Here is a 144,179-nt window from a genome sequence, read left to right on the forward strand (position 1 = left end):
TATTTTTGGTCTCACTGATTCACCCCCCTCTCAGTGCTTTACAAGTCCATCAATTGTTATCAGAGCCTAACTTTCTTAAAGCCTAATCGCTTTGGAGGAAACCCTAAAGCTACCATGGGGGATATAAACTAATTTGAGATGGCTAGAGAGCTTGAGGCTAGCAGGAATAAGCTTGAAACTGTAAGGGTCAAAATGAAAGCTTCTCAAGTCAAAAGAAGAGAGAATTCTACCTTGCATGAGAATTTGGATGCAAAGAGAGAAGAAAAAGAGAACCTACAGCTAGATCTTTAATTAACATCATCTCTGAGAGAGAACCTGTCAAAACATAATGAAGATCTCACTAGACAACTCATTGAAGTGAATGGGAAATTGGAGAAGTTCAACAGAAGTTCTACCTTGCTAGAAGAACAAATTCAATCACAAAGGATGAATGGTGATACCTCTGGACTTGGTACCAAGAGCAACACTCTTAAGAACAAATCTACTCCTAAGCTCAAAAAACCTACTGGTAAGAAGGTCTTTGAACCTACTCACACTGCAAATGTTTGTAGAAACAAACCGAATGGAAATGCAAGCTACAATACTAATTCTAGGTATGAGTCCAAGAAATTTGAAGGTCGTTGCTTCACATGTAGAATGTATGGACATAGATCAGTTGAGTGCAGATATGGAGAAAATAATCTTGTATCGCATATGCATCCAAGACCAAATGGCAACTAGATGAGAAATTTTGACAACCGGGTCAACATGAACTGGCAAAGACCCTACGGCAACCAGTTTTGTCCATTTCAGATGGAAAAGGTAACAAATGTCATTTGCACCATCTGTAACAACTTTGGTCATGTGGCTATGAATTGCACAAGAAGAACTAGGAGAGGTAATGCAGGACCTTGGAAATCATCTGGTATGGCCTGCTATCACTGCCACAAATTGGTACACTTGGCAAAATTCTATAGATCTAGAAAGAGCAAACCGGTCAACCTTTCTAAAGATCAAAAAGGAAAGTGGAAAGTTAATGTTGAAGAAACCAAAGAAGAAATGAATCAAATATGGAAGAAAAATAGTGATGACTCAAATGGAGAAGAAACTGTTCCTTCACCAAGTGTGGAGAATCCTGCACTGGTGAATTAAGCCTTTTTAATATGGCTAAGGAGAGCATAATAGTAAATCAACCTCCGAACCCCTTGAAATGAATGAGTGATAAGAGAATTTGAATGCATGAAATTTTGATTTTTTTTTGTCAATTAGTTATCAACTAGTTTTACATCCGTGTATCTTTAAGTGGTGTAAATAGGGTTTGTAACCCTAACGGGTGAGCATTTAATGCAGTACGTAAAAAGGATAAAAGAAAGTTTTCAATTTGTTATTTTTACCATAATGCATATGAGAAAGAATTTTTGAGTGCTTGTATAGATAAGAAAGGATTTTTTGCTAATGTTTGTTGAAGTTGCATTGTGATTTGTGTAATCAAGCTGATTTGAAGGTTGGAAAAGGCTGAACTGGTGTGCACTTGGGCATTGAACTGGTAAATGAGGTAGCATTCATGAAATAAGGTATTTCTTTGAAAAATCCTTCTTCGAATCTAGTTTATCTGGAATTGCATCATCTTCTAAACCAATAGAGAGATTAATGATTACATCTAAACCTATGGAAATTGTTGAAGCGGAACAAATTGTGTGATATAATGCATTATCACAAGTTCCTAGTGGTGTTATAGTGAAAGGACATTTGTCCAGCTACATTAATTGCAAGATTGAGGATTTAGGATCATTGTCGATACATTCTCGTTTAAAATCCCTTTGCGATGAAAATGGGAAGATTCAATCTAAATATATTGGGGTTTATAAAAAAGGTTTTCATAATGCAACTTACTTTCTTGAAAATTTTGAAGAAGAACATATCTGAATTATTTTGAGTCGAGTTCTTGGGGAAAACATGTATTTGGAAAGGACTCATAATATAACCAAGGAATCCATTCAAGCTTTAACTGCTTTTTACTCAACTAGTGAAGTACTTGTGCTAAGGCGTATTTCAAAAGAGATAGTATACACTCTAACTGGATCAACATCTGATAAGCATGCTTTTTCTATCAATAACATTAGGGACCGAGCAGTAAAGTTGGTAGCTATGGCTATAGGCTATCGAGTATTTTATTCTAGCAGATTAAATAGTGTTCCATCAGCAGCGGTGCATACTGCTTACAAGATGATAGCTGAAAATGCTGACTATGACCTATATGAGGCCATAAGGAGCTAATTATTGTTAAATCTTCAGTCTATCAAGAAGGATAGCAGTCTAAAGTTTAAATTTGAACATTTATTGATTGGTCTATTCTTTTATTTCAAGAATTTCCTATCAGGAATAGGTGATCTTGAGTGGTCTAAGGATCTATCGGTATCTGGCCAGATTAAGAACAATATCAAGGCTGTGAAGAAACCTTTTCTACTACAATGAACAAATACTTCAATGAATTTCAGAAGAAAATGAGCATGAGATTAAGATTTCCTGAGAATGTGGTAAAACACTTTGCTAAGGACATTTTTTTCATAGTTACCATTGATTTCTATTTAATGGAGGCAATTGAGCCTAGAGAAGAAGAAATGGAAGATATGAGTTATGAGGTCGACTATGACTTATTGATTGGTTATGCTAATAACCTATTAGCATTTCCAAAGGATAAAAAGAAGGCAAAATTGGATATTGTTGACGTTGAGACTACACAAGCCGGAACTAGTATTGTTCCTACCATTAGTGGTAAAGCTAAGAAAAAGAAGGTTGAGCAAGCACCTCTAGTGATGAAAAATACAAGAGTGACACGAAGTGTCCAAACCAAAAAGGAACCGACACCTAAAGTTTATGCAAAGAAGGAGAGTGAATCAAAGAAAAGAGGTTGAAACTAATTCTCCGAGAAGAATCTGACAGTACTGATATTGAGGAAGAGTGAAGGAAGTGCCGAAGGCAACTGTGCCTTTTGATATCTCTACTTACAAGCCTGAAACCAACTTTGAAAGAACAATGAAGACATTAGGGAGAAATAGATTTGATAATGTCAAACAACATTTTGATTCATTCACTAAAGATTAAAATGAGCAAATCATTCAATAGGTATCAGTTATTTGTGCCATTACAATAGATTACCACATGATCTTGAAAAAAATATTTCAAATTCCTTGTATACCATTTGATACTTTGCAAAATGGACAATTGTTAGACTAAAACCTGTGGTGGAATAGCACACAAAAACACAAGAAACAAAGAGAAAAGTTAGTGTTAATCAACCAAAAGTAAGTCTAAGCAAGCATATCAAAAGAGACACTAAAAACATGATAAAATATTTAACTATGGAAGTAAATACAACAAGGCATCTCCAAATGCCTTTTAACATGCTCTTAGCTCCTCCCTTGTTCCTCTCCTCTCCAAGTTCCATGTTAAGGGTTAAAGTCCTTAACTATGGTTGCAAGTGTAACTAGCCATAAATGGTCATGTAAGAGCCATTAGTGGTTTGGAAGACTTAAGAGGTTAATTTGTTGAACACACAAAGCATTTAATGCTTTTCAAAGACTTTGTAGTCATTGAGAAGTGACTCCAACTTGCTTAGGAATGTGACAATAATTAGGGGATGGATTAGGTTAATTAGGTAGGGTTTAGAAGAATCTAGAAGGGGGTTTACGAGTGCAAGTGGGTTTGGTGGGTGAGGGAAAATAGGATTTTAATTAAAATAAAATTAATTTATTTCAATTTATGGTTGCAAGTTGCATTTTTAGGGGAATGCAAGTGGGGGGGGATTTTAATGATTTAAATAAATGTTTTATTTAATTTATTTAAAAGAGGAAAGCGGTTTAAATGAAATAAATAGAATTTATTCATTTAATTGGTTGTGAATTTGGTTTAATGAATTAATTAAAATAAATTGAATAATTTATTTAATTAATAGGAGAATGTTTGAAGATGAATTAATTATATATTAATTTAATTAACTAATGGCTAGTGGGTTTCTTAATCAAATAAATAGAAAATATTCATTTAATTAAAATGGACAGATTTATGTGACTACATTTGCCCCTCTTTGAGACAGTGCGGTTTATCACATCGTTTCAAAGAAAGAGAAATAGGTGTGAAGAAAAATGCCCCAGTACAGCAGAGAGGGAGAGGTGGGCAGCCATTGCGACTATTGCAGGGACCTTTGATGTAGGGAGGCATGAGACTAGGTGGTAGGGATGCAGGTGAGGGATAGGGACCTATGGATATAGAGGAGGGAGCCACTGGAGAGGCACCTATGGATATGGGGGAGACAGCTATAGGTGGGGATATGCGGGACCATATGATAGGATATTTCCAGACTCACGTAGAGGATATGGAGGAAGAGGTGGCTACTAGAGATGTGCAGCTATTTGCACAAGAGTCAGAGCTGACTATAGTGATGCGAGAGAGAGATCAGGTTGTGGACAAAGTGATTCGGCTGCAAGAGAGAGTGCGAGCCTTGGAGGGAGTACAGGGATGGGGGTCATCTGTGGAGGCATTGGCGAGGGAGGTACAAAGAGCAGGTGCAGAGATGGATTATTGGTGGGGCTTATATGAGTAGGAGGTGCCATCTAGTCAATGGGCATTAAGTTATTTATAGATGCGTTGGGAGAGATCAGAGCGGACTCAGAGGATGCAGAGAAGTGGTGGTGTGATGGGTCCTCCACGGTGAGATAGATCAGGTGGTGTAGGGGGTAGTGGGGGAGCAGGTGGTGATAGTGTAGCATCTAGTAAAAGTTGTATCTGAGAGAGCATTTTGTATATTTTGATATTGTCATTTTGGACTATACCTTGGATGGCTCTTGGCAGCCAATTTTTTGGACTTCATTATACTCTGATACATGATATGATATATATATGAGGAGATCCCATATTTTGTGATGATATGCATGTTGATATGTATGGATTTTATGTAGGATGATGATCTTATGAGTTATGCTTAGATGGATACTTGTACTTACTCTATGTATGTGTTTATGAGATGATTCCTATATGCATGTTTTATGATGATTTATTCTTACATGATGTTTATATGCAGGTTGTATGATGTGGGATGCTAACATGTGGATGTAGGTTGATATATGTGTGCATTGGTGTTTTGGGATGTAATGCCTTATGTATGTAATTCCATGATGGTTATGCATGCATAATGAAATGATGATTATGATGGTATAGATAGTATCTTGTTCTTTACATTGATACAATGATGAGATAATGATATGTAATGGTGTTAATGTAATGTGTTGAATGAATGATTTATTTATGTATATGCATCTAGATGGTGTTGTTAGATAGTGTGATATGGATAAACAAATGTAAAGTACAAATGTTTAAATGATAATTTCTAAATGAATGCATATGTATAATGTATGAACCACTGTTTGAGGCAAATGGTTCGATTATGATTCTAAATGGTGAAAAAGATGAAGAAGTAAAATGATAATGTAATGATAATACAACTCATGGGTTAACGAATAACTGCACCTTAATGCAATTAAAAAGGAGAATGAATGCATTTTAATGAATCTTAAATGAAATAAATGAGTATAAGAATATACTAAATGGATAAATGAATGCACTTAGCTAATGGATAGATAAATAAATGTATGCAATGATGGAAATCTAAACAAATGTAGGGTACAAATTTTTAAACGATGATAAATGATGATTGGTAATTGACACTAAATGAATGCATAGTAATGGCTAATAATGATAGTTAATGCAATCAAGGGTTATATATAAATGAACCTAAATGTCATGATTGTGTAATGATAAAATGATATAATGAGACTAATGCCAATAAATGATAATGAACTATATGTATTTAAATGCAACTAAATTAAATGCACTCGATGCAAATGCAACTAAATGTAAGGATGAAGATGTGATTATGATAGATGAATGCAAGGTTGCTTAGACTTTGTATGATGCAGTAACGATGTATCAGAGGACTCTATCATGATTGTATCCAAGATCCACTCATTTTTCCATAACTTTTCAATATTGTTCACACTTGCAGACAAAACCATGCATATTAAAAATGAATGAGTAAATGGATGGGAGATATGGAATGGAATGCAATATAAATAGATGAGATGAAATTTTGATCCATAGTGCTTTATTTTCATCATTGAGCTTTAAAAATGTTGTAAGAAAATACAAGCAACTTGACATAATGATTCAAAATGACCTAAGTATTCCTTACATGGATTTTGATATAGCAAGTTAATACAGTCAACTGTATATAATGGATCAAGTTGACCTAAGTATTGCTTGCAGAACAGACAAGGATTATCTCCTTTCATGCACATCCTCCTTGATCTTTTGCTGATCATATCCCGAGACAAGTTCATACCATAGTAAGAGATAAACCATTATCGATCTTTGATGAGGCAGTACGAACCAAGGATGGAACATGGTACCTACAAACAAACAACATAAATAAAGAATACATAAGATGGACCCTTGATAATGGTTCATGCTCATATGGTCAAGGTATATGCTATAGTCAGCAAGCCATAGTGATCCATGACTATATTTTGCATAATATCATGTAGCTTAATGAACTTCCCATGTAGACACCATTAGTACATGCCCCAGATCTTCATCGGAATAATTCGCAGAAGACATACAAACAATGTCGTAGGAACCATCCTGGCCACTCTAATCACTTGTGGATATCCTGGAGTAGTGTAGGAACCTGATATATATAAATAAATGAATAACCTACAAATCAATCAAGTGTTTTGATAGCTTAAACAAAATTTTCTTGTCAAAGAAAATGTCATCTTGTCTTTGTTTTGGTAAGGAAGGATGCATCCTTGTTAAGACAGGTTGTGTGTTGATGGTTGATTATTGATTTTGATGTGATAAGAGGTCATCATTTGAGTTTTTCACAAGGTTCACTTGGTATCTTCTTGAATGTGTATATACAAGGTGTTGTCATGTTTTTGTTTGATTTTAGATGTTTTCTGATGTTTTTGGAGTTTGTAAGTTATTTTTCAAATTTTTTTGGTATGTTGATGAATGTTTTGAATGTTTTTGGTATTTTGATGATTGTTTTGAATGTTTTTGAATTTTGTGAGACAGTTTCAAATGAAGAAGTCAATAAATCATAAGTAATGCATAATCCACTTCCATCAAACAGGTTAAGGGCATTGCCCCCAATTTAGAGATGACTATGAAAAAGTGGGATACAAGACACATGGAGTATTATCCTTGATTGCAGATAAAAAATAAGCCATGGTTTTGGACTGATGGATGAGTGGATGTAAATGAATGTGATCACAACAAGTCTAGAAGACAATGGAGCCATAGCCTTTATGAGTGGCACCCATTTGCTAGGTTTTCACCATCGTACTTACCCAAGGTGCCACTAGAGTGGTTCACCGTTTGGATGCATGATTTTTCTTTACTATTTTGATTATTTTTAGGAGATTTTTCTAAATGTTTTTGGTGTTTTTCTGGTATGTATGAGAGCCTGATGCTCTGTACAACTTTTAGGTATAAAATCATTTGAGGTGCATGTTGTTGATTGGATCTGCTAGTGGTTCTCCTTCTGAAGTAGCCAACTAATATGCCCCAGACTTGAATATAATAATGATAACATATGGACCCAACCAACTTGATTCAAACTTGCCTTGATGTTCTCGGTTGGGTTGGTTATGAGGATTCTCGTGAAGAACAAGATCACCTACCTCAAATGTATGAGGTCTAACTTGGTGATTATAGCTTCTACTCATGCGCTGCTGATAGGATTTGAGGTGATTGTATGCAGCTTGTCATTTCTCATCAAGTAGCTCTAGTCTTGAAGACATGATACCCTGTAGGTTTCATCATCTATTAGATTATGCAAGGAAACCCGTAGTGATGGTATCTTAACCTCAATAGGTAAGATATCTTCTGCACCATAGACCAATGAGTAAGGAGTTGCACCTGTAGAGGTTTGAATACTAGTTCGATATGCCCATGGTGCTGGAATTAATTGAACATGCCAATCATGAATGGCATCATTGACTGTCTTTTTGAGGATTCTTAATATGTTATTGTTTGATTCTTCGTCCTGACCATTTCCTTGTGGGTAATAGGCATGGAAAAGCGATGTTGGATGTGAAACTTCTCATAGAGTTCACAGACATCCTGATTTTTGAAAGGAAGACCGTTATCTATGATGATGGACATGGGTACACCATATCGGTAGATGATGTAATTGAGGATGAATGAGGTGATTTGGTTTCCAGTGACTTGGGTAAGTGGAACAACTTCGATCCACTTTGTGAAGTATTCGGTGGCAGTAATAATGAATTTGTGATTGTTGGATGAGGATGGATGGATTTTACCCACAATGTCAAGTCCCCATTGACAAAAGGGCCATGGTGTTGTGATTGGTTGCAATTCCTATGCTGGTGCATGTATTAGATCTCCATAAACTTGGCATTTCTTGCACTTTCTGACAAAGTAGTAGGATTCTTTTTCCATGGATGGCCAATAGTATCCAGCTCATATGATCTTCTTGGCTAGTGATGGGCCACTTGAGTGAGTCCCATAAATTCCTTCATGTACCTCTTCCAAGGCCTTTGTTATATCATCTTGTTCCAGACATCGAAGGAGAGTACCATCAAGACTATGTCGGTATAGGGTTTCAACAATAATGATATATCAAGCGGTTTGGCGAATGAAGGTTCTATGTTGGTTATTTGATTGGTTAGGTGGAAGTATGTGATCATGGAGGTAGGTGTAAAACTCATCATACCATGGGGATTCAGAATTGACAAGGTGACATATCATCTTAGATTCAGGGATATCCTAAGTGGGAATCCAAAGCTATTCGACCAAGAGCTCATAGCGTGTTGAATTTTTTAGAAGATCTAGGAGAGATACAATAGTAGCCATAGCATTAGCAGCTCAATTCTGATCTCTTGGTATCTACTCAAAGGTGATAGTAGTAAATGATGCCTTTAGATTATTGACCATTTGTTTGTATGGCATGAGTTTATCATCCTTGTTCTGATATTCATTGATTGCTTGTCGAATGACCAGTTGGGAGTCTCCATATACTTGCAGTTCTTGTAACTTCCATTGTATGGCTAGCCTGAGTCCTGTGATCAAGGCCTCATATTCAACTATGTTGTTTGTACATGGAAATGTGAGCCTGTAAGACTTCGGGATGCTATCACCTTGAGGTGTGATAAACAAAATGCCTGCCCTCGAGCCATGCCTAGTGTATGAACCATCAAAGTATAGTTTCCATGGTTGTACTATCGTGATCATGAATATCTCTTCGTCTAGAAAATTGGAAATGAGAGGATGATTGCCTATGAGTGGTGCATTGGCCAACTGATCTACAATAACTTGACCTTTTATAGCCTTATGATCCACATACTTGATGTCAAATTCACTGAGAATCATCACCCATTTGGCCAAATGGCCTATCAAAGCTGCTTTGCTGAGTAAGTACTTGAGTGGATCAATTTTTGCAATTAGCTGTACTTTATGTGTTAATAGATAGTGCCTTAGTTTAGTGGTTGCCAAGATCACTGCTAGGTAAGCTGGGTCAATAGGGGTGTAATTAAGTTAATAGCCAACCAGTGTATGAGAGATGTAGTAAACACCACACTATTTCCCTTCTGCATTGTGTTGAGCTAGTAGTACACCCAATGTTGTACTTGTTGCTGAAATATAGAGAAATAGAGGTCTACTTGGATTTGGTGGGATCAGTAATGGTGTATTCACGAGATAGTCTTTAAGCATCTGGAATGCTTGTTGGCATTTTGTATCCCATTGAAAGTGGATATTTTTGTGTAGCAGGTGTGTAAAATGATGACACTTATCTGCCGGTTGTGCAATGAATCTTTAGATGGATTGAAGCTGCCCTTGTAGTGTCCTTAGCTGACTGATGTTCTTCAGAGGTGGCATGTCCATGATTTCTTTGACCTTTGCTCGATCGACCTCAATGCCTTTGCTTGATACAATGTATCCTAGAAGTTTCCCCAAGGTTACTCCAAAGACACATTTCTTTGGGTTGAGTCTAACATGATATTGTTCTAGTCTATCAAAGATTTTGTCTAATATGTCTAGATGACCTTCCCTTGTGAGTGATTTTTCTAGTAAGTCGTCAACATAATCTTCCATTATGGTATGCATCATGTCATGAAAGATGGTGGTCATTTCTCATTGATAGGTCACTCCTACATTATTTAGACCAAAAGGCATTACATTCCAATAGTATGTGCCCCATGGGCAAGTGAAGGTTGTCTTATGTTGATCCTCTGGTGTGATCTTTATCTGATTGTATCCTAAAAAACCATCCATGAGTGAAAGCATGGCATGTCCTACTGTTAGGTCTACTATGATATCGATATTTGGTAGGGGGAAGTCATCTTTAGGACATGCCTTGTTCGAATCTCCAAAGTCAGTACAGATATGGATGCCCCCATTTGGTTTGCCGATAGACACAATATTGGAGATCCAATCTGCATAATTAATTGGTCTAATAAAACCAACATCCAGGAGTTTCTTAAGTTTTGCTTTGACTAGTACTATAATCTGAGGATACATCTTGTGAAGTTTCTGCTTGATAGGTTTGGCTCCTGTTGTGATGGTGAGGTGATGCATGACTAAATCCGGATCAAGACTAGGCATGTCTGCATATGACCATGCAAAGTTAATCTGGCATTTCTAGAAGAATTCAACAAACTTAGGCTGTTCCTCTAGAGTCAAAAGAGATGCCAGATGTATGTGGTGAGGAGTTTCAGGAGTCCCCACATTGTATTCTTTGGTTTCTTTGATGAGAATCATTAATTGTTCCTACTGTGTACTAGAGGGGAGGATGTCAAACCTTTCATCCTCAGGCACTTCAGAGAGGTTTTCACCATTAGATATGCTCTTTGTTTTTACTTTTGTGGGATCAAACAGTGCCACAATGTGGTTTTCACTTGAAGATCCATGTTTTATTGTTATATTTTTGTAGCTAAAAGGTTTGGCATCCACCCCAAAGTATGTTGCGCTATTAAGTTCTATAGACAATCCAACTTTGTGATCCCCCCTTGGTATGTTATCCTGTATTTCAAAAAAGTCAATGATCACCTCATCATTTTGGAAGTGGTCAAGGCATGGGGGATTAGGTTGGTTCCATTCGATGAGTTCAAGATGGATAATGGGCATTACTTCATCGATTAGGTTAAGTTCATTAGATGTGTCAGTGAGGGTTAAGATGTTGTGGTGAAGGTTGTTGATGTTACTCTCCCTATTAGAATCAAGCATAGGATGTGACGTAGGGTCTGTGGAAGGTATTTCTAGCTCAGGAACCCAAGAGGTCTTTATCTGTGCTTCTTCGTAAACAATGATTTCTTTATGAGGTGGAGGTAGTGATGTGTATTCCTCATCTAAAGTGTTAAGCTGCACTGAATCAAATTCCCACTCATGTGAGTTGGTCTTTGAGTCACTTTCTACTAGCCGATTACTGTATCATACTGGGATATCATTTAAGTTAAATACTATAGGTGTGATCAGTTGATGTACCTTTGTAGATGAAATGATCAGTGTTGTAGGAAGAATTATGGGGATCAATGAATCTGATATAGGGAGTATTGGTAGTATTGAATCTGCTGCTTCTGCTGGAATTGCCAGTGTTGTCGATACTGCTAGGAATTCTTATATAGTTGTTGTTGCTAAGGGTACTATTGATGTTATTGCTACTGTTGATGGTGTTGCTAGTTTGATTGATGGGATGACTTGTGTTGTAGATGGTTTTGCTAGGATTTTTAGCAATTGGATAGTTGTTATAGTTTTGGGTGCTTCTTTTATAATCAGAGGTGGCCTCTTTGTAGTAGATTGATATAGTGGTTTGCTAGGTTTCCCTTTAAATCTGAGCTTAGGAAAGATCTCCTTTTGAAAGCCTAAGCCTGTGTTATCTTTGGGTTTTAATTCTGACTATAGCGGCTCATGTTGCCCTTGCTTACAATGCCCTAAAGCACTTTGACCATTGTATCCCATTCTTTGCATAATGAGAAGGCCTTTTCCATATTGATCTATGGGAAGCTTAGCTTGTAGAATGTCGGTGGTGATAGGATCTTTAGAGATCCATTCTGCTAAGTCTTCATTCCTAGTTTCTTCTTCTTGACTCTTTCCAAGGATGAAAGGTGTCAAAGTACATGCTGGTTTGACTAGTGGTTTTTGAAGTACCTATTGAGGTTTGCCATGTGTTCTAGGAGAAGTGGGCATTTGTCCAACACAAAAGAGTTGGCTTAGATTATACTCTCCAGGACCTTCCTCTGCTATTTTCATCTTGAGCTTCTCTTGCTTGGGTATAGTGGTGTTTGAACTAGAAAGAGAGGTTGGACTTACATATGATGTGGAGGAGATGGCTTCTCTATTATTGGGAATGGTAATCTCTAGTTGATGACTTATATTATGACAATATGCAAAGGGGTTTGCCTCACCCAGAATTGTGATTTCTACACCATTATGCAGGAACTTGATACATTGATGGTAAGTGGATGGAATGACTTGCATGGTGTGTATCCAAGGTCTTCCTAACAAAACATTGTATGGTAGAGGAAGGTCCAGGACTTGATAGATGATGTGTTTCACCATAGGGCCCACTTTGATTGGTAAGACAACAGCTCCTTTGGATGAACGCTTTGCATCATCATAAGCTTTGATTGTGATCTTCTTGCAGGGATCCATTGATTCAAATGCATATCCCAAAGCTATGACTAATTGTAGTGTACAAATATTCAGGCCTGCTCTATTGTCAATAAAGAATTGCTTGATCCTATGCTGGTTGATAAACCCTTCAATATGGAGTGAGGCATTATAAGGTTGCTAGAAAGATGTATTGTCACTTTTAGAGAAAGTGAGACATGGTGATGACCTTAGATTTCCAACCATGGCTTGGAACTGATCTGTATTTAGGTTTGTAGGAACTGATGCCTCTTGGAGAGCTTGATCCAAGATTGTTTTATAAGATGGAGATAGGCATAATAGCTCTAAGATAGATATCAGTGTGGGCATTTTATCTAATTGGTCCATGAGGTTATATTGCTTTGGGATAGATGTGGTACCTTGTGGAGCTACTTTTATGGTAATCTTGCCACGACGTGTAACAACATTGCAAGTGGAGCTGGGATTTTTGATGGTAATAGTTGCAATTTGTTCACTAACATCGTATAGGTGATTCACAGTGTAATTATATGCTACTTGTGTATAATCAGTGGTGTTTGTGTTTCTCCCTGAAGTGGAAGGACCCCTTTGATCTTGTGATGGAAGTGGATTTTTGAACATGAGATGATCATTGTTTGTTGTTTTTGGGTTGTGTCCTTCGATTTTGATTTCACCTCAGTCAAAAAGATCCTAAATAAGATCTTTCAATCTGTGACAATTGCTTATATTATGCCCTTTCCCTTGATGGAAATCACATTGTTCAGTATCCCTCCACCATGAAGGTTTCACTTGAGGTTCATAATTTGATGTTTTGGGTAAGGTTACCATATTTTGAAAAACCAACTGACGTAACACTATTTTGATGGGTTCCCCTAAGGGAGTGTATGTTCGCTTTGGTTTAAAATTTTGTTGATGTTGTCTGGGTTCCTCTTGAGATGTGTTGCGGCCTTGATTTGGAGGAGCAACTATGTTATTATAGGGTGGGGGATTCTATCCTAAAAATCGGACCACAAATTGTGAACTTTTGATAGTTCTTGCATCCACAACCCTGTCGTTGACAATATTTTTTTTTTTGTTCTAGAAGTTCGGCTTGTCACTATTGAAGCATGGATGAGGGCCATCCTTTGGCTCATTGTAGATTTTGATAAGTCCTTTCTTGATGAGAGACCGCTCACATTTTAAGCCTTTGCTGATCATGTCATTAAAAGAATTTGTGTCTTTTACGTCTAGGTGAAATTCCATTTCTTTGTTTAAGTTGGAAATAAATATTTCCACTAGTTCTTGTTTAGGTAACTAAAGAGAACATCTACTAGACATTTGACGCCATCGTTGCAGAAAGACTAAAAAATAGTTCACCTAGTTTTTGTTTAGTGTTACATAGATCAGCCATGGTGATATCACATTCAATGTTGTGTGAGTAATGTGCCAGGAATTTTTGGATGAGTCCTTCAAATGTCCTAATGCCACCTGGTAATCGAGAAAACCATGATGTGGTTGTTCCTCCCAAGCTTTGGGGAAAAAAGCGCATTAGGTACGTATCCTCGTATGCCACTTCTAGGCAAGCTGAATGGAATTATCGAACATGATCACGAGGATCTCCTTCTCCTCTATACTTTTCAAACTTGGGTGTTTCGAACCCTTATGGAAAAGGTGGCATATGAAGATTCCTATCAAAGGGATAGGGACACATGTCATTGAGTGAAAAATTGATTAGTTTTTACACCACTATGAAGTTGTTGGGTGAGATTTTCAACTTATTGCCGCAACATTTCTATTTCATTTGGAGGAGGAGGAGGTGGGGGATTACCTTGATGAAGGTTGTATATGATGTGATCTCAACCTCTTTCTTCCTCATTGCGACTTTGTCATTCTAATGCTTGCCTTAGTTGTGCAACATCAAAGTTAGAGGGTAGTTTGGCTCCTTCTTGAGCAAGTCTTAAAAAGTGAGCATCAACATTTCTCCTGAGTATTTCATCAAATAGTCTATTAAAGAGAGGATTGTGTTGTGCCCTTTCTATTGCCGCAGGGGTAGGAGTACTTGGATTTTTGTCATTTAGGTTTCCTCCCAGGGCTTCTTGGAATTCATTGATATTTTCCTCCTCTTCTTCCTCAATTTCCATTTGTCTAGTTCTAGATCTAGATTGAGCCATTTTGTTTACAAGTTTTTATTGAAGTTGGGTGAAAATGATGATGAGTTTGTTGATGGAAGGAGAGATTTAGGTTTGGTGGGGTGTTTTGCATATGGATTTCTAGCACCAAAGGTAGATGTTACCAAAGTTCTTTCTTGAATTGCTTGTTGTGTTTGACAAAGTTTGATGTGATTAGGTTTAGAGAAATCTGAGATGCGTTATAGACTTAACTACCTAGTAATGAGAGGATTTACTCATAGACTAGTTTTAACCTACGTAGAAATGCCTCTTAGGATGAGTTTATCCTAGATGTAGAGACACTCTAAAAAGTGATTTTTTTGTGCTTGATTCAAGCAATGTCGAAATAGAACTTAGGACAAGAACCTCTTAATGTTTTGAGAGTTGAAACGGAGTGATGATGTGAATGTGGTAATGGATGAAATGTTAACCTCAATAAAAGCTTTGTGTCACATATGGGACAAATTCTTCTTCTTCTCTTTCGGGAATTGGTGGTTCTTCCCAAACTACGTTATATGTGATGCAAATGTCTGGAAAGAAGTCAGGGTTTATCTTGCCTCCTTTTTTCTTGTGATAACTCAAAGCGCGATATTGCATAAAAACTCAGCGGTTTAATGACTCTTGATCAAACTCATTTGATTTCCCTTGAAGATAGAGATGCATGTGATGTAGGAAATCTCTATTAGAGATAAAGATTTGTTCTATTAAGATAGAAGAATTTCCTCCTTTTGATAAGAGCCTTTGAGCTCAATAGTCTTTTCTTCAAGTTAATGTGTTGATGAAGATTCTTCTTTCTCAACATGTGAAGAATGGTCATATAGTTTGATACTTTTGCTGCTTGATTTTGATCCTTTGTTGGTTTCTAAAAAATGTTTGTGTTGGATGAATACTTGTGTTTGTAACTGATTTTTTGATTTTTCTTTGACAAGAAAACAAAGCAAGCACACAAACACAAGAATGTTGCATCAAAAAGGCACAAATAAGTATGGGTCTAGATCAACCCAATCCTTGGACTTTTTATGACCCTTTACTTTAAATGTATTTTAGGCGTTTTCCAAAGCTTGAAGTCAGCTCAATTTGCATTGGTCTTGACTCAAAATGAAAACACTTCAAACACTCTTTATCCCTAAGGTCAAATGGCCACTTGCAATAAGTTCAACCCACATCTTGATATTTTTTTGACTTTGGTACTACATACCTTATGAATCCTGTCGTGGTAGGTAAGGATGTGATATACTATGTCTTGCATGAGCATAACAAATAGATGATCCCTATGATGGGGGAGTCACCTTTTTTATCAGGCTACAAGTAACCTTTCAAAAAGCTATGTTTCTACTCAAGGAAATATGTATGGTGAGTATCTTGGGAGCAAAACCTTCTATCCTCTTTCATTGAATTTATCACAAATATCCTCAATCAATAGAACGGGTGGGCTACTGCTTAAAGGTGTTTAGTAATTTTTTATGTTTTTGCACATAAGTTCATTCTGCATTGACTCACTTAAGAGCCTTGTAACTTGTGGTGGGGCCCATTTGTACTTTCAGCAAGCTACACTATAGGAATAGCTATACCCAAGGCTACACCTTTCACTCTCACCTGATTTCTATAGTGGCTCGAAGGATTTACCGTGCGAGGTCATTCCCAAGAGTGATCGATCTCTTGGCAGGCCTCTCTTAAAAAGATAAAACTTGAGTGTTACTAACACTTTTCTCTTGCACCTAGGACCATGAAAGCCAAGGGAGAGGATAGTGTCTGTTAGAAGTAGGACCACTCAACAAACTCTTTTGCACAAGTGTGCTAGACACGAAATGCACTTGTTCTTTTTAACTTGTCATTGCAATGATGTTATATCTAATTGGAGATGTTGCTCCAACAATCATGATGTTCTTTTTAACTTCAAAGGCAATATGTTTGAGTAAACTAGAATTTGAAATCCTGGTCAACTTAATGAAAAACACGTTTGCATGAAGTAAATTCATTTTGCAACAAAGAATGACACAAATTGATTGTTCTTTTTAGTTGCCCAAAAATTGAAGTGTGGATTGTGATTTTTAAGTCCGGATTGAGGCAAGGAAATCAAATTTGCATTGTTGATTTTAAGCACCAAAAGAAAATGAGTCCTATCTTGCAAGAAAAAAAAAATTGTTTTGTTGATTTTAAGCACCAAAATGAAATTTGAATCCTAACTTGCAAGAAATAAAGTTTGTTTTGTTGATTTTAAGCACCAAAACTAAATTTGAATCCTAAATTGCAAGAAATAAAGATAGTTTTTGTGATTTTTAAAGCACCAAAAGAAGTGTTTTTGATTGTTAAGTACAAAAAAAGGGGTTAGTTTAAAACCTGCACATGAAACAAATAGTTAGAAAAATCCAAAAATATGGTGGGCTTCCACAAGCCTAAAAAAAAATATTATCGGTTACAAGGCCCTTTTTTACAATGTTTTGTTACAATAGCACTACTCTGTGTGACAATAGAAGTGCTACTTAACACAAATACGCTAAAGTATAGACAAACATGCTAAACTAAAAATTTAAACAACAATAACAAGTGTGCTACAACATGGACAAAAGTGCTAGTTAAGACTCAAAACCGCTAATATACTGACAATAGCGCTAAATTTGAGACAATAGCACTATTATAAAGACAATAGCGATAAAATATCAAATTACAATAGCTCGAACAAAAGCGCCAAAGCGTGACCTATGTGTCAAGCAAAACAGTCAAAAAAGTTAGTTTTGTAAAAAAAATGTTGTTGGGTGTTGGATTCACGTCGGGTTCACCAAATGATGCTCTACAATATGGATAATTGTTAGACTAAAACTTGTGGTGGAATAACACACAAAAACATAAGAAACAAAGAGAAAAGTTAGTGTTAATCAACCAAAAGTAAGTCTAAGCAGGCATATCAAAAGAGAGACTAAAAACATGATAAAATATTTAACTATGGAAGTAAATACAACAAGGCATTTCCAAATGCCTTTTAACATGCTTTTAGCTCCTTCTACCTTGTTCCTCTCCTCTCCAAGTTCCAAATTAGTGTAGCTCTCAGTAGCTTTTTGCACTATGGATTCCTTATGGAGATTCAAGATTGACAAATGATTAATCTAAATGCTATGCAAGTATGAACAAGCTAGAAATGAGATTATTATCTAATCTAGTGTTGATTTTAGTCCAAAAGAGTAAATGCAAATGTTAAATGCTCTCTAAAATTCACTATAGATTAAATGCATACAAGTTTTTAGGATCTGGATTATGAAGAAATGGGCTCTATTTATAGGAAAAATGGAGCAATGGTTGGTTGAGATTGAGTAATCTCAGCAAGGGTCATGATTGAATGATATTCAATCCATGTGAGGGCTTTCAACCCAATCCTAGGATGACAAGTGTCAACATCAGAGGGGTTGAGAGGAGAGGGAATAAGCATTAAATGCTTGACATGACCTGAGAGTTAACTTGGGAGTTAAGGTCAAGGTTGGGTTGAGTGAATAAATTTATTATTCAAAGAATAATGTTTTTATCCAATGGATAAAATCTTGTGCAAAGGTTAAAGGGATAACCATCGTCAAAGCAATAAATGCTTGAGGAGACACATGGGTCACATGAGGGTTGAGTTAAGGGTTAAAGTCCTTAACCATGGGTGCAAGTGGAATTAACCATTATGGTCATGTAAGAGCCATTAGTGGTTTGGAAGACTTTAGAGGTTAATTTGTTGAACACACAAAGCATTTAATGCTTTTCAAAGACTTTGATGTCTTTGAGAAGTGACTCCAAGTTGCTTAGGAATGTGACAATAATTAGGGGATGGATTAGGTTAATTAGGAAGGGTTTAGAAGAATCTAGAAGGGGGTTTAGGAGTGCAAGTGGGTTTGGTGGGTGAGGGAAAATAGGAAATAAATTAAAATAAAATTAATTTATTTCAATTTGTGGTTGCAAGTTGCATTTTTAGGAGAAGGCAAGTGGGGGGGATTTTAATGATTTAAATAAATATTTTATTTAATTTATTTAAAAGAGGAAAGGGGTTTAAATGAAATAAATAGAATTTATTCATTTAATTGGTTGTGAATTTGGTTTAATGAATTAATTAAAATAAATTGAATAATTTATTTAATTAATAGGAGAATGTTTGAAGATGAATTAATTAAATATTAATTTAATTAACTGATGGCTAGTGAGTTTTTTAATCAAATAGATAGAAAATATTCATTTAATTAAAATGGACAGATTTATGTGACTACACTATTATTTTGAATAAATGGGAGGAAGTTGTAAAGAAGGAAAAATAAATTATAGATGATGTATTTGTACAATATTTTCCTAAATTGTCCAAGGATGAACTAAGTGTGTTGGTTGTTAAGTACAAAGTTGAATTTGCTTTCAACGTAAGAAGATTGAAGCTACCTAGTGGAAAGAGGCAAATTATTGTGCCTGACTGAGACTCATCAGATGGCCTGTAACATCCAATGGATGGAAGAGCTCATATGTTCTTCTAAGGATGAGCAAGATGATAATGATGTACCTAAAATGGATGAAAATGTGCAAGATGATGTTGTTTATCCAGACAAAGAAAAGGTTGACACTATTATCCAACAAGTCATACTTGTTGATGATACTCAAGATACAATTGATCTATCTAGAAACATTATTGTACTAGAAATGCAGCCACTTGAAATCACTGAATTACAGGTTACTTCAGTTGAGAAACTAACAACTCAACTAGAAGTGGATATTCTACCAGCAAAAGAACACCCTGAGAAACCTCAACCCCACCAGTTTCATAGAACATTCTGAAGGAATCTAATGAAAATGTTGACACATAGATTTCTGAACAAGAAATGGAGAAAGGACAAGAGAAAGCAATTGTTAAGGTAACATATTTTGAACCCACAAAAACTTTAGTCATACAACAGACTGATGAAGATGAAGATGACTCAATAGGTATATCTGGGCCTATAATTATTGATAATATGAGTGAATCTGAAATGATGAATATTGCAACTATCATGCAATCTAGAGCACATAAGAAGAGACTTAAAGAAAAAAGAATGGAAGTTAAAACAATTTAGAATCCAGTAGATATTTTATCAAGTCTACTACTGTAAACTTCTACAAGACATCTGGCAACCCCTATTAGAAATCTTTGTCAATTGGTTACTGATGCATCTAACCAAATTAAGTCACTTGAATAAGCCACACAAAATTATGCTAAGAAGAGTTAGAAGAAGAAGTATGGAGAGAAGCTTATGAAAGAGATTGATTCAGAAAAACTTGCTCTATCTTTTAACAAAGATTTGTTAAGAAAAGCTATTGAAACAGGAGGAAAATATCTTGTTCTACTTCTAATTTTTCATTCTTTTATTCTGATATCAATAAAAAGAGAACTGAAATAGAGCAAGAGCTAAAAAATTTATGTAATGCATATGTACCACTTCAAGACTCTATTTTTGCTTTTAGCAAATCTGTGGATGATTTGCACAACAGGTTGGATACCTATTTTCATGAGAAAGAAAAAAAACTCTGGTCATTGAAGGAATTGATGATTCTACTCACATCCCAAGTGGACATACTACAGAGAGCATACACAAATGCAAAAGCTATTTTAGCAACTCCAGAAACCTATACACTTGATTCCATGGAAGAGTTCCATACACAGATTATGTCTACACTTGAGTACACTAAGAACGTGTTGGAGACATGGAAACATGCCATATCATAGTTGAAGAGGAAATTTAATTTTATTTTCATGAGACTTGCATATGCATGAATCTTGATTCAGTTTTTCATGTTTTTGTACATGTAAAACATTGTGATACAAAATTATATATATATATATATATTGCTTTTCAATTTAGCATTGTTATCAAAGGGGGAGTAGAAATATGTATGTGTGTTTTTGAAAATTTTGTATGATGTATGTAGTAAGGGGGAGTATGTGTATATGTATATAAATTTTTCTTTGTAAGCACACTTAGCAGTATTACTGCAAAATTTTCTAAGTGTTGCCATCAATACCGAAGGGGGAGATTGTTGGCTTGATGATGATTATAATGAATTCATCATATGTTGTCATTGATGAAACACATACACACACATATGTTCATATTGTCTACCGGTATAACTTTAAAGTTGTTTATACTACAACTAGTATACTAGAGGTTTATATCTAACCAGTACTTGGTGACAACCGGTATATGTATATATGCATGGAGATAACTAGTGGTTATACATAACTCGACATCAAAATGAAGATCCAACAGAGATTATCACAAGAGCATCAAGGATAAGCGGTGTATATGTTTGACTCTAACCAATATTCATTGATTATGTGATGTGTTATCACAAGTCATGATGAGTTGTCCTTACCGACAAGTTTTGGTTGTATTTTTGTGATGAGTTATGATCACTTGACCATATACACTGCACCTAGGAAATTGTGTTATGATTTCTAGAGGCCGACATGAAATCTAAATGTCTATATATTGACATCACAATGAATTATTTTATATGAGAGAAAGTGATATGTTATGTACGAAGGAAAAAGTGTTAAGTCATAGAGTATGTTGGTAAAGAAGTGTTAAGTGCACAGAAGAGGATCTATATAAGCAAGTTGTGCTACTAGTAGATCACATCACTTGTTGATTTCTAACCACTGCAATAGTCAAATTCCCTAACAGGGTAAGCTCTAACAAGCTTTATTGTCCAAATCCTCTAACTGGGTGATCCATTAATTTATTTTGAAGATCAAAGAGTGTGCGAGTGTTGTTTATATGGGATTGTGCATAGTTCCACCCATGCAATTGAAGGACTTTTGCTGTGGATTGAAGCAAATTAGTAGAATAGAGTAGAGAGTCTTAGAGCAGTGAGACAGTTGTATTGTGTTCTTAAACCTAAACTCTTCCATGCATTTATAGATGCTAATTTATAGTTCAATCCTATTGTTCCCTTTTTTAATTCCTTTGTAAGGCAGTAAGCCTTCTAGGGTTGTAGCCCTTAATGTAATTGGAGTAGTGAGCTCTAGGTTATGTTCATGAATGCATGTGCATTCCTATGTAAACTTTTCACATACCTCTAATATAGTATTATCTTATTGTGGGTAGGATTCCCACCATGATTTTTCTATTGACTAGGTTTTGCACGTACAAAATCTTGGTGTCATGGTGGTATTTTTATGTGTGTTTTTCTTATTCTTATCTCTCTTATTCATTTGCATTAAATGGTTTGAAGAACTGGTTAAGAAAGTTAAAAGTTGTAGAACCCTGATTCACCCCCCTTCTTGTTCATTGATTCCAACAAACTTCTATTATGCTCAAATAGGAGTCATTCAATTTTAGTGAAGACCCTATTACATTGTGGTTCCTATGAATTAGCTATCTAAGGTATATCTATGAAATTACCATGGACATGCCCACAAAACCACTAGTACAAGAATATGGGGAAAACTCTCTGAACTTAGTCATCATCATCTGGTAATAAAGTGAGTGTTGAACATAGGCTAGAATTTTTCTTGATATCGATAAAGGGATTGTTAGACAGTTCAGATAACTAAAAGACAGCTAAGAATGAGGGGCTGAATTAGTTGTCATAGATTACAGGAACATTCAACAATTAAAAATTTAATACCGAAACCCAAAACAATAATACCAGAATAGCTATTAATCCAATTAAGCATAAACAGTAATCACAAAATAAAATCCATCCACACAACACCAAGATTTGTACATGGAAAATTCGGTAAAGGGAAAAACCATGGTGGGAAGCCTACCCATAGTTAAATAATACTTTTGCAGTAAGTATGTGAATTACAATGAAGGAGCTTGCACTTGCAGGAAGGCCAACAGCCTAGAGTACACTACTCATCACAAAGGAGCCTCACTGACTACATATATATCCATACTACAATCCGGAGAAGTGTTGAACTGCAAAAGATAGTATCTCCTATGCTAGAATACAATTTCAATTAAGCTCAATCCTAAAGGACTAAATCCTCTTACATAAACCCAATTCGAACTCCAATAATCGACCAACTCCTCTACCTAAATGATATTACATTATTCGCACATTACATTCCTTGACCATGACCTCTTACATTAACTATGATGATCTACAATGAGATCTTACATCTATTTATACAAAACCTTGACCATAAACAATTAGGTCAGCCACCAAATAATAAACAAATTACATAATTACAAACCATGTCGACCTTAGACCAAACAAGTAATATCAACACATAAGACATCACAAAAATACATCAATAGGTCATAACCACACATTACATTAAAGTCGGTCCATAACCTAGATCAACCGGGACCAAGTATAGGTCCACATGCTTCAGCAATGATCTCCAAATGCCAAGTCTCAAAAATAATCTCCAACAACATCCTGAAACTCCATCAAAAGATTCACCAACACCACTTATACAATTCATCAAAGATATCCATCAAAAGCTCTACTGGTGAAACCCTCACCGAAACTAGAAACCAATCTTCTAAGCAAACAGGATAGTATCCAATCACTAGACCAAAACCAATTGCCCAAAGATGAGTATAAGTATCATGAACAAGCCAATTCCATCACCAAATTATAAGAGAGCTTGTTGGATCATGCCAAATCCAAGTTAACTAGAAACCACTCATCCTACCATGACCAGAAGGGTGCTAGTAAGGCATCCAAACAACTAGTGTTGACATCAATGACAAAAAATCAATGCAACACATAATCAATTCCACCAAATGGCCAACAATCTCCCCCTTTGGCATCGATGGCAACACTAGATGTGAAAAACATCTAAGTACCGAGAAATACCAAACAATTGTCCCCCTTAGGAAGACAACCAACAACCACCCGCATATAGCTCTGAATATCAATATCTCCCCCCCTGTGAATAATATTTCTCCCCCTTTAACATCAATGCTAGAAATCTAACAAAAATATCAAAGCAAAAACATAAGCCTTTGAATCTTGAAGCTGACTATTCCCCCTCAGTAGTAGCATCTCACATCATTGCCGAAATGAATAGTATCTCAGATAATGCATGCTGGACTGATGCCAAACTACATCAATCAAGTCTCTACTGGAGGGGTAGAAACTCCCAATTACTCTCTTGGGTACTAAAATTATTCCCTAGATAAAGGTGTAGTGAAAATATGTACAATCTGTTCTTTAGTGTTCACATAAACCAGTCTAACTTCATTTTCTTCCACCTTCTCCTTCAAAAAGTTATACTTGATAGATATCTACTTTGTCTTAGAATGAAATACCAGATTCTTTGTGTAGCTAGGAATTCAGAAATCATCAAAGCAAATAGCAAATTGGCCTAGTTCAATCACAAAAACTCAATTGCAGTGATAACAATCCTAAAAACATTCAATGAAAACATGAAAACAAGACATTCAAAATGAGATTTAAGCAAACCAAATTTAGATGTCTCCTTCATGTGGCTCCATTGTCCTTCTTTCTCCTTCAAATTGCTTAGTTTTGTGGATCTCACCTACAAGTGCATACACATGAGATGAAAGCAAGATTGACAAGATAGCATAAGAATACTAGAAGCGTGATTGATTTGACCAGGGACTTTGATTGAAGAAATTCATCCAATTTATAGACAAATTGGAGAAAACACAAGATTAGCATGACATTGATATAAGAGGCAATTGAATTCAAAATGGCAAAATTGAGTGGAAAGAAGAAGGTTATGACACCTTCTATGTCATGAATTATGACATATTACCAATGCAAAGGTTAGAGGACTAAAAGCTTATGACATCTTGCTATGCCAATAGTATGATGCATGAGAAATTCATGCTTCCACCAAAGCACAAAAATAGGGAGAGACTAGAGAGAAATTAATTAGGTGGAAATTGAAATTAGGAAATTAGAAAATGAGGAAATTAGGAATTAGGAAAATTAGAAAATGAGGAAATTAGGAATTAAGTGAATTAATTAACAATTTTTCATTCATTAATTAATTCACACAAAGAGAGGGAATTAATTAGCCAATTAAATAAATATTTAATTGTGACAAGAAGACTTAGGATAAATAAATAAATAATTTAACCTAGAGGAAAAATGGCAAACAAGATTAAATGAATAAATCATAAAACCTTAGAAGATGAATTAGAAATGCAAGGACGACAATTAGGTCTTGACACAAGATAATTAATGTCGATACAATTTGATCATGATTTTGAATTGATAAATGATTTGATTGATAAAATGTGCCAATTAACGAGGAACAATGACGATTGATATCAAATCAATCGCAAAATGACAAAAATGACAACGATCGATGACAAAATAGATTGCAAAATGACAAGACTGAAAATGACCACAATCGATGTCAAATCGATCGCCAAATGACAAGATTGAAAACAACAATGATTGATGACAAATAGATCGCAAGATGACAAGATTGATAAGAGGACAAAACCCTAATTCCATCATCGATTAGGATTGACGATGTCCAAAATATGACAAATGAGCACGCACATTGATGGGACAGGATAAGATTTACCAAAATCATGACTGAAGATTATTATCGACAAGACCAAATTCGAGAACGAGATAAATAAAGAATGCAGAAGAAGGACTCAATGCTCACAAATGATAAAAACCAAGTGCGTGACATGGGAGAAATGTTAATGCGACACAAAAACCCTAAAATAAGGCAATGCGCAAATGTTAAAGTATGACTCTGCAAGCGTTGACCATTTTTAGACGTCTACATTTTGCCCCTCTTTGAGACAATGCGATTCTAAGTGTTGTTTCAAAGAACAATAATGAAAATGCCCCAAACAATGACAATGACATATGCATGCTCCCTCAAGGAATTGGCTGGAAATGTCCAGAAAAGAGGCCAATTGATCGATAAGTATGATAGAAAATGATAGGAGCAAACAGACTGAAAATCAGAGATCGGATGCACAAATGACAAGCAAAGGAAGATGCAAAAGACCATGACCAACATAGGATGGAAAGAGTGCACGTCCATCTATGTATTGACAAAGATCTATAAATGAGACAAAGAGAGTGAAAAGAGCTCATTTGCACTAGCCAAACAGGAGAATTTGTTGCTCTGGAAAAGGACATGTGCAAAGAGATGGCGAACATTCCAATGGCAGATCACCTCAGAGAACAGGTACACACCTATAGACAATTGGACGATGTGGGAGCAGCAATATGTATCTCAAAAACCCATATTGTCAATTTTATGAATTTTGATCACTTGCGGGACATTGCGGGGCCCACAGGGAATGTAGAAACTGACTTCTGCACCTGTGTGAGTGCATCCTGCACTTGTGTAGGGTATCCTACACTTGTGTAGGGTACATAGGTGCAAGTTGATGCAACACAAGTGCAAGATACAACACACAAGTGCAGTTGTTCACTGGGAACTCAATTTTGGTCAAAAACAACATGCGAATGATCCGAAAAGGGGGGATAAGGATAGGATAGGTCAAAATAGATTAGAAACACCCTGGTTTAGACATGAAACAAGGAAATGCAGCCTATAGGAGTAAACCCTAAAACTGACAAAATGTGCCCCAATTGTGATGCAGAGTTGACAGTATCCATTGATCACGTGGGAGAACTGACCAGATTGCTTCATGTTATGACATAGACTTAGGAGCACAGATAGAGATACACTAGTAGGACTTGGAATATACTATATCACATTCATGCTTGAGATTATGGAAAACACAGGACTACTTACCGCATTGGTAGAGTGATGGAATTTGGAGACCTCCTCATTCCATCTGGCAACTGGAGAGGCGACTGTGACACTAGAGGATGTATGGCATATCCTCCACATTCTGATTCATGGGGAGATGATAGAGTATGACCTAGTGACAGGGAGAGACATGTTGTGCAGATTATTTGAGTGCGACGCAGATGATCTGGATATCATAGAGAGGGAGATTGGCTAGGAGACCATGGCATCAGAGTATGATCAACGATATGTGGTGATAGTAGTGGTGATAGCATGCCTACTAGTAGGAGACAGACAAGGACATGGATTCCCTATTGGATGGGGAAGAGTGCTAGAGCGGATGGTGATAGAGGGTACGGTGTACGCATGGGGACCATGTGTACTGGCTATGCTATATTTTCAGTTGCATCAGATAGCATATCAAGGAGTTCAGACCTTGAGCTGTGGAGTCACATTGTTACAGGTATGGGCATTTGAGGACATAGCTATATGTCGACCAATTGTAGAGAGACAGGTATTACCACACCAACCATATGTGTATTGCTATGGGGGAGCACTGAGACATAACCTAGTATATGGGGGTTCACCATTTAATGTAGCTAAAAATATTGTAAAATATCAAATACATCATAAGCTATGCAACCACAAACATAACCTAGTATATGATAATTCTAGCAAAACATTCAAAAGAAGAAGGAAATAAAAACACTATTATACTATGCAAACCATATATTTGAGCTCATTCCTTGACCTCCATTGTTTCTCTTTCTCCTCCAAATTATTGTGGATCTCACCTCCAAAATGCATGTGTATGAAAGCAAGATTATAATTCGAAAATGATAGCATAAGGATAGTAGAGACATGGTCCTTTTGGATACATATTGTATTGGCGACACGAGCTAGACAGATTGAGAGAGCTCAGATGGAGGCCATATCTTGATTGCCCTAGATGGTTAGATAATAGTGATGAGCTATCATATTGTAGATAGGAGAGCTACCTGATTGGGCAACCAGTGAATCACCAGAGAGTGATTGAAATGTACCTACTAGAGAGAGTCAGATGACAGTTTGGAGAGAGGCAAGATGTACCAAGAGGGACTGCACACTTTGCCCGATCTCACAGAGAGATGAGTCAGTGGGGGAGGATGATTTAGCCACACATAGCATATGCCAACTTCACACAGCTATAGCAGAGACAGTGGGATTGGAGATCAGATGTAGTGGACGTCAGGATGATAGAGGAGTATGAGTGATGGTTTGCACGATGACGACCAGTGCCATTGACAGATCCTGATATTCTAGTACTGAGGAGACAGGAGGACTTCCCATTCGCTGGAGAGGAGGAGGGAGATGATGAGGATGAGGAGGATGAGGGTGATGATGAGGATGAGGGGGATGATGAGGATGGAGATGATGAGGGGGATGATGATTATGAGCCAGACTTAGCTGATCAAGAGTCATTGCAAGATATACCCATAGAGCCAGAGACAGCTAGCATAGAGGAGATGGAGATGTGTAGGGCTACCATAGCGAGTCAGCATGATCACATTGGGACATTAGAGAGATAGAATGCTATCTTGAGGATAGAGCATGATCAGTTCAGAGCAAAGATAGCCAGACTTACAGCGGATCGAGATACAGCAATAGCTCAGGCACAGCGAGAAGAACAGAGAGTCACCGAGTATATTGGGTCAATTAGGGATGCCAGTGCATGTGAGATGGCATAGATGTTGGTAGAGACTAGAGAGGAGATACACCATTGGAGGACACTATATGAGAGTGCAGTTCCACCATAGTAGAGAGCAGCGTCATATCGAGCATGATCAAGGACATAGAGCAGGGCACACTCTCAGAGGTCAGTGAGCAACATGGGGGTGAGTGGACCTATGAGACCACCACAGCCAGGACCAGGGACAAGAGGGACATGATCCTTGAGACATGGCAGGGATGAGGAGGATAGAGGGAGCACCCAATGACAGAGGCACGTGCTCCTTATGACAGACAGTGGACATTATGTAGTGTGATATTATATAGTCAGCCTATGGGCCATACTTAGGACAGACAGTCCAATTTTGTACTCCGATATTATTTTGATATATGATATGATATACATCGATATGATAGGGTGCAATGTGTTATGACTTATAGTTATTTTCCATGTATGGATGACTTATGCACTGTTGATGTACCATTGTGGAACATGTATGGATATATTTATTTTATTTTTTTTATGTGTTTTCGATGAATTTATAATATGAAATGGATAAAATGCTTGATATGATGCTTGATGTAATGCAAATGTACTAACCAATGAATGCAGGATGCAACATATGTGTTTGGGGAAATCGGAGCACTAGACCAAACTGACTATCCGAACTGACAGAAGAAATGTTAGTAAGAAGAAAATGAGACAGAGGACAGTTAGAGACGAAGAAAAACTTGCTTTCAGTAATGCATTTTGTAGGTGAGAACTTTTATTTAATGTAGCAAAATAGATGCATAGCATCATGGCATTGAAGGCCATAGCTGAAATGCAACCTTTTTTGCAAAAGATAGACACATCACACACAAGGAATGAGTGAGGCATCCTAGGGTACATACATCAAGGGTCAAGGTATGTGTGGCATTCACAAAGCAAACATACTTATCACAAACACCCAATGATATAGTTGCCCCAATTTGTAACAAACATTCCACAAACAACAATCACAACAAAAAAGAAAGGGACCATGAACCATCCCGATCACTCTAAATCACTCAGTGACATCATTGAGCAACATAGCAACATGATTGAAGACAAATCAGTAAATGATAAGACTCACTAATTCCAACAAGTCAAACAAACACCTTGATCTTCATTGTCAAAAGTTGAAAGTGCTGATAGGACGATCATGTTGTCTGGTTTCAGAGAATGCGGTACCCCGTCTAAGACAAGACACAATCTGGTTTCAAGTATACCACACCCTATATAAGACCCATGATAGTGTGCCAAGGATGAGTGATATTGATGTTGATGTTCGATTGATAAGACAATTTTAATCAGTTTGAATGTTTGGTTTGATTGAAAAAGTTCATCTGTGAATGCGTGATTGCAGTAAAGTGCAGTGTGTGATTGAGAGTTGTTGGATGTATGTTCAACAATCTATCTATGCACAAAGGGGATATTTTTGTTTTTCTTTTGAGGACTGTATTTGACTTTTTTCAATTTTTTTAATTTTTTTTCAAGACATTTTTTTTTCTTTTGATTTTTTTTCAGGACATTTTTCAATTTTTTTGATTTTTTTAGGACATTTTTCAATTTTTTTTTATTTTTTCAGGACATTTTTCAATTTTTTTGATTTTTTTTCATGACATTTTTCAATTTTTAAAAATTTTTTTAGGACATTTTTTAATTTTTTTGATTTTTTTTAAGGACATTTTTAATTTTTTAAAATTTTTGCCCCTAGTGTCTAGCAAGGCAAGTAATATGACAGGTGAATAAATAGGCTTTCTAAAATGATGGTGGATAGAGGGAAGACAAAGGCCTTTTATCATGGAGACAATATGGATGCAATTTTCAAGGGCTATTGTGTGATAGGACAAGAGAGTGGATATGACAATGTAAAGCAGTGACATGGCATGAGGGACATGTCAAGAGGTTTTTGAAACTATGTTTAAATTTTGCGTCCTTATGTCAGATCAAGATCAAGGAATGAAAAAGAGTGTATGGATAGTGATAAGATATGGATAGGATAAGCAAGACCAAGAATGGATAAGGGACATGGACTAAAGGTTGGATAGGATATGGGATAGTGGCAGAAAGTTGCAATAAGACAGGGAATATGGATGAAAGGTTATAATAAGAAAATGGATAAAGACCAAAAGCTATGATAGACTAAAAGTTGCAAACAAGATGCATGATGCTCATGACAATCCTCAGCCTTGTCAAGATCAAAGGTGGAAAGGGAAAATTGACATGAGGGACAATAGGATAATGGAGGGTAATGATAGGGTTTGGATAGGATAATGGAACAATGAAGGACAAAAAGATATGATAGGATAAAACTTGCCCCCAAGTGTGGTGTGCAAGAAGTTCATAGATTACGCATGATGCCTATTTGCCAGGTTTTCATCATGGTACTTGCCCAAGGCACCTGTTTGCTAGGTTTTCACTGGTGGACGAATTATTTTTTCTTTACTTTTTTTTTCCTTTTCTTTTTCTTTTTTTCACTTTTTTTTTTTGTATTTTGACTTTTTCAATAGAAGATGGACACATGAGAGGGGATGGAAGAAGGACTCAAGCATCCTTTTTTTTTTTTGGATAGTAGCTTTGAAAAAAAATAGACCATGACCATTAAAAGTATGCTCAAAGACATTGGTAGGATAAGGACATGGAAAAAGAGATGAAATTAAGGCTAGGATTTATGCAAAGGATGGGATCAAAGGGATCGAAGGATGGAAAATATGCATTGGATAATGGATAGGGTATTGGAAGAATTTGGCTTCAGTGGATGGAAATGAAGGCAAGATCAACATTGGCACACACCTTGAGGGGTGATGGACTGATGGAGGAAAGATGTATTTTGGATATTGAGATTTTGACAAAGGAAAGGCTATGGATTTTGGTACATAAGGGCCCAAAATAGAGGAAGGAGGTGATGGAGGAACAAATTTGAGAGCGTTGGATGGAGGAATAGCAACTTTAGATGCCAAGTTGGATGTTTCTTTAGGCCTTTGTGCTTCAAGGAGCCACTTAGGGATCCACATGGTTTTTGATTTTTCATGCTTTTGTGGTTCCTTGGAGTGCATTGCTTGCACAAGGGATTTAAGAACCCATATATATTTTGACTTTTCTTTGACATGTCGACTATATTGGACATGGTGATCCTTGAATACATGTGGATTTCTAGACTTATGACTTTTATGCTTGGCATCCAAATTGCTTGGAGGGGGAAAGGAATGCATGGATGGATATGAATGAAATGGACTTCTTTTGGATTGATGAAATTTACTCAAGGATGTGTGCCTTTGCTGACCTTGTATAAAGGATGAAGGGATATGAGGACCTAAGATGGATGGAAAGTATGATGGGGAAGGTGTATGTTTTGATTTTGATGGAGGGATACCAGTGTCTTGAGAGTGAGTTGTGTAGACATGACCCTCAAGATATTCTTTGATATGGAGGGGTTATTTCTTGTGAAGGTCTACCCCTTGGCCTTTATGAATATCTTGAATTGTAGGATACTCTTTTCTTTGAGAAGAAGATGCAAGTCCATTATGAGGTGGATATGATATGAGAGAAAAATGAGATCTTGAAGTGGATCAGATTGGACCAAAGTGGAAGAACCCATTATGCATGTCGAGGGTTCATGAACATCTTGCATTGACACATTAGAATCATGATGGGGATTAGGATCATGAGGGGGACTAGGATTGTGTAGTGGACATGGTTCAATGATAGGCTCTTCAAGAGATGGAATGGGAGAAATAATGGGATCATCAAAAGAAATGAGACCTTGGAGTGTATATGGAGCATTAAGACAAGGAGATGGAGGAACAAAAGGATCTTGTAGAGGATTTAAAGGAATAATTTGATCTTAACAAGGAGGAAGATCATTGGAATCCCCTTCAAAGGTGCTTTGTTCTTGACTTTTAATGGGATCATTGGAAAGGATGGAAGGGATATCTTGATCTTTCTTAGGAAGTGGAATGTCAATGGGATTTGAAAGGACATTTTTTTCATGAAATGGAAGGGGATCATTTGGGATTGGATGGACTGGGATATCTTGATCTTGCTTGGGAAATGGAGTGTCAATAGGACTTTGGATAGGATGGACAAGAATAGGGAAATCATCGTGAGTGTCTGGGAACATGGGGTCCTAGTCAACAATTGGATGGGATGATAAGGTTTCAGGATCTTAATCTTGATTTTCTTTAGGACTCATTTCTTCATGCTCTAAATTATCCTCTTGACATGAGGTCGGACTTTGGATATGCATGGGGGATTCTGACAAGGAACCAATGTTTTGGCATGAAGGAAATGCACTTTGAACATTTGTGATGGATTCTGGCAAGGAATCAATGCTTGAACATGAGGAAGAGGGACTTCGGATGGGGTCCTCTAAAATAGGTAATGGCAATAAAGTGCATTGTGGCATTGGGTCTTGTATTTCTGAAACATGACAAGGATGTGCATCATGAATTGGATTATCTTGGCAATCAATTATGGATAGCCCTTGGATAATTTCATCCTTGGGTGTATTATTTGATGAGGACAATATGGAAGGTTCTTGGGAAACTTCTAAAGGTGTAGGGATAGATGCCACTAGAGAGTCAATTTGTTTGTGGGGGAATGAGGCATTGCTAGACATAGTTGTATTATCTTGATCTTCCTCAAAGAACTCACTTGGTAATTTCCTTAAGATCCTTGCAATAAAGCCACCTTTCTTTTGAGGTTTTGACATAGTTGTATCTGGAATTTGAACTTGTTTGGAAAGAATTTGGTCTTGGTTTGATGTCATGTTTTGATATTGGACTTGGTTCAATTGTTCTGACATCTTTGAAACTTGGCTTGGTGTGGGCTGCAACCTTTGTTTTTGAATGTTTGGTTGTGGTTGTTGACATTGATATGTTGGTTGAACCATTTGTTGACATTGTATAGTTGGTTGGACTTGTTGATATTCCACCATTGGTTGTGTTGGTTGTATATGTTGGACCATTGGTTGTGTCTATTGGAAATGTTGGAATTTTTGAACAATTGGTTGTGATGGTTGAAAATCTAATTGATAGTAAACACCTTCTTGTTCTTGTTGTGGAGGCACATAATGTTGTTGTCTCTTTTCTTGAAATTGTTTCATCATCTCTATTTGTGAGAGGAGAGCTGGTATGTCTGACCATTCAATAAGAGATCTTACATCAATTGGATCAATATTTGGATTTCGACCTAGAAATTTTTGAAACATTTTGGACATTTGTGATCTATTCTTCTCAATGTTTTTCACTTTTTGTTCCAAAATCTCCTTTTCTCGAGCTAGTTTCTCCTCTAGTTTTTGTATTTGGACATTTAAATCATCATGATACATTTGATCCAAGTTCTGAGACATGTAGAGATTGGATTAATATGATTGATTTCTCAATTGTGATGACATGGCTTCGTAAGAAGGTTGAGACCTCATTTCAACAAACATGTCACTATGCAATGCAACTAATGGGATTGACAAATGCAACCTAAAAGGATGACAATGCAACTTAATGTTTTTGTTATTTTTCAAGATTTGGACAAACTTTTTGGAATGCAAACCTAAAGGCACAACCTTGGGAAATTGAAATGAAGTCAAGACCTTAAAGGACAAAGGACCAAATGACAATAGGACAAATTGAAAATGTCTCACCTATATGCTTGGATACTAAGCTAGGTTTGACAAAAATGATATTAATCACAAAAAGACAAAAGTTTGATAAGGTTTGGACTTCCTAACAATGACTTAGGGTTTATCACAGATTTGGATTACTCAAGTATGACAAAACCTAGTTTTGACACTATATGCAAAGGGACAATTACTATGCAAATGACCCTAATATGATATGATAATGACCTAAGCTTAATGAAGAGACCTAGGGTATGCAAATGTGACCTAACGTTATGAGGACAAAGATGCAAATGCAAATGTATGACAATGTCAATCTAAGACAAAACCTAAGGTTGAATTATGAAATCGTATTACTCTAATGCAAGCTGACACATGCAAATGGATGACCCTTATTGATATGAAAATGAGTATGACCTAGGTGAAACCTAACCTTGGTACTTGACAATGACTTTGCAAAATGCAAACCTAGAATGAACCTAATGTTGGACATGCAATATGACACCTAAGTGAGGACCTAATAATGACATGCAAATGGACACCTAAATGAAATGGACCAAGTGGAATGCAAGAATGATGCTCTAAGACCTAAGTATGGACAATGGAGGACCTAAATCTAAGTAACATGAATGTTGAGACAAGATTTTGGAAAATGTTTGACAACCATGTTTGAAGGTGTGTTGAACTTTGTTGAATGAAATACTCTTGTGTTTAGCCTTTTTTGAATCAATTTGTCTTGTTTTTGAAATGAGACCCAACTCAACTTTTGACAAGCAAAGAAGACAAGATATTTTAACTTAGACTCAAGACAATCATGCTCATTCACACATTTCTTATGGTAGGCAAGGATAGTAGATACTTGAGAGGTAGACTCGTTATGAGATTCAAGGAGAATACATAGATGCTTGACCCCACGGGCTCCCCTCCATGGCACTCACTTCTCAGGGCAGCCAAGCATCAGTCCCCATGGAAATCTCCCCATGGCGAACTTAGTATCTCTTCCAAGTATCCGAACTTGTCCTTTTCAAGCAACTAGAAGGATTTTTGGCCTCTAAATACAAGGTGTTTAGTAAGGATTTTTGTTAAGCGTTACTCCTTGGTGTCACGCAAGCATGATTGAGACATTAAGCCCACGAGGATACCAAACAAATGTAGTTGCGCAAGCATGATTTAGACCTTGAGGCCCTACTTAGATGCTGATATGAGAAAGAGTCCAAGGGTCATCACTTTCCAAGTAACTACAATTCCCACATAACCCTTCCTTCAAAGCTTTCACCCATCAGGTATTTATTTATAGTGAGTTAGAATGCCAATGTATTTTAGCTGTACTCACTTTGGGTCATTCCTTTCTCATGATTGTCACTTGCTTGCAAAAGAAAGCAAATGGTCAGGAATGCAGGCCCTCTAAAGGTAACAAACAATTTGAGCCAAGAGAATGGTATCGAAGATCTAGATTTCTGATCACCTTAAGAAGGATGAGAGCATACTCTCCTACTCCAATGTCAAACTCGACAATCAAAGCAAACACATGTTCATTCTATCCTATTTAGCAATCATACTAGGTGCCTAATTATGAATTACAAACACAAAGTTTAGTTGGAGTACAAGGCAACCTGCAAAATCACCAAGTCAGAAGTTTGATTTGTTTGATCTTTGACTAGCGAACCTACATAAAATTTGTTAGTAGTTCCATTTTTGTCTTTTCCATGCATAATGCTAAGGTGCTGCATAAAGAATCAGTACCAAAGAAAAACCAAAATGCATAAACAGAGCAATTTGCAAGTAAAAACACTGCTTTTTACCTCTATTTCTAGCCTTACACAGGTGCAAAATGTCCTACATAGGTGCAAAATGCAGTAACACAAGTGTAGAATGAAGTAACATAGGCGCAGATCCCTTAACACAGGCACAAAATGCAGTGACACAAGCACAGAAGTGCCCAGAAAGCCCTGAATTACCCTATTTCTTGGGTTTTTCACCCGCAAATCAACTCAAAAGCACTCAAAAGCATGATTAGGGGGTTAGTTCACGTCGGGTTCACCAAGAAATGTAGCTAGGAATTTAGAAATCATCAAAGCAAATAGCAAATTGGCCTAGTTCAATTACAAAAACTTAATTGCAGTGATAACAATCCTAAAAACATTTAATTAAAACATGAAAATAAGACATTCAAAATGAGATTTAAGCAAACCAAATGCAGATGTCTCCTTCATGTTGCTCCATTGTCCTTCTTTCTCCTTCAAATTGCTTAGTTTTGTGGATCTCAGCTACAAGTGCATACACATGAGATGAAAGCAAGATTGACAAGACAACATCAGGGTACTAGAAGCTTGATTGATTCAACCAGGGACTTTGATTGAAGAAATTCATCCAATTTATAGACAAATTGGAGAAAAGACAAGATTAGCATGACATTGATATTAGAGGCAATTGATTTCAAAATGGCAAAATTGAGTGGAAAGAAGAAGGTTATGACACCTTCTATGTCATGAATTATGACATATTGCCAATGCAAAGGTTAGAGGACTAAAAGCTTATGACACCTTGCTATGCCAATAGTATGACGCATGAGAAATTCATGCTTCCAATGAAGCACAAAAATAGGGAGAGACTAGAGAGAAATTAATTAGGTGGAAATTGAAATTAGGAAATTAGAAAATGAGGAAATTAGGAATTAGGAAAATTAGAAAATGAGGAAATTAGGAATTAAGTGAATTAATTAACAATTTTTCATTCATTAATTAATTCACACAAAGAGAGGGAATTAATTAGCCAATTAAATAAATATTTAATTGTGACAAGAAGACTTAGGATAAATAAATAAATTATTTAACCTAGAGGAAAAATGCCAAACAAGATTAAATGAATAAATAATAAAACCTTAGAAGATGAATTAGAAAAGCAAGGACGATAATTAGGTCTTGACAAAAGATAATTAATGTCGATTCGATTTGATCATGATTTTGAATTGATAAATGATTTGATTGATAAAATGTGCCAATTAACAAGGAACAATGATGATCAATGTCAAATCGATCACAAAATGACAAAAACGACAACGATCGATGACAAAATAGATTGCAAAATGACAAGACTAAAAATGACCACGATCGATGACAAGATTGAAAAAAAAAATGATCGATGACAAATCGATCGCAAGATGACAAGATTGATAAGAGGACAAAACCCTAATTCCATCATCGATTAGGATTGACGATGTCCAAAATATGACAAATGAGCTTGATGCGATAGGATAAGATTGACCAAAATCATGACTGAAAATTATTATCGACAAGACCGAATTCGAGAGCAAGATAAATAAAAAATGCAAAAGAAGGACTCGATGCTTGCAAATGATAAAAACCAAGTGCCTGACATAGGAGAAATGTTAATGTGACGCAAAAACCCTAAAATAAGGCAATATGCAAATGTTAAAGTACGACTCCGCAAGCGTTGACCATTTTTAGACGTCTACACTTTGATATATCAATAGCAATAGAGTTATCATAGTGAATAACTACCAGTGCATCACAATCCATCTTTTCATCCTTCAACATTTGCTTCATCCATAAAACTTGTGTACAATTAGTAGTAGCAGCAACATACTCAGCTTTAGTAGTAGATAGAGAAGTACATGACTATTTCTTGCTGATCCATGAAACCAACTTCTTTCAAAGAAAGAAAGCTCCATTAGAGGTAATTTTGTGGTCATCAACATCTCCAACCCAATGAACATCTGTATATGCACATAAAGTAAAGTTATCATCCTTAGGGTACCACAAGCCATATTCCGATGTACCTTGTAAGTATCTAAAAATCTTTTTCACCACCATCTCATGATTTTCTCTAGGATCACTCTAAAATCTCTTGAAACAATACAAAAAACATTCATAATATCAAGCCTAATCTGAGTCAAATATAGAAGACCTCCAATCATAGATTTATTTCTTGTAGGATTTACCGGTGTAGAAACATATTTTCTTGTCAATTTCTCACTTGTAACCATAGGTGTACTTACTGGTTTAGAATCTCCCATAACAAATTTATTGAAAAATTCCTTAGCATATTTAGTTTGACAAATACAAATACCTTTGTTGGTCTGAGTAATCTACAAACCTAAGAAAATTTCATCTCACCAATCATAGACATCTCAAATTCTTTCTCCATATTCTTAGAAAATTCTATGCATAACTTATCGTCACTGCCAAAAATAGTCATCAACAAATACTTCAACAATCGGTATATCATCATTAGTGGTTTAATAATATAAATTATTGTCAGCACTTCCCTTAGTAAAACCAAGCTTCAAAAGATATTTATCCAACCTTGCATACCAAGCTCTAGGTTCTTATTTCAATCCATATAAAGCTTTCCTTAACTTGAAACCATATCTATATCATCTGATAATGAAAAACCATTAGGTTGCTAAATATAAAAATCCTCATCAAGATCCCCATTCAAGAATTCACATTTAACATCCATTTGATAAACCTTGTAGTTTTTATAAGCAGCATAGGCAAGAAATAATCTTACAGCTTCAATCCTAGCTACAGGTGCAAAAGACTCTCCCTTATCAATTCCTTCCTTCTAAGAATATCCTTTCCAAACCAATCTATCCATATTCCTTATAATTTGACCATCCTCATTCAATTTATTCCTATAAACCCATTTAGTTCCAATAACATTTTTATTTTTAGGCCAGGGAACCAAAGTTCATGTGTTATTTTTCTCAATCTGATCTAATTCTTCTTCCATAGCTTTTAACCAATGTTCATCTTTACATGCCTCAATTACTGATATTGGTTCAACTTGTAAAATTAAACATACCTCATTAGTTGCCAGTCATCTTCTTGTCATCACTCCATTGCTCTTATCCCCAATGATTTGATCTTTAGAATGATTCAGTCTCACATAACCAAGAGTCTTCTAAATCTCTATTCCTCTTCATTGTTCTTCAATTACTGTAGAATTATTTGATGTTTCTGGAGTAATTGGTTCAACTCTCTGTTCTGGTAAAGGTGCTACCAGTTCAAATATAATCATTTCCACTATCGATTCCTTCTCATAAACTCTGATTTGACTTCTGTTCATCTCATCTACTTTGACATTAGCATTCCCCACAATTATTTGCAATCTCTTCTTATAACATCTATATGCTTTAATTTCATTAGAATAACTAAGAAATATGCCTTCATCACATCTAGGACCAAATTTTTGAATAGTATCATCTCTCCTGATATAACATTTACTACCAAAAATTCTAAAATACTTAACTGTAGGTGTATTGCCAAACCATAATTCATAAGATGTCTTACCGATTTCTTCTTTTATATGTACTCTGTTGAATGCATAAATTGTTTTACTCACTGCTTCTCTCCAGCAGATATGAGGTATATTAGCTTCCATCATCATTGTTCTAGCAACATCGAAGATAGTTTTGTTTTTCCTTTCCACAACTCCATTTTGCTGAGGTGTCCGGGAAGCAAAAATTGTCTTCTTATACCATGCTTGTCACAAAAGTTATTTCACTCACCATATGTGAATTCTCTACCATAATTTGATCTCAAACATTTAATCTTCAATCCTGTCTCAGTTTCCACTTTATCCTTAAACATTTTAAACTTTTCAAATGCTTCAGATTTTTCTCTCAAAAAAGTAACCCGCATTATTCTACAATAATCATCAATGATTAGCATGAAATATCTATCACAATTAAAACTTTTAACTCTAATAGGGCCACATAAATCAGTATGAATAAGATCAAGAAAATCATTTGATTTATCTTGTATACACCTAAAAGAGGTTCTGACCTGTTTACCCATTTGACATTATTTACATACCGGATTATAGGGCTTTTTAATCTTAGGTATATCCCTAACTGCCTTAGTTGAACTGATCTTCACAATGCAATCAAAATTCACATGACATAGCCTTTTATGCCATAGCCAACTTTCATCAATCTCTGTAATCAAACATGTCTTCTCACCAGAGTTCAAATGAAATATGTTACATTTTGTCTATGTACCGGTTGCAATCTCCAAGCCAAATATGTTAATGATTTTTCATTTTCTATCCTTGAACTCTAATTGAAATCCCTTATCTACCAATTATCCTACACTCAAAATATTATGCTTCAAACCTTCAACATAATGAACATTGTTAGTATTTTTCTTACCATCCAATGATATAGTTCCTTTTCCTTTAATCATACATCCCTTGTCATCTTTAAATCTCACTAGTTCACCATCAAATTCTTGCAAAGACAAAAACTTGTCTTTATCTCTAGTCATATGATGTGAACAACCACTGTCAATTACCCATTCATCCTTGTCATAAATTTTAGTAGCAAGTGCCTTCTCTTTAGGTACATTCTCTTCCAGTGCCGGATCATCTTCCTTGATAGCCAGGAATACCCATTCCTTCCCTTTGCTGGATCCACTAGCAGAGTCTTCTGCCAATTCATCATCTAAATCAGTAATGCCTTCCTCATCTGCTATGTAGCATGATTTGTCTCTATTTTTCTTGTTTATACTTGTTCTGATATCCAAGGTTAGGCTTAAATGATCTTTTAACTCTTTCTTCAAATATTGAATTCCTTTGAGGACATCTACATGCAAAATGACCAATCTTATTACATGCAAAACATTTAAAAGGGTGCTTTTCCTTCATGCTTACTTCCTATCAATCCTTTTAGTACTCTTCTAGCAAATAGTGCTTTAGGTTTATCAAACTCATCATCTTCTAACTCCTTTGCATATAAATCTTTCCACTCTTTCTTACCGGTTACAGATGTAGATGCATGAAAAACAGGTTGAGTCTTCATAGCTCCAGAAGGTCCAAATTCCTCAAGCTCAAAAGAAGATAGTTTCCCAACCAAGGTATCTTTGTTGACAAATGTATTAGCCATTATTCTCAGCTCATTAATAGTAGTAGCCTTCAGTTTTTAAGCCGATGGTAGGGATCTCAGGACTTTAGAAATAATTTAATCTTCACTCAGAGTTCCACCACAACATTGAATTCCCATAACAATCTCATTTACCCTTTCCATGAATGTAATAATCCTTCCATCTTCTTCCATTTTTAGGTTTTCATATCTCACTTGATAAGCATCAAGTTTAGCAATCTTCACTGTAGGTTCACCTTCATTAAGAGTCTTCAAGTTATCCCATATAGCCTTTCCAGATGATTTGTCTGTTACTCCCATTATTTGTTGATTAGAAAATGCACACAAGAGGGCTTCTCTTTCTCTACAATCATTCTTAATCTCCTTGTCTAGGTTTCCCAGAGGAGGATTGTCAGATCCTAGATTAAAGGGTGTGACACCATTCTGTGTGATTTCCCAAATATCCTTGCCAAGACATCTCAGATGAGTCTCCATCTAAATCTTCCATACTGTGTAATTTGTTCCATCAAGCCTCAAAATATCCCTTCGAAAGATAGCTCCATAAGAATGAGATGAACTTCAACTGTTAGTTGCCATAGGATCTTCCTCAAGCGGTTAAGCATTCTGCAAAGAGGACCAAAGCTTTGATACCAATTTTTAGACAGTTCAGATAAACCAAAGACAACTGAGAGAGCGAAGGTGAATTAGTTGTCACAGATTATAAGAACATTCAACAATTAAAAATTTAATACCCGAACCCAAAACGATAATATCAAAATAATAGTTAATCCAACTAAGCATAAACAATAATAACAGAATATAATCCATCTACACAAGACCAAGATTTGTACATGGAAAACCCGGGAAAGGGAAAAACCACAGTGGGAAGCCTACCTACAGTTAGATAATACTTCTGTAGTAAGTATGTGAATTACAATGAAGGGGCTTACACTTGTAGGAAGGCCAACAACCTAGAGCACACTGCTCATCACAAAAGGAGCCTCACTGACTACATATAAATCCAGACTACGATCTAGAGAAGTGTTGAGCTGCAAAAGATAACATCTCCTATGCCAAAGTACAGTTCCAATTAAGCTCAATACCAGAGGACTAAATCCTCTTACATCAACCCAATTCGATCACCAATGATCAACCAAGTCCTCTACCTAAATGATATTAAACATTATTCACACATTACACTCCTTGACCATGACTTCTTACATTAACCATGATGATCTACAATGAGATCTTACATCTATTTATACAAACCCTTGATCGTAAACAATTAGGTCAGCCACTAGACAATAAACCAACTACATAATTACAAACCATGTCAGCCTTAGACCAAACAAGTAATATCAACACATGAGACATCCCAAAAATACATCAATAGGTCTTATCCACATGTTACATTAAAGTCACTCCATAACCTAGATCAACCGAGACCAAGTATAGGTCAAGACACTTTAGCAATGATCTCCAAATGCCAAGTCTCAAACATGATCACCAACAACATCCTGAAACTCCATCAAAAGCTACACCAACACCACTTATGCAATTCATGGAAGATCTCCATGAAAAGCTCTACTGGTGAAACCCTCACTGAAACCAGAAACCAATCTTCTAAGCAAGCAGGATAGCATCCAATGACCAAACCAAAACCAACTAACCAAATATGAGTATAAGTATCATGAACAAGCCAATTCCATCACCAGATTATACTAGAGCCTATCGGATCATGTCGGATCCAGGTTAACCAAAAACCACTCATCCTACTAGGACCAGAAGGATGTCGATAAAGCATCCAAACAACTAGTGTTGACATCAATGACAAAACATCAATGCAACACATAATCAATTCCACCAAATGGCCAATAAGGATAACTTCTCCATCAATGCTAACTGTAGATTTCTGACAAATATTCTTTTCAAGTAAGTACCTAACAAGAAAAAGGGGATTATGGTAGAGATAGATGGGTATCGTGAAATAAAATTAGTAACCTTCTCATTCATTTAATTATTTACAATGAATAATATCTACAATGGTGACCTACTACCAATATTGGCTTTGAACAGTTTGAGAAACAAATCCATGAGCTGATCAATTTTTTTAGTGGAATGATCAGGTAATGAGCTAAACCATTCTAGCATGATTCTACTAAGGGGATGCAAGAAAATATTAAGCAAGACAAAATCCTAACTGTGGTAACCACTATACATAGTCATAAATGAATTAATATGCACATTACAATCACCCTTTTTGTTGAATCAATCAAATTGCAATGCTTCAACCCCTTGGGGAGGGATAGTAACATTAGGGATAGTCAAATCAAGTGAGATTTTGTGGTAATAAGTATGTAAAGAAGATTGGCCAAAGATGGATGCAAGGTTCATGAGATGTTGTAATTGACACATTTTCTACAATATGGTATTCAAAATTGGATTGGAAGGTGAAGGAGGAAGGGAGCTATGTGTGCCACCATATCTACTAGCACTAACATATGGACTGGTACCATCACCGGGGATAGGACTAGCATCTAAGCCAACACTAAAAGAAGTGGTATGATCTATAGTGGAAGTAGTAATGGAATTGCTAGACATCCTACTATAATATAGGGGGATGGTAGAAGCATTGATTCTCTTGAATAGTAGGTCCTAAGTCAACCTTGTGTACTATCACCCTAGGTATGTCAATACCATTATGAGAAATAGAGATGTCAAATTGATTGCCCTAGGGAGGATTGCCTGCAAGTGACACATGATTCTTAACAATTAAAAACAATTCCTTCAACATCTTCGAGACTCTTCTATCTCAAATTAACATGTCTCTCAAAGTTTCCATGACATTCCCAACCTAAGAGAGAACATTTTATTGGTTTAAGAACTCTTCAAAGTCTATCAAGTTCTCCTGTAATGAATGAATCTAGTCAAACTCAATAGTGATGAGGGAAGCATGATATAGCAGGAGGAGAATATGGGGGAGATTTCAGTAGGGTATTATTCTAAGAACAATATTATGAACTAGATGGAGAAGAGCCCCTTTCATAATGGTCAGGTAATAGAGTGGGAAGCTAAAAAATCATTTGGATCAAGACATGATTCTTTAAAAATCATGCCTAGTTGAGGGGGACTGTAACAATAGAGAGGAATGCTCTTCCTAACAATCCTTAAAACAACCCCTATCGTAGTTTGGTTTATTACACTCATAGAAAAGCTATACAAAACTTTTACCACTCTACAAGGATATCATAAGCTTCTTACAACACTTGATGATAAATAAATTTTATTGAAATTTGTTTATATATGTTTATAACCACACACACAACGAGAAACGAAAACACAATTGTTTGTTCGGTCCCAGAGACAACTGAGAGGGGGGGTGAATCAGTTGTCCAATAAATTCAAACCAAAATTAACTTAACCAAAACTTAATGCTTAATGTCGGTAAACCAAACTTTATGCCGATAGACACTTTTATCAATTAATTGTAGTACCGGTAAAGATTAATGTATGAAACAAAAAGACAATAGCATCCACAACACATAATGCAAATATTTGTACGTGGAAACCCCGTAAGGCGAAAAACCATGGTGGGAAACCTTACCCACAATCAAATGATACTACTGCAGATGGTATGTGTGTACAATATGGAGTCTACACATGTAGAAAGGCCAACTGCCTAGAGCTCACTGCTCAATCAAAAAATAGGAGTCACACTGACTACAATTGGATGGTTAAAGCCAATGATAATGTACTGCTCAATATAGCATCTTCATATGCTGGATTTAGTACCAGTTTAGCTCTGATATGCTTTCTTTAAATACCTTCCTTCAATATTCAAATGATGTCTTCGTGTATAGCTCTGCTTATTTTCGTATATACCTTATTCACAATTATATATATTCCCATATCAATCTCACAAATGAGATCTTACATTTATACCATAACCTAAGACCAATTGAGTAGGTCGGCTCACTAAAGATATAACAATAAAATCAATTACAAATAAATCGATATCTGATGCATCATGTCAGCTCAATACATTTACAATAATAATAAATCATCTTCATATTGTGTTGTGCTGATCTGGAATAAATATGTTTGCCGATGCATAACCTAGACCTATTTGTTAGTAAAAGCAAATATGAAAACCCGAATAAACCAATAACCAAATCACCAAAACCAAGTGATCACATCATGTCTTCTACATAACTAGGTAGTCTCCAAATCATTCCAAGTGTCGGTGAACAATATAACCTGTCGGTGAACCAAATACCAGTGACTGTGCATAAGTCACTGACTTGTAGGTAAACAAAACCAAAGATCTCCAAGTGCTGATAAGCATTGACAAGTGTTGACATCAATGACAAAACCATATCAACATAACCAAAATACCAACAATCTCCCCCTTTGGCATTGATGGCAACACAAGATGGAAAAACCATCAAAGTGCCAAAATAGAAATGCCAAAAACCAAAAACCAACAATCTCCTAAAGAGATTATTGAATAGAAATCAAAATACATAATATCTCTCCTCCTAGGAATAATCTCTCCCAAAAGATGGTGTTTTTCCATAATATCTCTATCCCTTTGACATCAAATTCTAAAGCAATACAAAATACCATATTCAAATACAAAATACCAACTACTCCCCCTGAGAGGTAGCTCTCCTCATCAAAGCCAGAATAAAAGATTTCTCTGTTAATTATGTCGGTTGATGACAAACATCAACTATCTAAGTCTCTACCGATGGGGGTAGAACTCCAAGCTGCTCTCTGAGATATTCAATAGTCTCCTTAGGCAAAGGCTTAGTAGAAATATCTGCAATCTGCTTTTTAGTATTTACATAAACCAATTTTACTTCTTTTGCTTCAACATTCTCTTTTAGAAATTTAAATTTGATAGAAACATGTTTAGTTTTTGAGTGAAATACTAGATTCTTAGATATATCGATTGCTGCCATATTGTCACAGTAAATAGTTATAGGTTCCTTGCATTTTACCTTTATGTCCTTCAACATTTTCTTGATCCATAATACCTGTGTACAACTAGTTGCTGCTGAAACATATTCTAATCCTGTTGTTGATAGTGATGTACAACTCTGTTTCTTGCTCAACCATGAAATTAATCTGCTACGAAGAAAAAATGCTCCATCGGTGGTGTTTTTTCTGTCAGCTACATCTCCTGGCCAATTAGCATCTGTGTATGCACATAAATCAAAATTTTCATCTCTAGGATACCATAAACCAAGATTTGTAGTACCTTGTAGGTACCGGAAAATCCTTTTCACTGCTGATTCATGATTTTCTTCAGGATTACTTTGAAATCTTGAAATAATATATACTGCATTCATAATATCAGGTCTTGTTTGTGTCAAATATAGTAAACCTCCTGTCATAGATTTGTATCTTATCAGATTAATAGGTGTTGATTCATCCTTCAAAGATAATTTATTAGTTGTAGTCATAGGTGTGCTTACCGGTTTAGAGTTCTCCATGCCAAATTTCTTTAGTAATTCCTTCAAGTATTGATATTGACATAAGAATATACCTTTATCAGTCTATGAAATCTGTAATCCTAAAATGAATTTTATCTCCCCAATTATAGACATTTAAAATTCTTCTTGCATCTTATTAAATTTTTTTTTTACACAATCCATCTTCTCCTCCAAAGATTATATCATCAACAAAAACTTCAATAACCAAGATGTCATCATTAGTCACATTGTAATATAGATTGTCATCAGCATTACCTTTAGTGTAACCAAGCTTTAAAAGATATTTGTCCAATATAGCATACCAAGCTCTAGGAGCTTGCTTTAGTCCATATAAGGCTTTCCTTAACCTGCAAACCATATCTTTGTCATCTGTCAAAGAAAATCCATCAGGTTGTTCAATATAAACTTCTTCTTCAAGATCTCCATTCAAAAATGTACATTTAACATCCATTTCATATACTTTATAGTTCTTGTGAGCTGCAAAAGCCAATAAAAGTCTGTCTATCTCAATTCTAGCTACCAGTGCAAAGGCTTCATTGTAATCAATTCCTTCTTTTTGTGAATATCCCTTACACACTAATCTTTCTTTGTTTCTAATTACCTTACCATCTTCATTAATTTTATTTCTGAAAACCCATTTAGTTCCAATCACATTTTTGTCTTTAGGCTGGGGAACTAATGACTAAGTGTTATTGATTTCAATTTGTTCCAATTCATCTTCCATAGCTTTAATCCAATATTTATCTTCACATGCCTCATTAATTTATGTATGTTTAGTTTGAGAAATAAGACATACCTCTTCATTTGCCAATCTTACTCTAGTCATAACTCCTTGAAACTTATTTCCAATTATCTGATCTTCAGAGTGATTCAGTCTTACATACTGGAGTGTTTTTACTTGCTGCTATTCTTCAGTGACTGTTAAATCCTCAGATGATGCTGGTGTAACTAGATCAACATTCTATACTGGTGTAATCATAGTAGGTTCATTTGTGATTATCTCTATTGCCGGTTCAGAGTCCATTGACCTTGAATTTCCTTTAAACTGTTCATCAATCTTCACATTTGCACTCTCAACAATTTTCTGCAATCTCTTGTTAAAACATCTATATGCCTTGCTCTTAGATGAATAGCCAAGAAATATTCCTTCATCACTTCTAGGATCAAATTTGCCAATATACTCATCTCTTCTAATGTAGCATTTACTTACAAATATTCTAAAATATTTAAGAGTGGGAGTATTACCAAACCATAGTTCATGAGGGGTCTTACTGGTTTCACCTTTTATGTGAACTCTATTGAATGTATAGACTATTGTATTGAATTCTTCTCTCCAATATATATGAGGTAGATTTTCTTCTGATATCATGTTTCTAGCTGCAACCAAAATAGTTTTGTTTTTCCTTTCCACAACTCCATTCTTCTAGGGTGTCCGAGGTGCTGATAACTGTCATGATCCCATTCACTTCACATAATGTATTAAATTCCTTAGATGTGAATTCACCTCCTTGATCTAATCTCAAACATTTAATTTTCTTGTCGATTTCATTCTCCACCATTACCTTGAATAGTTTGAATTTCCCAAAAGCTTCAGATTTCTCCGTAAGAAAAGTAACACAACACATTGTAGAATAGTCATCAATGATTAGCATAAAATATCTATCTCCTTGTAAACTTCTAGTTCTTGCTGGACCACATAAATTAGTATGAATTAAATCAAGAGCATTATTGGATTTATCTGGTATACTCTTAAAAGATGTTCTAACTTGCTTTTCAAATTGACATTCCTTACATACTGGATTGTGAGATTTAACAATCTTAGGTAAATCTCTTACTGCCTTAGTTGTATTGATTTTCACAATGCAATCAAAATTTACATGACAAAGTCTCTTATGCCATAACCAACGTTCATCAATATGAGAAATCAAACATGCTTTCTCATAGTTTTTCAAATGAAAGATATTACTAGTAGTCTGATTATTGGTTGCAATTTCCAAACCAGTTTTGTTTAAGATTTTGCATTTACCATTCTTGAATTGTAACTGAAATACTTTCTCAACTAATTGACCAACACTCAAAAGATTATGCTTCAAACCTTCAACATAGTAAACATTATCAATATTGTGCTTACCATCAAAAGATGTAGTTCCTTTTCCTTTGATCGAACAAGCTTTATCATCTGTAAGTCTCACTAGGCCTCCATTGTAATCCTGGAAGGTTAAGAATTTACTCTTATCACCAATCATATGATGTGAGCATCCTGAACCAATGATCCATTCATCCTTATCTTCAATTTTAGCTACTAGGGCCTGCTCTACTAGTTGAATAGTAGGTGTCGGTTGATATTATGTTATAGCAACAAAACCCCATCCATTGTCTATTGATTCCTCATCAGCATAATAAGAAGATTTGTCTCTATTTTTCTTGAATTTGTATCTCTGATAATCAGGGTTAGGCTTATATGTTCTTTTAGCTTCTTTCAATCTTGCATGTCTATCAGGACACCTAGAAGCCATATGACCAATTTTATTATAGTTAAAACATTTAGAGGGTTCTTTACCTTCATACTTACTTCCAATTGGACCTTTAGGCATTTTCCTTGCAAACAGTGCTTCAAGCTCTTCCAGTTCTTCATTCTCCTTTCTGATTTCTTCAAGTTCTCTTGCATAAAAGGCTTTCCAATCAAAATTTCTCAGATGATGATGATGCCACAGATGATGTTGATGCCTTGAAAGCTAGATCTGTCTTTATTGTAGCAACATGACCAAATTACTCAAGTTCAAAAGCTGAAAGTTTTTCAACCAAAGTGTCTCTAGATATTGATGTATTAGGCATTGTTCTCAATTCATTTATAGCAGTAACTTTCATTTTATATGTCAATGGCAAAGATCTTAAAAATTTAGAAACAATCTCATCTACACTTAAAGTTCCTCCACAACATTGTATACCCAAAACAATTTCATCTTCTTCCATTTTCAGATTTTTATACCTGACCCAAGAGTATTCAAGTTTTGCAATTTTGACTATGGAATCTCCTTCATTCAATGTTTCCAATTTGTCCCAAATAGCTTTAGCAGTAGATATGTCTGATAATCCCATGATTTGTTGATCTGACAATGTGCTCAAAAGTGCTTCTCTTGCTTTGTAATCATTTTCTTCATCTTTAGCCAAGGTTGGTGGATTAGGTTGACCTTGAGTAGGAGTAGTATAACCATTATTTGTAACATCCCATATGTCCTTTCCAATACAATTCAAATGTGTCTCCATCCTAATCTTCCATATGCCATAGTTGGTTCCATCAAGTTTAGGACTATCCTTCCTGAAATAGTTAGAAGACATTGGATCTCCTCAAGCTGTTAAACTTCTGCAAAAAAAGAGGACTAGGCTCTGATACCAGTTGTTAGGTCTTAGAGACAACTAAGAGGGGGTGGGGGGGGGGTGTGAATCAATTGTCCAATAAATTCAAACCAAAATTAACTTAACCAAAACTTAATGCTTAATGTCGGTAAACCAAACTTTATGCTGGTAGACAGTTTTATTAGTTAATTGCAGTATCGGTAAATATTAATGCATTAAAAAGAAAGACAATAGCATCCACAACACATAAAACAAATATTTGTACATGGAAACCTTGTAAGGGGAAAAACCACAATGGGAAACCTTACCCACAATCAGATGATACTATTGTAGATAGTATGTGTGTACAATATGGATTCTGCACATGCAGAAAGGCCAATTGTCTAGAGCTCGCTTCTCAATCACAAAATAGGAGTCACACTGACTAAAATTGGATGGTTAAATCCAATGATAATGTACTGCTCAATATAGCATCTTCATATGCTAGATTCAGTACCGATTTAGCTCTAATATGCTTTCTTTAAATACCTTCCTTCAATATTCAAATGATGTCTGTGTGTATAGCTCTGCTTATTTTTGTATATACCTTCTTCACACTTACTTATATTCCCATATCAATCTCACAAATGAGATCTTATATTTATACCATAACCTAAGACCAATTGAGTAGGTCAGCTCACTAAAGATATTACAATAAAATCAATTACAAATAAATCGATTTCCGATGCATCATGTCGGCTCAATGTATTTACAATAATAATAAATCATCTTCATAATGTGTCGTGCTAATCTGGAATAGATATACTTGTCGGTGCATAACTTGGACCTATCGGTAACAACAAATATGCAAACCTTAATAGACCAATAACCAAATTGCCAAAACCAAGTGATCAAATCATGCCTTCGACATAACTAGGTAGTCTCCAAATCATTCCAAGTGCCAGTGAAAAATATAACCTGCCAGTGAACAAAATATCAGTGACTGTGCATAAGTCACTGATTGGTAGGTGAACAAAACCAAAGATCTCCAAGTGTTGATAATTGTAGAAATTTATTTATATATGTTTATAACTACACACACAACAAGAAATGAAAACACAACTGGTTAAGATAGGGTTCATCAAAATGTGTAGGAGGGATTTGCTACCCTCTGTAGATCAAGAAATTGAAAACCATCAAAACAATAGCAATTAGGACAATCACAAAACCTAAAGCTGCTATGAAAGCAATCCCAATCCAATCAATGAAGACATAAAGACAAGATATTTAAATTAAATGAAATCGAAGTAAACCGATATAGATATCTCCTTCATGTGGCTCCATTGTTCTTCTTTCACCTTCAAATTTGATGTGGGTCTCACCTACAAGTGCAAAATGCAAGTGGAAAGAAAGTTGTTGAGAGATGAAATTCTTAGCATAAGGTTACTCGAAAATGTGATTGATTGATTCATTGAAGAAAATCATCTAATTTATAGACAAATTGGAGAGAGGACAAGATTAGCATGAAGAGATTTGAAAGGAAATTCAAATCAAGAATGGGAAAATTATGATAAATTATGGCAAGATTGAAATGCCATTCCCATGACAAAAGGGAAGAGAGAAAATAGCCTTCATGATTGCAACAAATGGAAGCATAAACATAGGAGAAAATGAGGGAATGAAATTAGGGGAAATATTAGAAAAATTAAAGAAAATAGGAGAAATAGAAATTAGGTGAATTAATTAAAAGGTTTTCATCCATTAATTAATTCATGTAAGAGACCTAGGACTAAATAATTAGATTTATTTAACCCACAAAGAAGAAGAAAAGGATTAAATGAACAAATCATAAAACCCTAGAAATAAGAGGACAACGAATTAGGTCAAGACAATAAGAAATTAATGTAGGTTCGATCATGATTCTGATTGACAAAGGACCAATGTTGATAAATGATTGAGATTGGTTGACAAAAATCAATGAAAAATTGACCAAGATTGACAAGGAAATCAAATTGATAAGCACCAATTGATGAGGAATAATGACTAATCAATCCAAATTGACATGATTGAAAAAGATAAGGATCGATGACGAATCGATCACAAAATGACAAGATTGACAAGGAAAAGGATTGATGACGAATTGATTGCAAAATGATGAGACTAACAAGGACAAGGATCGATGATGAATCAATCACAAATGGATGAGATTGACAAGGACAAGGATCGATGATGAATCGATCACAAAATCACAAGATTGACAAGGAGAAGGATCGATGATGAATCGATGGCAAAATGACGAGATTGACAAGTTGATAATCGCAAATGATTACTAACAAGATAAAAATGATTGAAAGATTGACAAGAGGACAAAAACCCTAATTCTATCATCAATTAGGATTGATGATGTCCAAAATGATGATAAATGAGCATGCACCATGATGCGATAGGATAAGATCGACCAAAATCATGACTGAAGATTGCTATCGACAAGACCTAATTTGAAAGCGAGAAAAATGAGAAATGCAGAAGAAGGACTCAATGCTCGCAAATGATAAAGACCAAGTGCGCAACATAGAAGAAATGTTAATGTGACGCAAGAACCCTAAAATAAGGCAATGCGCAAATGTTAAAGTATGACTCTACAAGTGTTGACTATTTTTAGATGTCTACATTTTGCCCCTCTTTGAGACAATGCGATTCTAAGCATTGTTTCAAAGAAAAATAATGAAAATGCCCCAGACAATAACAATAACATATGCATGCCCCCTCGAGGAATTGGCCAGAAAAATCTAGAAAAGAGGCCAAGTGATTGATAAGAATGACAGAAGATGATAGGTTCGAACGGATCAAAAATCGAAGGTTGGATGCACAAAGGACAAGCAGTGGAAGGCATAAAAGACCATGACCATCATAAGATGGAGAGGATGCATGTCCATCTAGGTACTGACAAAGATCTATATAAGAGACAAGGAGAAGGAAAAGAGTTCATTTGCACTAGCCAAAGTGGAGGAGTTGTTGCTCAAGAAAAGGACCCTTGTAAAGAGATGGTGAACATTCCAATGGAAGATCACCTTGGGGAACGTGTATGCACCTACAGATGACTAGACGACGCAGGAGCAGTGGTATGTAGCTCAAAAACCCATATGTTCAATTTCATGAATTTTGCTTGATTGCAGGACATTGTGAGGCCCACAGAGGAGGAAAAACTGCAAAACTGGGCCTGTGTAGAGATGTTCTACGCTTGTGTAAGGTACACGAGCGTAGCTTGATGCTGCACAAGTGCAAGAATGATAGAAGAAATGTTAGTAAGAAGAAATTAGACAAAGGACAATTAGAGATGAAGGAAAACTTGCTTTCATAAATGCACATAAGTAGGTGAGAACCTTTATTTATTATAGCAAAGCGGATGTAAAGCATCATGGCATTGAAGGCCAGAGCTAGAATGCAACCCCTTTTGCAAAAGACAGACACATCACACACAAGGAATGAGTGAAACATCCTAGGGTGCATACATCAAGGGTCGAGGTATGTGCGGCATTCACAAAGTGAACATACTTATCACAGATACCCAATGATATAGTTGCCCCAGTTTATGACAAACATTCCACAAATTGCAAACACAACAAAAAAAGGAAAGGGACCATGAACCATCCTGGTCACTCTAAATCACTCAGTGACATCATCGAGCAATAGAGGAACATGATCGAAGCCAAAGATAAATCAGTAAAAAGATAAGATGCACAAATTCAACCAAGTCAAATAAACAGTCTGATCGTCATTTTCAAAAGTGGAAAACAAGAATGATCATTTTGTCTAGTTTCAGGGAATGCGGTATCCCGTTGAAGACAGGACATAGTCTAGATTCGAGTATACCACACCCTATATAAGACCCATGATAATGTTGACAAGGACCAATGGTAACATTGATGCTATTTGGATTGATGTGACAACTATGATCAGATTGAATGCTTGCTTGGTCGAACAGTTCATCTGTTAATGTGTGATTTCATTAAAGCACAAAGTTTGATAGATTGTCATTGGATGTATGCTTAGCGATCTGTCTATGTACAAAGGGGACCATTTATTGACAAAATGCAAAATGCCAAAGAAATTGTTTTTGGATTTTGATGTTTTTCACTTTGTAGGTATTTCGAGTTTTTTACAATTTTTTTGTTCGTTTTTCAGTACTTTATTTGACTTTTTAGGGATTTTTTTCAATTTTTAGGATTTTTAGGGATTTTTTCAGGACATTATTTGATTTTTAGGGATTTGTTTAGGACATTATATGTTTTTTAGGGATTTTTTTCAGGACATTATATGATTTTTTTTTTGGATTTTGCCCCCAATGTCTAGCAAGGCAAGGAATATGACAGGTGAATAAATAGGCTTTCTGAAATGTTGGTGAATAGAGGGAAGACAAAGGCCTTTTATTATGGAGACAATACGGATGCAATTTTCAAGGGCTATTGCGTGATGGGACAAGAGATTGGATATGACAATGTAAAGTAGGAACATGGCATGAGGGACAGGTGAAGAGGTTTTTGAAACTATGTTTAAATTTTGCGTCCTTATGTCAGATCAAGATCAAGGAACGAAAAAAAGAGTGTATGGATAGTGATAAGATATGGATAGGATAAGCAAGACCAAGAATGGATAAGGGACATGGACTGAATGTCGGGGTAGGCTAAGGGATAGTGGCAGAAAGTTGCAATAAGCCAGGGAATATGGATGACAGGTTATAATAAGAAAATGGATAAAGACCAAAAGCTATGATGGACTAAAAGCTACAAACAAGATGCATGATACTCATGACGATCCTCAGCCTTGTCAAGGTCAAAGGTGGAAAGGAAAACTGGACATGAGGCACAATAGGATATGAAAGGTAATGACAGGGGTTCGATAGGATAATGGAACAATGAAGCACAAAAGGATATAATAGGATAAAACCTGTCCCCAAGTATGGTATGCAAGAAGTTCATAGATTACGCATGATGCCTGTTTGCCAGGTTTTCATCACGGTACTTGCCCAAGGTGCCTGTTTGCTAGGTTTTCACCAATGGACAAATTATTTTTGCTTTACTTTTTTTTTCTTTTTCTTTTTTCTCACTTTTTTTTTTTTTTGGATTTTGACATTTTAGTTGAAAATGGACACATGAGAGGGGATGGAAGAAGGACTCAAACATCTTTTTGTTTGGATAGTAGCCTTGAAAAAAATGGACCATGACCTTTAAAAGTATGCTCAAAGACGTTGGTAGGATAAGGACATGGAAAAAGAGATGAAATTAAGGCAAGGATGTATGCAAAGGATGGGATCAAAGGGATTGAAGGATGGAAAATATGCATTGGATAATGGATAGGGTATTGGAAGAATTGGGCTTCACTGGATGGAAATGAAGGCAAGATCAACATTGGCACACACCTTGAGGGGTGATGGACTGATGGAGGAAAAATAGATCTCAGATTGTGAGATTTGGATGGAGGAATAGCTTGGGATTTTGGGACATAAGGGCCCAAAATGGATGAAGAAGGTGATGGAGGAACAAATTTGAGAGGGTTGGATAGAGGAATATCAATTTTGGATGCCAAGTTGGATTTTTATTTTTGTGCTTCAAGAAGCTTCTTAGGGATCCACATGGTTTTTGATTTTTCATGCTTTTGTGGTTCCTTGGAGTGCATTGCCAACACAAGGGATTTAGGAACCCATATAGATTTTAACTTTTGTTTTTGAGCAATGGGCCTTTGTGACCTTTTGGATTTTTCCTTTTATTTATAGATCAAATTTTTCTTTGTTTTGACATGTTGATTATATTGGACATGTTGATCCTTGAATACATGTAGATTTTTAGACTTATGACGTTTATACTTGGCATCCAAATTGCTTGGAGGGGGGAAGGAATGCATGGATGGATAGGAATGAAGTGGAGTTCTTTTGGATGGATGAAATTTACTCAAGGATTTATGCCTTTGCTGACCTTGCATAGAGGACGAAGGAATATAAGGACCTAAGATGGATGGAAAGTATGATGGGGAAGGTGTATGTTTTGATTTTGATGGAGGGATACCAACGTCTTGAGAAATTTCACTGAGGCCATGACCCTTAATATTTTCTTTAACATGAAGGGATTCTTGCTTATTGAGATCTACTCCTTTGCCTTTATGAATATCTTGACTTGTAGGATACTCTTTTCTTTTAGAGGAAGAGGCAAGTCCATTATTAGGTGGATATGATATGAGAGAAATAATGAGATCTTGAAGTGGATCGGATTGCACCAAAGTGGAAGAACCCATTATGCATGTAGAGGGTTCATGAACATCTTGCACTGACACGTTAGAATCATGAGGGGGACTAGGATTGTGTAGTGGACATGGTTCAATGACAGGCTCTTCAAGAGATGGAATGGGAGAAATAATGGGATCATCAAAAGACATGTGATCTTGGAGTGTATATGGAGCATTAAGACAAGGAGATGGAGGAACAAAAGGATCTTGTGGAGGATTTAAAGGAATAATTTGATCTTGACAAGGAGGAAGATCATTAGAATCCTCTTTAAAGATTCTTTTCTCTTGACTTTTAATGAGATCATCGGAAAGGATGGAAGGGATATCTTGATCTTTCTTAGGAAGTGGAATGTCAATGGGATTTGAAAGGACATTGTGTTCTTGGATAGAATTGACATGAATAAGTGAACCATTGCGAGTGTCTGGGGAAATGGAATCTTGGTCAACAATTGGATGGGATGATAAGGTTTCAAGATCTTGATCTTCATCTAATTCAAGACATGTTTCTTCATGCTCTAAATTATCCTCTTGACATGGGGTTGGACTTTGGATATGCATGGGGGATTCTAACAAGGAATCAATGTTTTGGCATGAAGGAAATGCACTTTGAACATTTGTGATGGATTCTGGCAATAAAGTGCATGGTTGCATTGGGCCTAGTATTTCTGAAACATGACAAGGATGTGCATCATGAATTGGATTATCTTGGCAATCAATTATGGATAGCCCTTGGATAATTTCATCCTTGTGTGTATTGTTTGATGAGGACAATATGGAAGGTTCTTGGGAAACTTCTAAAGGTGTAGGGATAGATGCCACTGGAGAGTCAATTTGTTTGTGGGGGGATGAGGAATTGCTAGACATAATTGTATTATCTTGATCTTCCTCAAAGAACTCACTTGGTAGTTTCCTTAAGATCCTTGCAATAAGGCCACCTTTCTTTCGAGGTTTTGACATAGTTGTATCTGGAATTTGAACTTGTTTGGAAAGAAGTTGGTTTAGGTCTAATGTCATGTTTTGATTTTGAACTAGATGTTGATCAAATTGGTTTGACATGTTCAAAATTTGGCTTGGTGCATGCTACAACCTTTGTTTTTGAATGTTTGGTTGTGGTTGTTGACATTGATATGTTGATTGAACATGTTGATATTCCACCATTGGTTGAACTATTTGTGGACATTGTATAGTTGGTTGGACATATTGTTGAAACTGGACCATTGGTTGTGTTGGTTGTATATGTTGGACCATTGCTTGTGTCTGTTGGAAATGTTGAACAATTAGTTGTGATGGTTGAAAATCTGATTGATAGTAAACACCTTCTTGTTTTTGTTGTGAAGGCACATAATGTTGTTGTCTCTTTTCTTGAAATTGTTTCGTCATCTCTATTTGTGAGAGGAGATCTGGTATGTTTGATTGTTCAATAAGAGATCTTACATCAATTGGCTCAATATTTGGATTTCGACCTGGAAATTTTTTAAACATTTTGGACATTTGTGATCTATACTTCTCAATGTTTTTCACTTTTTGTTCCAAAATCTCCTTTTCTTGAGCTAGTTTGTAGTACCCCTACCCTAATCAATCTCTAATCTTGGTTTAATGTTGGATAGTTTATCTTAATATAATGTTACAATTAGATGCTTGATTTAACGCATAGCTGTGGATGTGGGTTTCACACTAGTTATATGCAAGTTGTTAATGTACCTAATTTGTGGTATTAATATTGAGCTAACGCTTTCATTAAATTTTATATATGTATGCATGTATGACTTCTGGTTGCAGGAGATGTCAGGTACAACGCCGCATGAGTGCGAAGTTCGTCTTCACCTGGATTGCAGGGTTGAGTATACCTTTTTAATCCTTAGAGTTGGATTAGGTGGTCGTAAGACCCTAGTTGACCTTCGTCGTGCTCAAGTGAGCATCGCCAGTCATCGTCGGTATTCCCTTTCTATTTGGGTTGGCGAGTTGTCTGTTTGGTTGACCTCCTCGGTTTGCATGCTTGGTGTGCATGGTTAAATTGATTAATTAGTCCTTAATAATTATCTTGATTAAATATGTATTTGTGCATTAGAGATTAATGGACTAGATTAATTGAGATTCCGTTATGCGATTTTCGTTGATATTGGATTGCTCATTTTTAATTGGGAGTAAATTCGATTAAATGACTGATTTTGAATATTAAATGCATTTTATATATGCTGTTGAAAAGAAAGTTTTGTATTTTATCGCAATAGACTAAATTGTATTCTGTTGGATTCTGAAATTTGAAAGGTTAAATTTAATTTAATGAGGAAATCGATTTTGGATTGAAAAGGCAAGTCGATTTGTTGTGGTAATTAGAAAAGGATTAATTTTTGAGAATTATTTGTAAATAAAATTTTTAATTCCAAAAATAGAGTTTTTGGTCAACTCTTCCATATAACCCAAAATTTGGGTAAAGTTGGAGGATGGACATTTTGGAGGAATTTTGGGTTGGAAAGAAATTTTGGAGATGAAATTTGGTGATTTTGGATGGGGAAGGAGGTTTTGGTAGCTGGAGATTGGGACTCTTCAGCAGATCTTGCCAGGAACACGAGATCAGGTAGGATCCAATTCTCAATCTTAGTTATTGTTTAAAATGGAAATGGTGGTTTGAATGTTTTCATGCTCTTGGTTTTAGATTCTCCATCGAATGCCATGCTTATGAATTGATTTAGTAAATTTATTAGCTTGGCTGGAAGTGTATTTGTGGCATGGTTAATCCCTCTATTCTCTTAGGCGTTTGAAACCCTTGGATGCTTGTAAAGAATGAGAAAACCATCAAGAAAATGTGATATCAATCTCAGTTTGTTTAAACTGAAATTTTAGTAGATCGAAATTTTATTATGAATTTTGCGGTGGGCGTTTTGTGTTTATTGAAAACTGAACTGTGTTTCAAAAATAAATAAAGAAAATATATTAAATTATATCCACTATGAGTTTGTATATCAACGCGGTGTATTTTATTTTAATCGAGCCGTGCACTTTTTTTTTAACGTAGCTGTGGGTTGGGGTTTGGAGGGCGGGGAGCGGAGCTCCACCCACTCTTCCTCCCCTCCCCCGCGTGTCCCCCCCCTTCTCCTCCTTGCCGTCCCTTGTGGTCTGCGGTTGGGCGTTGGCCGTGGCTCACGGCGGTGGCCGCAGGGCGTCGCGGCACCTACGGGCACCACCGCGAGCGCCGCCCGCACCTTTCCCTCGGCTAGGGTTAGGGCACGGCCGCCTCGCCTTTCTTGGTTTTGAATGCATTTTTTTTTGTTTAAAGCATAGTTTTTAAAATAGTTTTTTTTAATGTATTTTTTTTTAGTATTCAAAAAAAAAAAATGCATATAATAATTGTGAATATTATTTTATTGTTAAGTTTTATTTAGCTTCTTAATTAGGTTTAAGGTGGCATTAATCTTGATAAAAGTTGATTGGATATTGATTAATTATATAATGGAATTTATAGGTGGATTAATTAGTCAATCTTCATTTCGTGACTTATGCCCTCTTCTTAATTAAGTTCTAAAACTGTAATTTCGCAATTGAATATTGTTGTTTAGATTCTGATTGATCTTGGATTAATGAATCTAGATCTTACCTTCTAGCTGATTAGAGCATTTGGCTAATTAAGGTAGTATTGTTTAAAAACAAAATAGAGAATAATATGTTATTGGAAGATCATTGAAATATGACGTAATTACTAATTGTTGTTGTTAAGTATTATCTTAGAACTTATCAATTGAGTAATTGAGAAGTAGTGAAATATTTATCGTTGGGTATTTGAATTTAAACGATATGCTTTGGAAATGATTATCTCCGTTTAGATTCTCTTTCTGCATTTATATTTCTGTAATCCGTATAATGCATTTGGGCTTGAGAAATAATACGAAACTGTAGAGGTCGGTTTAGACCAGTATGTTAATGATGTTTTGTTGGAGATTAAATATCTTATTTATTTGATTAATGGTTGTCTGAGTTTAATTAATATGAATTGGTTAAAAACTCTTTATGGCTTTATATGTCTGTTCGATGCTTTGAACCTTCAAGAGTTAGAAAACCAAGAACAACTTATCCCTTGATGAGGTAGATAACTGTAAGCTGATTTAGATCTTGTAGAAAACTTGATCGACTTGTAATGATTAAATCAATTTGAGGAAATATTGTCTTTTCTGATTATTGCCTTGTGAGTTTAATTTCTGTATTCGCCTTTAATTATGAAATGGCATGTTTTGCTTTATTTAGTAGGACCCTGTCGTATGGATTGACTTGGGGTACCTGTTTCAGTCCTCGATTCCGAGTTGACTGTCATATTGTGGTAGTGTCATTTTGATCATATCCTCCTTGTGTGTGAGTCGAATGATGATTCGTGGTCGACCTTAGTTGTCAGGTCTCTAGTTAGAGTACCGTCAGTAAGTGTTCATCTTTTGAGTCATGTTTGACCAGATGATTGTTTCTCTCTTCTTGAACTTCGTTCGTCTGACCATGTCCAGTCCTTGGTTTTGAGTTCGTCTGAGTTTAGTCTAGTGTCGTATGGGAAAGTGGCTTTCGATTGGGGGCCGCGCCCAAAGTGGCTGCTGGGTAACCCGTCGAAAGTGAGTCTAATAAGTGATAACCTTTAAGTAGATTAGAATGTAATCTCTAAGTAAGATAATTGTGCCTCACACATGGGATGAGTGCTAACATAGACTCGACATGCTGTGGGAAGGCCTGAAATGGCAAACCACCATGCTTGTCTTCACGAGAGTATGTGTGGGTCCACATGAGGCTGGGATGGGCCGGAAGCTCGGATTAGGTTGCCAGGGTAACCCAGTGTATGGGACCGGGACCTATGAAGACTTGCCATGGTAACCATACCAGGTTGTGTGATGACACTTGTCCCTACGTTTGCTAGTGTGTTGTCGTTTTGTCCTGTTAAGAGTACCTTTATGGGTCGTCCTTTTGTTTATGCCCTTGTGAGTGTCAGTTTCATGATAGACCTTGGGTGGTGATGGCTCAGTGTTATGGATGCTCTTCTGGACCTTTGTTTTAGCTTTGATTATGTTCAGCTCGATCCTGTTCTTATCAGGGATCGTTTATGTATTAATTGACCGATGCGGTCGTTTGTATATTGTTTATGTATTGCCTTGATGGCTGGATTGTATAGTGTAACCTCTTGTACTCTTAACTTTATTAATTATCAGAGGGGTCTTGCAGTTGACCAGACCCGGAGATGTAGCCCTTTAGGGGTGAACTCCGAGATCATTATGGTGTTATGTGATGTATTCTCTTATGTTTCCTTTATTCAGCTTTATCATGTATGATTAACTTATGTTAGAATGGTTAAGTGGATAATTGGAATTAACTATAAATGCTTATATTCAGTTCTTTCTTGAATGCCATGTTGATCGAATGCGTAAGTGGTTTAGATGAGATTTATTGTAGATGCTAGTATGCAATTGTCTTTTGAAATGCAATAAGTTGGAATATGAAAGAATGTAACTTAGAATAATGAATTATACTCAGTTGTTGTTAAGGAATTTAAATATGCTTGGAAAGATCTCTTATGTTATGATGGAATCCTAGTGTATTAGAATGTTAGATGTATGGTTTGTAATTTTAAATGAAAAGCTTGAATGAAGATTATGAATGGATCTTAATGATGAATCTTCACTTGTGATTTATATTTCCCTCTTTTGAAAGGAATTATCCTGATTATGAATTATCTCGTTATTAAGATATTCAGCTTTTGGATTAATTGTGTGAGTTAAGTGAATTGTGAAATTTAAGTAATCTCGTTGGGAAACTCTTTAGGAGTTAGTTGTTGTCTTCCGCTATGTAATCTTAATCTTTGATATCTTGTTGTACCTTAATGTGGTGTAACTTTTTAAAAAAATAAAAAATTATTGCACTCTATTCTTGTAATTTTGGCTTATCCCTTCGGGGTTTCCTGGCGGGGCATTACATTTGGTATCAGAGCCCATGTTGCATACATTGGGATCTTTGGTGTCGCATGTGCCCTCTATTTGTGTGAGGTGTATCGACCTTATGTGTATTCTTGTCCTCCTTTTGCATGTGAGTGATTGAGCAGACCTTAGCTGGTGTGTAACGTGTGTGTGTTCACACCTTGTTTTTGCCTTCTTGATGTTGGTGTTTGAGTGCTTATATGTGCATTGTGTGCTTATTGATGTTGTGGTCTACGATTACTCTTATCTTGAAAGAGAGTCGTATGTACCTTTCCTTATTTAGTGTTGTACTCTTTAGACTAATCCATTTGGGTTGGTCCGTGCTTGTCTTGAATCGGAAAGTGCATATTGTGATTGTTTAAGATTATGATCTAGCTTACTGTTGTTCGTTTGAAGGACTAGTATGGCAATTATTGAATGCTTATTTTGTAGAAATTAAATGATTATCACCATTCCTCTCTCTCTTTCTGGAAATTAAAATGTTTAGGATATGTGTAATTATCTTTGATTCAAGTTTTCTTGTTTGCGAGAGAGAAAAGGGTGTGACTTCTTGAACGCTTGAGTGAGCCTTATGATGCTTATGTTTTTAGATTATTAAAGGGCTATGGGTTTAAAAATTTATTTTGGTTATTGGGAGAAAACTGTATGTGTACGTTTAAAGAATTCTCCATGTGTATGTTGTAGGAGTAGCATGATTAAATTCTACCTTAGTAAGGTGCATTAATATGCGAATAGTTGAATTATGTGAAACTGCTTGGTTTGTAGAAGTGTTAAAAAGAGCACGTTATTGAAGCTTCGAGAGAATATTAATGTGTTTTCCGAAAGATTGTCTTATGTGTTTTATTAAACCAGTTTGATTGAAGATTTATTTTAGCAAATGCTCCATTGAACTCGCTTTTGGGTATATGTAATTACCTTAATGTGTTTAGAAAGTGCGAATGAAAAGCTGTTTGATGTGCATGCATTAATATGCTTTATTTGGTTAATAGCTCCTTGCTTATCCTTGATCGTAATGTGATTTCTAATAGGTTGCAAATTATGACATGTGTCTATATTGTATTATTTATGTGAGTGTTCTTAAGAGGTCTTGCATTACCAAAAAGATTGCTTCTCTTGATCTCTGTTTTGTTGGAAAACTAGAACCTCCTGTTGCAACCATAGTTATTGGAAATGTTTTCGTTAGACTGATTGTCATCCTTCTAAACGGTAGCGAAATGAAAACCGTGCAATTAAATGATAGGCTTATAGTGAGGAATTTTATAATGTAGCATGATCTTGTTTGATCTTGCATTTTTGTAGGAAATAGTTTGGTTATCAAACTCTCTTTCCCTTCTCTTTGCCTAATCATGAGGTTTGTAGAAATGGTATTAAAGAATGCATTGATTTAAATAGAATGTTTATAAAACATGTGAAAATGTACGATTGCATTTTGGCTTCATAGTGATAGATGAAAGTCTTAAGCTTTAGAAATGAACTTGAATAGTTAGTAATGTGAGTTCGGATGCTTAGTGAAATTTGATAAAGATATAGGAATGATGTTATTTCCTTATGTAATTGTGAATTGTTAATAATTTCAGTACTTGAATCTAGAGTAAACTTGATTCAGTTATTTATATAGAAAGCATAATTGAAATCTTCCTTGAATAGATGTTAGCGTACTGAAAAGTATTCCCCGTAAATGTGACTAAACCAGTGCTGGTGTATTTGTGTGTATTGTAAGAAACCAGTGCTTATTATTTGTGCCCATGGATTGGTGAAGTAATCAACCATGGAGGATATGTTACTTATGAGTATGGGAAACCATACTGTTTATGTGATGTTGCTTATTTGTTTCCCTGCTGAGTACCAAACCTCGAGTTGTGGGTAACTCAGTGTGTTAAGGGGTAGTATTCGAAGCGACCATTCCTTGAATAGTATGGATTGGCGTATGAGTAATGTCGGCGCGAAGCGATTTTAGCTTCTCTACTTCGAGGAATGATATAGTTGTACTACTAAACTGTATCAAGGTGTACTCAATACTTTCCCTTTGATGAACCTATTTATAGGTTTATGTGTGTCAGCCTATTCCTCTTCCTTATTTGAGCAGTTTGGATGGTGATTCTTGTGTATAGTGATGGTGTAATTTGGAGGATCCTTTGCCTTGTCTTCATGAAAGGTAGGTTTATTCACATGTGCTGCCAGTTAGTATGTGTTGGTGGGCATGTGGGTGGACCATAGTCATGTATACCTCTGACTTACGGCGAGTATCCTTCTAGATACGTCGCTATGCGGGATGTGACTTGTGCATGCTTTTTCCGCGAGGTGCACTACCATGCGGGATACGTCCATTGTGTGTGTTCTCCACTTGGGGTATTGCCATGCCACGTGACGACGTGATGTGGGGTGATGTCGAGGTGCACACCGCCATGCCATGTGGATAGTGTGACTATGTCGCACCACATGATGAGCTACTGCAATAGCTAGTCAGTTGTTCCTTCCTTCCTCGTTGGTGGCTAGATGTTAGTCACATAGTGATGTTATGTGCAGTTGTGATATTCTTTATATTTCTTTGGGGATCAGCAATTTATTTTACTTTGACTTTGAAGGTTTAGCCACGATCTTGTGATCTTTTGCACTTTTGATTTGGTGTTGAAATTCCAGATTATTTTCTTGCCTTACTGTTGGAATTGATGATTTATTATCTTTATTCATCTGTACTTTGGTGGCTAAACTGGTTTATCATTATTGTTTTCGGATGTTGGTCTTGTGTCGAGATGTGAAATTTCTCTCCAAGGACGTATGATACGGAATTGGTAGAGTGTGTGTGAGGAAGTAGATATAGGGAACCTTGAGGATGGGGGTATGTGAGGCTGTGATGCAGCTAGTGTCCACTACCTACCTATGTGTGGTGACTATCTCTTGGAGGCTAACCACCTTGTTCAACAAGGGATATTCACAAAGGTCTTGTATGGAAGGTAGCACCGCTATGGTGTGCCTAGCACCATTGAGCCTTTGAGTGAGATATTGGATATTTATGATCTTATTGTGGTTCTGGGATTAGGCATAGAGATGCTGATCGTGCATGTTATCTTCGACCAAGCATTAGACATGCTCACATGTGGCCTTTTCTGTTATGCATTCCAGTTATGTGGATGGTTATTATTTGTATCATGGAGTAAATTGTGTTAACTTGTCACTATGTTATGGGGCATAGTCATTGGAAAGGTTTTCTTATACTTGGCAAGTGTAATCAATTGAGTTATTTTGTTGCTCTTATTTCATGAAAGTTAATTTGGTTGTAGAATTGATATTTTGAGCTAGTTCTATTCAATAAAATTTTATGAGAAAGATGGATTGGTAAAGGAAATTGATCTTGATGGCATGTTTTCTGGTCATGTTTGATAGATGATTATGGTAATTGTTGTTTACCTCTTTGTAATGCTTTAATTTGGTGTAATGAAAGGAAGAAAATTCTTGTTTTCTGCTATGATTGTGGATAATTCCTAGAATATTTTAAGGAATGTATGGTTTTAGATGTATCTTGCCAATGGATAATGGCATTTGTAAAGGATTTTGCAATAAATATTTCATTTATTTATGGAAAGATTTCTATGTGCAATTTGATCTTTGTTGAATGAGTTTCAGGGCTGATGCGTACGACATATTCTTCATCTAGCCTTACGACTTCCAGGAATAAGTCGGAACCTAGGGGGGGAGAATGTAGTACCCCTACCCTAATCAATCTCTAATCTTGGTTTAATGTTGGATAGTTTTTCTTAATATAATGTTACAGTTAGATGCTTGATTTCACGCATAGCTGTGGATGTGGGTTTCACACTAGTTATATGCAAGTTGTTAATGTACCTAATTTGTGGTATTAATATTGAGCTAACGCTTTCATTAAATTTTATATATGTATGCATGTATGACTTCTGGTTGTAGGAGATGTCAGGTACAACACCGCATGAGTGCGAAGTTCGTCTTCACCTGGATTGCAGGGTTGAGTATACCTTTTTAATCCTTAGAGTTGGATTAGGTGGTCGTAAGACCCTAGTTGACCTTCGTCGTGCTCAGGTGAGCATCGCCAGTCATCGTCGGTATTCCCTTTCTATTTGGGTTGGCGAGTCGTCTGTTTGGTTGACCTCCTCAGTTTGCGTGCTTGGTGTGCATGGTTAAATTGATTAATTAGTCCTTAATAATTATCTTGATTAAATATATATTTGTGCATTAGAGATTAATGGACTAGATTAATCGGGATTCCGTTATGCGATTTTCATTGATATTGGATTGCTCGTTTTTAATTGGGAGTAAATTCGATTAAATGACTGATTTTGAATATTAAATGCATTTTATATATGCTGTTGAAAAGAAAGTTTTGTATTTTATCGCAATAGACTAAATTGTATTCTGTTGGATTCTGAAATTTGAAAGGTTAAATTTAATTTAATGAGGAAATCGATTTTGGATTGAAAAGGCAAGTCGATTTGTTGTGGTAATTAGAAAAGGATTAATTTTTGAGAATTATTTGTAAATAAAAATTTTAATTCCAAAAATAGAGTTTTTGGTCAACTCTTCCATATAACCCAAAATTTGGGTAAAATTGGAGGATGGACATTTTGGAGGAATTTTGGGTTGGAAAGAAATTTTGGAGATGAAATTTGGTGATTTTGAATGGGGAAGGAGGTTTTGGTAGCTGGAGATTGGGACTCTTCAGCAGATCTTGCCAGGAACGCGAGATCAGGTAGGATCCAATTCTCAATCTTAGTTATTGTTTAAAATGGAAATGGTGGTTTGAATGTTTTCATGCTCTTGGTTTTAGATTCTCCATCGAATGCCATGCTTATGAATTGATTTAGTAAATTTATTAGCTTGGCTGGAAGTGTATTTGTGGTGTGGTTAATCCCTCTATTCTCTTGGGCGTTTGAAACCCTTGGATGCTTGTAAAGAATGAGAAAACCATCAAGAAAATGTGATATCAATCTCAGTTTGTTTAAACTGAAATTTTAGTAAATCGAAATTTTATTATGAATTTTGCGGTGGGCGTTTTGTGTTTATTGAAAACCGAGTTGTGTTTCAAAAAAAAATAAAGAAAATATATTAAATTATATCCACTGTGCGTTTGTATAACAACGCGGTGTATTTTATTTTAATCGAGCCGTGCGTTTTTTTTTTAACGTAGCTGTGGGTTGGGGTTTGGAGGGCGGGGAGCGGAGCTCCACCCGCTCCTCCTACCCTCCCCCGCGCGTCCCCCCCCTTCTCCTCCTTGCCATCCCTTGTGGTCTGCGGTTGGGCGTTGGCCGCGGCTCACGGCGGTGGCCGCAGGGGCCGCGGTGGCCGCAGGGCACCATGGCACCTGCGGGCACCACCGCGAGCACCGCCCGCACCTTTCCCTCGGCTAGGGTTAGGGCACGGCCGCCTCGCCTTTCTTGTTTTTGAATGCATTTTTTTTTGTTTAAAGCATAGTTTTTAAAATAGTTTTTTTTAATGTATTTTTTTTTAGTATTCAAAAAAAAAAATGCATATAATAATTGTGAATATTATTTTAATGTTAAGTTTTATTTAGCTTCTTAATTAGGTTTAAGGTGGCATTAATCTTGATAAAAGTTGATTGGATATTGATTAATTATATAATGGAATTTATAGGTGGATTAATTAGTCAATCTTCATTTCGTGACTTATGCCCTCTTCTTAATTAAGTTCTAAAACTGTAATTTCGCAATTGAATATTTTTGTTTATATTCTGATTGATCTTGGATTAATGAATCTAGATCTTACCTTCTAGCTGATTAGAGCATTTGGCTAATTAAGGTAGTATTGTTTAAAAACAAAATAGAGAATAATATGTTATTGGAAGATCGTTGAAATACGACGTAATTACTAATTGTTGTTCTTAAGTATTATCTTAGAACTTATCAATTGAGTAATTGAGAAGTAGTGAATATTTATCGTTGGGTATTTGAATTTAAACAATATGCTTTGGAAATGATTATCTCCATTTAGATTCTCTTTCTGCATTTATATTTCCGTAATCCGTATAATGCATCTGGGCTTGAGAAATAATACGAAACTGTAGAGGTCGGTTTAGACCAGTATGTTAGTGATGTTTTGTTGGAGATTAAATATCTTATTTATTTGATTAATGGTTGTCTGAGTTTAATTAATATGAATTGGTTAAAAACTCTTTATGGCTTTATATGTCTGTTCGATGCTTTGAACCTTCAAGAGTTAGAAAACCAAGAACAACTTATCCCTTGATGAGGTAGATAACTGTAAGCTGATTTAGATCTTCTAGAAAACTTGATTGACTTGTAATGATTAAATCAATTTGAGGAAATATTGTCTTTTCTGATTATTGCCTTGCGAGTTTAATTTCTGTATTCGCCTTTAATTATGAAATGGCATGTTTTGCTTTGTTTAGTAGGACCCTGTCCTATGGATTGACTTGGGGTACCTGTTTCAGTCCTCGATTCTGAGTTGACTATCGTATTGTGGTAGTGTCATTTTGATCATATCCTCCTTGTGTGTGAGTCGAATGATGATTCGTGGTCGACCTTAGTTGTCAGGTCTCTAGTTAGAGTACCGTCAGTAAGTGTTCATCTTTTGAGTCATGTTTGACCAGATGATTGTTTCTCTCTTCTTGAACTCCGTTCGTCTGACCATGTCCAGTCCTTGGTTTTGAGTTCATCTGAGTTTAGTCTAGTGTCGTATGGGAAAGTGGCTTTCGATTAGGGGCCGCGCCCTAAGTGGCTGCTAGGTAACTTGTCGAAAGTGAGTCTAATAAGTGATAACCTTTAAGTAGATTAGAATGTAATCTCTAAGTAAGATAATTGTGCCTCACACATGGGACGAGTGCTAACATAGACTCGACATGCTGTGGTAAGGCCTAAAATGGCAAACCACCATCCTTGTCTTCACGAGAGGATGTGTGGGTCCACATGAGGCTGGGATGGGCCGGAAGCTCGGATTAGGTTGCCAGGGTAACCCAGTGTATGGGACCGGGACCTATGAAGACTTGCCATGGTAACCATACCAGGTTGTGTGATGACACTTGTCCCTACGTTCGCTACTGTGTTGTCGTTTTGTCCTGTTAAGAGTACCTTTATGGGTCATCCTTTTGTTTATGCCCTTGTGAGTGTCAGTTTCATGATAGACCTTGGGTGGTGATGGCTCAGTGTTATGGATGCTCTTCTGGACCTTTGTTTTAGCTTTGATTATGTTCAGCTGGATCCTGTTCTTATCAGGGATCGTTTATGTACTAATTGACTGATGCGGTCATTTGTATATTGTTTATGTATTGCCTTGATGGCTGGATTGTATAGTGTAACCTCTTGTACTCTTAACTTTATTAATTATCAGAGGGGTCTTGCAGTTGAGTACACCCGGAGATGTAGCCCTTTAGGGGTGAACTCCGAGATCATTATGGTGTTATGTGATGTATTCTCTTATGTTTCCTTTATTCAGCTTTATCATGTATGATTAACTTATGTTAGAATGGTTAAGTGGATAATTGGAATTAACTATAAATGCTTATATTCAGTTCTTTCTTGAATGCCATGTTGATCGAATGCGTAAGTGGTATAGATGAGATTTATCGTAGATGCTAGTATGCAATCGTCTTTTGAAATGCAATAAGTTGGAATATGAAAGAATGTAACTTAGAATAATGAATTATACTCAGTTGTTGTTAAGGAATTTAAATATGCTTGGAAAGATCTCTTCTGTTATGATGGAATCCTAGTGTATTAGAATGTTAGATGTATGGTTTGTAATTTTAAATGAAAAGCTTGAATGAAGATTATGAATGGATCTAATGATGAATCTTCGCTTGTGATTTATATTTCCCTCTTTTGAAAGGAATTATCCTGATTATGAATTATCTCGTTATTAAGATATTCAGCTTTTGGATTAATTGTGTGAGTTAAGTGAATTGTGAAATTTAAGTAATCTCATTGGGAAACTCTTTAGGAGTTAGTTGTTGTCTTCCGCTATGTAATCTGAATCTTTGATATCTTGTTGTACCTTAATGTGGTGTAACTTTAAAAAAAAATAAAAAATTATTGCACTCTATTCTTGTAATTTTGGCTTATCCCTTCAGGGTTTCCTGGCGGGGCATTACATAGTTTCTCCTCTAGTTTTTGTATTTGGACATTTACATCATCATGATAAGTTTGATGCAAGTTCTAAGACATGTAGAGATTGGATTGACATGATTGATTTCTCAATTGTGATGACATGGCTTCGTAAGAAGGTTGAGACCTCATTTCAACAAACATGTCACTGTGCAATGCAACTAATGGGATTGACAAATGCAACCTAAAAAGGATGTCAATGCAACTTAATGTTTTTGGACTTTTTGAATTTTTGGAGACAAACTTTTGAAATGCAAAGCTAAAGACACAACCTTGGGAAGTTGAAATGAAGTAAAGACCTTAAAGGACAAAAGACCAAATGACAATAGGACAAATTGACAATGTCTCACCTATATGCTTGGATACTAAGCTAGGTTTGACAAAAATGATATTAATGAAAGGACAAATTTTAGACAAGGTCAAGACTCCCTAACAACAACCAAAGTTTTGATTTTTCAAGTTTGACAAACCAAATTTTTGAGACTAAATGCAAGAAGGCAATGATTATGACAATGACTTAGGATATGGCATGAAAATGATCTAAGGATATGATATGACAGGATGAAGCCAAGACAAGATGACAATACAATGATAAGGATATGCGAAGACCAATGACTTGGAATATGCAAAATGCAACCTAGGCAAGACCTAATTTTAGCATGACAAGGATAATGCATGAATGTCACCTAAATGGAAATCTAGCTTGGATATGACAATGAAATGCAAACTTAGGGAAATGATTTTGAACCTAAGTGCAAAATGAGGACGCTTGCAATGAAAAGGACTAAAATGAAGGGAGATGACAATATGTCCTAGGACCTAAGTTGGACTATGCAAAACCTAGCCTAAAGTGACATGAATTTTGAAACAAAAATATTCAATGTTTTGACAAGCCATGTTCAAATGTTGGATGAATACTCAGATAAATTTGGACTTTTGTTTGGATTTTGCTTTCAATTGAAGGTTGTTGATTTTGAAAACCTAAGTTGATTATGAGCACTTTTGAAAGTTTGTTTTTTATTTGAATTTTGACAATCATGGAAGACAAAATATTTGTTTGACTTTGACTCAAGACAATCAAGCACATTCACAACAAATCCTATGGCTGGCAAGGGCAATATCTATTGAATCCTCTAACCATAAAATACAACAGTCAACCGGATAGGTAGATGCTTGGTAGCACTGGCTCCCCCTTATAGTGCACTCACTTCTTGGGCATACCAAGCTTCGAGTTCAAGGGGCATCACTTCCCAAGAACTTGCTATCTCTAACTAAGGAGTACATGAGAGGTGTCTTCGGCATGCGCATATCACAATACCTGAGCCAACAGATAGAAGGATTTTGGCATCTAAAAACAAGAGATTCTAGTAAGGGCATCCGTTCGGGTGGGTATTGATCTGGCGAATAAATAGTTGCAATACCATTCCAACACCCATTGTCTACAACTTTTGTTACATCCACAGTTATTTAAAGTGGTTTGGAAGAGCTTGGCTTTAGCCCGTCACCACTTTGGGTCATTCCCTCTCACCAATGCCTATGCGAAGTGCTAGGCAAATCGGGAGGTAGGCCTAGTTCTAAGGGTTAAAACATGCAATCAAATTAAAAACAGACAAAGCATGCATGGTGTTCATTAACCTTTAAGAAATGAAATGTGCAGCTACTTTTAAAAGTCGCAAGCAAGATGTTTTAGTGAGAGTCTTTGACCGCATCCTACATAAGATTTGTTAGTAGTTGCATTTTAGTCTTCATCACACATAACGCCAAGATGCTGAATAGAGAATTAGCACTAAAGAAAAACCAGAATGCAAGAAATAGAATGAAAACAAACAAATTTGCAAGTAAAAACAATTGATTTCACCTCTGTTTCTAGCCTTGCACAAGCGCAGAATGCCTCAACACAGGCGCAAATTTTTATTTTTATTTTTTATTTTTTTGGCCTTGCACAGGCGTAGAATACCTCAACACAAGCGCAAAACCCATCAACACAGGATCAGAATCCATCTACACAGGCATAGAACCCATCAACACAGGCGCAAAATGCCTCAACACAGGCACAAAACCCATCTACACAGGCGCAAAACCCATCAACACAGGCGCAGAATGCCTCAACACAGGCATAGAAGTGTCCAGAAAGCTCTAAGTCACCCTGTTTCTTGAGTTTTTCACCTGGAAACAGCTCAAAAGCACTCAAAACATGGTTAAGGGGTTAGTTCACATCGGGTTCACCAGAAAATATAGATCAGGAAATTGAAAACCATCAAAACAATAGCAATCAGGACAATCACAAAACCTAAAGCTGCTATGAAAGAAATCCCAATCCAATCAATGAAGACATAAAGACAAGATATTTAAATTAAATGAAATCAAAGCAAACCGACGTAGATATCTCCTTCATGTGGCTCCATTGTTCTTCTTTCACCTTCAAATTTGATGTGGATCTCACCTATAAGTGCAAAATGCAAGTGGAAAGCAAGTGGTTGAGAGATGAAATTCTTAGCATAAGGTTACTCAAAAATGTGATTGATTGGTTCATTGAAGAAAATCATCCAATTTATAGACAAATTGGAGAGAGGACAAGATTAGCATGAAGAGATTTGAAAGGAAATTCAAATCAAGAATGGCAAAATTATGACAAATTATGACAAATTATGACAAGATTGAAATGCCATTCCCATGACAAAAGGGAAGAGAGAAAATAGCCTCCATGATTGCAACAAATGGAAGCATAAACATAGGAGAAAATGAGGGAATGAAATTAGGGGAAATATTAGAAAAATTAAAGAGAATAGGAGAAATAGAAATTAGGTGAATTAATTAAAAGGTTTTCATCCATTAATTAATTCATGAAAGAGACCTAGGACTAAATAAATAGATTTATTTAACCCACAATGAAGAAGAAAAGGATTAAATGAACAAATCATAAAACCCTAGAAATAAGAGGACAAGTAATTAGGTCAAGACAATAAGAAATTAATGTAGGTTCAATCATGATTCTGATTGACAAAGGACCAATATTGATAAATGATTGAGATTGGTTGACAAAAATCAATGACAAATTGACCAAGATTGACAAGGAGATCAAATTGATAAGCGCCAATTGATGAGGAACAATGACTAATCGATCCAAATTGACATGATTGAAAAAGACAAGGATTGATGACAAATCGATCACAAAATGACAAGATTGACAAGGAAAAGGATCGATGATGAATTGATCGCAAAATGAAGAGACTGACAAGGACAAGGATCGATGACGAATGGATCGCAAAATGATGAGATTGACAAGGACAAGGATCGATGACGAATTGATCACAAAATGACAAGATTGACAAGGACAAGGATTGATGACGAATCGATCACAAAATGACAAGATTGACAAGTTGATAATCACAAATGATTACTGACAAGATAAAAATGATTGAAAGATTGACAAGAGGACAAAAACCCTAATTCTATCATCGATTAGGATTGACAATGTCCAAAATGATGATAAATGAGCATGTACCATGATGCGACAGGATACGATCGACCAAAAGAATGATTGAAGATTGCTATCGACAAGACCTAATTTGAAAACGAGAAAAATGAGGAATGCAGAAGAAGGAATCGATGCTCGCAAATGATAAAGACCAAGTGCGCAACATCGAAGAAATGTTAATGTGAGGCAAAAACCCTAAAATAAGGCAATGCACAAATGTTAAAGTATGACTCCACAAGCGTTGACCATTTTTAGACGTCTACACCCTCAAAGTGATAGACTTCACAGAGAAAACCGACTTGCGTTACCTCACTAAACTAGCACTCTGGTGAGCCAAGAAGATGCCAACTATCTATCCAAACCTATGAATAGATATTACTAGATAGAAGATTCAATAAGATTATCTAACTATAAAACCTAAAAGAATACACCATAGAGACTCCCTAACAACCTCTTCCTAGCCTCTATCTAATGATGTGCGCATGGGTCTGGGACACCAATATATTATACAAAGAGTGCAAACGACAAGTTTTCAGTGTATTGCGACAATATCCTTAACAATACAAATATAGTGAAAATGGTAGTATCAATGAAGAATAAAATAAAAGGAAGAAGATTATGACACAAGGTCCAGCTACAAAGACTCTAGCAAGATAACTCTCCTCGCTCAATTAAAAACCCGCACAAAAACTAGGAGAAAATGTTGTGGCTATGTTTAGAGGCTTGGCATAGTTGGACCCCCATTTTAGTGTTTCCAAGCCTCCACAGACAACCAAGATAATGGATCAAACAAAAGATAAACAAATAAATTTTGATAAAGATAATGATAATAATATGATAATGGGGATAAAAAAAAATATAAATGCAACAAGTAAGAGGAAAAGGGACTCTCCTTCAATGCCAACAATGTGTAAGTTTGTTGGAGAGAAGATGAGAAAGTTTCTACAATGATAATAGCATGAGAACAAAATGAGAAATCCAACATGAAGGTGTAGAAAACCCATTAAAAGGCTCTAATAGTCTCTCCAATTCTCAAATGATTAGGAAGTCCTCAAAATAGGCTTGCATAAAATAAGATATAGAGCCCAAGGAAGAGTCTTGATGTTGGTTGCTATGAATAGAGGCACTATGAACTCTTCCAAGCACAGAAAGAACATTCAAACAACCACCTAAGGCCTAACATATTTGCGGGATGCTAGAGCGATGCATTGATGCATGTGTAGTGCGCTAGTGTCCAAGAGTCAAATAGTCAATGTGGAAGGGAAAAGGCCAAATTATGAGTTGAAAAGGTAATCCATATAAAAAAAAGGACAAAGAGATGAAGAACGTCTCCAATCAGCTTAAAGTGAAAGCAATTATGTGACGTGGAATTGCATTAAGTGCAATTTACAACGTTACAAAAAGATAAAAAGTGGTCAGCAAAAACCACATTGAATAACTACAAAATATAACAAGGTTATATTTATTCTTATCCTTGCTTCCTCATGGTTCGCACCTTGAACCATTGGTGGAATTGTAAACACAAAACTTAATTTTGTAATGCATATATTCAGCCCATTGGTTGCCCATTCTATAACCAAAATCAGCTAACTTTTCTTGATATATTGTCTTCCAATGCCTTCTTCTTTTATCTAAAATATCCTATTTCAAATATCTTCACTACCATTACCCATTTTGTGATTATTTAGAGCCTTCTTAATCATGTTTTATAGTTGTATCTTGAAACCTAGAATACTTGTACCTATATCCGTGATTTTTTTCAATGCATTTATACTAGAACCTATTTCATTGACTTTGCATCCATAAAATATAACCATATTTGACATCATTTTAGGGTAGAGATTCATTTAACACATGGAAAGAATAAAATTTTAGCTTGTTTTTTAAATTATTTGATTGAATTAGATATTTCATTTTATTCTAAAACTATCTTATATTCTAACATTTTATTATAGATTCAAGTCTAAACAAATAAAGCTTCAATTGAGGTGGCCCACTTATAGTTTTTCTCAATCATTTGGGTAATACTCCTTGTGTGGTGGCCAAAGTTCATTTTATATTGTCTCTCTAGGGTTTGTTCACCACTTCTTGACCATCATCATGGAATGAGTCTTTCTACATGAGGTACTCAAGTGACACACTCCAAATATTATGTCCTATAAGGAGAGATCATTGCTAGTAAGGTTGATTGTGGTATACTCTTTGTTTAATTAATTGTAATTGTAGGCAAATCTGAAGTGGCAGCGGAAGGCCGTCGATTGCATGCAAGCGGTAGTAATCAATGTTGTCCGGGCCGTTGCTGTGGTCTTCCCAAATCTCGCCAATGTTGCAATTCCAAATAGGCGTCACATTTAAGATAGATTTTGTTGTATACAAGTGTTTTCTTAAACAATATATGGGTTATAAAAGGTATTTTGTGTAGAGACATTTGATCAATAAAATTTTAAATTATTATTGTATATGTTATATTTAAATTGCTTATATAGAATTTAAGTTTTGGTTTAGATCATTATAAAATAGGTCTAAATTGTTGGTTGTTTATTAACGAACATTTGGAAATCTAAATTTAAATGAAATTTAGTTTTTGTTAAATTTAATTAAATTATAATTGATCAATATAATTTTAAATTAAATATTTTATGAAAAAGATATGAACGTAGACACATGTATCTAAGTTGATACTTAAAGATATGCTATTTTGTTGTAGACATTATTTATCTACGTAATTATTAAGATTATATACAAGATCCATTTTTTTGTCTTGGGTTAAGTTCACAATTTTGGGTCATTTTGATGTTTATAGATTTGAATCATTTTTATGTCTACAAAATGATTAGGTTCTATTGGTTTTTTATTGACCGATTTTGCCTCCATTTTCTCCACAATTTGAAATAGTAGTATTTATAACTATCTTTATTGTTTTCTAGTGGAGGACCACCCTAGGACCACCCTTGTACTCACAATGGTCAAAGTTGGTTTTTTATTTTATTTTGTGTTGGTTCATGTTAATAAGGCCATTTTGGGCCATTATTGTTAATTTAGACCCATTTGTGAAAATTTGGGATCAATTCGTTCAAATTTGTAAAAGTTATCAAATATTGTCAAAGTTGCTTTGACAACTTTTTGCAATTCCTTGTCAACTTCTTAAAAAGTTGTTAGATGGTAGTTGGGATCGATTTGGATGACGAAAACTGATTGTATGGGTCTAAATAGGCTCAAATTGTATGACCCAAGGGTTAGATGATGAAAATTTGAAGTGGAAGCAAAAAAAACACATTTTTTTTGCATTTTTCTCACATTTTTTGCTTCTTTTCTATATTCTACAGTTCTGTACGATATTGTACTAGTCTGAAATCAATTTTTATTTTTGAAGGACTGAGTTATCTTCCACTTTCTATTGGTTTGGTGTAATTTCATCAAGTTTCAAGAAAGTTATGACCATTTTACCATAGGAAGCCCTATAAGACTTTTTTAATGGAAGTTGCAGGATGTTGAAGCAATTGGTATAGGCTATACTTGTAAAATAAAAGTCTAAGATTGGTTGGAGATGAAAGGCCATTGAATCTACTTTCCATTTCTTTTTTGTTTCATCCAATTTCAATAATAAATAAGCAAGTTATTGTATTTTTACTCCAAACTAGGTAAAAAACCCTAGGTAGGGTAACCAATGACCAAATAAAATGCATGTCCTTGCCTTGCACTAGTAGGAAAATGCTACAAATTTCTAGAATGGCATTAAATACATATATTTTCATATTCAAAGTTTGCAGGGGTTAATGTGGAGTTTCACATGTGCATTGGTGTACTAGAAGGTCTGATATCCTTATGTATCAGATTGAGAAAACCAATGAAGAGATAAAAATTGCATTTGTTGGAGTAAAAATATTGATTTTCCTTATGTTGGGAGTCTAGAAGATATGTGGGGACCCTATCAAACCAAGTGACATGATTAAGTGCCATGATATTGCAAAGAAAGCCTTGTATATGCAGAAGCATAAAAAAAAAAGATTCACACACATGCACATATAGCTATACAAACATTCATTTATGTATGGCTTTCCTTATCATTGCAAAAGAAAACATATTGAGATGTATCCTACAAGGACAGTAGAGGGCAAACTATGTGAATTTTTTTGGTGATTGGAATACATTCATGAGTATGACTATATGTATGAATTTGTGCATGACCAACATGTATTTTAACATTTATATGCATAAGAATACAAAGAAATAGATTCATGCATGGATTCATATAGTTATATTTGAGGAACTAATAAATGACTTGCAAGATCCAAGAAAAGGCAATATAGTAACTTACAAAATCGGCTATAGGAAGTTGTTTCGAAGCACCTACACAACTTGTGGTGGCAGACATAGCACCGAGTATTCTCTAAACCAAAGCAATTCAATTTGGTTTATATAATGGAACAATGCAAGCTCTATGCCACAATAACAATGAAGTTTTTTTTTTCAAAGCTATTACCAGCAACCAGTCCACACAAAATAAAATAGAAAACCATTAAAAAAAGAAGTATGGTGGATATCACTATTTGCACCATATGAACAAAATTTTGGTTTAAGCATAGAAAAAGGACACGGTAATTTTATTAGAAAACCAATAGACACCTTTCACAAATTGAAATGCAGAAAACATGACAAGAGGTACAAAGAAAAAGTGCACAATAGAAAGCCAAATTTAGTTGTGCACTTTTATACTATGGATGGAAGAGACAAAGTAGCCGACAAACACAATGAAAATGTGGACAATGAAATGCTAAAATATAATTTTGTAACATTTGTATCACTAGAAAATTTTTAATTTTATAAACCTCAAGGAATCAACTATATAAAGACACAATTCTCTAGTTTGCAACATGGGCGGGAGAAGCGGTCTGGGTGGGAAAAGAGTGTGTCTCTCAGGAGCTAGGGTTTCTGCTTCAGGAAAGGAAGTTCTAAGCGATGGGGATGAAGATGAAGGTGACGATGATGCTGATTCTACTATGCAAAGAGACTCTTTCTCCTTATGGCGTCCGGTTGAGGCTAGATTATTTCTCGGTTGTGTTTATTGCCCCTTCCAATAACTTCTTGTCATGACCAACTTGTAGCACGACTCGATTAGTTTGCTGGGTAGACATTGTGGATTGCACGATGGTGGGAGTTGTGTTGAGGCATCTGAGATGTTGGGTATGGCTCAAGGGTGGCCTTGCACCTTGAAGGTTTGAAAGCTTCTCTTCCTCTGTTGAGCTTTGCTGCATTCTTTTCTACGGGCTTTGCTCTTCTTGGGGGGATTGATGGTTGGAGCTTGCTCTCCTTTGGCGGTGCCCCCCCTGTTGGAATGCCTCGTGATCTCCCTACTTTTCTCTCTCCCAAAGGATTCTATTCTAGCCCTGTAGTTTGGGTGTGCAAGGTGGTCGCTTCTATCGTGGAGGTGTTCGTGGTGATGGATGGGGTTGAAGAGACAGTGTTTGTGTATGGTTGCAGTGGGTTTATCTGGGATCTTGGTAGTTTTGTGGCTCCTTTGATGTTTTGGTCTGACTCTTGTCGACATACAAAAGGAGCTTCTTTTCATTCTTTCTTGGTGTTGGGCTACTCTCCTATTGAAGTGGACGATCATCTTTTGAGTAGCCCTTTGGGAGAGTTTTCTAGTTCTTTGGTCTTCTCCTTTCCTTGTCTATTAGAGGTGACCATGTTTTCTATTGAGGTGGAAACATGGAGGAGGGGAGAGGGTTGGATTTTGATAGCTGCAAGAGAGAATTGTATGTTGTCTATCTTCCTTATTCCACATCCTATTGAGGTGGTCATCTTCCCTAATAAGGTGGGGAGAAGGAGTGATGGGGATTTTTGACTGTTGATGGTGTCTGTGCTGCTAGTTAAGGCTGTTGGTTTATTCTCTCATAGGTGTCTTTTCAGATGGTTCTGGGAATTTCTCATCTTAGACTCCCAGTTGGTTCAGTGGTCAGGCGTCTTCTTCCTGTATCTTGGTCTAGCCTTTTTGTTTCAGTTTTAGGTGGTGTAGCTTTGTTGGATGTTGGTAGTTTTTAGGGGCCCAGCCTAGCCAGTTATGGTTCTAGTTTTTGGTTAAGGATAGGTTATGCTTTTGATGACTTGATTTCTTTGATGGTGGTTTGGGGATCCTGGGAATCCTGGGAATCCCTTTGTTGGTTTTGGGTGTCAGTTCAAAACCTAGATTCAAGGTTTGGGGAGCCTTTCAAAACCCTTTGTATCCAGACTAGGTATGTACATATGGTCAAATGCTATATTTTGGAGTTTATGTTTGGGATTATGGGTGCTCTGATTCACCCATGGTTGCAGATATAGGCTAAGAGTGCCTCTAATTTACCCTTGTGTTCATTCTTGGGGCTGATCTTTTCAGTCCTGGTTTTGGTATGCCTGCTGGATTTCTGATGTTTGTTCTTTTTAGCAACCTTGTTTTCTTTTAGTTGGGTCCTTTTATGCCAACTGTGCTGGTTTTTTAGTTGTGGTTTTCATTTTGAATTTCTTTGAGTAGCCTGCTTTGTTAGGTTTTAGATCCTGGTAAAATCTATTGGGTTTCGGGTCCCTTCAAAACCTGTTGTAAGGGGTTTCGGGTCCACTTAAAACCCATTTTTCCTGTAATCAAAAATTATATAAAGACACAAACCAAATATTCTTGCAAAGTCCACACAACCACAACAATGCATCTAAAACACGAAAGATTAAATTACCTTGTTTCTCGAACAACGCAATTAACTAGCAAGGTTGTCGTTCTAAACCAAAATGAAGATAGAGAACCAAGACACACCTCACACAGAATGGAAATAGACACAATAGAAACCCCTAAATTAATTAAGTGACAAAGTAACAAAGGCATAGAGTGAAAACCCTAAATTAATTGAATGACAAAGTGGGCAAGACACATAGTGAAAACATAAATAATGAAAAACCCTAAATTAATTAAGCCACAAAGTAGCCAAGACACAAAATGATAACACAAACAATGAAAAACCTCAATTAATTAAGTGACAAAGTAACTGCGACATACAGTGAAAAGACATATAAAATGAAACCCCATAATTTAATTTTGCCATTTATATAACCACGATTTTTAAGATTTTATAACCCATAAAACCCCGAAGCCATCAATTATAAACCAAATATTCTCCAAGACACATAATGAAAAAACGTAGGCAATGAAACCCCCAAAATTAATTTTATAACATTTTTATCACCATAATTTTGTAAATTCTATATCCACAAAACCCTAAAGCCATCAACTCTAAACCAAATATTCTTACAAAGTCTGCACAACCAAAACAAGGCACCAAAAACATGAAAGATAGAATTACCTTTCTTCTTTAGCAACACATTTTACTTGCAAGATTGTGGGCCTAAACCAAAATCCAGACAAAGAACCAAGAGAGACCTTTCCCAAATTGAAGCGCAAAGAATAAGGCAAGAGATGGAATGAAAACGCGCATAGTGAAAACCAGAGCTTTCCCAAATTGAAGCGCAAACAACAAAGCAAAAGGCACAATGCAAATGCAGGCAATGAAAACCAAAAATAAATTGTGAACTTTATTTCTAGCAATAGAAGTGACAAGCATACTATCAAAGGACACCAAACACACTTAAGCACATCCAAATCTTTAGTCTCATTAAATGCAACATGTTCACATCACTGTCTAACATATAAACAAAAAACTTGGGTGCTGTCCTTGCCCAACGTGTACATCACTTCATCACCTCGTTAGTATCCAATTCATCAGTAGAAAATGTGTTTGTTGTCCTTGTCCACTGTGCCTATCATTGGCTGAACATGGCATTGACTAAAAAATAGAGACTAACTACAATTTGGCCCAAATACTGGTGATTACTGGTTTGGTGTCCTTCCCCAATGTGCCTATCTTTGGTAGAACATGTCATCACCTAGAAAACAAAGATTGACCAAAAAATAGTTAGAATGTAGGTGATTACTGAGGGTTGACACTTTCACGGACAAATGCCTACACAAATAACCAATTGGCTAATAATTAAAAATTACTATATATCTAAAAGAATTTAAGCGTGATAAATGATTTTTATTGTATTTCTATGTCATGTGGATTTGACTCTTTTATTGGAGAACAACTATTATAAAACTTGTCGAAGTCAAGTCATCTCTATAGTAAAAAGAAGGTGAAGTTATGCTGAGAGGCATCTACAATGACATACAAATATCCGTAAACAAAAAATTGCTGTTGAATAAATTTGACGTGTAGATGATAGGTAAATGCATGCATGTTTCAGTTTCTCTATAAGTATTATTTTATTACTTTGAATAAAAAAATATCATTGTCACTTGTCTCTAAGTATATGAAACTATTACATCTTTAATGAGAGTGATAGAGTGCAGCATTATGCAGCTCCATGTCCTTCTTGATAACTAATAAAAATACAAGACAATTATGTAATATCTCTCCACATTATTTTACATATATTTTTTTAAAATATAAATATACAACGATTTTCTTTTGACATAATTGCATGGTGTGTGCATCAGACATTCATTATTTCAATGATCGTATTTGTCGAGCATGAACCCACTCAAGTCCTTCCAATGGAATAAAAGAATTGTCTAAGGTCGATTAGACTTTCAGTATGCACCGAACACACTGCACCGAAAAGATATATTTAAATGTATACAATTTACAACGTGTTCAAACTTTAACCTGTAAAATTCATGGGAATTAGGGTGTGCAATGATGAAAATATTCAAGCCAATAATAGATGTATATGGTGTTATATATCATTTTGAACAAAGACTGGACGGGGAAAGAATGTGGCTGTAAAATTCAGTTCAGTGTATATTGATAGCCTCAGCAATGGGACAAACGAGCTTTCCAACTCACTGCATGAGGTCTACAAACAACGAGTGATGTAACGCGTGCTACATCTACATAAAATGGCATCTTATCTTTAACATGATCTAAGGTTTAAAAGTCTGCTTCATCGTGGGTAAAGTTTATGATTAAAATATTTGACTTCTAGTAGCATTAGAAACCATCTATTAAAAGACTTCTCCAAGTCAAGTCGTCTTTGTAATTGGAAAAGAGTTATAATTTGTAGCAATTTTCTTTTAAAAGCCTTTTTGATCGGAGAGAAAGTTTAGGATTAAAATATTAGACTTCGAGTAGTATTATGATGGGTGATAATCATTTAGATGTCATAACTATTTACACAATTATTCATTTTTGTGGGAAATAGTTTATATAAGTGATAATTCATGAAATACAAGTCAATGAATTTGCTTTCAGAAATATATAAGTGATAATTCATGAATTAGTTTATTACATGATGTTTTAGAAAACAAAATGGAACTCAAACACACAAGCTACTCAAATTGTCCCCCCACTAAAACCATCTATCTCATGAGACAACCTTAAGATCTCATAATTTTCATCATTGGAGCTTGCTGAAAGTGTAGTAATGAAAATGCTACCATTGCCTATTGAAATTCTCATTGTTCCCAACTTTGAATAGTATATGTTCAATCAAAATCCATACACCTGTCTTACAAAATGTGGTATAAAACATGTCCCAAAATGACCCTTTTGTCACCTCTATACCATCTATACCCATTATGTCAATGCCCCAACATTTTTTTCAACCCATGTTTCACAAAAAAAAAACCATTTAAGGTTTAATAAAGATGACCATGTAATCTTATTCTATATAAAACCAAGTTCCATGATATTTATTCTTAAAAAAATATACTTTTATATTAACTTAAGTATACTAATAACTATGATCTAAAGCAAAGTTAAAAATTTGTTATTTTTTAATATGTAAAAATAATTTTATTCTTACTTTTATGTTAAAGTTTTATTTATTATAAAATTAAAAAATATTCAAATAAAAATAAATTTTATGTTTATTAGTTATTTATTTGTTATTGTAAATCATTTTTTTTTTTTGATAAAAGTGGTAAACCACTAAATTTTATTAATTTTATAAATTTTTTACAACTTGGTTCAAAGAGCACTGGTAGGAAAGAACCAGGTAAAGAAAACCTCTGGTCTAGCTCATACATAGAAACCAGATAAGAGGCCCACCCAAGACTACATAATCGCCAAAATGGGCAGCAAAAACCCAACCCCTATAATGAGTACAAAATTTCTCTGACTGAGATAATTACATTATGAAATCAGAAACCATGAGCTAGAGCTTTCCAACGAAGGAGAAGAAGGGGGGATAACCTCATCAATGAGAGCTACAGGAGGTACCATTTGAATAGGCAAAACTAAAGTTGGCAAAGACATTACCACTTCCATCGAATCTAGGAGAAAGTGAATACTTGAAAATACATTGACAGTTGCTGCCAAACAATAGGTCGAAACATGATCTAACAGAGCTACCAAGGAAAACAAATTATTGTCATAAAGGCTAGAAATCAAACCATTCCTTATAATTGAAAGAAGTTCCCCGTGCTAGCCAGAAGATAGTAATTGAGAACGAGGTAGGAAACCACCATTAAAAAAATTGCCAAATTCAAAATGATAGAGAGACAATGCACTATCTAAATCAGCAACAGTATAGAAATAGGGATGGAAGTATGTATCAAAAAGTACCCTGACCATAGAAGAATCTAGGAGCAAGTCCATACAAATAGTGAAAAAATGAGATGCAACCTCAGCAAGAAAGCAACCGGCATTTTCCACCAGCCATCGTTTGCCCAAAACCTTGTGAAAAGCCAGAGAGAAATCCGGAGAATAAATTTGAAACAGACAGCCAAGCTTTTCATCATCAAAATCATGAGAGTCTTGGAAGTCATGCTACTTAATAGGCATCAATATTCTACAGCCCACAGACTCCATAAAAGAGATAATGCAAACACAAGAAAGAATACAAGATTATAAAGACATCAAATGCCATTATGAGAGAGAAAGCTCAGCCATCGAAGGACGCAATAGATAATATTAGCACAAGCAAACCCATGTCAAACGTGCGAAGAAACAACCACAGGCCGCCACCTTAAGAAAAAATGATGAAAACTTCTTCGCAATAAACATGGCCATCAATAGACATAAGCTTGACAAAAATAAAAAAAGATAGCCACACGAATGAGATCCCCCAAATGAAAAGAAATAATGCCAAAAGTAATTCCAAATCTGCCACTGCAAAAGAAAAAATAAAAATAATCATTAAAACTTTAAGCAAGCAAGCCGTAGTACAAGCATCAAAGATCATCATAAATAAAATCTCATGCAGGCATCATGCTTTAGACAAACAAAAACCTAGGCACCAACCACTTGAAACTATATTAAGCACGGTTATCATTTTTGAATTTTTGAGCTGTGTAAAGCACCATTACAAGACACTCCCGCACCACAAGTCCCAACCTATTAAAACAAAAATCCCCAACCCATACCCAGATTGGAATTACACACAATAATGAAGACTTAGTGAGGATATGAAAACCAAAAAAGGCCACCAACACCACATTAAATTGCATGCCTGGATATAATCACCAAACAAGGTACGAAGTTGTGATTTTGCAAATAGGTTAGGACCAATTAAACTGGGTGAGCTGCTAAAATACTGAAATCCACATTAGCCAAAGATTGGATATCTTCATCCAATGCTTTATTGGCCAAGAAGTCTGCCACCTTGTTGGGTTCCCTATAATAGTGGACCATAGAGAATGAATTAAAAAACTCAAGCTGAGCAAGTATCTTGTCCAACCAATATTTTAGATGCCGAGAATGTGATGAGCGATTAGTGACCATCTAAAAAACAACATGAGAGTCACCTTCTATAACAACATCCAACGGACACAATGAAAGGAGAAAATCAAGCCCAATAGAAAGGGCATGAATCTTGACCACATTATTGGTCCTGCTAGCAATACACTAACATTGTGCTTTAATAATACAAGCCTTATTATCAGAAACCACAATACCAATGGTAGATTTCCCAGGGTTACCATGGGATGCTCCATCAAAGTTCAATTTGTACTTAGAAGCCGAAGGAGGCAGCCAGACCACCTCCTTCCTATTTAAAGAATACCTTGATTTAGAAATTGCCCCAATCAAAGGGAGCAACTGTAAAGCTGGCCAATGTCTGGTAATCCAATTATCCCATGGAGTGAATGTATTGTGTAGACTAATACCCTTGTAAATGAAAATAAGTCTATTTAACTATTAAAACAAAAATCAAATATTAATATAATCATAATATCAATATATCAAAATAATTTATTTTAGGAAATTATATAGATATACAAAGCTTTTATAAAATCTTGATTAGTATAAATATTTTAAATACATCTATCTTGACACATCAATTTCAAAATATTTTATTACTTTAAAAGTTATGCTTATTTTGAAACTATTTTATTTACTATATACATGATAGATAAAACTTATTTGAAAATGTTTATAAATTTTAATTATTAAATAATACACTATTTTTTTGAAATAAATATATACTTTTAAAATATATATACTTATCCTAACTCTTTATGTCTATCCTTCTATCTCTTTCTACCTTTTCTTCTATAATTATCAATCTCTATCTCTCTATTTTATCTCTTCTCTTACCAATATCTATCTATTGCTTTCTCCCTTCCCCTCTCTTTTTATTTTATCTCTACTTTTATCTACACTAGACTAATCACACAATTTTTACATCTTTTCCATTTAAAACTGATGCTCTACAAAAAGGAATGGTTAGGATATTGTCAAAACAACACAAAACAACAAGCAACAAACAAGTTTTAGTGTTAGAAATCACAAATCAAACACTATCCTAAGCAAGCATATCAAGAGAGAAACAAGACATAAAATAGAAAGCTTGATAAATCTAAGAAATACAACAAGGCATCTAAAAATACCCTCCACCATGCTTGTAGCTTCTCCTCCCTTGTTCCTCTACTCTCCAAGTTCCCAAATGAGTGTATCTCTCAATAGCTTTTTTCACTATTCTGCATGTCTTATGGAGGTTCAAGATTGTAAAATGGATGATTATGAGAATGCAAATGTGAACAAGCTAAAATGATATATTATCTAATTCGCTAATATTAATTTTAGCCCAAAATGAAAAATATAGATGATTATGCTAAATGCTCTCTAAAATTCACTATAAATTAGATTCATACAAGATTTCAGGATCTGGATTATGAAGAAATGAGCTCTATTTATAGGTAAAATGGATGGAGGGCTGATATTGAGTATTATCATCAACGGTCAGGATTGATGGGTTTATGATCTATGTGAGGGATTTCAACCCAATCCCAGGATGACAAATGTCAACAAGAGATGGGTTGAGAGGGGAGGGAATAAGCATTAAATGCTTGACATGACTTGAGGGCTAACTTGGGAGGTAAGGTTAATGTTGATTTTGAAAGAATAAAGCCATTATTCAATCAATAGTGTCTTTATCCAATGGATAAACTCTTATGCAAGAGTTACTGAGGATAACCATGGTCAAAGCAATAAATTATTGAAGAGACCCATAGGTTAAATGAGGGTTGAGTTAGAGGTAAAGTCTCTAACCATGGGGGCAAGTCGTTTTAACCATAAATGGTTATGTAAAAGCTATAAATGGTTATGTAAGAGCCATTAATGGTCATGTAAGAACCATTAGTGGTTTGGAAGACTTTAGAGGTTAGCTTGTTGAACACATAAAGCATTAAATGTTTTTCATAGACTTTGAAGGCTTTGAGAAGTGACTCCAAGTTGCTTAAGAATGTGACAATATTTAGGGGATGGATTAGGCTAATTATGAATGATTAGAAAGTGGTTAGAAGGGTCTTGAAGGGATTTACGATTGCAAGTGGGTTTGGTGCGTGAGGGAAAATAGGATTTAAATTAAAATAAAATAAATTTATTTCAATTATGGTTGCAACTTGCATTTGTAGGAGAATGCAAGTGGTGGGGGAGTTTAATGATTTTAAATAAATGTTTTAATTATTTATTTAAAAGAGGAAAGGGGATTAAATTAAATAAATAGGATTTATTCATTTAATTGTTTGTGAATTTGGTTTAATGAATTAATTGAAATAAATTAAATAATTTATTTAATTAATAGGAGAATGGTTGAGGAGGAATTAATTAAATGGAGAGATTTATGTGACTATATTTGCCCCTCTTTAAGATGGTGCAGTTTATTGCATCGTTTCAAAAAAAGGAAAAATAGGCGTGAAGAAATATGCCCCATAAATGTTAATTTAGTAGGTGGTATGCCCCCTCGAGAGATGGGCCGAAAATTTTTGAAAGATCGGGCGATCTCTCAAAAAAGAACAAGAATTGGTGGAGAGGTAGAAGAGAAGAATTTAGTAATAAAGGTGAAAGAATGGAAGAAATCAAAATTAAAATAGAGAAATGAGAGGCGCTGGAAGTTCACAAGGACCACGATGGTGGGCGGGATAAAATTAGGTTGAGGGCTAAGGGTATATATGGGGGTGAAGGGATAAAAATAGGGTCATTTGCATCCATCTCCACAATGATTCAGAGCTCTGATAGTGACTTTTGTGAAAGAGCACGTAGCAGTCAGCATGCTGGTACTGATAGCAGATCATCTGTTAGAGCGGGTTCATCAATTCCAGTGGTCAGATGACTACGAACCAATGGTATGCAAATTTAAATTTTTGCTTTTCATGCATTTTTGATATGGTTTTGCAAGCATCCAAGTCCAACTATGACAATAGCCCTAAAATTGTGTTTTAGCATGGTTGTCACCTAAATTAGCGCTTTTGTGCCGCTATAGTGTTATTGCATAGTGGTTTTAGTGCTATCGCAAGTGTTAGCGCTCTTGTCTAGTAGTATTAGTGCTAATGTTTTTGTAGCATGATTGAGTCAATTTTGTACTGTGATCGTAATGTTATGGTGTTGTTGTATAGGTCATTTAGCATTTTTGTTGTTTTAGCATGACTATTAGCAGAATGGCGCTATTGTCCAAATAATAGATACACGAGTGTTAGAAAAATAATCTCCTGATGCCAGTGTTGAGTGGATGGATGGATAAATTGTTTTGAATCATAGCAGTCCCATTGAGACTAGGTCATTATGATAGGGTTGCCATGATCGCTTACCTGTTGAGAGTCTAGGTTTAAACTTAAGAAAGTTTGAAATAAAACAACTAATGATGATGTTGATGTGTGTGTAGGAGGATCTTCCCATGCTTCAGATGCGGGAGTAGCATCCGGCCACTTAGCAGCTACGAGATCAGCTAACTGAGGTGGAGATTGATTATGTCGTAGCTACTAGACTATATGACATGATGTACCTGCCCGTGATTCGGATGAATCACAAACTAGTGACTGCATTAGTGAAGCGGTGGCACAACAAGACCTGCACCTTCCATTTATCAATGGGAGAGATGACAATTACACTTGAGGATGCATGGAGGATTTTGCACATTCCTATCCAGGGGGATCTGGTGATGTATGACCAAGGATTGGGTACAACAGCGATATAGAGAATATTCGATGAGGATGTCTATATTGATGATGGCTCAATTGCATGGGAGGAGATAACAGTGTTATATGAGCCATTACGAGTTGTTTTATCAGGCATTGTCAGGGGTTTGTTGTACCCTAATCGACAATCACATGGACTGGCCATGGGTTGGGGCCAGGTGATTGAGCGAATGGTGATAGATGGGACCTTCTATGCATTGGGTCCATGCGTGCTATCACACCTATACAGGGAGCTTCATGAGGTGGTATACTGGGAGACAAGCTCTCTAGGGGTTGGCATTACTTTGTTACACATCTGGGCATGGGAGCACCTGCCAGTTACATGACTGGTATGTCTAAGATTCAGGGCACTAGATCAGCCCTACGTGTACATGTATGGAGGTATGATGAGTCATCCCCGCTTGGGGAAGTTGGAGTGGTGGTGGTGGGCATTCGATGATTTGGATGCAGTGATATGAAGGCCATACATACAGTGTGAGCCTTGGGAGGATGATGCAAAGGCTTCGCCAAATGTATTTATGACACGATATTTGATTTGTAGGACATCCTACAATATTGAGAGATAGGTGCCAGGTAGAGTGATGAGGCAGTTCAGGCGGAGGCAGGGAGTGCCAAGTGGATCAGGGGAGTATGCATGGGCAATACGGGAAAGAATCTAGTGGGGGCTAGTGTTACCGTATGATCAATCCTTAGCCGAGTTCCGCACTTTACAAGCGAGACCATGGCATATGAGGCCGGGGATTGTGGATGTAGGAGTGACAGAGGAGTACACGCAGTATCATACCGCACATCCGATTCCATGCATTTCAGATCCAGCTAAGTCAGTACCATCATTTGAGGATGATAGGAGAAAGTGGCAAAGGAGAGGAGGTAGAGGAGGAGGAGGAGGAGGTAGAGGTGACGAAGGAGGAGGTGGTGGGGGAGGTGGTGGTGGAGTTTTTGGAGGAGGAGGAGGAGGAGGAGGAGGAGGAGGAGGAGGAGGAGGTGGAGGGAGTCGGGGGGGTGGATTTGGAGGTGGAGGTGGTGGAGGAATACAGTTACAGTGTAGAGAGAGAGGTGGGCAGCCATTGCAATTCTCATAGGGTCCTTTGATTCAGGGTAGAGTCAGATTAGGTGGTAGGGATATGGGGGAGGGAGAGGCACCTATGGATATGGGAGAGGGAGCTACTGGTGGAGGAGAGGGAGCTACAGGTGGAGGAGAGGATCCTATGGGGATGGGAGGAGTAGATATATGGGGGCATATGCTAGTATATATGCAGTCTCAACTTATAGAAGTCGAGGCATGGGTGGAGGAGTGTGAGGCAAAGATTGCAGCTAGAGATGTTTAGCGGTTTGCATGAGAGTCAGAGTTGACAGTAGTGAGGTGAGAGTGGGATGATGTTCTGGATAGGGTGATCCAGCTGCAGGAGAGAGGACGAATTGTGGTAGGATCACAAGGTTCTACTCGGGAGGTATTGAGGGAGATATGGTAGGCTCAAGCAGAGATAGATTATTGGCGGAGTTTATATGAGTAGGTGGTGCCATCTAGTCAGCGGGCACTAAGCTATTCAACAATGCATCGGGAGAGATCAAAGCGGTCTCAGAGGATGCAGAGCAGTGGTGGTGTTATGGGTCCTCCACGGTGAGATAGTGCAGCTGGTGCAAGGGGTAGTGGTGGAGTAGGCAGTGATGGGGGAGCAGCATCTGGCCAGATTTCCATTTGAGAGAGATTTATGTATTTTATTACATTATCATTTTGGACTGTGACTTGGATGGCTCTTGGTAGCTGATATTTTTGACATCATTGTACTCTGATACATGTATGTTTTTGTGAGATGATATATGATGTGATATATGAGGAGATCCCATATTTTGTGATGATATGCATGTTAATGATATGTATGGATTTATGCAGGATGATGATTTATGTTTTATGCTTACATGGATGGTTTTATTTGCTAGATGTTTATGTTGATGAGATGCTTTCTATATGCATGTTTTATGGATGAGTTGCTGACATGTGTATGCAGGTGAATACATGTATGATGCGTTGTTGTAATGCTTTAATGTATGTAATACCATGATGATGATATATGCATAATGATGAATGAAATGATTCTAACTATAAGATAGATAGTACTTGTGTTTATGTTGATGAAATGATGATATGCAGCTATGTGTTTTTATAAGATGAAAATGTAATGAATCGAATGGTTTATGTAAATGTTCATAGATGGTTAAAAATGAATGCAAAATGGATAAACAAATGGTGATTCAAATGTTTATCTGATGATCTTAAATGAATGCACTTGTAAAATGAATAAACAAATGTTGAGACAAATGTTTATGTTATGATTCTAAATGACTTAAAACATGACTAAGTGGAATGATAATGCAAATAAATGTAACTAAGGGATAATGAATAACTGCACCTTAATGCAATTAAAAGGATAATGAATGCATCTTAATGAATCTAGATGAAACTTTTTAAGATGAGAATGAAATGAATGAGTATAAGAAAATACTGGATGGATAGATGAATGTACTTGACTAATAGATAGATAAATGTAAATGAATGCAACTAAATGAATCTAGATGAATGTATTGTAAACAAACTTAAATGATGATGAATGATTTTGAATGTTTTAAAAGACATCTAACTATACCTAGATGACTAAATGAATGTACGTTAATGGCTAATAATAGAAATAAATAAAATGATTGGAAATTTATACAAATGAATCTAAATGCCTATATTTTGCAATGATGAAATGATAATGTAAGTAAATGAATACGACTAAATGATATTAGATGCACTTAAATGAATATCTAAAATGGATGTAATGAACCTACATGCAAGTAAATGATAATGAACTAGATGCATTTAAATGCAACTAAATGTAATGGAATGATAATACCATGCGTTCATGATAGATGAATGCAAGTTGGTGAGAAATTGTATAATGCATTGATGATGTATCAGAGAACTCCATCATGATTGTATCCAAGACCAATTCATATTAAATAACTTCTCATATTTTAACTTGTTCACACTTGCATACAAAACCATAAATATGAATAATGAATGATCAAATGGATGGGTGATATGTAACAGAATGAAATATAAACAGATGAGATGAAATGACGATCCATAGTGCTTTATTTTTTTCATCATTGAGAAATGGTAGTATCAATCTTGGACAAGGCAGTAGGAACCAAGTTTGGAGCATTATACCTATAAGCAAGCAGTATAGATAAAGAATATGGACCCTCCATTTTGGTTCATGTGCAGATGGTCGAGGTAAACGCTATAGTCAGCAAGCCATAGTCATCTATGACTAGATTTTTGCATATGATCATGTAGCTTAGTGAACTTCCCATGTAGACACCATTAGTACATACCCCAAAACTTCATTGGAACAATTCACAGACGATAAACAAACGATACTTAGGAACCATCCTATCTACTCTAATCACTTGTGGATATCTCGGAGTAGTGTAGGAACCTAATATAAATGAATAAATAACTTATCAAACTAACCAAGTACTTGATAGATTAAACAGAATTTTCTTGTCAAAGAAAATTTTATCTTTGTCTTTGTTTTGGTAAGGAAGGATGCATCCTTGTTAAGGTAATTGTGTACCGGTGTTGATTGTTTGGTTCATTTGATAAGTGATCATCATTTGAGTAGCTCAAAATGTTTGTTTTATGTATGTGGTGATGCATATGTACAAAGGATTTTTATGTGTTGCCATGTTTTTTATTGATTTTTGATGTTTTATGATGTTTTTTGATTTTGAGTTGTTTTTAATGTTTTTGAATTTTGTGAGACAATTTTGAATTTTTTGGATTTTGTGAGACAATTTTGAATGATGAACTCAATGAATCACAAGTAATGCAGAATCCACTTCCATCAATAGGTTAAGAGCATTGCCCCAGTTTAGACATGACTATGAAAAAGCAGGATGCAAGACCCATGAAGTACTATCCTTGATTGTAGATCAATAACAAGCCATGGTTTGACTGATGGATGAGTGGTTGCAATGAATGCGATCACAAAAAGTTTGAAAGACAATGGAGCCATAGCCTTTAAGAGTGGCTCCTTTTTGCTAGGTTTTCACCATCGTACTTACCCAAGGTGCCATTAGAGTGGTTGTTCACCATTTGGATGCATGATTTTTCTTTTACTATTTTTGTATTTTCTTCAGGACATTTATCTTAATGTTTTTGGTGTTCTTTCTGATATGTATTGGAGCCTGATTCTTTGTATAGCTTATGTATGAAATCATTTGAGGTGCATGTTGTTGATCAGATCTCCTAGCGGTTCCCCTTCTCAAGTAGCCAACTGATATGCCCCAGACCCAAATACAGTAGTGATAACATATGGACCCAACCAGTTTGATTCAAACTTGCCCTGATGTTCTTTGTTTGGTTGACTATGAGGATTCTCTCTAAGAACAAGATCACCTACCTCAAATGTACGAGGTCTAACTTGATGATTATAGCTTCTGCTCATTCACTGCTGATAGGTCTTGAGGTGGTTGTATGCAGCTTATCGCCTTTCATCAGGTAGTTCCAAGTCTTGAAGATGAGAGACTCAGTATGCTTCATCATCTATCAAATTATGAAAGGAAACCCATAGAGATGGTATCTCAACCTCAATAGGAAGGATGGCTTATGCACCATAGACCAGTGAGTAGGGAGTTGCAGCTGTAGGGGCTTGAATGCTAGTCTGATATGCCCATAGTGCTGGATTTAATTGAACTTGCCAATCATGGACGACATCATTGATTGTCTTCTTGAGGATTCTCAATATGTTCTTGTTGGATGCTTCAGCCTAACCATTTTCTTGTGGGTAATAGGGAGTGGAAAAGTGGTCTTGGATGTGAAACTTCTCACATAGCTCATGGACATCCTGATTTTTTAAAGGAAGCCTGTTATCTATGATGATGAGCATGGGTACACCATACCGGAAGATGATCTAATTAAGGATGAATGAGGTGATCTACTTTTCAGTGACTTGGGTAAGTGAAACAGCTTCGATCCACTTTTTGAAGTATTCGGTGGCGGTAATAATGAATTTGTGGCCGTTGGATGAAGATGGATGAATTTTACCCACAAGGTCAAGTCCCCATTGACAAAAGGGCCATGGTGTTGTGATTGGTTGCAATTCCTGTGCTGGTGCATGTATCAGGTTTCCATGAACTTGGCATTTCTTGCATTTTCTGACAAAATAGTAGAGTCTTTTTCCATGGATGGCCAATAGTATCCAGCGCGCATGATCTTCTTTGCTAAGGAAGGACCACTTGAGTGAGTCCAAAAAATTCCTTCATGTACCTCTTCCAAGGCCTTTGTTGTCTCACTCTATTCCAAACATCGAAGGAGAGCACCATCAAGACTGTGTTGGTATAGGGTTTCAAAAATGATGGTGTATCAAGCGATTTGGCGAATGAAGGTTTTGCATTGGTTATTCGATTGGTTAGAATGAAGTGTGTGATCAAATAGGCAGGTGTATAACTCGCCGTACCATGGGGATTTAGAACCGACAAGGAAACATATCATCTCACATTTGGGGATATCATAAGTGAGAATCCAAAGTTATTCTACCAAGAACTCATAGCGTGTTCAATTCTATGGAAGATCTAGGAGAGATGCAATGGTAGCCATGGTGTCAGTAGCTTGATTCTGATCTCTAGGTATCTACTGAAAGGTGATAGTCATATATGATGCTTTTAAACTATCCACCATTTGCTTGTACTACATGAGTTTATCATCCTTGGTCTAATATTTGTCTGTGACTTGTTGGATGACTAGCTGGGAGTCGTCATATATCTATAGCTCTTTCAATTTCCATTGTATGGCTAGTTTGAGTGTGGTGATCAAGGCCTCATATTTTGCTATGTTGTTTGTACATGGAAAAGTTACCCCGTAAGACTTTGAGATGTTGTCACCTTGAGGTGTGATAAATAGATGCCTGCCCTCGAGCCATGTCTAGTATATGAACCGTCAAAGTATAGTTTCCATTGTTGTACTACTATGATCATGAAGATCTCTTCATCTGTAAAATTGGAAACAAGATGATGATCACCTATGAGGGGTGCATCAACCAACTGATCTGCATTAACTTGGCCCTTAATAGCCTTATGGTCCACATACTCAATGTCAAATTCACTCAGAATCATCACCCATTGGCCAAGCGGCCTATCAATGCTGCTTTGTTGAGTAAGTACTTTAGTGGATCGATCTTGGCAATGAATTGTAATTTATGCGTCAACAAGTAGTGCCTCACTTTAGTGGCTACCAAGATTATTGCTAGGCAAGCTTGCTCAAATAGGTGTGTAATTGAGTTCATAGTTGACCAGTGTGCGAGAGATATAGTATACAACACACTCTTTCCCTTTTGCATTATGTTGAGCCAGTAGCACTCCCAATGTCGTATTTATTGCTGAAATATAGAGCAATAGAGGTCTACTTGGATCTAGTGGGACCAACAATGGTGTATTCATGAGATAGCCCTTAAGCATCTGAAATGCTTGTTGGCATCTAACATCCCATTAAAATTAGATGTTTTTGTGTAACAGATGTGTAAAGGGATGACACTTATCTGCCATTTGTGCAATGAATCTTTGAATGGATTGTAGCCGCCCTTGTAATGTCCTTAGCTGACTGATGTTCCTTGTAGGTGCCATGTCCATTATTGCTTTGACCTTTTCCGGATCGACCTCAATGCCTTTGCTTGAGACAATGTATCCTAGAAGCTTCCCTAAGGTTACTCCAAAGACACATTTCTTTGGATTGAGTCAAACATGATATTGTTCTAGTCTATCAAAGATTTTATCTAATATTGCAAGACGACCTTCTCTTGTTAATAATTTTTCCAATAAGTCATCGAGATAATCCTCCATTATGGTATGCATCATATCATGAAAAATGGTGGTCATAGCTCTTTGATAGGTTGCCCTTGCATTCTTTAGACCAAAAGGCATCACGTTCCAATAGTATGTTCTCTAGGGGCATGTGAAGGTCATCTTATGTTGATCCCCTGGAGTGATCTTTATCTGGTTGTACCTTGAAACACCAACCATAAGAGAAAGCATGGCATGTCCTGCTATTAGGTCCAAGATCATGTCAATGTCTTGTAGGGTGAAGTCATCTTTAGGACATTCCATGTTTAGATCTCTAAAGTTAGTACAGATACAGATGCCCCCATTTGGTTTGCTGACAGGTACAATGTTGGATATCCAATTTGCATAATAAATTGGTCTAATAAAACCAACATCGAGGAGTTTCTTAAGTTCTCCTTTGACTAGTACAACAATCTGGGGGTGCATCTTGCAAAATTTCTGTTTTACTGGTTTAACTCCTTTTGCCATGGTGAGGTGATCCATGACCAAATTAGGATCGAGACCAGGCATGTCGGCATATGACCATGCGAAGTTGATCAGACACTTCTAGAAGAATTCTACAAACTTAGGTTGTTCCTTTGGAGTTAAAAGAGATGCCAGATGTATTTTGTGAGGAGTCTCAGGAGTCCCCACATTGAATTATTTTGTTTCCTCGATGACGATCATTGATCATTCCTGATTTGCACTGGAGGGGAGGATTTCAACCCTTTCATTCGTAGGTGCCTCAGAGAGGTTTTCACCATTGGATATGCTCTTTCTTTTTACTTTTTTGGGATCAAACAGTGCCATAGTGTGGTTTTGACTGGAAGATCCATGTTTTATTGTGATATTTTTGTAGCTAAAAGGTTTGGCATTTGCCCCAAAGTATACTACGCTATTAGGTTCAATGGCAAATGCAACTTTGTGATCCCCGCTTGCTATGTTATCCCATAATTCCAAAAAGTCAATGATTGCCTCATCTTTTTGAAATTGGTCAAGGCATGAGGGATTTGGTTGGTTCCATTCAATGAGTTCAGGATGGATAATAGGCATTACCTCATCAATCAGGTTAAGTTCATGAGATGTGTCAGTGAGGGTTAAGACATTGTGGTTAAGGTCATTGATGGTACTCTCCCTGTCAAAATCAGGCACAAGATGTGATGTAGGGTTTGTGGAAGGTGTTTCTAGTTTAGGAACCCAAGAGGTTTTAATCTGTGCTTCTCGGTAAACAGGGATTACTTTGCGAGGTGGAGGTGGAGATGCATCTTCCTCATCTGAAGTATTGAGATGTACAGAATCAAATTCCCACTCATGTGAGTCAGTCTCTGAGTTGCTTTCGAGTATCCGATTACTATACCAAACTGGGATATCTTTTGAGTTGAACACTGCAGGTGTAATCGGCTGATGTACTTTTGGAGATGGAATTGTTGGTACTGCGGGGAGGATTATTGGGATCGATGAATCTAATATTGGGAGTATCAGTGTTGTTGAATCTATTGTTTCTAATGGAACTATCAGTGTTGTCGATACTGCTGGGGGTTCTGCTACTGCTAATGGCATTGTTAATATTGTTGTTGTTGCTGATGGGGTTGTTGGTTTGATTGGTGGTATGATTGGTGTTGTGGATGGTATTGATGGGATTCTCAACCTTATTGGGGTAGTTGGTGTAGCTCTTGGTGCTACTGATATAATGAAGGGTGGCCTCATTAGAGTATTAGGCTGATATAGAGGTTTGTTGGGTTTCCCTTTGAACCTAAGCTTAGGAACAACCTCCTTTTGAAAACCTAATCCAGTGTTATCTTTAGGATTTAATTCGGGCTGCAACGGCTCATGTCATCCTTTCCTACAAGGTCCAAAGCACTCTGATCATCATAGCCCATTATTTTCATAATGGTAAGGCCTTTTCCATATTGATCTATAGGAAGCTTAGCCTGTGTGATTTTCGTGGTGATGGGGTCTTTATAGATCCATTCTGCTAAGTCCTCATCTCTGGTCTCCTCTTCCTGACTCTTTCTAAGGATAAAAGGCACCAAAGTGAATTCTAGCTTGAAAAGTGGTGTTGTAAGTAACCTTTGAGGCTTACCATGAGTTCTAGGGGAAGTGGGTAGTTGCCCAATACAAAAGAGTTGGCTTAGATTGTATTCCCCAGGACCTTCCTCAACCATTTTCATTTTTAACTTCTCTTGCTTTGGTATAGTGGTGTTTGAACTAGAAAGAGAGTCTAGAATAACATATGATATGGATGGGATAACTTCTCTATTGTTGGGAACGATAATCTCTAGTTGATGGTTGACATTGTTACAATATGCAAATGGATTTGCATCACCAAGGATTGTAATTTCTACATCATTATGAGGAAACTTGATACATTGGTTATAGGAGGATGGAACGGCTTGCATGGCATGTATCCAAGGTCTTCCTAACAACAAATTATATGGAAGAGGAAGGTCCAAAACTTGACATATGATGTGCTTCACCATTGGGCCCACTCGGATTGGTAACACAACTGCTCCTTTGGAGGAATGCTCCGTATCATCATAGGCTTTTATGATTATCTTTTTGTGGGGGTCCATTAATTCAACTACATATCCCAATGCTTCACCAACTATAATGTACATATATTCAGGCTTGTTCCATTGTCAATCAAGACTCACTTGATCCTGTGTTGGTTGATAAATCCTTCAATATAGATCGAGGAGTTATGAGGTTATTGGAAGGATGTATTGTCACTTTTAGAGAAAGTGAGACATGGCGAGGACCTTAGATTACCAACCATAGCTTGAAATCGATCTATATTTAGATTGGCAGGGACTGACACCTCTTGGAGAGCTTGATCCAAGATTGTTTTATGAGATGGGGATAGGCGCAAAAGCTCTAAGATGGATATAAGTGCGGGCATCTTATCTAACTATTCCACAAGGTTATACTACCTTGAAATGGATGTTGTGCCTTGTGGAGATACTTTAATGGTGATCTTGCTATGATGTGTAACAACATTGCAGGTAGCATTTGGATCTTTGATGGTGATGGTTGCAATTTGTTCATTGGCATAATATAGGTGATTCATAGTGTAACTATAGGCGATTCGTGTATAATCAATTATATCTGTGTTTCACCTTGAGGTGGAAGGACCCCTTTGATCTTGTTGTGGAAGCAGATTCTTAAACATGAGATGATCATTATTTGAGGTTTTTGGGTCATGTCCTTCAATTTCAATCTCTCCTTGGTTAATAAGATCCTGAAAAAGATCTTTCAGTTTATGACAGTTACTTTTTTTATGCCCTTTCCCTAGAAGGAATTTGCAATGTTCATTATCTCTCCACCATGGATGATTGATCTGAGGTTCATAATTAGATGTCTTTGGTAAGGTCACCAAATTTGAAGAGACCAATTGATGTAACACTATTTCGATAGGTTCCCTTAAAGGAGTGTATGTACATTTTGGTTTATAATTTTGCTGTCGTTGTCTCGGTTTCTCTTGTGGTGCATTGTGACCTTGATTTTATGGAGGAGCAACTGTGTTGTTTTTAGGTGGAGGATTTGCCCCACAATTCGGACCATAGGTTGCACACTTTTTATGGTTCTTGCATCTACAACCCCATCATTGATGATGTTTTTGTTTTTATTCCAGAAGTTGGGTTTATCACTGTTAAAATGTGGGCGAGGGCCATCTTTTGGTTCATTGTATATCTTGATAATCCCCTTTTTGATGAGGGCCCATTCACATTTTAATCTCTGGGTGATCATATCATTAAAGGACTTTGTGCCCTTCATGTCTAGATGGAATTCCATTTCATCGTTCAAGTTGGAAATAAATATTTCCACTAGCTCTCATTCAGGTAGCTGAAGAGAATGTCTGTTAGACATTTGTCTCCATCGTTGCAAGAAAGCTGAAAATAGCTCCCCTAGTTTTTGCTTGGTATTACATATATCCATCATGGTAACGCCGCATTCTATATTGTGTGAATAATGTGCAATGAGCTTTTGGATAAGTTCCTCAAATGTTTTAATGCCACCTATTAGTCGGGAAAACCATTGCATGGTTGTCCCTCCCAAACTCTAAGGAAAGAGGCATATTAGATATGCATCTTCATATGCCACTTCTAGGCAAGCTGAGTGAAACTCCCTGACATGATCTCTAGGGTCTCCTTTACCCCAATACTTTGCAAACTTAGGTGTTTCAAACCCTCACAAAAAAGGTGGCATAGGTAGATTCCTAAGGGATAGGGACAAATATCATTGAGTGAAAACTGGGTAGTTTTCAGACCACTGTGGAGTTGTTGGGTGAGATTCTTGACTTATTTCCTCAACATGTCTATGTCATTAGGAGGAGTAGGAGGTGGGGGATTTCCTTGATTAAGGTCATATCTGAAGTTATCTCAACCTCTTCCACCCTCATTACAACTATGGTGTTCCGATGCTTGCCATAATTATTCAGTAACAAAATCAGAGGGTAGTTTGGCTCCCTCTTGAGCAAGTCTCAAAAAATGAGCATCAACGTTGTTTTTGAGGATTTCATCAAAAATTCGATTGAAGAGGGGGTTGTTTTGTGCCCTTTCTATTTATTTAGGAGTGGTAGTACTAGGATTTTCATCATTTGCATTTCCTCCAAGGGCTTCTTGGAATTCATTGAGATTTTCATCCTCTTCCTCCTCGATCTCTAGTTGTCTAGTCCTTGATCTGGTTTGACCCATTTTGTTTGAAATTTGTTGTTGAAGTTTGGTGAAAATGATTATGAGTTGGTGATGGAATGAGAGATAAATGTTTGGTGAAGTGTTTAGAATATGGATCTCTAACACTAAAGGTTTGATGTTACCAAAGTCTTTTTATGAATTGCTTTTTTTTTTGGTGAACTATCAACAATGTTTAATAGGATAAGGTATAGAAAGATCAGAGATGTGTTACAAACCAAGCTACCTAGTAATGAGAGGATGCACTCATAGAATAGTTTTAACTTGTGTAGAAATGCCTCTTAGGATGAGTTTATCCTAGATGTAGAGACACTCGAAAAAGTGATGTGTTGTTTTCATTCAAGCAATATCTAGAAAAGAACTTAGGACAAGACCTTTTTATGTTTCGAGAGTTGAGATGGATTGATGATGTATGAATGTGAGAGTGGATGAGAACTTCAATAAAAACTTTGTGTTACATATGGGACAAATTCTTCCTCTTCTCTCTTGGGGGTTGGTGGTTCTTCTCGGGCTATGTTATATGTTACAATGCAAATATCTGGAAAGAAGGTGGGGTTGATTTTGCCTCCTTTGTTATTATGATAGCTCAAAGCTCTATATTGAGTAAAAGCTCTACTGTTCAAAGATTCGATCAAATTCATTGGATTTTACTTGAAGATATAGATGCATATGATGCAAGAAGGCTCTGTGTGAGACAAAAATTTGTCTGTTGAGATAAAAAAATTTCCTTCTTTTGATGAAATCCTTTGAGCTCAATGGTCTTTTATTCAAATTGATATGTTGATGAAGATTCCTTTTTCTCAAAATGTGAAGGATGGTCATGTGGGATAGAAATTAGGAATCATCACAAGATAAGTAGATCAATCAAAACACAAAATATGATAACATAATCAAAAGAATACTCATGAAATGAACCTAATTCCAAAGCACATTCAATAGAGGTATGGAAACAAAGCATTCAAAATGAAAATTATGCAAACCATATAACAATGTGGATTCTTCTTCCATGCGGCTCCATTGTTGTTCTTTCCTCTTCAATGGGTTTGTGGATCTCACCTACAAGTGCTCACACAATTGAAAGCAAAAGGCTCAAGAGTACTAGAAACGAAAATTCAGTAGTTTGATAGAAATTCGGGGTTCATGAAGGAGTTTTTGAAGGGGTTGAAGGGATTCGAAGGGATTGATTGAAGAAAATTATCCAATTTATAGAGAAATTGGAGAGATCACAAAATTGGCATGATGCAATTCAAATGGAAATTGCAAATCAATATGTCAATTATGACAAATTATGCACTTTCCATGCACAATTTGATTGATTGATTATGACACATTTCATGTCAAAATTGATTGATTAATCAATTATGACAATTTCATGACAAATTGAAATGCCACTCCCATAGAATTAGGAGATGAAATAGGAGGGAAAAGAAATTAGAAATTTGAAAAAATAGGAAAATGAAATTGATGACAAATTAGGAAATTGGAATTAGGATTTAGTGAATTAATTAATAATTTTTCATTTATTAATCAATTCACAAAGAAGAATAATTAGCCAATTAAATAAAGATTTAATTGTAATAAGAAGACTTAGGATTAACAAGTAATTTAGTAATCCTAGAGGAAGAAATGGCGAATTAGGTTAAATGACTAAATCATAAAACCCTAGAAGACGAATTAGAAATGCGAAAATGACAATTAGGTCTTGATTAAAGATAATTAATGTCATGATTTGATTTTGATAAATGACCAATATGACAAAATGATTTGATTTGAGAAAATGCGCCAATTGACGAGGAACAATGACAAATTGATCCCAATTGACATAATTGAGATAGACAATGATCGATGACAAAATGATTGCCAAATGACAAAATTGATAACGACCACGATCAATGACAAATTGATCGCAAAATGACAAGATTGCACATGACAGCGATTGATGACAAGATTGAAGAATTGATGATAAATCGACAAGATTGAAAAGAGGACAAAACCCTAATTAGGATTGACGATGTCCAAAATGATAAGATTGATGATAAGATTGATAATATTGCTAGGAGGACAAAACCCTAATTAGGATTGACGATGTCCAAATTGATGACAAATAGGCATGCTCATTGATGCAATAAGATAAAATCGATCAAAATCATGACTGGATAATGTTGTTGACAAGACCAAATTCGAGGACGAGATGATTGAAGAATGTAGAAGAATGACTCGATGTTCGCAAATGATAAAAATCAAGTGCGTGACATAGGAGAAATGTTAATGCGACGCAAAAACCTAAAATGAGGCAATGCGCAAATGTTAAAGTATGACTTTGCAAGCGTTGACCATTTTTGGGTGTCTACATTTTGCCCCTCTTTGAGACAATGCGATTCTGAGCATTGTTTCAAAGAACAATAATGAAAATGCCCCAGACAATAATAATGACATATGCATGCCCCCTCGAGGAATTGGCCGGAAACATGCGGAAAAGAGGCCAATTGATCGATAAAAATGACAGGATCGAACGGACTGACAATCGGAGATCGGATGCATGAAGGACAAACAATTTAAGGTGCACAAGACCGCGACCAACATAAGATGGAGAGGATGCACGTCCATCTATGCAATGACAAAGAGCTATAAATGAGACCAAGAGGGTGAAAATGACTCATTTGTAGTAGCGAAAGAGGAGGATTTGTTGCTCTGGACAAGGACACTTGCAGACAGATGGCAAACATTCCAATGGCGGATCACCTTGGAGAACGTGTACACACATTCAGATGACCAGAGGACGTAGGAGCAGCGGTATGTATCTCGAAAACCCATGTTTTAAATTTCATGAATTTTGATGGCTTATGGGACATTGCGGGGCTGAGGAGGATAGAGGGAGCACCCAGTGACAGAGGCACGTACTCCTTATGACAGACAGTGGACATATGTAGTTTGACATGTTGTAGTCAGCCTGCGGGCCATACTTAGGACAGACAATCCGATTTTGTACTCCGACATTATTATGATATGTGATATGATATGCATCGATATGATGGATGCAATATGTTATGACTTATGGTTTTTTGCATGTATGGATGACTTATGCACTGGTTTATGAACATGTATGGATGCATTTTTATGTATTTTGGATATGTTTATGAAAGGAAATGGATAAAAAATGCTTGATGTAATATACATGATGGAATGCAAATGTACTAACCAAATGAATGCAGGATGCAGCATATGTGCGTGGATATCGGAGCACTAGACCGAACTGACTATCTGACCGGACGGAAGAAATGTTAGTAAGAAGAAATGAGATAGAAGACAGTTAGAGATGATGAAAACTTGCTTTCAGTAATGCACTTTGTAGGTGAGAACCTTTATTTTTATTTAGCAAAATGGATGCGTAGCATCATGGCATTGAAGGCCAGAGCTGAAATGCAACCCGATTTACGAAAGACAGACACAACATAGACAAACGACAATCACAATAAAAAAAAAAAGAGACCATGAGCCATCCTGGTCACTCTAAATCACTCAATGACATCATCGAGCAACATAGGGACATGATCGAAGCCAAAGATAAATCAATAAAAAGATAAGACTCACAAATTCAAGCAAATCAAACAAACATCTTGATCTTCATTGTCAAAAGTTGAACGTGCTGATAGGACGATCATGCTGTCTGGTTTTAGGAAATGTGGTACTTCGTCTAAGACAGGACACAGTCTAGTTTCGAGTATACCACACCCTGTATAAGACCCATGATAATGTGACAAGGACAAATGATTTTTAATGCGGGTATTCAATTGATATGACAATTTGGATTAGTTTGAATATTTGATTTGATTGAAAAGGTTCATCTATTTCAAGCATGATTTCATTAAAGCACAGTGTTTGATTGTGAATCGTTGGATGTATACTAAGTGAGCTGTCGATGCACAAAGGGAATACTTTATTGCAAAAATGCATGTTTTTGTTTTTGGAGTTTTACAAAAAAAAAATTTGTGTTCATTTTTTTAGGACTTTAGTTGATTTTTTTGAATTTTTTCAGGACATTTTTCGATTTTTTGTGGATTATTTCAGGACATTTTTCAATTTTTATGAATTTATTTCAGGACGTTTTTGAGATTTTTTTGATTTTTTCAGGACATTTTGCCATTTTTATGGATTTTTTCAAGACATTTTTCGATTTTTTGTGGATTATTTCAGGACATTTTTCAATTGTTATGAATTTATTTCAGGACGTTTTGAGATTTTTTTGGATTTTTTCAGGACATTTTGCCATTTTTATGGATTTTTTCAGGACATTTTTCGATTTTTTGTGGATTATTTCAAGACATTTTTCAATTTTTATGAATTTATTTCAGGACGTTTTTAAGATTTTTTGGATTTTTTCAGGACATTTTGCCATTTTTATGGATTTTTTCAGGACATTTTTTGATTTTTTGTGGATTATTTCAGGACATTTTTCAATTGTTATGAATTTATTTCAAGACGTTTTGAGATTTTTTTGGATTTTTTCAGGACATTTTGCCATTTTTATGGATTTTTTCAGGACATTTTTTGATTTTTTGTGGATTATTTCAGGACATTTTTCAATTGTTATGAATTTATTTCAGGACGTTTTGAGATTTTTTTGGATTTTTTCAGGACATTTTGCCATTTTTATGGATTTTTTCAGGACATTATTTGATTTTTATGTCAGATCAAGATCAAGGAATGAAAAAGAGTGTATGGATAGTGATAAGATATGGATAGGATAAGCAAGACCAAGAATGGATAAGGGACATGGACTGAAGGTTGGGATTGGCTAAGGGATAATGGTAGAAAGTTGCAATAAGATAGGGAATATGGATGAAAGGTGATAATAAGCAAATGGATAAAGACCAAAAGCTATGATGGACTAAAAGCTGCAAACAAGATGCATGATGCTCATGATGATCATCAGCCTTGTCAAGATCAAAGGTGGAAAGAGAAAATGGACATGAGGGACAATAGGATATGAAGGGTAATGACAGGGTATGATAGGATAATGGAAGGGCAATAGGATATGAAGGATAATGATAGGGGTTCGATAGAATAATGAAACAATGAAGGACAAAAGGATATGATAGGATAAAACCTGCCCCCAAGTGTGGTGTGCAAGAAGTTCATAGATTACGCATGACGCCTGTTTGCCAGGTTTTCATCATGGTACTTGCCCAAGGCGCCTATTTGCCAGGTTTTCACCAGTGGACGAATTATTTTTCTTTATTTTTTTCCTTTTTTTTTCTTTTGTCTTTTTTTTCTACTTTTTTTTTTACTTTTTTGACTTTTTCAGAAGAAGATGGACACATGATAGGGGATGGAAGAAGGACTCAAGCGTCTTTTTGTTTGGATAGTAGCCTTGAAAAGAATGGACCATGACCTTTAAAAGTATGCTCAAAGACGTTGGTAGGAGAAGGGCATGGAAAAATGAGATGAAACTAGGGCAAGGATTTATGCCAAGGATTGGACCAGAGGGATGGAAGGATGGAAAATATGCATTGGATAATAGATAGGGTATTGGATGAATTGGGCTTGAGTGGGTGGAAATGTAGGCAAGATTGACATTGGCACACACCTTGAGAGGTGATGGACTGATGGAGGACAAATGGATCTCAGATTGTGAGATTTGTATGGAGGAATAGGTTGGGATTTTGGGACATAAGGGCCCAAAATGGATGAAGAAGGTGATGGAGGAACAAATTTGAGAGGTTTGGATGGAGGAATAGCAATTTTGGATGCCAAGTTTGATGTTTCTCTTTGTGCTTCAAGGAGCTTCTTGGGAATCCACATGGTTTTTGATGTTTCATGCTTTTGTGGTTCCTTGGAGTGCATTGCTTGCACAAGGGATTTAGGAACCCATATATATTTTGACTTTGCTTTATTTTGCTCAGTGGGCCTTTGTGGCCTTTTGTATTTTTCTTTTTCTTTATAGATCATATTGTTCTTTGTTTTGACATGTCGATTAGATTGGACATGTTGATCCTTGAATACATGTGGATTGCTAGACTTATGATGCTCATACTTGGCATTCAAATTGCTTGGAAGAGGGAATGAATGTTGGTGTGGATGGGAATGATATGGAGGCATGTGGGATGGATGGAAGTTTCTCCAAGACGTGTGCCTTTGTTGATGTTGCATAGGAGATGGAGGGATATAGGGACCTAGAATGGATGGAAGGGATGATGGGGAAGGTGGACATTTGGATTTTGACTTTGAAGGGATACCAACGCCTTGAGTGTGAGTTCTGTGGACATGACCATTAGTATATTCTTTGATATGGAGAGATTCTTGCTCATGAAGGTCTACCCCTTTGCCTTTATCAATATTTTGACTAATAGGATACTCTTTTCCTTGGGAAGAAGACGCGAGTCCATTATGAGGTGGATCGGATTGCACCAAAGTGGAAGAACCCATTATGCATGTCGAAGATTCATGAACATCTTGCACTGACACATTAGAATCATGAGGGGGATTAGGATCATGAGGGGTATCAGGATCATGTAGTGGACATGGTTTGATGACAAGCTCTTCAAGAGATGGAATGGGAGAAACAATGGGATCATCAAAAGAAATGCCCTCTTGGAGTGGATATGCTGGATTAGGACGTGGAGATGGAGGAACAAGTGGATCTTGTGGAGGATCTGAAGGAATAATTTGATCTTGACAAGGAGGAAGATCATTGGAATCTTCTTTAAAGGTGCTTTGCTCTTGACTTTCAATGGGATCATTGGAAAGGATGGAAGGGATATCTTGATCTTTCTAAGGAAGTGAAATGTCAATGGGATTTGAAAGGACATTTTGCTCATTAAATGGAATGGGATCCTTTGGGATCGAATGGACTGGGATATCTTGATCTTGCCCGGGGAATGGAGTGCCAATAGGACTTTGGATAGGATGTACAAGAATAGTGGAATCATTATGAGTGTCTGGGGAAATGGGATCTTGGTCAACAATTGGATGGGGTGATAAGGTTTCAGGATCTTGATCTTGATTTGCTTTAGGACTCATTTCTTCGTGCTCTAAATTATCCTCTTGACATGAGGTTGGACTTTGGATATGCATGGAGGATTCTGACAAGGATTCAATGCTTTGGCATGAAGGGGATGCACTTTGAACATTTGCGATGGATTCTGGCAAGGAATCAATGCTTGAACATGAGAAAGAGGGACTTCGAATGGGGTCCTCTAAAACAGGTAATGGCAATAAAGTGCATGGTGGCATTGGGTCTTGTATTTCTGAAACATGACAAGGATGTGCATCATGAATTGGATTATCTTGGCAATCAATTATGGATAGCTCTTGGATAATTGTAGCCTTGGGTGTATTGTTTAATGAGGACAATATGGAAGGTTCTTGTGAAACTTTTAAAGGTGTAGGGATAGATGCCACTGGAGAGTCAATTTTCTTGCGGGGGGATGAAGCATTGCTAGACATAAGTGTATTATCTTTATCTTCCTCAAAAGACTCACTTAGTCGTTTCCTTAAGAGCATTGCAATAAGGCCACCCTTCTTTTTAGGTTTTGACATGATTGGACTTGGAATTTGAACTTGTTTTTGATTTGATGTCATGTTTTGATATTGGACTTGATGTTGATCAGATTGGTTTGACATGTTTGAAACTTGGGTTGGTGTGTGTTGCAACCTTTATTTTTGAATGTTTTGTGGCAGTTGTTGACATTGATATGTTGATTGAACTTGAACTTGTTTTTGATTTGATGTCATTTTCTGATATTGAACTAGATGTTGATCATTTTGGTTTGACATGTTCAAAATTCGGCTTGGTGCATGTTGCAAGTTTTGTTTTTGAATTGGTGATTGTGGTTGTTGACATTGATATTCCACCATTGGTTGAACCATTTGTTGACATTGTATAGTTGGTTGGACATATTGTTGAAATTGAACCACTGGTTGTGTTGGCTGCATATGTTGAACAATTGGTTGTGTCATTGGTTGTGATGGTTGAAAATATGATTGATAGTAAACACCTTCTTGTTCTTGTTGTGGAGGCACATAATGTTGAAATTGATGTTGTCTCCTTTCTTGTAATTGTTTCATCATCTCTATTTGGGAGAGGAGAGCTGGTATGTCTGATCGTTCAAGAAGAGATCTTACATTAATTGGCTCAAAATTTGGATTTTGACCTGGAAATTTTTGAAACATTTTGGACATTTGAGATCTTATCTTCTCACTGTTTATCACTTTTTGCTCCAATATCTCCTTTTCTTGAGCTAGTTTCTCCTCTAGTTTTTGTATTTGGACATTTAAATCATCATGATAAGTTTGACCGATATTGCCTTGTTGTTGGGTTGGATATAATTGTGATTGCCTTGGATTAAAATTTGATTGCATTGTCGGTTGATATGTCAAACTTTGTTGCATCATTGGTGCTTGGAAACTTGTTTCAATAGACATGTCACTATGCAAATGCAATATTTTTGGAATTTTTCAAGTATAATGTATGATATGCAATTAAATGCAACCTAAATAAATGAAAATGCAATCTATGTTTTTGGTGTTTTTGAAGATTTTGACAAACTTTTGGAATGCAAATCTAAGAGAGACCCTTAGGATATTGGAATGATGTCTAGACCTCAAAGGACAAAAGGACTTAAATGGCAAAGGACAAGATGACAATGTCTCCCCTATATGCTTGGATACTAAGCTAGGTTTGACGAAATGATATTGATGACAAAAGGACAAAAGTTTGATAATGTCTAGACTTCCCAACAATGACTTAGGGTTTATCAAAGATTTGGATTACTCAAGTATGACAAGATCTAGGTTTGACACTATATGCAAAAGGATAATTAATATGCAAATGATCTTAATATGATATGACAATGACTTAGGCTTAATGAAGAGACTTAGGGTATGGAAATATGAATGTATGACAATGGTATGAATTTAATGCAAGAGGACATATGCAAATGGATGACTTCTATTGATATGCAAAAGAAGTATGTCTTAGGTGAAACCTAACCTTGATACTTGACAATGACTTTGCTAAATGCAAACTAGGATGAACCTAAACGTAAGTGACATAAGAGTTGAGACAAGTTTTTGACCAAAGTTGGATAACCATGCTTGAAGGATGATCTTTGAATCTTGTTGAATGTTTGTTGGATGAATGTCTCTTGTGCTTAACTTTATGTTATATTAATGTGTTTGTTCTTGAAATGGGATTCAACTTTTGACAATCAAAGAATACAAGATATTGCAATTTAGACTCAAGACAATCATGCTCATTTCCACATTTCTTATGGTAGGCAAAGACATTAGGTACTTGAGAGGTAGACTCATTATGAGATTCAAGGAGAATACATAGATGCTTGACCCCACGAGCTCCCCTCCACGACACTCACTTCTCAGGGCAGCCAAGCATCAGTCCCCATGGAATCTCCCCATGGCGAACTTAGTATCTCTTCCAAGTATCCGAATTTGTCCTTCTCAAGCAACTAGAAGGGTTTTTGGCCTCTAAAAACAAGGTATGTAGTAAGGATTTCTGTTAAGCATTACTCCTTGATGTCATGCAAGCATGATTGAGACATTAAGCCCATCAAGATACCAACAAATGTAGTCACGCAAGCGCGATTTAGACCAAGAGGCCCTACTTAGATGTTGATATGAGAAAGAGTTCAAGGGTCATCACTTCCCAAGTAACTGCAATTCCCACGTAACACTTCCTTCAAAGCTTTCGCCCATCAGGTATTTTTTTATAGTGAGTTAGAATGCCCAGGAATTCTAGCCGTACTCACTTTGGGTCGTTCCCTTCTCACGATTATCACTTGCTTGCTAAAGAAAAGTGGTCGGGAAGGCAGGCCCTCTAATGGAGACAAACAATCAACAAGACAAGCATGGTATCGAAGATCTGGATTTCTGATCACCCTATGAAGGATGAGAGCATACTCTCCTACTCCAATGTCATACTCAACAAACAAAGCAAACAAGGGTTTATTTCCAACCTATTAAAAAAATCACTAAGTGCCTAATTAGAAAACTCAAACACACAATTTGGTTGTTTCTCCAAGGCAACCTGCAAAACACATGTCAGAAGTTTGATTTGTTGTCTTTGACCATCGAATCTGCATAACACATGTTAGTAATTTGATTTTTAGTCTTTTTCATGTGTACGCCAAGATCCTGCACAAATAATCAGTACCAAAATCCAAAGCATAGAAAACAGAAAGCAAAAAACATCAAAAATTTCAAGTAAACTGCATTTTTTTACCCTCTGATCTGGACTTTACACAGGCGCAGAAGATAGGACACAAGCGCAGGTTGTCAAACACAAGTGCAGAATGTCTTGACACAGGCACAAGACTCTTCAACACAGGCGCAAGATGCTTTACACAGGCGCAGGATGTGTCCAAAATGCACTGCACGGCCCTGTTTTTGAGTTTTGACCTGCAAATCAGCTTAGAAGCACTCCAAAACACAGTAAGATGGTTAGAAGGTTAGTATTCACGTCGTGTTCACCAGTTAATGTGGGATAGAAATTAGGAATCATCACAAGATAAGTAGATCAATCAAAACACAAAATATGATAACATAATCAAAAGAATACTCATGAAATGAACCTAATTCCAAAGCACATTCAATAGAGGTATGGAAACAAAGCATTCAAAATGAAAATTATGCAAACCATATAACAATGCGGATTCTTCTTCCATGCGGCTCCATTGTTGTTCTTTCCTCTTCAATGGGTTTGTGGATCTCACCTACAAGTGCTCACACAATTGAAAGCAAAAGGCTCAAGAGTACTAGAAATGAAAATTCGGTAGTTTGATAGAAATTCGAGGTTCATGAAGGAGTTTTTGAAGGGGTTGAAGGGATTCGAAGGGATTGATTGAAGAAAATTATCCAATTTATAGAGAAATTGGAGAGATCACAAAATTGGCATGATGCAATTCAAATGGAAATTGCAAATCAATATGTCAATTATGACAAATTATGCACTTTCCATGCACAATTTGATTGATTGATTATGACACATTTCATGTCAAAATTGATTGATTAATCAATTATGACAATTTCATGACAAATTGAAATGCCACTCCCATAGAATTAGGAGATGAAATAGGAGGGAAAAGAAATTAGAAATTTGAAAAAATAGGAAAATGAAATTGATGACAAATTAGGAAATTGGAATTAGGATTTAGTGAATTAATTAATAATTTTTCATTTATTAATCAATTCACAAAGAAGAATAATTAGCCAATTAAATAAAGATTTAATTGTAATAAGAAGACTTAGGATTAACAAGTAATTTAGTAATCCTAGAGGAAGAAATGGCGAATTAGGTTAAATGACTAAATCATAAAACCCTAGAAGATGAATTAGAAATGCGAAAATGACAATTAGGTCTTGATTAAAGATAATTAATGTCATGATTTGATTTTGATAAATGACCAATACGACAAAATGATTTGATTTGAGAAAATGCGCCAATTGACGAGGAACAATGACAAATTGATCCCAATTGACATAATTGAGATAGACAATGATCGATGACAAAATGATTGCCAAATGACAAGATTGATAACGACCACGATCAATGACAAATTGATCACAAAATGACAAGATTGATAATGACCACGATCAATGACAAATTGATCGCAAAATGACAAGATTGCACATGACAGCGATTGATGACAAGATTGAAGAATTGATGATAAATCGACAAGATTGAAAAGAGGACAAAACCCTAATTAGGATTGACGATGTCCAAAATGATAAGATTGATGATAAGATTGATAAGATTGCTAGGAGGACAAAACCCTAATTAGGATTGACGATGTCCAAAATGATGACAAATAAGCATGCTCATTGATACAATAAGATAAAATCGATCAAAATCATGACTGGATAATGTTGTTGACAAGACCAAATTCGAGGACGAGATGATTGAAGAATGTAGAAGAATGACTCGATGTTCGCAAATGATAAAAATCAAGTGCGTGACATAGGAGAAATGTTAATGCGATGCAAAAACCTAAAATGAGGCAATGCGCAAATGTTAAAGTATGACTTCGCAAGCGTTGACCATTTTTGGGTTTCTACAGGTCATATAATTTGATATATAGTTTTTTACTTTGTTTCGATTTTTGCCAAATGTTGGTTTTGAAAATTTTGTGCTAGATGAATACTTGTTTTTGAATTGGTTTTGATTTACTTTGACAAGAAAACAGAGCAACCACACAAACACAATAATGTTGCCTTAAAAGGCACAAATAAGTGTGGGTATAGATTAACCCAATATTTGAACTTTTTGACCCCTTCTCAAATGTTTTTGTGTATGTTTTTCCAAAAGCCTGAAGTCGGCTCAATTTATCACTGGTTTGACACAAAACGAAGACACTTCAAACCCACTTTATCCCTAAGGTCAAATGGCCAGTTGGGATAATTTCAGCCCACATCTTGATATTTCTTCAACTTTGGTACTACATACCTTATGAATTCCAATGTAGCGAGTAAGGATGTGATATACTAAGTCTTGCACGAGCATAATAGATAGATGATCCCTATGATGGGGGAGTCACCAGCTTTATCAAGTTATAAGTAGCCTTTCAAAAAGTCACGTTTCTACTCAAGGAAATATGTATAGTGAGTATCTTGGGAACAAAATCATCTATTCTCTTGTACTGAATTTATCACAAATATCCTCAATCAATAGAACGGGTGTGTTTCTATATAAAAAGGTGTCTAGTGATGTTCGATGTTTCTGGACATAAGTTCATTCTATAGTGACTCACTTAAGAGCCTTGTAACTTGTAGTGGGGCCCATATGTCCTTTCAACAAGTTACACTATAGGATCAGCTATACCCAAGGATACAACTTTTGCTCACACTTGATTTCTATAGTGGCATGAAGGACTTACCGTGCGAGGTCATTCCCAAGAGTGATGTGTCTCTTGGCAGGCCTCTCTTAAAAAGATAAAATTTTGAGTGTTACTAAAACTTTTCTCTTGCACCTAGGACCACGAAAGCCAAGGGAGAGGATAGTGTGTGTTAGAAGTAGGACCACTCGATAAACTTTGCACAAGTGTGTCAATCACCAAAAACACTTGTTCTTTTTAACCAAGTTTATAGCAATGCGATCTAACTATTTGGAGATGTTGCTCCAACAAAAATGGTGTTCTTTTTAACTTTCAAGGCAAAATTTTTTGTAATCTAAGAACTTTAAATCCTAATCAACTGAATTGACAAGATGTTTTGCTTTGAAGTAAATTGATTGAACTTGAAGGGATAAATGGCTTGTTCTTTTTAATCTTGGCCAAAATGAAGTGTTGATTGTGAATTTTACTTTGATGCAAGAAATAAAATTTGTTTTTTTGATTTTAAGCACCAAAATAAATATTGTTCTTATCTTGCAAAAAGAAATTTTGTTGGGTTTTGAATTTGTGGTTCTTTTTACCTTGACAAATGAGATTCTTGTTACAAGCCCAAACAAAATGTGTGATTCTTTTTAAGAGCCCAAAATGGAAGTGAAGTTGATTTTAACCAAGAAAAGAAAGTCTATTCATTTTATCCTCACTTTAAAGACAAAGTTAGCAACATAAATAAATTTACTTCCTAAGCTTAATTTTTGAAATCCTACAAAAAATGGAGTTAGTCCAAACTTGCACAAAAGATAACAAGTTAGTAAAATCTGCATATTTGGTGGGCTTCTACAAGCCTAATATTTTTTGTTTTTCGGTTACAAGGAAATTTTTTAACAACTCTCTATTACAATAGCAACACTCTGTGTGGAAACATAAGCACTATTTAACACGAAAGTGTTAAATAACCAACAAAAGCACTAAAAGAAGTGCCAACATGCTATAAAAAGAGACAATAGCGCTAAAAGAACTCTATCAAACAGAATTAATTCTATCATACAGCGAGCTGAAAGGGCTAAAACTAGGAACGATAGCGCTATTTAAAGGTCAATAATGCTTAAAGAAAGACAATAGCACTAGTTGAGAGACAATAGCGCTTGTATTAGGAACAATAGTGCTAAAGTACCAACTTTCGAAGGTGCTATAGCGTGAACAAAGGCACTAAAGCGTGACCTGTGTGTCAATTAAAACATGAAAAAGTTAGTAGTTTTCAAAAAAAAGATATCGGACGGTTGCATGTTCGATTCACGTCAGGTTCACCAAATGATGCTCTGCAAAAAGGAATGGTTAGGATATTGTGAAACCAACACAAAACAACAAGAAACAAACAAGTGTTAGTGTTAGAAATCACAAATCAAACACTATCTTAAGCAAGCATATCAAGAGAGACACAACACATAAAATACAAAGCTTGATAAATCTAAGAAATGCAACAAGGCATCTCAAAATTCCCTCCACCATGTTTGTAGCTTCTCCTCCCTTGTTCCTCTCCTCTCCAAGTTCCCAAATGAGTGTAGCTCTCAATAGCTTTTTGCACTATTCTGGATGTCTTATGGAGGTTCAAGATAGTAAAATGGATGATTATGAGAATGCAAATGTGAACAAGCTAAAATGATATATTATCTAATTATCTAATATTAATTTTAGCCCAAAATGACAAATATAGATGATTATGCTAAATGCTCTCTACAATTCGCTATAAATTAAATGCATACAAGATTTTAGGATTAGGATTATGAAGAAATGAGCTCTATTTAAAGGTAAAATAGAACAATGCAGAGCTGAGATTGAGTATTCTCATCAAGGGTTAGGATTGATAGGTTTATGATCTATGTAAGGGCTTTCAACCCGATCCCAGGATGAAAAATGTCAACAAGAGATGGGTTGAGAGGGGAGGAAATAAGCATTTAATGCTTCACATGACTTGAGGGTTAACTTGGGAGGTAAGGTTAATGTTTATTTTGAAAGAATAAAGCCATTATTCAATAAATAGTGTCTTTATCCAATGGATAAACTCTTGTGCAAGAGTTACTGAGGATAACCATGCTCAAAGCAATAAATGTTTGAAGAGACCCATAGGTTAAATGAGGGTTGAGTTAGAGGTAAAGTTTCTAACCATGGGGGCAAGTGGTTTTGACCATAAATGGTTATGTAAGAGCCATTAATGGTTATGTAAGAACCATTAGTGGTTTGGAAGACTTTAGAGGTTAGCTTGTTGAGCATATAAAACATTAAATGCTTTTCAAAGACTTTTCAGGCTTTGAGAAGTGACTTCAAGTTTCTTAGGAATGTGACAATATTTAGGGGATGGATTAAGCTAATTAGGAATGATATGAAAGTGGTTAGAAGGGTCAAGAAGGGATTTAGGATTGCAAGTGGGTTTGGTGGGTGAGAGAAAATATGATTTAAATTAAAATAAAATTAATTTATTTCAATTATGGTTGCAACTTGCATTTGTAGGAGAATGAAAGTGGGGGAGGAGTTTAATGATTTTAAATAAATGTTTTAATTATTTATTTAAAAGATGAAAGGGGATTAAATTAAATAAATAGGATTTATCCATTTAATTGATTGTGAATTTGGTTTAATGAATGAATTGAAATAAATTAAATAATTTATTTAATTAATAGGAGAATGGTTGAGGAGGAATTAATTAAATGTTGATTTAATTAACTATTGGCTAGTGGGTTTATTAATAAAATAAATAGTAAATATTCATTTAATTAAATGGACAGATTTATGTGACTACAAAAACATTATTCATCAAATATTTATATTATAAAAATCTCTCATTCTACCAGATATCTTTAAAAACTCAAAAGATTAGAGACAACTACTTTTCTCAAATCTAATATCACCCCAATATTGCATAATTAAATCCAATTAATAACGTGTGGCAATGAACAGATTCATACGCATTAAGATGGCCAAGGTCTTGTATAGAATCTAATTTTTTACAATATAAATATTTAAATATAATAATAAATATATATTTTAAACAAATTGAAATATCTGTTTTGTTTTATTTTCATTGATGACATATTATCATTATTAAAATGTCTGTTATAGCAGAAATTTTTTAAAACTCAGATATTGAGCACAACGCAGGAGTGTTTAATGACAGCTTTAACACCCATAATGTGGTCATTTATTTACTACAGCATGTTCCCGGACAGCACCGCCTACCTGAGTCGGAAACTTGACAACACCCAATAGCAAGAGCCCGCCTGATCAATCGACGGACTTTTGGTGCTTCTTCAGATATTTCTGCACTTACAATCAAACAAATTGTCAACAGACCTCTCCATTTGAATGTTAATCAATATTCACATAAAATTAGTACATAGATGGGCTTGGAAATAGTGAGCAATGCATTGAAATAAATACCTCCCATATTGTGTGTATGAGCTTCTCCTGCAGCAGCTGAAAGCAAGAGGAAAAGCAGCATGCATAGAACAAGAGATTGAGTCCTCATTTCCACAGTAAAGTGGAGCACAATTTTTCTGAAAAGGGGAGGGAGGTGAATTTTTAAAGGTGCGAAGATGGGCGTATAAATAAGAATTGAGCCATTGAATTGGTCATACGAGTACGTATTTTATTGGAGAGCAGCTAATAAAAGGCTGTTTGTAATTGGAAGAAGGGTAGGGTTGATAGCAAATGTCTTTTGAAAATAATTGAGCAGACAGAATCTTTAGAAGGTGTCTGCATCATGAACAAAATTTCAATGAACGTATTCTTCAAGCTCACCCACTACTACGTGTGAGTGATAGGTAATGGGCCAGGGGAGACTACCACTTTCTTGATTTCATGTCTATTATAAGAAGTTTCTATGAATTGATCTAGTTTCTAGATATATATGATACACAGGGGAGATTAGACTTTCCTGACTGCATGTCTACTACCTAGTCTTATAATTATATTAGTTAGTTGAGGGGCAATTTCATTGAATTCCATTTAAAAAATATATATTTATATTTCATTTTAATTTTTGTTTTCTATATTTTTAGTTTTTTAAATGCTTCTTTTATTTCCATATATTATTTAATTTTTTTCTTTTCATGATTCATGCAAACTGTACAATTTAATTTTATCAATTAGTAAAATCTATACATTCATATGGGTGAACTAAAACTTCATTATCATAGTGAAATGTGGTTGTTTTAGTTTAATTGGTTTTCTTTATTGAAAAGGATGATTATATTTGAAAATATAATTTATAATCTTTACTTTGTATTAATTTTTTTATTATTTTACATCATATGTGTTCTTTTGTATACCTTTGGGCAAGATTTTCCTTCTCTATATGTTGTATGAAACCTTCACTTGACAATCCATGTAATCTGAAAAATTGTTATAAAATAACTCTAATACTTGGAGTGCCTTAAATACGAATGTTATAAAAGTATTTTGAATTGTCCACCTTAACATAAATACACTATTTACCTTGGACCTTGGGTAATACTATGATGAAATCCATGTTTGTGTAAATATTAATATTATCAAAACAATTAATTTTTAATGCAATGGCCTTCCGATTTCCAACTTGCAGTTGTGTGGATATTGGCCTAGTTCACATATGTATCTAAGGATGCATAGGTTGTGATTGTAATTTTATTTTGATTTATTATTCTACACTATATTCAAATGTCATTTTGGTTTCCTAGTGATCTACAATGTCTATGGACCCTTGGTATGTTGAAGATAGTGTTCATCAACATGTCAACTTTTCCTTTTATTTTCATTGAAATGCTTGTATTATATTATATCAACTTCCTTGTCAAGACTTGATATATTCTTTTATGATAACAATTTGGGCATTGTATGTGGTTGTGCATTACACCTAATCTTATTATGCTATAATTTAATGATATGTGAAATATTGGCTAAGACTTGATTAAATCAAATTATGAACTTACAATGTTTGAGGTATTAATATTCATGTTGAAATGAAATGTAAAATGTTTAGAATAGATAAATTTTATGATTTTGTTATGCTTTGGCTATTGTTAACATGCACATGTACACTTGTTCTTTGTGGAGTAGTTATAGGTTAATGACATCAACTCCATGTAGCTCCATAGGTCTGAGCATACCCCAACAATTGTTATATGGGAGAGGTCATATGTTGGCAATTGAGACTCATCTGGGTTATAGGTGTTGTCATTGATGGCAACACACTTCATGGTAGATCTGGCAATCGTGGTAACAGGCATTCACTTCACCAACATTCAGGGAACCGACAAGCATGTAACCGACAAACTTGGAGCCAGTATTCTAAGGCCGACATAGGAGATTGATCTGGCAAGCATGAAAGTGGAAACAGTCATATTGATGCATGTTTATATTTTGTTTCGGCCAACATGTGTCTTATCTTTTGTAATATGATTGTAAACTGACATAATGAATTTATGTTTATTCATGTAAATGGGTATATAAGTTAGTCCGGTTAGGACATTTTATGGATATGACAGATAAGGGATGTGATAGGTTATGTGATGTTATACGAGCAAGATCTTGATTGATAGAATATGAATGTAAAGATCTGTAATCGGTCTTGATTATTTGTCTAGAGGTTTGGGAAGCGATCTAAGTTACCAGTAATGGAGGTTATAGTATAACTAGTATAGACAGTGCTTTAATCAAAACTCATTTACAATAGCAGATGCACAATCTGAGTTCAGTTTTTGTTTGTAATCCAGTACTTTGGATTTGTAGTTAGTGAGCCTCCTTTTGTGATGAGCAGTGTGCTCTAGGCAGTGTGCTTTTCTACATATGTAGACCCCTCTTGTAATATTTATTCAGTTGGCCTGTGGATAGATATCGTGGGTCACCAATCCCACCATGGTTTTTTCTCTTTGAGGTTTTCCACATATAAATCTTCGTGTTTTGGTGTTGATTCATGTGGTTGCATTAATATTACTTGTTGTTACACTCTTTTATGCATATCGGTTAATAAGTGGATTTATTATTAAGGCTAAAAATTTTATAACTAGCAGAACACTGATTCACCCCCCCTCTCAGTGTTCTTGGATTCCAACGTCATATTTTTGTCAATACTTAGCCCTATCCATCATACTTTTCTTAAGTATGATTTCATATTATCATGTTCCCGTAATTACCTAAATATCATGGTTGGTAGCATTCTAAAAACCCTAACACCTATGTGGATGCCCAATAAAAAGTCTTTTCATGCTAGTTTATATTAATTGTGAATTAAATTTAAAAAATTATATTTTTGGTTTAATTGACATTTTTTGATAATTTATTGCTTTAAATGTTAGTTTTAGGTTTAAGGATGATATTTGTATGAAAAAAAACATTATTTTAATTACTTTATTTAAAATTTAATGTGAAAATAGGTTTTAGAGATTTAAATGGTAATTTAATGTTTGAAAAAATAAAATATGTCTTATGTATATTCATATTTAAATGATTTTCACCATGAGGATAAAAGAAATAGACTTGGGGTATTAACAAAAATGTTTAATTGTCTTATTTTCAAAAAGTGAAATCGAGTTTGGTTTTAAAAGGGTAAAATAGAATTCATTTTATAGTTGACATTTTAAATAATAAAATTGAGAGCAAGTAACCCTCTTTCTCAGAAAAATTTATGTCTTGATTGTGAGGGTAATTGGGAAGCAAACTACATGGAATTAATTGCATTAAAATAAGAATTAGGATGGTAATTTGTAGTTCCATTTACATGTGCTTTCATTTTGTGTCTCCAAAGATTCATTCCTTGCAAAATTTTGTTGAAAAGTGAGGTATTTTATTGAATGTTTGCTTAGGCTTCATTTTAATCATTTTAAATCTTTTCATTAGAATTGGTAAGGTGTTACTACCCTAGATTTCATTTTGTTTCATTTGATTATGTCATACATATTATATTATGTGAAATTCTTACAAACTTTCCAAAATATGGGGTTAGTATGCCAAAAGTTTTAGGAGATTATGAAAATTTAAATATGTTAAAAAAAGGGTGTTGGGAAGTTTTAGAACCAAAGTATATCTTTAGATGTTTTATTTTTGAAAATTTATATTTTGCTGAAATTCGATGCTATTTAAATGGAATTTCATAGAAATTCCTAGGTTTTGGTAAAATTAGAAAAGAAAGGAAATTTATGATGAATTATGGTAGAGTATTATGTGGAAACAAAGGCTTTATTTTTTAGCTTTGGAAAAGTCATCTGTATAGATGATGCATGAGAATTATTGTGAACATGAATGTATTATGTGAAGCTTGTTGAACACACTCCAACACTAAGAGGTGGGAGGGTAAATTAGATGTGAACAAATCTTAATCCTTGGTAGCAAAATTCAAATTCAACATTTAGCCTTAATATGTTCAACAACAAAGAAAGATAAACAATGAAGAAACATGAACGAGAGAACACCAAATTTACATAAAAATCTAAAGAAGGAAAAATCACAATGAGAGTTAAATCACATTATATTAATAATATTATAATTTTTTTACAACTCAATATTTAATGAATCTCACTACTCTCGAAAGGATTTGCTAACCGAAGACATAAAGAGGACATGATAGGAAGACTCACTATCTTTGACCAAGATAGATGAATGTTTGAGTTATAATGAACAAGCCTTTAGCAACACTACATCTATCAATCTTCATTAAATATAGTTTCTCTTGGCTCACTACCTCAAGTTACAATTAAGAAATGCATCTACAATACTTCCACTACACACACTTACTACTTAATATTCACATCTTTCACATTTCACTCTAATCCACACTCCTTTAAAATTTGATTTAGGGTATATGTTTTATGGTATAAGATTAGTGGTATAGGGTTGAGGATATTGCCTATATTGGTAATTATCTTTATCTCTTCATGTTCTTCTCTCTCTCTCTCTCTCTCTCTCTCTCTCTCTCTCTCTCTCTCTCTCTCTCTCTCTCTCTCTCTCTCTCTCTCTCTCTCTCTCTCTCTCCTCTCTCATCTATCTCCCCTCTCTAGGTATCTCTCTTCCCTTTTTATCTCTCCATGTTTATCTGCCCCTCCCTCCATACCCCATATCTATCTCCCTCACCTACTCTCTCTCTCTCTTTAATTTTCTCTCTCCATTGTCCAATTTGTAGCCTCTCTCTCCCACCCTTCCCCTATCTTGCGTCATTAAATTTCTCCCTTTCTCCTTCTTCACCTTTCTACCTATCTATCCATATCTCATTACCCACAAAGTTGCTTATTCCCCTCTATCCATCTCACCCCTCACTTCCTCCATCTAGGTTTTTCACCTCTATCCATCTCACCCCTCACTTCCTCCATCTAGGTTTTTCACCTCTATCCCCTGTATGGTTGTTTTCACACACTCACTAGTAGGCAAGTAGAATATGAAAGTATTACCACCTATCCTAAGAAGTAACCAATATTGAAATATTGGAAATTCCAAGGTCTCTATAGACATGTCATGACGTTGTTGGTCAACTCAGTTGTTGTTGTAGTTGTACCTACATTAGGGGTATATTGGTTTGATATCTTTTGATTTATTCATAAAGCTGAAAAATTAAAATTGAAACTAAACTAACTCAAGAGAATGAAAGAGGAAAATAGAAAGAGAATGCAAGAGAATGATGAACATTTAACATTTATTTAATACAATAATATGAAATAAATGCAAAGAACATAAGAATTCATACAATTTATATAAACCAAAAATTGAACATACTAATGAATTGAAACTCAAAGGATAAACCTATTACATCACGTTTGTGAAAACGTTAACCACCATTAAAATGTAAAGATCAATGAGAATAAAATATGATTCTTCTCCATTTAGAAAGTTAAATTGAAGAAAATAAATGTGATGGCCACCAAAACACCCTAGAAATACTAACCAAAAGACTAAGGAAAATAGAAATGATATTTATTTCTTTTAAAGAAAATTTTAACAATTCAAAAATTTATGAAATCAAGTTTATATTTTATTGTGATTAATGTTCTCAGACATACACTTGCTTCTTATCTTTTTTATGAAATTTTAGTACTACTGGATTGAAATTTCAAATTTTCATCAAAGATTGTTTTTTTCAAAAAATAACTAGTAGCTTAGAAACTACATTCAATTTTCTACAAATTATATTCTTAGATATTTTTGAAATAATGTTGGTAAATTATTCAAATTTTTACGTCAAATTGCCTAATTTTGGTTTGTTTTTATTGCCACTTAAGAGCCTGTTTGGCCCACCATGATCCTGCACATACCCAACATTCATTTTCATTAATATATATAAGAAAATAACAATATACTACATCATTATACATACATGAATCTCAACATACTAACATATCCTTATTCCATTTTATCTTTAATTCATGAATTCCAAGTCATATTAAAACTAGATTCATTTTAATGCTCCAAATCCACATATTCCTAATCATTATTAGTAAATGTAAACACTCCATTTCTTAGTAAAGATATCCACATAAAATTTTATCATATATCCTCATTTTACAAATATTTCAACATGACAATTACAAGTACATATCTTCAAGCCATCAAGGAACCATGATCTCAATCTACAAGAATATTCATCCTAGCTACATACTACATCTCACAAGATAATCACCCACTATACAACTTATGTTTTAATAATGAATCATAATTCCTAATTACAAGATAGATATAAAATATACATGATAAAATGATGTCTCTCAACCAAGCACATAGAACATAACTTCTCCAAGATTTGAAGCATGAGCTTCAGAGATAAAGAATCCATAAAACCCACACGAATGTCCAACAAAGAAGAATCCCAATGGAAGATGGCATCAAACCACCCAACCATGTGGAACCAAAAATTTCTACCCCTCATGCTCTAGAGAATGACATAAGGATCTGACACACATACACACATTCTAAACCTAGGCTGGCACCTAATGTCCAAGGAAGCATAACCTGAGACTAACTCTCAATAAGTCAAACACAAGATATAAACATATAGCAAGAAGAAGTTTCAATAATAAATCACAAAACCCACCAGAAGCATCCTTAAATCAAGGCTAAGGTAGTAGGACACATGTCGAGAGAGAGTGTCATCACCTACTATCAACAAGGGTTTCCTTGGTGGTCAGACTCTAATGCCCATCACAAGGGTTTTTATAGCAGTCTCTCTCAACCTTGGCGCCGAAGTGATACCCATGCAAAACCATCTCAACCATTTGTGAAGACAAGGGGACATAGTCTTTCCATTCCAGGCCTTCCGAATCTCATCCTGCACCTATACTAGAATACTAGGCCATGTGTGGGGCATCACAAATTGTCTAATTTAATGTGATATCTACCCAAACCCCTAATAAATGTATTTAATATTATAACTTGATTACATAAAACTTCCAATGATATTCCCTAGTAGCCATTTGATGGTCCCAACACCCACTTGGAAGCCAATCCCCCTAACATGTTCCTAAACCTAGGGTAAAACATAAATACAATAAATACACATGGAATCTCAAGAGTCTCATAAAACAATCATCAAAGGTTCCAATATCCAAAATTATCCAATTCACAAAATATCTGTAATGCCAAAACCAATAGCATCATACAACAATACCAAATCATGGAACAAAAAATTCTCAACAATGCAATTAACCAAATGAGATTTAAATACTCAAATATCAAGGCAAAGACAAATATGACCCAACAAATCAGAATGCAAATATATCCACCATATCAAATCCATTAATCTTAGCAAATAAAAAATCTCTCACGGTAATCACTATACCATCGAATAATCAATATCACAACATCCTATAAAGAGAAAGATGGGAAAACCAATCACAATGAATCACTAAAACCATAGAAAACCACCCTCTTCATCTATCAAGACTCATTTTATGTGTTATTTATGGAGGAAAGCTTCAATTTGAAGTGGTTCATTGTATGGTTGTTGAGGAGATGTCTCATTTGCTTTGGTAAATTTAAGGCAAAGGGGGATATAAAGGTCTCCCACCATAGCTTGAAACTGGTCCATGTTTAGATTGATAGGAATATATGTCTCTTGCAATATTTTGTCCAAAATAGCCTTGTGTGGTGGTGAAATGTGCAAAATATCAAGGATCAAAAGGAGAGTGTGTGTCATTCCTAATTGGTCTACAAGGTCATATTAATTTTTGAAAGATGAAGTCCATTTGGATGTAACACCTTGTAAAGTATCTTTACCCCTTAGAGTAGTGGCATTATATTTAGGGGCTTCACCTTTTATGGTTATGGTAGACACTTGGTTATTCAATTTTGAAATATGGTTGTTGGTGTAATCATAAGCCACATTAGTACAATTGGCATTATTGTCTGTCATGGTAACCTTTCTCTTATCATGGTTTGGGAAAGGTTCCTTGAACATCACATTATTTTCATTGGAAGTATGACCATAAACTTCTATTGCATAGTTTCCAATAAGATCATGAATGAGATTCTTTAATTTGTGGCAATTACTAGACACAAGACCCTTGTTCTTATGACATTTGTAAAATTCATTATCATTCCACCATGAAGGTTTTACGCGTTCTTCAAATAGATAAATATCTAGTAATGTAATGAGCTTGTTGGCAACAAATTTTGTGAATTCACTTTCAGTTAATTCTCCCAAAGATGTGTACTTCCTTGGAGGTCATGGTGGTCTTTGTGTATTCACTTGATTTTTGGATGAACTAGCACCGAGAAAAGTTATCTTTGGCTTGACCATGTTGGCATCCACAACCCCATCATTAACAATATTCTTGGTCTTCTTATAAAATTGGGGTTTATATTTCCCATTAGAATCATCTTTGTTCTCTTTAAATATTTTGATGGTGCCTTGCTCAATGAGTACCTTCTCAACTAATAGGCCTTTTTCAATAACTTCCTTGAAGGTGGAAAAACATGCCATTTGAAGTCCATATCCAATTTCTTTGTTCACATTTTAAGTAAACATACCAACTATTTTCTATTGTGAAATTTGACAAGGGTATCAACTAGCCAAACTTCTCCACCATTGTAAAAATGATGCAAAAGACTCCAATTCACCCCATGACTTGATCCTAGGTGGATTTGGTGAAAATCATTATATGGCTTGTCCACCTAAACTTTGTAGAAATAATCTCAACAACTAGGAATCCTCCTTTTCCTCTTCTATGCAATCCATGAAGAATTCTCTAATGTGTGCCTTGGGACCTCCTTTCCCTCTATACTTGTCAAAATTTGGTACCATAAAATGGGGAGGAGATAGAGGCATTGGTATACTTCTATCATATGGAGGACATATGTCATTAATTGTGTAGTCCTTTGTTGGTGTTTTCATACTCACTGTCTATTGTTGCAATTCCTTAATATATTATTGTAAATCATCACTAGGAGGTGCTTTGTCTCTTTGAGGTGTTCCCATGCCTAAGCCACTGGGAGGATGAGGAGGAATGTAGTGCATGCCAGGGTGATATTTATCATATATATGATTATATGGTGGATGAACATAGGTATTGTATGTGCCACCTAGTATGGTATTATGAGAAGGAGAATTTTTCCTAGGATGATTGTATGTATCATGACCATGAGCATAATAATTATTGTAAGCATGATCTTCAGTGTTGCCTGAAAATGAATAGGTGCCCTTCTTGTATAAGTATTATCATGATATTGGACATTCTCTTATTGTTGGGTGTATTCATTAGTACTCTTTCAACCTTGGAAAGTGCATGCACAAGGTTGCTTATGAGTGTTTTTAGCATAATTGGTATAAGCAAGATTATCAACCACTTTGGGTTTTCAGAACAAGGATGAAGGTGACACAAGCATTGTACGCTCATATCTATTTCCACCATCATTTCCATTATCTTGGTTGATTCTCTTTAAAAACTTGTGTCATTTCAAAGTCTTGGGGTAGTCTTGCACCTCTTTGTATTAACATATGTAAAATATTTTGATGGTTTCTTCTCATAATCGCTTCAACCAATTTGTTAAATATCTCATTGGACATAGTGTCTTGAATCTTTGTGGTAGTAAAGTACTCATTATCAAACTCTTGAGAATTATTGATATTATGAAAAGATCATGTCTTGTTAAACTCTTCTTCATCAAATTCATATGTATCCATGTTTAGAGATATTCAAGCTTCTTGAACTTGTCTTCTAGACCTTTGCGATCAAGTTTCAACCATGAAATAACCTTGGATAAAATGGAGGGTGGAGAAATATGAAAACTATGGAAGATAGAGAGAGTTTTAGAATGGATAATGAATCATGGGTTGTCTTATAATGTTCCAAAATTTTATTCCAAGATAAATGTGATGGTCCAAGAAAGGTATGGCTTCCTAGGAGATGTTAAACTCCAATGGCGTAAGTTGACCTTAACTAGAGATGCCCAAATGGTACCCAAGATGATAAATATAGTGTGGCAACCATCTTTAAATGTATGTTATGTGTTTGCAAGATAAGATAGGGACTACTTAACAACCTTTTGACTTTAGTTGAAAATGTATGAATGGGGGATTAAAAATGATGTTTGAAAATGGATGAAAATCCTTGACAAGATGACGGTTGAATAAAATGGAATCCTATGGAATTAGCCTTAGAAGCTCTTATAATCTCAGAAATATAGACATGTCAAAAAATATCGTATATGCAATTTCAAAGTCTAGATATGCAATTTTACAGTTGCAATGTAATTCTTGGTTTGTCCAAATCTACGATATGAAGTTGCAAATATGCACCAGAAAGTGGCACAGATGTGGTAAGATAGGTTAGAAACATGTTTTCTCAATTGGTAATGTTTTCTTAGTTCTACCAAATACACAATATGAAATTGTAAATATGTGCCAAAAAGTGATACAAACATGATAATATGATACAAAAATTCATTGGAACTTGGCACAAATATGGCCAGCGTGATTGTATACACATTGGAAATGAACACAAGCACATTTCTAGAAAATTATTTAATCTGTCTAAATTTTTTAAGTTGTTGATAAGTGAATTGATCTCAATATTGATGTTTTTGTATTGAGAAAAAAAATAAAGCAAGAAGACACGATGTCTATTCAGGTGTTGTTGTCCAAAATATAAGCATAATATGTATGTTCAATAGGCCAAAATAGTCCAATTTCTATGAGTCTCAACAGAATCAAAACCACTTGAAAGAATGAAAAACCTAGGCTTGAAGAGAGGATACTACTTATTGAGTCCCCACTCATATTTATCCAAATACTTAAATAAATTAGATAGAAAGAGAGTTGGTGGGACTAGCTCCCGCTTACACAACACTCACTTCTGGGGCACATCAAAATCTCATACCCTAAATATCTAGAGATCTTGTGAACAAAGGGACATTTGTCTCAATAATGAGTAGTAGAAATGTAGGGTAGCTTTGGAGGTACAACCTCTTGCACTAGTAAGCAAAAAGGCTTTTGGGGCCACTAAAAATAGTGGTGTCTAGTCATGTTTCGAGGTATATTGGTGGCTATATATGTGGTTATTTTCAAAATTAAAAGGCTTCCCATATTTTTCCAATTTCATGCATCACAAGGGTGATAGAGGAGACATCCATCAATATAACACATCGGTACTAGGTGATAAGTGACTTTCATCACAAATCGCAGTTATTTATATAGCAGACTAAAACAAAGTACCACATGGGTCATTCCCTCTCACAAGATGGGTTGTTCCCTCTCACAAGATGAAATGAAAGGCTAGGGCGAGAGGATACTTTTGTTATTATCTTAGGGTTCTAAACAAAAACATGTCAAAAGAACAAGACACTTCAAACAAAGTTTATTTACCCTTCAATAAATAAAGAAAAGATCAATGAAAACAATGTGAGCCTAATTAAATTGGAAAATGACAAAACACATCTAAATTACCCCTACAAGCCAATGATTAGTAGTTTCAATGATTACCCCAACATACAAGAAAAAATGTTAGGCTAATTTTAAAAAATCTATAAAAAAAATGTGAAAAGGGTCTTTGATAAAATGATAGAAATAGTTTGTAATGCTCACTTCTTATCCAGGTTAACATCACTAATTTTGTTTTTTAAATAACAACTTACCACAAAATTGATAAAAGAGATTATGATCATACTCACTATAAAAAATCAATTCTAATTTATACAACATTCAACTAACAAAATTTTCACTTCATACCTAAGTTTTCTCTTCCTTGTATAGTACTTGGCCTGAATCATCACATGTTCCTGCACATATGTCTACACCACTAGATTCACAATATTAGATCTATCAAATGATAGATATATATCTAACAAGGTAATCCATATTAGTAATTTAACTAGATCAAACATCTACCATCAAACTCACAAGGTTAAACACATAACTTAGTAAAGAGTGGCAAGATCAGAAATACTCAAGAAGAGCCAGACCTAAGGGCTAGACCTAAAGTCTCAAGGGCTCATCGTAGATGGACTTGGCTATGTGAAAGCATAGAGACTTTGTAGTTCGACTTAAAAAGATAAAAAAATTATAAAAGCAGGTAAAAAACACTTTCTAGGGCCTCATACCCCATATAGTTCTCTTATCGGTTGCCACCCACTAAGGTGAAATAGAGATGATGTCATAGCTAGAATAGATACATAGGTCTCTCTATAAAGATAATTGTAGCATCTTAAAATTGTGACAATTGCAATTTTGACTGCATTTGGGTCTTCATGATGGCGGTGCAACGTTGAACCTGAATCGAGACCCCGAAACCTGTTTACGACATCAAAAACTGCATCTTTCTGCACCTTGGCCTGATCCTCCTTGCACCCTGCTGTCCCAGGAGGTGGGACCATGGCGCCCAGCACCCTGGTCCTTCAGGACCATGGCACCTAGTGCCTTGGTCCCTCAGGACCATGGCACCCAACGCCCTGGTCCCTCAGGACCATGGCACCCAACGCCCTGGTCCCTGGCCCTATTTTGGGCCCGGTCTCTTGTTGGGCATCGGGTCTTCAAGTTTGCAATTTGGAAAATAATTCTCCTAGGTCAGCCTAAGGTTAGAAAAATCAGTCTCCTAACCCTAATTGACAAGTATATAAACTACATTTCCCCTCCCAGAAAAAGGGGAGAAAAAACATATGTGTGCAAGAGGCGGAAGCGATAGGCAAACATTCAAACATTCAAGCATTCCTTCAAGCAATTGAGCATTCTAGGTCTCTATTCAAGGCTAGGTGTTGCATTCAAGACAAGGATTCAACCATTGAAGAGGAGATCACCTACAAAACACAACATACAACATACAACATCATTACACCTTCGCATGTAAGAATACAAACATTCTTACAACAAGGTATCAGTACTTGATTACATTACAAACATTTACATTTACAGCACTCTCATTTCTTGGTTAATTCCAAAACCGAGGTTTGACCTGAAGGAAAACCCCTAATCCCTAACCCCCCAATCGTCCTCTCTTTTCTGTGTGTAGGTTGCAGGTACGCGGCTGTAATTGAAGATCTGGAATCCTTGTGCAGAGACAAACAGATCCCCCTTCATTTCACGGATTTTTTGAAGGACCGTGTGCACTTCGGGTGCCATTGCTCTGTCAACTTTCACTCAAACTTGTAGGACAGCATCATCTCGACATTTTACTGCTAATTTCAGGTCCGTAGCTTCATCTCGTTTCTCTATCTCCATCTACAAGCGAATCTTTCCTACTTTTACATACACTCCTAGTTCAATCGTTCTATCTACATTCTTTACAAAAGAGGGTATCCTTCCTGTCTCAACCCTTGAAACTCATTTAGAATTCAATCTTGCATTGTGTGGGATTGGATCTTGTGAGTTTCAACCCCTCTTTTGAATGTAAAGTCTCTCCTAAGTGAAAACCGTCAATCCTAGTGACCTCCTTTCTCTCTCCTTGGAGTGGGGGAACACCTAGGGTTCGATTTTCTGCTTTAGATTTTGGTGAACCCGATGTGAACATCCTAATTATGATTATTCATGGTTAGATCTGAAAAATTTGCTTCCTTAATTACATTTTCATTTTTGATCTTTTGCAAATTTTAGAGGTTAATTGCATAAAAACCCTAAATTTTCTTTTTAGTAATTGAGCTTGTGAAATATTTAATTGTTAATGCTTGTTTCAGATCTACCCTTCTAGTGCAAATTATCAATTCATATTTGTGCCTTAATTCTGAAAATTAAGTGGTTAAGTGTCAAAACCTTAATTTTTAACTATCTTGATTCAACCTTTGACCGATGATTTCACTGATCAAAACACCTCCAAATCGGCTATAACTTTGGATTCCGCAACAAAATCATAATATCTTTCATCCCTGAAAATTTTGAAAAAAGTTGCGAGGACCGTGTGCACCCCGAGTGCCATTGTCCCCGACATTTTTTCTGAAATTTTGGGAGCTAGATCTTACTGTATTTTTCTGCTAGAATCTAGAATCTTGGTTGATTTCATCAATTCTAACACTTTCAAAATTAAAGTCAAAGTGGGTCTAGTGATTGCCTAGATTAAGGCTTCTAATCATCCAAAAATTGTTGAAATTGAAATTTTGTGTCGAAATTGTGTTTCTTACTATCCTAAATTTGAAAAGTGTGTTGGCATTCATTCAAAGTTTCAGTGCTTTATTCAAATTTTTGCAATTTCTAACTTTTGAAATTAAGTGTTTGATTGCAACAACTTGGATTTCCGCTTTCAAAATTGATTTTGCATGAAATTGAGTCAAATTTTAAATTTCAAAACTTGCATTGCTTTTAGTATTCCCTCTAAAATCATAAAATTCAAAATTTCAGCTTCCCTCTCTTTTTCAAAATTCAAATTTTGCATTTTTTAACAATCTTGGTAGGATTCAATTTTGAGATTGCAACTTTAATTTGGCCTATCTACAGATCATAAAATCACTCAATTTTTTCAGATTAGCTTTAAAATCATCATAACCTTCATCCCTAAAAATTTTGAAAAAAGTTGCAAGGACCGTGTGCACTCCGTTCGCCACGGTCCCCGACATTTTTTTCAAAATTTTGGGAGATTGTCATGATTGCATTTAACAGCTTAAATCTAGGAGATTGGCTAATTTTATTGAAATTTTCTACCTCTAAATTTGAAAATAAATTCAAAATTCAAGATTTCAATTTTCAACATAACAATTAAAATTAAGAGCTACCCCCCTTGGCCCTAATTTTTCAATTGTGCCTACCTTTCTTGGAAGTGGTGTTTCCCTCTTCTTTCACAAAATTTAAATTGGATAATCATTATCTCATTGTTCAATTTTGCCAACTTTATTTTCAAAATTCAAAATCTTCTCTTTCTCTCTAGTGCATGAGTTTTACAACAATAAGCCCTACTTACACTATTCCCATTAGACGAAGCCTTAGAATTAAGTCTTTCCAAGGTTTAATTACTGAGGAGATGGAACCTAATTTGAATGGCCTTTTTAACGAGGACATGGGTAATTCCTCTAATCCTCTTAATGATGAAGAAGCTTTCCATGAGGTTTCTGTAGAACAACTTTCAAAATTGGATAACCAATTTGATGATTTTCAGCAATGGATGTCTCAAGAATACCTCGATAGCCAAGCTCTTTCATTAATTGAGGGTCTAAAACGTATGGTTCAAAGTGATAAGAATGGAATTGATATTTTGCGTAGTATTGCACACATTGTGGATTCGAATGTGATGCCTATGAAGAGTTGTGCTAAAACGTTAGGTTATCCACAACCTCCTACTCAAGTCAATCATTCTATCCCTTTGACAACTTCTATTGTTAGTATACCTACTTTTATATCAAACATAATGACTACTTCAATACAAAACATTCCAACTATGATCACCAGTCATGGGGGCAATCCTTCTTCTTCAATCAACCCTCTTCCTTCATTCAATCTGACTTCTTCATTCATTCCTTCAATGAGTGTCCCTATTACATCTCTACAAATGAACATGACGCAAGGGGGCAATTCATTCAACCTTTCCATTCCTCCTTGTAGTGTTCCTTCTTTCCAATCATCTCCTATGACTAACTATCATAGTGTCCCACCATCTTACTCTCAATCAATACCTTCTTTCAATAGCATAATACCTCCATCACAATCTAACATGTCTAATATGAACTCTTCGACTGAAGTGACCATTAACAATCTTGCACAAACTGTCTCTTCTTTACAGCAACAAATTTCCTCTATGAATCAATCTAAGTTTAGTGTGCCCACATTTGATGTTGCGAGCCCACTTTCTCTTGACATTGTTCGAGCTATCCCTCCTAAGCATGTTGAAATCCCATAGTTGGAGCTTTATAATGGTAAAGGTGATCCTCTAACACATGTTAAGACCTTTCAAACAATATGTACTGATTTTGCTCATGACCAGAGGTTGCTTGCAAAATTGTTTACTAGAACATTAAGAGATAAGGCTCTACAATGGTATTGCTCATTGCCTTCATATTCTATTACTTCTTTCCAACAACTTGCAAATGCTTTTATTCAACAATTTCAAAACAATATAAGTCCTAAAGTTACTTTGATTGATTTAATGCATTGTAAACAAGGTGTTAAAGAAAAAGTGACTGATTTCATTGGTAGATATAAGCATTTGTGTGCTCAAATTTCTTTTCCAGTACCTGACAATGATATTAAAAGAATCTTTATTTCTAATTTACAAAAAGATATTAGAGAAAAACTTATATTTTCTGAGTTTACTTCTTTCCAACAGTTGTGTGCAACTCTTCACAATTATCAACTGACTGTGAGTCAAATGGAACAAGAAAATCCTATGGCTCTGAGTGATAAGGGTGATAGTAGTCAACAACCATTTGGGAAGTTTAAACCGAATAGAGGGTTCATTAAGTTCAATGAAAACATCATCAACAACAATGTGAATGCAGCATCAAGTGTGCCTCCTATTTCTAAATTTTTCAAGAAAGAAAGAGAGTTTACTCCTTTGAATGAATCATTGCATAGTATTATGAATAAGTTATTGAAACAAAATGTGCTTACTCTCCCTCCTATAAAGCAAATAGATCCTGCAAAGATTAATTCATCCTATTTTGATAACAAATCTTTTTGTCAATTTCATTGTCAACCTGGGCATGATACTGAAAAATGTTTTTCTTTAAAGGGTAAAATTCAAGATTTGATTGATAATAATACTATCTTTGTTTCAGGTGTGAATGATAAAGGCAACACATCTGTAGCTCTTCCTAACCAAAATCTTAAGATTTTTAGTGATCCATTACCTTCTCATACCTCTAATGTGATTGAGACTAATGGTTCCTCTTTCTTACCTAATGGTCTTGTATCTATGACTCTGAATGTGATTAACTTTGTAGAGTAGAAGAAAATCCCTAAAGAACCTTCCATCACATTTGATTCCAGTGAAACTATCAGGGCACCTAATGGTCCTTTATATATAGTTGCAAAAGTCAAGAATACACCTTGCTGTGGAGTGCTTATTGATCCTTCTTGTATGGTTAATGTCATTACTGAAGAATTTCTTTTTACTTTGCAATTGAATCAAGTGATCTATGACAAAAAAAATGTGGTTGTGAAATTATTTGATGCATTTTCTTCTCCTGCAATTGGTTCTATTACATTACCTATTGAGGTCCATAACAAATCCCTTGATGTGAGCTTTGCTATTATTCCATCATCTGAACAATTTCGTGTGAAGCTAGGCTATCCTTGGCTATCTTCCATGAAAGCTATTGCTTCTCCTATTCACAAGTGTTTGAAATTTCCCCATAATGGTGAGGTTGTTATTGTTAATCATAGTCTCTTTAAACTAGTTGAAAGAACTTCTAGCATTCCTAATGATTATTTTTGGCCTAAACAATTACAATCTCTTCCACTGCGAAGTGATCATCTTTTCAAATCTTATCAAAAGTGGAAAAAAGATATGATCCTATCTCTAAGTGAACCTCGAACACCCAAACTTGATATTCCTATTGTTCTTGAGAAGGAAGTTCTTCCTTTGAAAGATAAAACTAATGTCTTTCCTCAAGAAGATTTCCAACCCATTCCTATGGATGTGACTATGTCTATGTCTAATTAACTTTCTAAAAGTAGACCTATACCTCCTCATCATGATGGACTTGGTCTCCTTCCTAAACCAAATATTCCTCCTTTATATGGAGCAGTTCCTCCTCCTTCCTCTTATAAAGAGAAAAGACCTTCCTCTTCTCCTATTATCCAACCTAAGAGAACACAACCTAAACACCCAAGTGATAAGGATGAGAACATTCCTCCTCCTCAATCTTCTCAACTTCCTACTAAGACTAGACAAAATCATTCTGCGTGTGAACGCTGATGAAAGTGTCGTCTTAGAGCTCGTGCAGCTACTTCTCAAACTTTGCAATCCCCAAAAACACCTTCAGCTAGTATTATTCCATTTTCTCCTCAGCCAAAAATTGAGCAAAAATCTCGTAAGCATAAGATGCATGATGGTTTTGACCCTGTGTGAGTTAAAGATCCTATTTTTATAAATCTTGATGATGATATAGATGAAAATGTTATCCATGATGAAAATGTTACTTCTCTTGCTTCTGATAGTGAATATGAATATGTTGATATTGATAACTAGTTATCTACCGAATTTTCTAAAGCACTTATCTTAGCTCCTAGACAAGAACAACGTGGCTTGGAACATGAACATAGCCCTTGTTTGGATCTTGTGATAGCTCCATCTGCTGTGTTGGATGTTCCTCCTCTAGCGTGTTTCCTACCTTCCCGAAATATTGATCAGCAAGATCGGGGGGTGGATGACATGCTAGACTAGTTCATTAGCACAACAGACTCTCTCCTTCTCTCTTGATCTCTTTGGTTACTTCTTCTATGTGTTATTCTCATTCTTCTATTTGTTATCCTTAGTGTTTCCTACTTGAGGACGATGCAAAGCATTGAGATCTCTTTTGGTCTCTCTCATGTTGACTCAAAAGACACATGTGTTCCCTTCTTCTAGGTTACCTTCCTTGATTGGGGAATGAAGAACAATTATGCATACATACATATGATATACATGAATTATCATACAGCATACTGACCCCAAGGAAAGAAAAGTCACCTTGTGATTTGTGTTTTTTGTCTATTATCCTTGGGTTTATCTCACACTTGGGGGCTAAATCTTTGTGATAACATGCTCCTTTCCCTTCTCATTTCTTATGTGTATCACTACCTTAAAGAAATCACCCCCGATGAGGCATGTGCGATCACTTTAACGTAGGGGGCATACACTCCGTCCATATCTCTTCAAGATTCTTAAAAATTTCTTGGCGAACTTAGCTTTGCCTTGAAAATTTTTGGTATTTTTCTTGCATGACTCATAGTGAGGGAACCATACTACTGTCAGTCATGGTTCTCCCTCATGATCTTCCCTTTTACTTTGTCAATCGAAGTCGTAAGATCATTAGTCCACTGGGGGCTTAGTGTATCTTGCCTCCTTGATGTGGTGAAAGTCTTTCAATGTTGTTTCCTTGTACATTACCAAAAGTAAGGGCGTACGCTTATACTCCCGCTAAAGTGGGGGCTAAATGTAGCGCCGTAAAATTGTGACACTTGCAATTTTGACTACATTTGGGTCTTCACGATGGCGGTGCAACATTGAACCTGAATGGAGACCTCGAAACCTGTTTATGACACCAAAAACTACATCTTTCTGCACCTTGGCCTGATCCTCCTTGCACCCTGCTATCTCGGGAGGTGGGACCATGGCACCCTGGTCCCTGGCCCTATTTTGGGCCCGGTCTCTTGTTAGGCATCGGGTCTTCAAGTTTGCAATTTGGAAAATAATGTTTCTAGGTCAGCCTAAGGTCCAAAAAATCAGTCTCCTAACCCTAATTGACAAGTATACAAACTACATTTCCCCTCCCAGAAAAAGAGAAAGAAAAAAACATATATGTGCAAGAGGCGGAAGCGATAGGCAAACATTCAAACATTCAAGCATTCAAGCATTCCTTCAAGCAATTGAGCATTCTAGGTCTCCATTCAAGGCTAGGTGTTGCATTCAAGACAAGGATTCAACCATTGAAGAGGAGATCACCTACAACATACAACATACAACATACAACATCATTACACCTTTGAATGTAAGAATACAAACATTCTTACAACAAGGTATCAGTACTTGATTACATTACAAACATTTACATTTATAGCATTCTCATTTCTTGGTTAATTCCAAAACCGAGGTTTGACCTAAAGGCAAACCCCTAATCCCTTACCCGCCAATCGTCCTCTCTTTTCTGTGTGTAGGTTGTAGGTACGCGGCTGTAATTGAAGATCTGGAATCCTTGTGCAGAGACAAACAGATCCCCCTTCGTTTTGCGGATTTTTCGGAGGACCGTGTGCACTCCGGGCACCATAGTCCCATCAAATTTTGCTCAAACTTGTAGGACAGCATCGTCTTGACATTTTACTACTAATTTAAGGTCCATAGCTTTATCTCATGTCTCTATCTCCGTTTACAAGCGAATCTTTCCTACTTTTACATACACTCCTAGTTCAACCCTTCTATCTACATTCTTTACAAAAGAGGGTATCCTTGCTGTCTCAACCCTTGAAACTCATTTAGAATTCAATCTTGCATTGTGTGGGATTGCATCTTGTGAGTTTCAACCCCTCTTTTGAATGTAAAGTCTCTCCTAAGTGAAAACCGTCAATCCTAGTGACCTCCTTTCTCTCTCCTTGGAGTGGGGGAACACCTAAGGTTCGATTTTCCGCTTTACAATAATCAAATCAATATGTTTCTATTGATTATGAAAAAATACAAGGTACCCACATAGGTTATAACCTACATAATCAATGGATTGACATAAAGGAGATATATCCACACAAAGCTCATAGAAGTAGGCTATCCATGATAAATATAGATAAACAACACATGTCACATAAAATTAACTTAATCTTATTCCATTACTAGATATAAGGTTGTAGGATTTCTTACACCTTTATAATCCTCTTAGAGTTTGTAGCATCATAAAATTGTAACCCTTGTAATTTTGAATGCGTTTTAGGTCCTCACCCTAGCGACTGCATCTCCCTACTCAATTGGAACCCCTCTCTGCATTATTCTTCCAAATCTCCTCCTGTTTCAGCCCTTGTGTCACCTCATGACCCTATCAACGCCCTAAAATAGGGCAAGATAGGGGCGTGGCACCCTTTCCCCCCTTGGATATGGGTGTGGCGTCGTTGTCCTCCCTCTTGTCTTGGCCCGAAAATGGATCCATCTGACCCTTGGACCTAATTTTCTTTTCAGGATTTAATTTCTCCTATGTCAGCCTTTGGTGAGATGAAAATTAACCCTCCTAGGCAAGTATAAAAGGAGACTTAATTCCCTCATTTGGTAGTAAAAAAATTAAACAAAGCAAGAATAAGACAAATTCATGAGGAGGCGTTCATTATCATCATCAAGTATTCAAGCCTTCAAGCCTTCAAGAATTCATCAAATCTTCTTCTCCTTCATGTGTTTTCTTCACTCATCCATTGGAGCATCATTACAACATTCATTTGTAAGCATGTGTTTGTGTTAGGGTTTTGTCATGTTACATGCCATTTCATGCAACACTTGTGATTACATTCAAGAAGCAAAACAACCATCATCAACAAATTGCAGATGTGCAAGGTATGTACATTTCCATTATTCACTTTCATGTATTTACAATTCCTTTCTTTTAAGGTTGATTCCACAACTAGGTTTTGACTAAGAAAAACCCCTATCCACAACCCTTCTTCCCTTATTTTGGGTGTGTAAGTTGCAAGTGCACGGCTGTAATTGCAGATTTAGGCTTCATTTGTAGAGATGGAAAAACCCTTTTTGACGTTGATTTTTCAGAGGACTGTGCATAAATTATGCATGGTCCAAACGAATTTTCTCCAAATTTGTAGGGCAGATCTATATCAGTCTAAATATGTCAGATTCGAAGTTATAGCGCGATCCTGAATTGGTAGCTCCTTATTTCATCCATTTTGTCTTCCTTTTCTACATACTCAACAAGTCAACATATCTATCCACAAAAAAGGGCAAATTGCATTCCACAACTTGCAATCCAATTACCATTCACATCCTTATTTCCCTTGGATTTGGATCTAGTGGATTCAACCCCTCTTTTGAATGTAAAGTGCATTTTTGCATTAAGTAAAAATCATCCTAGTGGTTTCCTTTCTCTCCCCCACATGGGGAACCACTAGGGTCCAATTTTCAACTTTACATTTTGGTGAACCCGACATCTTTCATCTTAATTCTAATTTCTAATTTTTAGATCTAAATAATTTCAATTTTAATTTCAAATTTTCATTTCCATGTTTGATCTTTTTATAAATTTTGGAGGTTAATTGCATGAAAACCCTAATTTTTCATTTTGAGGAAATTAAGCTTGTGAAGTATAGCATTTTAGTTGCTTGTTTCCTATGTGATTTCTATTTTAAAATTACAATTCAAATCTATCTTTTCATTCTAATAATAAAGTGGTTAAACAACACAACCCTAAATTTTAAGAATCTCCTATTTCGACCTTTGACTGCTAATTTGACTTATCTAGACATCTCCAAATCATCTTTTTTTTCGGATTCTACAATAAAATCATAATTTCTATCTTCCTTGGAAAATTTCAAAAAAATTTGGTCTAACTGTGCATAACTTACGCATGGTCCGTAGCTTTTTTCCAAAAATTTTGAGAGTCGAAATTGGCTGTATTTTTCTGCTCAAATCTAGGAAATTGGCATACTTCATCAATTTTAACACCTCTTAAGGTCAAAAACAAATTCAAATTTTAATACTCAGCTTTTAAATTAATTTTCATAAAAGGGTCCTAATTTTAGATCTTCTTTTTCAGCAAATTAAGATTTTAATTAAGAGACTTTCAATGGCAATAAATGGACTTCATTTATTTTCTATTTCACATATGACTATATTATTTTTGATATATATTCATTACAATCATGTATGGTATAATGGCTTCTTTCATTTCATGTTGCTTCTTTTCATTCATAACACTTGGTCATATTGTGTTGTTAGCATTTCAAATTCATTTCCTTTTCAATTTGATCTCAAAGCTTTCATGTATCATTTATGTGGTATTATGGTGATGTTATTAACAAAATGCATTTTATATGTTAATCACCTTAAGGCATTTTTAGATCCCAATCTTAGATATCTTGTGTGAATGAGATGAGAGCTAATGCTTCAACCAATGATCTTTGTAAAAGAGAGCAAGCATTGGAAAGAAACATGAGCCCATCTTATTGTCATACACATACCCTTGAGCAAGGGGGCAAAATCAAAATTTTAACATTCTTACATCTTTAGGCCCTCCTTATTCTCCTAGGACCTATCTTCAATATCAAAATATATGTAGAGAGGATGATGTTATGAATTTTATTAATGATATTTCTCCTCACATAGAAATAAGTAAAAATGAGCCTTTAGATGATGAAGATGTTCATTCCCAATCTCCCAAAAAGGATAAGCATGATGAGAGAAAGGAGAATTCCCCTTCAAGTGATATTCCTTCCTCATCTACAAATCCTTTTATTCCCCCTTACATATCATATTTCAAAGAAATTCATGATCCTATTCCCCCATTTAGTCATTTGCAACATTCTTATAGTTGTGGCTTTCATATAATAACAAAAAAAGGTTTTCGAGGACAAGGACTTGAGAAGTTTGAACAAGAAATTAGTGTCCCTATAAGCCCTCCCACACATGCTACTATAGAAGGCCTAGGAAACGAGACTCCTCTCCCTATAAACGAACCCCTTAGGTCCCAAAACTTTCAAAATAATCTCCAAAGACAACAAATCATAAGATCCCGCAAGAATTATTTTTCTTCAAAATATTCTTTTTGCTCATTTCATCAAACCCACAATCACAATGCCGATGATTGCCCTGATTATCAGAAATCTATTCAAGAAGGCATAGACAATGGAACAATTAGAATCATGGATAATGATCCTTCTTCTTCTAAAAATTTTTCTCCTCCATATCAAGAAGATGAATTAAAACATATTTATCATCTCAAAAGACTAGATACAAGAATCTCCTGGAGATTGAAATATGATAAGAACATTTCCTTTATTCCTAAAAAGAAGAACAACAATCTTGAGCAAGTGAAAGGTGACGAATATTGCATTTTTCATGATTCATATTCACATTCTCTTGGAAAATGTCAAGCATTTGAGAAATTTGTTCAAAATAAATATGATCTTGCACAAATTTATCTTACAATAGATCTAGTTGTATTTCTTGGCAAAAACATAGTGCCTTGGCACTTGTTTTCACTTCATGTTTCCCTTTACCCTATTACATAAGTATCCAACTTAATTGGGGGCTCTTTATCATTTGTGGTAGTGTTGTTTCAATTTTAAATACATTGGGGTAGCAACATACTATTCACTTTCCTTCTTCTTTCTATGGATTTATCTCTATCTTTGTGCATTATTCATTATTAGATCTCCTTTATTGCATAGAGTTATTCTTATGTGAGCATATAATTGTTCTCTGGTTTTTCTCTTTGCTTGGAGAGGAGCATCTTTAATGAGTAATCTATTTCTTCTCTTTCCTTCATTCTCTTGGAAAGCTTACCTATTCTATGGTTTCAGTTATTCAAAAGTATGATATGCCCCCTAGCATGGAATGATCTCTCCTGAAGTACATGCCCTTTCCTTGAGAGAATTTGTTCCATTAGGAAGGCATATCACTTGAAAATAACTATCATTAGAAAATGTCTAATGCTTCTCCTTGTTCTTCTCACTTGGGGGGCAAGTATTTCGCTCCTTTCTCTTTCTTTCTATCTCATTTATCATTATTTCCTTTAGGGGCTGCATTTTTCATATGTGATTATAATTTCTTAGAATGGTATGTTATTATGAGTAATCCCTCTTGGGGTATATGTGATTCTCTTTCTCTATTCTCTTAGAATATTACCACTTCTTGAGATGTGCATTTTACATATACGAATGTCTTTCTTGTATGTGTTCATTGTGCATTTGCATATGTTTAATATCTCTCTAGAAGGCTGTGTAAGCTCTTCTCATTGTCCCTACACTTGGGGGGAAATGATCTCTCTCTCTCTCTTTCTCTAAGGATCCACTCTTTCCTATTTTGAGGATGGTGTGAGTTTTATTACTTGATGTCATTCCTTGTGTGAAATTGTTGTTGTTTGTTCAAGGGTTCTCTCTTATACAAGAGGTGTACATTCGTGACTATAACCTCTTTCACACTTGGAAATATACATCTATAATAAATTCACCCATCCCCATTGCGATAAAAGTGAGTCATCCTTCATCAATAATCCCTTTCATCTAGAAATGGGAGGAAGGATTGAATTCTTGATCTCTTATGTTCTTCATTCTAGAAGATGTTATATTTGTCAAAGACAACTCCTCTTGGAGGTAGATGTCTTATGAGAAAAGATATCTTCTCCTCCAAGGATCTCCTTTACACTTATAGAAAGATATCTCTTTTCAACTATCTTATCTTTTCTTGAAGAGTATTCCCTCTCTTGCTTGGATTTATGAAATTGGTGCATGATGGATATCTTCTTGGTGTCCAAGGTAGGTATCCTTGTTCAACTTTCCTTAAGATATCAACATTAAACTACGTTGATATCTTAAGGGGTGGGCACCCACACTGCTCCTTTTATATTATATTTCTCTAGTGCATTGTATCGCTTATACACTGGGTAATTCTTAGAACTAGAGGGCAGCCTCTTATAGCAAGATGTTGCCACTTTTTTCTTATATAGTGGGTCATTCTTGGAACCAGAGGGCAGCCTCTTAGAGAGGGATGTCACCACTTTTCTCTTATACAGTGGGTCATTCTCAGAACTAGAGGGTAGCCTCTTAGAGAGAGATGTTGCCACTTTTCTCTTATCTAGTGGGTCATTCTCAGACTAGAGAGCAGCCTCTCAGAGTGAGATTTTTCCACTTTTCTCTTATACAATGGGTCAATCTTGGAACAAGAGGGCAACCTCTTAAAGCGAGATGTCACCACTTTTCTCTTATAGAGTGGGTCATTCTCGAAACCAGAGGCAGCCTCTTAGAGTGAGATGTTGCCACTTTTCTCTTATATGGTGGGTCATTCTCAAAACAAGAGGGTAGCCTCTTAGAATGAGATGTCATCACTTTTCTCTTATGTAGGGTGATTGTTCTCAAAATCAGAGCATAGTCTCTTAGAGCGAGATGTCATGCCTTTCTTGACATTTGTACTATACATGTTATACTAGTTGTCGAATACTCAGGCATAGAGTCCTATGTGGTTCTTCTAACCTCACTTGCACACACATGCATGAGGTTGATTGGAACTAACAGTGTTCTCACTCTCCTCCCTTAAATGGATCACCTAGACAAGCTCTAGGGTTGAGATTTCCATGGTTCCTTTTGTTCACATTTTTTCTCATGGACCACTAAAATGTGATGCAGAATTGGTAGAGGTATTGTGGTATAAGACAATTCCCAAATAGGTATAGATTACTCTGTAAGATATAATGGAAATACAAGGTAGGAAATGATAGATCCGCTTAAGCCTACAAACACCCCAAATGGTTCAAATGGGCCAATTACGAAACAAGACCTTCCCTAATGTAAGTGATGGTTTAGAAGGTGTAATTATGTCTATTATTAATGGTTCAAACTAGTTTTGGCCATCTATTCAATACCCAAATGCTCAAGCCCAATTTCCTCCTACTAGCCCTAGAGTCCCTATTAGCCCTACAGCGAGAGAATTTTAATGATAACTCTATAGACTTGCAAGACACTAGACAAATAAAATGGATATTTGGATACCCTTTTGGCTTTTACATAACATAATAAAAGAATGACATAAGTTGTTTTGGAGAAAACACACTGTCCGACAACTGAGCATTGTTTATGAGCATAAAATATGGTGATTTTACAAAGCAACTACAATAAATATTATTTCTAGGTACTTCTAACCTCAAAAATGTCTTATTAAATGACAAATTATGAAATAATCCACAATCAATTTTAGTTTGTGAGGCCTCTAACCCCCAAAAGCCCCAAATTTTCATCAAAAAGCCCTAAAATCAAGGGTTTCTCCAATCTCACACTTCCACACACTTTTGGAATTGATTCTCTGTTGTTTCACCTTTAGATATCTAACTTACAATTATACAAATCATAAAATATACCCCTCCAATGGGTAGATTTCTCCAACCCTCACCCTACCTAGCCTCTTCACTAGGCTTTTCAAGCAAACAATGGTGATCACCTCCCTTAAACCATAATATTAAAATTTGTCAAAACTATTAAGGAAAAGGTGACAAAATTTTGGGACAGACAGCAATAAACCAATTTTATAATCTAGTAGTGACTTAAAAGCATTCAAAGAGGTATTAAATGTTGAAATAAATGCACTACAAATGTATCATATAAATTATACCAAATAAAACCCTCACTCAAGCATAAAAATTAGGAAAAAATGCTTCCAAACTAAGTTTTTATTGGTTTTCCAAAATAGTTTGTACACTCCAGGCATTCAATCTACCTTAAAAAGCATTTCTATGGCTTTAAATAGCCTTTCCAAGTTTTTTCAACCACCATATGTTTGGTTACAATTTTTATTTAACACTAAAACAATTAAAACTTGCTTTTCCCTCCTAATTCTTCCTAATCGTTGCCTTTTTGAAATTTTGAATTTGCACTTTGGAAAATGCATTACAACTTTGACAAAAACATTAAAAACAAAAGGATTTTCATCCCTTATTTCATTTCAAATGAAACTAAACCCTCCTAAATCCATTTTTGGGTGTTTTGACCCAATATCCAACATTTGACAACATTTTACAACTTCCAGGACAATTTGACAACTTTTTGCATTTTTTTAGTTTCAAAAGCCATTATTGGTTTGAGGATCTCATAATTTATTTTATTGAATTGGTTTTATGTTGGACCCTCCTCCTTGGTCTCAAAGGTCTTCAAATTTGAATTTTTTTTCCTTGGTGCACCTGCACCATAC

Source organism: Cryptomeria japonica, chromosome 11, assembly GCF_030272615.1.
Source record: "Cryptomeria japonica chromosome 11, Sugi_1.0, whole genome shotgun sequence".
Taxonomy (NCBI): domain Eukaryota; kingdom Viridiplantae; phylum Streptophyta; class Pinopsida; order Cupressales; family Cupressaceae; genus Cryptomeria; species Cryptomeria japonica.